At 41.6% G+C, this 125,623-nt stretch overlaps 1 long non-coding RNA gene across 2 annotated transcripts; it reads left to right on the top strand.

The window, feature by feature from the left end:
• Window positions 1-13,864: 13,864 nt before the first annotated feature.
• On the top strand, window positions 13,865-124,436 carry LOC112545183 (uncharacterized). 2 transcript variants are annotated; one of them, XR_012905235.1, is made up of 3 exons: window positions 13,865-13,983; window positions 123,183-123,300; window positions 124,149-124,436. It is a non-coding gene; the product is annotated as an uncharacterized LOC112545183 (long non-coding RNA). The 2 variants fall into 2 exon arrangements; XR_003088623.2 differs by lacking the exon at window positions 13,865-13,983 and adding an exon at window positions 121,632-121,805.
• The last annotated feature ends 1,187 nt before the right edge of the window (window positions 124,437-125,623 follow it).

Here is a 125,623-nt window from a genome sequence, read left to right as displayed (position 1 = left end):
TGTAAGAGTCCTGGGTGACTATATTGGACTGGCAAAGATGATGGCTCTGCAAATGTAATACTCATATCCAGTGCTTTTTTTGTAGTAAAAAAAAAAAGGTACAAGGGTTGCCTGATAGTTTAAAAAAAATACCAGATAAAAATTTGTTGCACAAAAAAAGTGCCGGGGAGTAACCAGGGAGTTCTGGGGGGAGGGATTCAGGAGGTCGGGGCCGAAATGTGGTCGTGGCCCCTTTAATTGCCACGTGTCCCAAGCGGGCTTCCATCGGGTGCCAAGCCGGGCCTGGGAAAAGCAGAAAAACTTCCTTCATTAGAAAATACCGGACAGTTATATGTCTGGTATTTTCTCAATTTGTTTACCGGACACAAAGTCCAAATACTGGACTGTCCAGTTCAATATCGGACACCTGGCAACCCTAGCCAGTACGCGCGGCATGAGTGCTCCCAGGGCCAGCTGGAGGCTGTGCCAGGGGAAAGCAGCGCAGTGTGAGTGCTCCCAAAAAAAGATGCCGTTACGCCGTAATGGTGCGTACCATCACAAAGAAAGCACTGCTCATATCTAACATTCTGAGTCCCATCAAAGCCACAAGTTGCACTTAGTCTCCTTGGTTGGTCTTTAATCCATCTCTGAATTTGACTGCTCAAAGGCAGCTGCATCCCAGATCACTAGCCCACCAAGACAATACTACATACTCCATATTTTATTTCTAAATTTTCAAAAAAATGGAGGGACGGAGGGAGGTAGAGAGCACAGACGAGGACTTTCTTACCAGTGATGATATTAACATTTTTTCAGGCAGTGCTGACATTAAAAGATGCTAATTTGTTGGAGAGTCCAGACTAGAAAAGGGATTTTTTTTCCCAGACCATGCATCTATGGCAGGGAGACAGTTCATCATCTGGTGACTGATTAGCAAATTGATGACTGGAAACAGTTAATAAACTGGTGGGTAGGTGGGAATCTTGTGGACCATCACCAATTTCTCCTGTATGAAGAATACTTGAGCATAATCTGGCAGAAATGGATGAAAATTCAGGCAAAACCCCCAACAGGATGCTGAACTAAGATGCAGAAGCTTGCTTATAACAGATGTGATTTTCAAACCCGCCGGAAAGGATACCAAGTACTGAGAGACATATTAAAATACTCCGCACTTTATATATCCATAAGTCATACAATGAGATTTATAATCTAGGCTGCCTTTGGCAATACATTAATGCTAGTGCCAGTGTAAGAAAGTGCAGCATGTGTAGCTGGAGATATACTTATGCTGTATGTATTCTTGTGCCTGCAGGCATGGCAGTCATTGCTGACTTTGTAATCCCATGCAAGAGTGCATGCTAGAATGAATCAGTAGTTGACTGTCTGACATCATTCCTCTTTGGAACATATTTTGGATCACACGTGTCGGGGGGCGGGAGGGAGGAAGGGTGGCTAAGAAAATGGCATGGTGTATGCCCTCCTCTAAAGCAGAGACCACCCCAGAGCATCCTCTATAATTATAGTTGTATTGGTCATAACCTGGCAAACCAACCAATAGGAGGTGAGAGATTGTTCTGGGAGGAGAGGCAGCATAGGAAGCCTCTCTGCCCCCACCATGGCACCCAGAGCAGAGCAACAAGGAGCAATCAGCCATTTTAAGCAACTTGTGACTGCAGCAGGTTGGTCTTGCTTTGAGTAGGGGATTGGACTAGGTTGATCTCTTGGGGTCTCTTCCAACCCTAATCGTCTTTGATGCTATGTCCTCCAGTCCCTGCATCTCCCTCCCCATCCCCCACACGCACACCTATGTGGTCTTGATCTTCAAGAGCCCATCCAGAACAAAGCCTAGCTTTGAGCAGAGCAAAGCACAAAGTGTCTTTGTAATGGGGGCAAGTTGATGAGTTTTTTTTCTAGACTTACCACTGGTGTCTCTTGTTTTGAGGTCGCATCCTACAGGATTTTTTTTCTCTCAGCACTCAATTGCTATCTGAATCCCCTCCTTTACCACGTTGTTTGTGATGTTATTGTAGGGGTGATTTTGGGTACATCTGTGACGGGTTTATCGGGTGCAAGTGCCCCCTCTCTGGTGAGCAGGGAGGTTCAAAAGACCCACCATCTAGATCCTGAGTTTTGGGTTCCAGGGTCTGACCTCCCTGATGGGGTCAGTGGGTGTGATCACCCGTCGCCGGCTCGGCAACGGGGTTCAGCGAACCCACTTTTACGTCCCTGGTAAGGGTCTTAGGGTCCTGTCCCTGATAAGGGTTTGGGATTCCACCCCACCACAGGTCCTGGGGTCCTATCCCAGGATGCCTGTCCTGTAGGGGCTATAGCCACTAGCCCTGTTGGGAGCTGCTCTCGTCTGGGAACCCCGGAAGACGCGGTGAGTTGGCTCAGTTGCGATTAAGGAGAAAGGGAGTGGGGAACCCAGGCCCTCCCTCTCCACCGGGTCCCAGCCCGGGACCCTAAGTGGAGGGATTAGAGCGTTCCCTCCACGACAGGCGGGGTTAATCTCCGAAACTCGCCTGTCCATGGCCGCCAGAGGTGGACTGCCCTGGGCTCCTTCCACTCCCCATCCAGTGCCATCCCTCCTGTGGACCTGACTGGGTCACTCACCAAGTCTGGCTCCTCGGCCCCATCCTGCTGGTGTCCTAGGGGCCCCCTCGTTGCTCCTCCATCCCTCCAGCGGGGCGGAGTGTCCTTCCTCCTGAGTGGGGGTCAGTGGCTCCTCCTTTGGCCTCCCCCAGTCTGCTCTCCTTTTCAAGCGGCCTGGGGGCAGACGCCCAGTGACAGCACCCCACCCCTTCCACGTCACCTTGCACCGCGGCGTTGGGTTGTAGGGCCGGAGCCCCACCCCCTGGGTGGTCCGGCATTCGCCGGCTCCGCCGCTCCCCCGGCCTCACACCGGGGAGCATCGGCGTAACGTGGCCCCACCCCCCATGTGGCCGGGCTGCGTCAGCCTCCCGCTCATCCCTGACCCTGCTGAGCCGGAGGGTGGGGCTGCCGCAGCCAGATGCGACACTGGCCCATTTTTTCTGCCTCGGGGGGGAGATCTCCCCCTTCGGGAGTGCGGACCCTCGTGGGTCCGTCACGACATCTCTCCGACTTTGTGAACCTCTGGCCTAGTTATGTGCTGGGATGTGGGTCTCTTAGATGGCATTCCTGTTCAAGTGCTTTGTAGAAATGAAGGAGGTCTCATGATATGTGGATTTTAACATCAACCAGATGAGTATATATAAATTGATTATATGACTTCCAGTGCAGAGTAAGAGAGTAGGTAGAAGAGCAGAAAAGCACAGTAAATAGAGAATCGTGGGATGGTACTCGAGAATGTTACCCCAAAAAATTCCCACAGGAGACCACCCCGGGTTACACTAGCATGGGTTTATTGTTTGAGGAACTAGCACTCCACTATATGAGTACTTCATCACATGCATCTGACAAAGTGGGTCTTTGCCCATGAAAGCTTATGCTCCAATAAATCTGTTAGTCTATAAGGTGCCACAGGACTCCTCATCGCTCTTCCAAAAAATAGAGCTGCCAGTAAAGGTTTACACTAAAGAAGATAGAGCTGTCACCAAAGGTTTAAACTAAAGAGGGACCAGCTATCTCTCTCTCACACACACGCCTCCTCCATTCATTCACTCATTCACACACATTCATTCCTGCCCTGAGGCACTCACACACTTACACAGGCAAATGAGTTGCAGAAGGAGCCAAGGCATGTAGATTCTGAAGGGTCTGTCTGCCGATCATGGCTGGGGAGCTGGTCAGGAGAGACTCTGGCTGTAGAGAGGAGCTTCTCAGGAGCAGAAGAACTAAAAAAAAGAGAGTCTTATATGTGCTCCTTCTCCTTGTATTGTGTCTAAATGGCCCCTGTAACTCATCCCCCTCATCACCAGGAAGCATGCCCAGACTTCCCTTTATCCAGCAAAGCAGCAGTCTGATGACTCATCACCATGTGCTCCATGTGCCTCAGCCTTGTAACTAATTGTAGCCAGACACAAAAACCCCATCTTGTTTTTCCACGAGCCCCATCTTGTTTCCCCCCCCCCCCCCCCCAGAGAGCAAGAGAAAGGCAGTCAGCCTTTGATGCCCTGGGAACACAGGTTTGCTGCCTGTCCCTGACTCTACCACAAACAGAAACCAGACAGTAAATGGGCTAGCTGATGACCCGGGGCCTCCCGTCGCCCTGATGGCTAGTACCAGTAATTGACACGCCTGCACTGTCCCAGGAGAGGAATCTTCGCCCATCACATACCAGAGGTGCCCATTGTCTGCATTTTCCCAGGTGTAAATTATGCTTTGCACCCTTCGTGGGAAACTTGGCGTTCAAAGCTATTTTTCCTAATTGGCCACTTGAGATCAGGAAGAAGCCTACATGACCCAAGGGGTATATAAAAGAGGTTCAGCCGCCCACCCCATTTGAGCTCCAATCATCTATACCTACTGGCAGGTATTGATTGTCTCCCGAGGTCTGTGGGACGCCCAACCTCGCCCTACTTCTTCCCGAGGGATTGAGAGAAAGACGCTGGCCACGCCAAGTCTGGAACGCAGGGGTGAGAATATATACCTGCTATGTGTCTATTTTGCATGCATTTAATAAGAGCTCAGAGAACCAAAGGGTTTCATGGTACCTGTAAGTGACTTATTAGTGTAATTTCTGTCCTGTCCTTTGTAGTGTCTGTGTTATCTGTAACACAGTAGTAGCATTTAACAACTAAGTTTACCCTGTAACAATAAAGTAGTAACTGTTTAAGCTTTAACCTGACTCCTTCAGTTGCTGTAACAGAACCAAGCACAATTTAAAAGAACTTCAGCCGGTCATAAGGGACTCACTGCCCTGACCGTCGGCTGACACTAATACTACACACACACACACAGAGAGAGAGAGAGAGACTCCTTCATCACAAAGATTACAAAGTTGCAGCTTACAGTAAGTTTCCAAACTTATAAAGCAAACTTGCTAAGAGTTACAAAGTTTCAAGATTTTGCAAAGATTCCAACGAGTTGTAAAGTTTGACAAAGATTACAATGAGTTGCAGTTTAAAACCTTAGACCTTACAATTTAGTGTATTTCCAGAAAATGCATATTAAAATCAAGTAAGCTCAGGCAGAGGCATTTTTTATGCAACAGCGGACTACTGGATCCAGAGTTCTGTAACTCAGGTGTCAGCCTGCTTCTACTCTGCAATGTGCACAATTAGAGCACCAGTACAAGCCCAGGTTGAAAGTTAACTCTGCAATGAAAACATGCCCCCACATATGCAATTTCATACCACATCTAAAAGCCATACATCTACTTTAGATTTTTTTGAAAGAGTTATTGGTCTAGTGCTTGGAGGTAATTGAACAGCTTGTATCTGTATTTAGGGGTAGGTACAAGAACATTAATTAGATCTGATAAGCTATTTCCTTTTTGCAGTATTGACTAGAGTAGCTCAGGTCAATCATTTATTATCCAACCTCTTTAATGCTTAGTTTTTGGAATGATACTCTTAATGTATAAATAGAGAGATGTCATACCCTTGACTTGATTATATTTATTTGTCCTTCAGTCGTTTAAATATTTTTCTCTGTAAAGTAGTATTGATCTGGTCTAGGTTAGTCTCTGTTACAGCCAATTATTATTTAAGCAATAGTTAGTGTCTGACTTTTATGCCAGTTTTTTGTTTCAATATTGATATACATTGTCTTCTAAATAATCCCTTCCCCCACCAAATTTTCTTTATCAAAATTTGTTTTTGACATAATACACTTAAACATCATACCACATTTAAAAAAAAAGAGTGGTAACCATCTTTGTGTTCTGTTAAGTGTCTTAAAAATGTGATTAAGCAAGACCTGATAAATTGAGCAAGACAAGCACAGCACAGAATGCCAGTAATTCAGCAAGACCATTAGGTCATTTGGAGACATCAAGAATTCAGTTCATAAAAGTGAAGGTTTTAGGAAAAAACCTATGTGCCCTTGAGTACTAATAATGCTGATAAATAATAAGTATATTAAAATAAAATCAAAACATACATTTTCTGTACAGTACAATTTATTGAAACAAAGAACAGTACTATGCAGCACTTTAAAGACTAACAAGATGGTTTATTAGGTGATGAGCTTTCATGGGCCAGACCCACTTCCTCAGATCAAATTGTGAGGAAGTGGGTTGGCCCACGAAAGCTCATCACCTAATAACTAATAATCCATCTTGTTAGTCTTTAAAGTGCTGTATAGTCCTGTCTTTTGTTTCAGCAAGACCAGACTAATGCGGCTACATCTCTATTACTCTTCTACAATTTATTGGTTATGGTTAGATTTTAATTTTTATGGATACCTTGTAATAGTTTCTAAGAGCTTGTCTACACTGGCTCTCTAAATAGGCACTGCTGCAATTGATGCAGTTGCATCAATTTAGCTGCTCTGGAGTAGACATGATAAGTTGATGGAGAGCACTCTTCTTTCAATTTCATTACACCATCACTACTCTGAAAGGTGGAGGCTAAATTGGCGGGAGAATGTCTCCAACCTACAGAGTGGAGTGTAGACACCATGTTAGGCTGATGTAAGCTACATTGCTCAAACAAAGGAGAGAAAGGAAGTATTATTAGCTCCATTTTATAGGGGAGGAACTATGACACAGAGACTGAATAACTTGCCTAAGCTCATACTAGAATTAAACTCTGCTCCCCTGAGTCCCACCAAAAACATTTTTGTGCTTACTCACAGTAAATGCCTTATTTCTGCCACACAAATGTAATACTACAAGGCCAGATGCTGAGAGATACTGAGCATCTGCAAATCTCACTGAAATCCATTGGAAATTGCAGAGGTTACATTCCTCTCAGGCCTATAATTGTACAGTTGCAGTGCAAAATTCTGATTGATGGGAAATCTTAACAAATTTTAAATGATAAAATTAAAAAATAACAATCCTGAACTACCTCTAGATTAAAACAATGAGGAGTCCTGTGGCACCTTATGCTCTAAAGTGCCACAGGATTTCTCATTGTTTTTGCAAATACAGACTAATTCAGCTACTTCTCTGAGAGTTTTACCTTTAGATTGTAGCTGTGAATCAGATAAAATAATTTATAAGAATTCTTAACTAAGACTAGAAATTAAGCTATTGTTAGGGTGTTCTGTGATCAGGAGAGCCTGTATTAAGTGCAACTCAAATCAGAAAACTTCTCTTTTATTTAAGTAAGTGAAAGGCAAAGCCCTGCTCTCTCTCATATACCAGCCATTTTCTAATCCATTTCTTCAGTACATGCTTCAACAATTCTCCAGGAAAATGAAGTCAGTGCTTTGACTTGTGTGCTTTTAAAGTTCAATGCTTCATTGAGCAAGAATGGTCAAACTTGGCATTTGTAGGTACAACTCCCATTTAATCCAACACATTTTCTTCTGAGTAGTATAAATAGCAAACCAAATCATGATTTCACATTACATAATACTGTGATCATGGTTCTGTCTTACTTATATTGTGACTTCAGCAGGAGCTGTGCCTGCTTATACAAGTGACATATTTAGCTTTAACTTCTGCAAGGTCCATTGAACTAAACTGTCACTATTTTCTTTAACTGTACTACAGTTACATAGGTTAAAAAAAGTATGCAACTAGTAAGTATTGAAGAAACTACACCGTAGCAGGTTAGATGAAAGGAGAAAATAAAGTCAAATATGATACAAGCTCCTTTCCACCCTCAGAAGAAATCGCCAAACCATAATCAATCTAATTCACTGACTAATGAAACACTTCAAAGCTAAGTCTAATTTAAATTCAATGGCTTTGGCTCTATTTGAATATATGTTGCAACCCCGCTAGCAAACACCACACACTGCACACTAGTTGTATTTAGAAAAGAGCTAGTAACTATCCCATTTTTGAATTCATAAGAGATTTCCTTAAACCCATCCATGAATATAATAATTCATCTATCAGAAACCTCAAGACTTGGGTAGGATTACTGATGTGCTTAGTTTTAAATCTATGCTTCTGCGTTTTGCTGGGTCGTTGTCTACAAACTACACTTACCTAGGTAGGCAGTAAAAAAAGACCCAAACCACACACATAATTAAATGCAGACTCATCAGCCCCATGTCTCTGGCCCATAAACATGCTTAACATTTAATCATCCTGTATTAATTAAATTTAATACATTAATTAGATAAAATCAAGAATTAATGAAAACAAAGCTTAAGTCAAACTGTGACAGAAAAGCATAATTTATCTGAAAGAAAATGAATTAAAATTCAGAATTTACCATTTTTAAATGAGAACTGTGAGTTATGGTGAATTTTATAATCAGCATCCTTATGTCCATTATATTTTATTATGATGGTTTTGTTTTATTTATGGTAGCACCTAGTAATCCCCGCTGATATTGGGTCCACATTGTGGTAGCCAATGTACAAAGACATACTAACATTCCTTGCCCTGAATAGGGTCACCAGCAGTGTTCCCTCTAAGCTGTGTGGCAGCATAGCTGCACATGTGATTAATCAGTCCTCCCAGACAGTCAGCTCTGAGCAGGAAGCGTCTGACTGGGCGGAGCTGATTAATCACCTGTGAAGCTGTGCTGCCCCACACCTTAGAGGGAACACAGGTTGCCAGATGTTCAGTTTTCGACTGGAACATCTGGTGGAAAAGGGACGCTGGCATCTCCAGTCAGCATTGTCAATCAAGTCACTAAAAATCTAGTTAGTGGTACAGTGAGACTAAGGCACACTCCCTGCCTGTCGTGACTTTGTGTATGGCTCCTGGAAGCAGCAGCATGCCCCCCTTCCAGCTCCCATGCAAAGGGGCAGCTATGGGGCTCTGCACCCATCTCTGCTGCTCCCATTGGCCGGGAACCAAGCTGCTTGAGGTAAGCGCTGCCTTGAATATCGGAGCCCTCTCCCTGTACCCCAATCTCCTGCCTCACCCCGATCCCCCTCCTGCCACAGGAACCCTTCAGATCCAGCCCAGGGCACTCTCCTACATCCCAGACCCCTCAACCCCAACCCCACCCCAGATCCTGCACTCCTAGACAGAGCCTTGACCCCCTTCTCACATCCCAGCACACTGCTTCAGACAGAGCCTCCTCCCACACTTTGAACTCATTTTTGGCCCCGCCCTGGAGCCTGCTCCCCAATCTCCTGAGCCAGCTTGGTGAAAATGAAAGAATGAGTGAGGGTGAGGAGAAGCAGCAACAGAGGGAGGGGAATTGAGAGAGTGGGGGCAGGGCCTCAGAGGAGGAGCAGGGCAGGGCAAGGATGTTCAGTTTGTGCAAGTAGAAAGTTGGCAATCCTAGCTCTGAAGAGTTGAAATTCCAGTATAAGTTTGCTGGTTACATCATTCCTTTCATCGCTAAAGAAAATTAGTACATAGTGGATTTCTTTAACTCTAGTTTATTCTACATTCTGAATAGTCATGCTGTGAATACAGGAGTAGATGAACTAAAAATGAACTGATCATTTTTTCTCTGGAAACAGATAGGCTACGTCTACATTGGCCCCTTTTCCGGAAGGGGCATGCTAATTTTTCAGATCGTAATAGGGAAATCCGCGGGGGATTTAAATATCCCCTGCGGCATTTAAATAAAAATGTCCGCCGCTTTTTTCCGGCTTTTAGAAAAGCCGGAAAAGAGCGTCTTCACTGGCCCCGATCCGGCCCGATCCTCCGGAAAAAAGCCCTTTTCCGGAGGATCTCTTATTCCTACTTTGAAGGGGCTAATGTAGACGAGCCCATATAGTATTATATTGCTGTCACTTCTTCTGCCTTTCTGTATATTTGTCAGAACTAACTGCTCTGCAAATAGTAACTGTCTTTCCTTATCAGATATGTATTGCTCCCAAAGACATGCTGATATCTGACTGAAACTCCAATTCTGCAGTTGGTATGAACTTTAGTATACAGGCAGTCCCCGGGTTACATGGATCCGACTTACATCGGATCCCTACTTACAAACGGGGTGAGGCAACCTCGCACTAGCTGCTTCCCCCCAGCAGACCAGGGAGATGCGAAGCTAGCGACCCCCCCCCAGCAGACCAGGGAGACGCGGAGCGGCTTTTCTCAGCAGACACCTCAGCTTGAGAATAAAGGACTGAGGGAAGTGAGGTGTGGGAGAATAAAACTGAGCTCTGGAGAAATGTTTGGCTAGAGTTTCCCCTACAATATGTACCAGTTCCGACATACATACAAATTCAACTTAAGAACAAACCTACAGTCCCTATCTTGTATGTAACCCGGGGACTGCCTGTATATTCATTATTAACCCACAGAATCTAGTAATATTCTGGGATCACTGTGCTAAAAGCATTTTACCTGTTAAGACCTTAGTTCAGAATTCTTTCTTTTTGTCCTGAGTCAGGTGATAGTACATCCCCATTGACTCCTAAAACATAGCAGGCAGGTAATTGCATTAGACCAAAATGTGTATCTAACAATTTTAAACTTTTACGCACTCTGCTTCCCCAAGCCTTGTCGGCAATGTTTAAAAACCTAATCTCCCAAAACGGACCTGTTATTGCACACTTTGTGTTGTTGATTATGTGCTATGTAGTTTCATTGGACATATATAGCATTGCCCTGATAAATATCTGATGAACAAACTAATGCTACCACAAAGAAACTAAGGATACAAGTCTACAAGACTTAGTAATGAGAGAGGGGCATCTGATAGCAGATTTTGGCCTTAAAACTATATATCTCAAATTTGTCTGTCATCACTTGTATTTGCATTGCTTCACGAGGGTTAAGTCCCCCAGAATCTATTCATCAATACACACCTCACATTACTTAAATGAGTTCACTAAAAAGTCTAAAAATTACCAGCCCAGATCACCCTGGTACACCCCGGTTAAATAACAACTTGATGAGCTGTCCGGTGATAAGAGCAGAAACTGGTCCCGTGTTCCTCAAACCAGAAATCTATACCAAATTTCCACCACACCCTCAACCACCTTCACCTCAAATGCCTATACAATTTTTCATAGACTTTACTCAAATGCTAACGAATAAGAATTCTGGAACATCAATGAAGTTAGCAAATTCAAAGTCTTGGAAAGGACCTGCCAGCAGCCTTGCCTGTAGATGCTACCTTCTGTACTTCTAGAATGAGCATCCAAGATTCCAACAAACTCCACAATGAGAATCCTGTGCTGCAAATGGTCAATTTACTCTTCTGCCAGCTGCAACCTGTGCTGGTTCCATTTCCTTCCCTGCCTCTCACTGTCCCCTCACTCTTATTTGGATTGCGTCATTGGCCTCTCCTGAATTTATAGAGACATTGAATAACTCATGCCACTGCACCAGCCAAGTCAGTTTTGATAGAGATGTAGAGTTGGAGATACTGGTTGAGATTACACTTAGCAGGGGAAACACAAAACTCTGATCAAGCTTTGTTAAGCAGAGAGGAATCCATTTTCAACTATTTTGCTTTCAGATACATGCATTTGTGATATTTAAGTCTACTGACACATGGGAATGAACAAACTGGCCAGATGACAAGCAGAACTGAAATCAAGCCCTATTTGCAATTCAGACAATTCAGTTAATTTTTCCCCTTTCGTATTTTTCTTTCTTTTTATTCTGGCTTGCTGCTAGCTTGAGCTAGGAGCTGAAGACAAAATGATGAAGTCTCTTGAGAATCTTTCAGCTCATCTTCTGCCATGATATCTCCATCAAAACAAGTGAGATTTTTTTTCCCTTCACCCACTGTTTTAAGTAAAAGCAGTGGTTGATGAAAAAGACTGATATCCTGCCTGACCCCTGAACAAGCACTGGAATTACACTTGAGTTTCCAACATGACAACACAACCAATTACCACTAGGCTAGGAGACTGACCCCATTTGCCCCCTTTCTGTAAGATTTCTATATGACAGCAGCTTGTTTTTTACTTGGCATCTGTTTCCTGCTATTGATAGAAATGTACTATGTTATCAGCAAAATCACCAAGCAAGTGGCATTTTCTGTACTTCTACATTTGTTGTTCAACCGCACTTGTCAGATTACACTTGTGCTGCTAGGCTAACCCTTTGCCAAAAACAAGGAGAAAATACTTATCTCTGCTGCCTCCTTCTCCCATCTTAACTGCCTAACTCTTTTGCTTTTTAGAAGGAAATCTATTGACTGCAACAGATCCACTGCAAGCCAGGTAAGCTTTTCTCAGATGCCTAATGTTCTCTTGATGTCAAACAAACTCCTTGTGAACACAATCAAATGAAGTGTTGATCATTTATTAAGTTCAGAGTAACTTGTATGTGTCACTGCATTGCTTGGCACAAGAGGAAATTGCGGAAGAAGATGCGTATTTTAAAATACTGTGGGGTTTTTTCTCAGTGAATATAAAATATCATTTTAGCAAACGAACTGGATATTATTGAACATATATTTGCCATTTGCAGCATTGTTTCTCCTAAGGCTTCATATACTGGGGTGGTGAAATTACATGGCACTGTTACAATAGGTAGGAAATCATGTTCCAAAATACAGTTTTTAAAATGGGATTTTTATTCTTCTTTGCGTAGCCATGTGTGCAGATTGCTATGTAACATCTTGAACCTAGCACAGTAGAAGCCTTCTGCACCAGTCATTGTCTTAGTAAACCCTAGACAGTTGAGCTCAAATATTCTTGTAGTCTGGTTTAAACCTTCAGTTCTGAGTTAACAACTCAACTGTAACAACTTCACGGCTTGCAATGGGATAGTAATGGCTATTACCAGCACAGTAGTCATAGTGGAGGATTGGAATTGGGAGAGCCCTTAACTCTTGAAATACTGACATTTTTGTAGATTTTCAGAATAATTAAAAACATAAGAGAACTAAACCTTTGGGGTATGTCTACACAGCAGTGTTATTTCGGAATAACTGATGATATTCTGAAATAACATAGTCTGGGTCTACACTACAAGTAGTTATTTCAACATTATATCAAGCTGGAGGACTTCTTACTCTGACTCCTGTAACCCTCATTTTACAAGGAGTAAGGGAAGTCGGAGGAAGAGTGCTCTTCCTCTCACTTCCTGCTGTGCAGACAGCGCCAAAAGCCAAAATAAGATATTTCGATTTAAGCTATGCAATTGATGTAGCTCAAGTTGTGCAGCTTATTTTGGCTTTAGTCCTGCTGTGTAGACATGCCCTTCAAGACTATACTCAGCTCTATCCAGGTACTGAACACAAGTTTCATAAAATCAGTCACTGTGTAAAGGTAGAATAAGAATGGATTTCATGCTTGGAATCTGAATTCATTTGCTTTTGTAGTTTGGTCAGACTCATAAAAAATACTCTTTTAAATGCAGGAGGTGAGGATTTCACTGGCTGATTGATAACCAACGTGTTGGTGGGTGTGGAACTGATTTAGGTAGCTTATATAATTGCCTTCATTTTTCAAACATTGTGTTAGAAGAAAAACAGCATAAACATTGTGCTTTTGCCAAATTTAATCCCTAAACTACCAATATGACCTCAGGTTGGGGAGCAGATGCACTCTTTCTTTCAGGTATGCATTTAAACAATGAATGTCCTTGGCTCCCAAAAAAGTTGTTTGTGTTTCAGTTTGAAATTCTGAGTTTCACATTTATGGACACTTTCAGAAAGTGTCAATCTGCTTTCCCTTCTGCAAAGGTCTCTCTATCTCTCTTTCTCTCTCTCTGTGCGTGTATGTATCTATACATACACACAGAGAGATTTCTCAGGTTAATCTTTCACATGGAGCTCTCTTCTTTGCAGCATCCTTAGATGGACTGTAGGTAAATAGAGCTTATAAACCACCCAGTGGCCAATAAAGAGTTAAAGAAGTCTGCAGGCCCCAATTACTGCTCCCCATCCCAGCCCCCAGCCCTGGCCGTATTCCTGTCATACTCAATTTAGTATGAGATTCAGCTGGGGAGGAGCTTTGCAGCTTGCCATAAACAAAGAGCAGTAAAAAAGAGGAGTTCCTATACCTTCTCCTTAGGAGAAAGCTCAGGAGAGCAGTGTGGATGGAATTCTTCTCCTGGCTGGCAAGGTTGAAAAAGTTGCTGGGGTGAGTTGGTATTATTGATTTACTTCCTGTCAATCAGTAATGAGAGCAGAATTGAATTTAGGCCTTAAGAGGAGCAAAATACTTTTGTTGGTGTCCTAGACATGTTTTAATACTGCTGACAGACTATAAGGCATGGGCTATCTCCACATGCCTCTTGTAGCACAGTATGGAACACTCCTTTACTCCCCCTGAATTTTCCCTAATTTGGGTGGCTATAATTTCACTTTAACAGCCCCAGGAAAAGAGAAGCCAGCAAACCCTAGTGAAATAGTTCATTTCCTAATAAGATTTCAGGGAAGTAGCAGTCACAATAAACAGTCCAGTAGGTCCTCACCACCACCCCCAAGTCCTTGTTTATGTAAGGGGACAGTTACCCCTTACTAAAACTCTGTGGGAGTTTTTTGGTTTGCCAGCTCCCAGTTTCAGAAGGGGAAAAGTTCATGAGACTGACAGACCCCAGAGACAATGGAAAGCAGCCAACACTCCAGCTCAGCCTGATTGACAGGTTGGACAGGCCAGTGAGGAAGGGGAGAGGCCAGGCCCAGTCCTCCCTGTGAGCTGGGATTGTTCTGGCTCTCTCTGAGCAAACAGAGAGCTTAGATACTGCCCAAGGAGTGCAAGTTGTGTGCAGAAGTCCTGCAAAAACAGGGAGCTGAGAGACAGCCGAGGGAGAGCAAGCTGTGTGCTGAGGGGCAGTTTTTGCAGCAGCAGAGCCAGACACACACAGCTCAAGGAGCGCAGACCCTGTGTTGAGCAGCAGACGGGCAGTGCTCAGAGAGCCAAAAGGAACAGAGAAGCAACGCAAGAAGCTAGAGACTGGCCAAGCAGCACAGCCTGCAGCTGGATGTTGGTGAGCAGCTGGGAACTGCAAAGTGTGGGGAGAGGCTCTGGACTGGGAGAGGGGTCTGGCCACTTAGAGCTTGAGGCTGTGTGGTCACTGCCAGAGCAAGCGTGTCCAGCCTGCAGCCCCCTGCAGCACATCCAGGGCTCCTAAGGAAGAGACTGTGAACTGTCCTTACACTCTGCAGGCTGCTGTGTTGATGTCCCTGTGCTACAGAGCAGGGCTGTGTGTTCTCATTTAACCATTCTCATTTTTTCTTATTCTATTCTCTTTAATCAGTTGATGTTTAATAAATTGTATTTGCTTTGAACCTTATGAAGTGATCACTGGGCCAAGAAGGCCTGCAGTGTAAAGAGAGCACCTCAGAGTGGGGACACCCTAACTCCTGCCCCTAGTGACTACAAGGTCGGGGATTAAGCCCCAGGAAACCTGGGCCCAGCCTTGTTGGGGTTTCGAGGGCTCTGCTACTCAGGAGAGTGGAGGGGGAGCCCTCAGGATCAGGGAGGCCGTGGGGTAAAGGAAGTGGGAGCGGGGACTCAGATCCTTTCGCTGGTCCATTTCACTGGGGTGGTATAGAAGCCAGGAAAGTTCCCCACAATAGCGGGACCATTCCCCCGCTTACATTTAGAACTCCCAATTTCAGGTCTACAAGGCAAAGCTTCTAGTTAGGCTGGTATCCTAGAGCCTAAGCAGAAAAAACAACCAACACCTACTGTAGCCTTTTACTTCCCTCTCACTTGCTCAGTTCCAAACAATCCACTCCTGCAATGGAGAGAGGACTCTTGATTATACTCCCAGGATGTCCTGGCTATAGGCTCCAGCCTGTCCCTTAAAGAGGTAGGATACCTTTCACAAGGATATTGTATAGGGCACTTGCCCTGAAAGAATGGGGGACTCTGGCTGGAATGAATTTTGCTAAGAACTTCATCTCCATAAATCACTGTAGATGTCCTTTACATTGAAGAGGTACATTGTATCAATCTCTTATCTTATCTGAATCTATACTCAACCTGTTTTTGCTCTGCTTATGTCTAATACAGACACTCTGCTAGTCCTAGTCTACCCCTCTTAAAAGTCAGCTCTCTGAAAAACCTAGAAGTGTTAAGTGACCCTAACCCAAATGTGAACATCAAGCCTTATAACTGCATCAGATTTGAACCCTTCAAAGAGCAGTGCCATATAATAAAAAATATTGATATTAGGATAGTGCCTAGTTAGCAAGCTAGTCATGACCTTGTCATGCTAGGAACTGTACAGAAAGATTTTGGGGAGAGGACTACCTTAGTTTAACACCAGATGCAATAGAGAGTGAACCAAAGAGGAACGGAGGAGAGAAAATGGCACACTTAGCTTAGTGCTGTTTGAAGAAAGGCAAGGATCATTATCCCTATCTTTCAGACGGAAAGGCTGTGACACAGGTTGATGCCATGAATTATTTCAGGTCATACAGCAGACTGGCTGATCAGAGTGGTCAGATAAGTGGCAAAAGGATGTATCAAACCCAGTTTTCCTCATGCCCAATCCATTACACCAGACAGTCTATCTTGCCTTATATAAGCTCTTTGAAATGTCTCCGAGGCAGAAGAGCAAATGGCATTCAAATTGTATATCCAACTTCATTCACTTGAATTTATAACCTCTAAATAGTATATTAAAAGTCACTAGCTTGGAGCTTGACTCATCTAATTTTGCATGCTAAAACGCATGTCCTACATCAAGTGCTGAGAATATTTTTGCTTCTGAGAGCTTAGCTGACTCTTCTTCAATTTTTATTGGATAATGTTCACATTTTATGGCTTTGGTTAAATAGTGTGGATAAATACATATACCTATTTCATCTGGTTGGGATTTATTTCAATTACAACTATAGGATTTGAACAGTCTATCATACAGTCAATTCCGTTTTTTCTTTGATAAACTTTTGGAAGCAGAGACGGTGGCTACATTTGTATTTAGTGTAGTGATTAGCAACATGGAAACCCAGTCTGAATGGGGACATCTGGAAACTACTGAAATATAAATATTAAATGATAATGCAATTTTTTATATGGTGAAGCCCACTCAAAGGGCGGAATTGAAGTTTTCTTTAGAGGGTTTGGGAAGATTCTGGTTGCCCCATCCTACAAACATGAGACCTACAAAAAAATACACAGAAAGGCATCCAGAAGAGCTTCCATTTGAGGAGAGCTTAGAAAGATAGCTAGTTCAGCTTGGAAATGAGGTGACTACAGGGGGATATGATAGAGGTCTAAACCTCTTCACATAATACAGTGAAATCCATATACAGCAAGTTTACAACACAAGTAATTACTTCTTCACACAGCATATTTTTAACCTGTGGATCTCTGTCATGGGGTTTTATAAAGGCCAAAAATATAATTGGGTTTCAAAAAGAATGAGATTATTATCCATAATGCTTAGGCATGCTAGCCTATGTTCTAGGGATGTCCATAAACCTTCCACTACCAGAAGCTGGTAATGTTAGCTTAGTTCTTGTGCTGTTAGTATAGTGTAGTGACCTCCCAATGCATTATTTGCCTCTCTAACATTCTTTCCTGTGCCAAATCTGGCATATTGTAGGGTAGGCTGTTTTGAGGAATGTGTCTGTTGAAACCATCCACCGATTATGTGGATTTTAGGTCTCAAAGGGTGTATCTAAACTACACCCCTCTGTTGACAGAGGGATGCAAATCAAGCACTTCAGAAGTGCAAATGAGCCCAGGATTTAAATATCCTGGGCTTCATTTGCATACACACATTCGGGTGCTGTGCCGATCACGCGCCCTTTCAAAAGTGAAAGTAAAGTCTAGCCGCGGCTCTGCCAACAGCGGGGAGCTTTTTCGGCAGCTCCTGTACTCCTCAAAAAATGAAGAGTACAGGATCTTCCAAAAAAGTTCCCCACTGTCAGCAGAACCGTGCCTAAACTTTACTTTCACTTTCGACACTGAGCCCGATTGGCACAGCATTGGAACGTGAGTATGCAAATGAAGCCCAGGATATTTAAATCCCGGGCTCATTTGCACTTCCGGAGTGCTTGATTTGCATCCCTGTGCCGGCAGAGGAATGTAGTCTAGATGTAGCCAAAGAGAGATGGAGGTCTTTTCCATCCTGCTTTCACTGGGTCATAGTCAAAGATAATTCTGTCAGGGCAGCTAGTAGGATTTCAGAGCAGATGACCATACCAACTTAGAAGGGTTCAACTGTTTGAGGGAAAAGGGCCTGTTTAGTTGAAAATGGATCTCTTAATTTGACTTGAATTTATAACATTTGATTATTTCAATCATTTGGTGATCTTCCATCTGAAAGGGATCCAACTTTTTTACACTCTCCACAAAGAAAGGCAATATTTCAGTCCCACAATATATTGACCACATACTTGTATATTCTTATCTCCACTTCTCTACTTATTACTATGTTTAGTTTGCAAAAGAGATGTCCATTTACTGATGATTCTTGGGCTATGTCTACACTACAAGGTTTTTGAGCAAAAAATGGCTGTTTTGTGCAAAAACCAGCAGAGTGTCCACACCTCAAACGCATTTTTGCGCAAAAAAAAAAATACAGTAAATCGACAGGACAGACGACTTTTGCTGGTAGCATTATTTCTCTCCCCATGAGGAATAACTCCTTACAGCTCTTTCGCAAAAAGGCAGATGTGGACACTCCTCAGGGATTTCTTCCAAAAAAAAAAAAAGCCATCAGAAAAAGCACAGATGTTCTGTTAATGGCCATCAGAGCCATCAGAGCTTTCTTGCGCAAGAGCATCCATGCAGTGCGATGTGCTTTGAGGGGTGGACGCGCTTTTGTGCAAGAAGTTTTTGAGGAAGATCTCTTCTGCAAAAAGCTTCTTGTGCAAAAACCCTGCAGTGTAGACAGTCATGCAGTGTGGCCTTTTAATTTTTTCTAGATGACATCCTTGTTCTCAGCAAAGGAGCAGGGGTAAGTTTAAATTATGAACAAACCTGGCAACTGTTTAGATCAAGAGTTGATGTTTCTCTAGTTAGAACTTCCCTGAAACAATTCCTATTTTATGATCTGAATTACACTGGAGGTGAGACTAGATAATCACCATGGCTACGTCTACATTGGCCCCTTTTCCGGAAGGGGCATGGTAATTTTTGAAATCGCAATAGGGAAATGCGCGGGGGATTTAAATATCCCCGCGGCATTTAAATAAAAATGTCCGCCGCTTTTTTCCAGCTTTTAGAAAAGCCGAAAAAGAGCGTCTACACTGGCCCCGATCCTCTGGAAAAAAAGCCCTTTTCCGGAGGATCTTATTCCTACTTCGAATAAGATCCTCCGGAAAAGGGCTTTTTTTCCGGAGGATCGGGGCCAGTGTAGACGCTCTTTTCCGGCTTTTCTAAAAGCCGGAAAAAAGCGGCGAACATTTTTATTTAAATGCCGCGGGGATATTTAAATCCCCCGCGCATTTCCCTATTGCGATTTCAAAAATTACCATGCCCCTTCCGGAAAAGGGGCCAATGTAGACGTAGCCAATGATTCTTTCTGGCCTTAGAGTTTATGAAACCTTCATGATAGCTTTTCAATTAATTTCAGTTTGCAGGATCAAGCCCTTATGAATTTTAAGCTACATGGGGAAAGAGCTAGTATCACTGTTTTGTTCTGTATAAGTCGGAGTGCACTGTCTGTGCTTAGCAACTGCAATTATTATAATAGCAACACTTCATATCCCCCATTCAATTTGAATGAGAACTGGCAAATTCTGCATTTGCCTCAAGGCAGATAGAAAACGATGTTTAACACATCCAGTACAAAGGTTAAATAAAACCTTAATAATTAGGTGGTCGTTCACATATTAACAAGTTTAGAGGATATGTGATTACTCCTGGTGACATTAATGGGAATTTTATGCATAGAATGAAGAAAGAATATGACTATTGGTAGTAATGCAAATTGAAACAAATCTCCAAAACATAACTTTTAAAGCAAGGGCCATTCATGAAACTCTTTACTTTAGTATCTGAGTATCATATGCAATTAATGATAAAAGGATACATTTGCATTATGATTTTATGTCAGCTAAATGAAGAAGCAGAATAATTATTAACTAAAAATTGCCATTAGACATGTAGCAAACATTTGAAAGCAGATACTGTGCTTGGCTACCAACTAGTAGCCCAAGACAGCAATCTAGGAAAATACATTTCAATGTAATTTGGAAAACTCTAGCAAACATGAAAAGGATTGAAAAATTAATTAAAATGTTGGTTGATACCTGACAGTAATTTGAGTTAGAGACAAATAATGAGGTGTGAATGATTTCTTCAACAACAGCAGAAATAAATCCCTGATATATATGTCATCGAAGTGTAGCTGTAGCAAATGAAATGTGCAAAAGGTTGTGAATGAATTCTCAAATATGGCTCCATGCTTCTTCACTCAGCACATTTCATTTTCACACACACAACCTCACGCTCTAACTTTATCCAATCAGGTATAAGTATCCCCTTTTGTTTCCTCCTTCCAAGTACACCCAGCTCCTGAAACCACCTTGCTCTTTTTGTTGAGACATTCTTCCTTCAAATTACTGCTTTAATACACACTTGGTTCAGAAGGCCTACAAACTCCAAACTTCTCCTTTTCATGAAGTGATGACGCAATGGAGGAAAAGGCACAATCCACTGACTGCTTCCATAAAACAGGACTGAGAATAAGCATCACATTTATTGATATCCTTCATGCCTTCAGTTATCTGTTTAGATAATGAGATGCATTTCCTACACAACCTCATAAATTACAGTCCATATACATCTATTAACTGGAACATAAACTCTACCAAACTTTCTTACATACCGGCATATACATTAGATCTTGCCTACATGAGAGTTTCTGGTGTAGTTGTAACTGGAATTAATGGACAGTGAGAAATTCAAGTCAATGACCACAACACAAGACCATGCTGATGAATGAGGCATGCCCAGTCAACTAGTACAGGCAGTCCCCGGGTTACATACAAGATAGGGACTGTAGGTTTGTTCTTAAGTTGAATCTGTATGTAAGTCGGAACTGGCGTCCAGATTCAGCCGCTGCTGAAACTGATCAGTTTCAACAGCGGCTGAATCTGGACGCCAGTTCTGAATTACATACAGATTCAACTTAAGAACCCCAGGCATCCCCAAGTCAGCTGCTGCTGAAGCTGATCAGCGGCTGATTGCAGGAAGCCCGGGGCAGATCAACTCTGCCTCGGGCTTCCTGTAGTCAGCGCTGGTCAGTTTCAGCAGCGGCTGACTTGGGGACACCTGGGGCAGAGCAGCTGGGGTGCTGCTGGGTTGGTCCAGTAGCGCCGCCGCTCCTCGGCGCTACTGGACCAACCCAGCAGCACCCCAGCTGCTCTGCCCCAGGCGTCCTGATTCAGCCGCTGCTGAATCTGACCAGCAGTGGCTGAATCAGGACGCCTGGGGCAGAACAGCTGGTGTGCTGCCCGGTTGGTCCAGTAGCGCCCAGAGCGGCGCTACGGGACCAACTGGCAGCGCCCCAGCTGCTGTACCACAGGTGTCCGGAGCAAAGCCATGAAGCACAGGGGCAGCGGGACAGCCCAGACGCGCTGTGGCTGTCCTGCTGCCCTCGGGCTCCGTGGCTTTGCTCTGCTTTGCTCCCCGTCCCCCTGGTCTGCAGACCAGGGGGACGGGAACAAAGCAGCGGAACACGCGGGCAGCGGACAGCCCAGACGTGTCTGGGCTGTCCGCTGCCCGCGTGCTCCGTGGCTTGGCTCTGTTTTGCCCCCCCCCCCCCGTCCCCCTGGTCTGCAGACCAGGGGGATGGGGGGGGGGGCAAAGCAGAGCCAAGCCACAGAGGACGCGGCCAGCTGACAGCTGTCAGCTGACCGCGCGCTCCGCGGCTTGGCTCTGCTTGGCTCTGCTTTGCCCCCCCCCGTCCCCCTGGTCTGCAGACCACGGGGACGGGGGGGGGGGCAAAGCAGAGCCAAGCCGCGGAGCACGCGATCAGCTGACAGCCCAGACGCGACCAGCTGCAGACCAGGAGGACGGGGGGGGAGCAAAGCAGAGCCAAGCCTCGGAGCGCGTGGGCAGCAGACAGCCCTGTCCGCTGCCCACGTGTTCCGCTGCTTTGCTTCCTCTCCCTGGTCTGCTGGAGACCAGGGAGAGGAACGGCCCCGTTCGTAACTGCGGATCCGACGTAAGTCGGATCCGCGTAACTCGGGGACTGCCTGTATTATGAACTGGTATCCAAATTCCCCACAAGTCATAATCACAAAGGAAATGTCCTCACTTCAGATACCATCAGGCAAGGTGCCCTCAAGTCAGGGTGACCCTGGAGCAGTAGAGGATACGCAGGTAGACAGATAACAAGCAAAACAGTGTGTGATACAAAGGAAGGAGTTAGCAAATGTGCACCTGCCATGGAACAGAGGTGCATCCATACCTGTTTCTGTAAAAACTGCAAAGATTGAATATGATTAAGGCTGGTTATTTGTCATAGTAAAATGTCAAAATTCTCTTGCATTTTTGTTATGACTTGCTGCGTTATCATATCTTTTAAAAAAATTAAAACACAATAAAATCCTGACTTACTAGAAGTGACTAGTCCCACTGAAATAATGTGAGTAATGTTTTCAGGATAAAGGCCTGGAGTCTAAATATGTATTTGCTAAGGGGGAAATTTTGTATTTCTGACTTGTGTTGACTATTTTTAAAATATTGCTCAACACGAATGAGGGTTACATAATTGAGTCCCTATAAAATATAGATCTCTGTGAATTTTTAACATGATTTTAAAAATATCTACTGTTTCAATGAATGAAGTTAATCTCTTTCAGAAAGGACTCCCATCTTAGGTCTTGATTCTGCACATTTTTACTACCTCTTCAGATCCTGAATAATAAACATACACATCTTGTCAATTGAAACTGACACTGATGCAGTGTTAGCAGATGCTATTATGAACTGAACTTGGCCAACTCACCATTCATTCCTTCAGTTCAATATTCTGGAGTTGAATCTATTTACAGTATTAACATTTAAACCTGTCTTACATTTCAGTTACTCTTTTTTGTATGTAAATTAAAAAATCGGAAATATAAATCTGGCAAATTTCCAAACCAGAAAACTTAGTTTTAAAAAATTATAACACCATTTAAGGCAGCTCAGTTTCTTTCAGTGCTTAGATTTTGAGAAAGATGTGCTAAATATGTGGTTATCACTTTACAACCTTAACTGTTTTTTAATAAAGTTTTTTGTCTATACATATTATAAAACAGTACCAGAGAACACTAGACATCATGCTTGCTCATTACACATTCAAAATGTCACTTTCTTGGACATAAACAACTTGTGCCTAGAGAAGCTAGTTTGAATATGATCACTCATAAGGGTATGGTTAGTTTTCTCTATAGCTGTTGTCATGATAAAACAAAACCTTAAACCCAGCAGGAATATATAGAACTTTGACTATCACATGTCAACCTTGCCTCCAGAAATGACAAAGTACTTCAAACTAAGAAGAGTCGAAATACTTTAAAAAAGAAAAGGGTTCTCCCTGGAATTCCGAATCTTGGTTTATTTCCTCCAGCAACAGTCTGTCTTGATCACTGCAATCACTGTTTACTGTATCAGCTTCCTCTGTGCTTTAAGTATAATGGCACTGATACAATATTGTATATTGTTATTTTATTGCCAGATAAAATGGCAACAGGAAAAGGTCATGTAAGTAAAGCTTTAAAAATGTGACTCACTAGCTTTTTCTTAAGTCAGTCCCACTGACAGGGAGGGGTGAAGGGGGTAGTTGTCCCGGGGTCCATTGATTCAAAAAGGCCTGGGGCACCCGGCCACAGCTGCTGCTACTGCAGGAGCAGTGGCAACTGGAGCACCAGGCCCTTTACATCGAGGCTGGAGCACCACAAGGCATGCTCCAGGCATCTCGGAGAGCTGGCTGCTCCAGCCCCACCCCTTTTGCCACTGAGCCCCCCTCTCGCTCTTTGCCCAGGGACCCAGCAAGTCTGTTGGCCTCCCCTCCCTTAAGTTATTTCTGGCTCTTATGGAGTATGCTGGGGCTAAGGCTTTGCAGGTATACACGTGAAACTCGGCTTTGTCCATATTCCCCAAAGCTTAAATTAAATTCTTGCTGTGTGCTTCAGCAAGAAGACTCTGGTGTGTGTTCTGAGTGTGCATATTTGTCTTCCTTCATTGCTATTTGTCTAGCTTCCTCTGAACTTTTTAAAGGATGACAGTGTTTACATTTGGCCTACCTTAGCTATTAGATTCTTATTTTGCCCCATGATTGACTCATTCCTATGGTGCCATGTAAGAGACCTTAAGTCTGTTGGATGTGTTATTTAAATATTTGATTTCTTCCATTAGTTCATCTTCCTCCCATTTCACCTCTTCAGAAGCTTACATCAGTAACTTAAAGAGGTGCAATCTTCTGGATGGCAGCAACTACATTGTGTGGAACAAACAAGTGGTATCTAGGGAGAAGCTAACAACATATTACAGGAGTCAGTCAGTCATACTCCAGAGGTAGTGGTGTGGTAGCCCTCTCCAGCAGGGAAAGGGTTGCAAGCAAGCCAGAGGCCAATCAGGCTGGGCCCTATAAAAAGCTACAAGGGCTCAGAGGAAAACACTCTTGCTCCAGTTGTGGAGCAGGAGGGACCTGGCTGCCTGAGACTTATTTCTTCACACAAAGCACAATCAACCTGTAGAACTCCTTGCCAGAGGATGTTGTGAAGCCCAGGACTTCAGCAAGGATCAAAATTCAGCTAGGATCAAAATTAACTAGATAAGTTAATGGAGGATAGGTCCATCAATGGCTATTAGCCAGGTATCCCTAGCCTCTGTTTGTCAAAAGCTGGAAATGGTTGATACCAGGAATGGATCACTTGATGGTTGCCTGTTCAGTTCATTCCATCTGGGACACCTGGCATTGGCCACTATCAGAAGACAGGACACAGGGCTAAATGGACTGTGGGTCTGTCCCAGTATGGCCATTCTTAGCTTCTTATGGAAGCTACAGAGGGTACCTGAGTTGGAGCAGTGCCGGGAAAAGGCAAGCAGAGCTGGAAAGCTCTGGCCAGGCAAAATCCCAGGCTGCAGAGTTGATACAAAGACCGGAGGGTGCCAGGGCTACAGTGAGGCAGCCAGGACAACAGAAGGCAGTAGGTCCACATCCCCTTGCTAATGATGAGTGGCTGTTTCAGGCTACAGTTTGCCCCTGAGACAGGGGCTTGATGGTGACTGGCATTCGGTCACGGAGACAAGGTAGACATAGGGGATTGAGATTCCCTGGCAGGGGAGGACTCCAGAGTGTGGGGGCATCGTTCAAAACAGAATGTGAATCCCAGGTGCCCTATGAACTCACTCTCAGAATGCTAATTCCTAAAATTGACTCATGGCATTTCCTGCCCATTGACCTGCCCCAAATTACTCCCTCACTTGTCTCCACCACTGACTCACAGTGCAATCACACACCCAATTTATATTTGTGTACATCTTGATGATTCAGTAAAAGTGTTCTGTTTTTTTTTTTTTTTTTTTTTAAAGCAATGAAGATAAAATAGTACTGAATATGGAAACCCTCAACAGACTTTCTCATGACAAGTATCAGAGGGGTAGCCGTGTTAGTCTGAATCTGTAAAAGCGACGAGGAGTCCTGTGGCACCTTATAGACTAAGTGACTCCTACACTTCAGTTAGTCTATAAGGTGCCACAGGACTCCTCGTCGCTTTCTCATGACATTTAGGCTACGTCTACACTGGCATGATTTTCCAAAAATGCTTTTAACAGAAAAGTTTTCCGTTAAAAGCATTTTTGGAAAAGCACGTCTAGATCGGCAGGATGCTTTTCCGCAAAAGCACTCTTTGCGGAAAAGCATCCGTGGCCAATCTAGATGTGGTTTTCTGCAAAAAAGCCCCAATAGCCATTTTTGTGATCGGGGCTTTTTTACGGAAAACAGTACTGTGCTGTTTACTCTGGCCCTCTTGCGCAAATGATTTGTGCAAGAGGGCTTTTGCCCGAATGGGAGCAGCACAGTATTTCCGCAAGAACACTGACAATCTTACATGAGATCGTCAGTGTTCTTGTGAAAATTCAAGCGGCCAGTGTAGACAGCTGGCAAGTTTTTCCACAAAATCATTTGATTTTTGCGGAAAAACTTGCCAGTCTAGAGCCAGCCTTAGTGTTTGGGGAAGCTCTATAATGCAAGGCTATGTAATGCAGGAGGTCAGACTAGTCCCTTCTGGCCTTAGAATTTACAAATCTGTAAAAGAATAACTCAAACTCTATTAGAACGGAGCTAGTTACCATTGGGTGCTATTTGTTCTGACGTGCTGAACTGCTCTCACAAAAGTGAAGCTGGACTGAAACTAGGCCCTGAGTGGGATTGTGGCTGGTCAGGGCCCCCCTGGAGGGAAGGCAGGCCAGACCCAGAGATTTTGGGTTTCTCAAGCATCCGCCAGCGGTGGTTCAAGCAGCACTCTGTGCGGTGGCTGAAAGGGAAGTGGTGGAGTCTGATACCTGCGCCCAGAGGGAGAAGAGAGAGAACCTCACAGGGCCTGAGACTTTGTGTCCTGCTACCTCAAAGGAGGGGATTAAACATTTGCAGTGACCTGCTTGGAAAGGGTGCTGGGGAAAGTAAAGCCATGCAGCCTACAGCACAGTGTCCTGACTTGAGAAGCACACAGGAAGCAGTGTCCTGATGCCACCAAGTTACAAAATTGGGATGCAAATATAAAATCTCCCAAAGTGTAGTGTTGTTTAGACCCACTATTTACAAATTTCTGAATGGCAAGCAGGCCATACCATACGTGGTGCGGAGGTGTTGATTTTAACTTAATCGATGTGAAGATCCTCTTGTGTCATGCTGAGTGATAGACACTAAGTCAAAGCATGCTATCTAGCAAAATTTAAAGGAAGTATATGGCTGGATGGTGAAATTATGCTTTCCTGTGCCTAGGCAATTGAACATGAGTGGCATAGATAGAAATCAAAATGGGCTATTTCCCCAAGTGAATAAGCATAAATTCTTCACTCTTTTACAGTGTTTCTCTGAATTCATTCAGGCATCTGATAACCTGATTGGATTGTGGCCAGAAGCTTGTTTCACCAGGCTTGGTTGTGCATTCGCAATGAACAAATTATTGCTGGGATGTGACAAAAAGTCTTTGCTTTTTTAAAAAACACGAATGATTAAAATCTCATTTAAAAAGCAAATTCAGAGGGCAGCATTCAACAACAGAGAGGTGCAGCCATGAATCTCCAGCATTTCTGAATGTATTAGTATCCACAGTATAAATGTTTTCCTTGACAATAAAACAACAACCAAACAATTCCATCTGACACAGAACTGGGGGAAATCTACCTTTTCTCTCACCTAAAATGGACTTCATGTTCACAGCTGACTTTCTCAAAGTTAGACTGAGACATGATAAATCCCACTCTACTATCCAGTGATGGAAATGTCTACTATCCAGGGCTTTACGTATTCTGTCATTTATAGCTGCAATATACAGACTCATACTTCAGAATCTAACTGGCATTTTTAGAAAAATATATAATTGAAGAATGCCTTAGAATGGACACTGATACAATATTATCTTACAAAGACTACAGATAGCCTCAGACAGGTCTGAGGTGTGTGCCCCATTCATTTCAAAGTTTGAAAGAAAGATGGCAGTTTAAAAGTCAACCATTTTATTAATTCCTGATTAATTTAAGAGAAACATCTAGCTAACAAGTCCCTGTGCCCCAAATCCATACTGCTTCCGCAATCATAATTGTATCTGCAGATGTCCAGGGGCCTAAACCCTATCTGCCCCCAACATGCATCAGTCAAAACCTTCTGTTTCCCTTCAACCAACATTGCACACAGTTATGTTAAGTTAACATGAAAATTTTGATCCAATATTGCTATTGCTGACTCTCCTCCTTATTTCTTCTCTCTGCCAAATTGAATTAAAGTCAATCAAAAGTACAATAATATCTTCTTAACACTACTTTTCCAAGTAACAATGGCTGTAGTTGCCATAGAGATGTTATACAATCACAATGGGGGGGGACACGTGTTCCTCTTTGTCTCATGATTCAGATGCCTTCCCGGTAAAGATTGTCTCTAACATTCGGGCAGTGATATTAAAAACATTTTGAACATTTTGTTTTGACAGTTTCACTTCTAATGATGAGTTGAGTTCTTTTCAGAGTTGCTAGGTTATCACATGATTCAGTTGCTGAGTTGTCAGGCTGCGTGATACCTATCTAAGGTTCTGTATCTTGCTTTTATTCTTACACTAGTCTGTACTGCATATGGTATTTTCCTTGACATCTTCATAGTCCCTTCATTGTCATGCTTAGTGTTTTTTCTTTTCATCCAGGTTTCAGTCGAGTTATTTTTAATGTATGCCAAGTTTCACAATTATCAGACTCTGGTGGTTGGAGATTTTTCTTCATTATACATGCACTGGATTTTTCATCACACAAGCAGCAGTTTTTACTTTTTAACAAATACATTCTGAAGAGAATAATGAAGCTTATTTCAAGGTGTTATCATGCTTTCAGGTCTTGTAAAAGGAGCCTCTTTGCCTTTTTATCCATTTAGTCAATGGAGGAAGCGTTGTTTGTTGTTTATCATTTGCTCTAATTTCCCCTAATTTAATATTAATTTTTCTCTTTGCTCTGCTGGTGTTTTTTTCTTTCATTTCCCATTGCTAATGCTCAATGTTTATTTCCTAGATCACATTTTCAATCTAGGTCAAGAAACTTATGTCACAAGTAGACTTAAAAAAAAAAATCTGGGCAGCCAGACCAACAATTACACAGCAAATTCTGGATCCTTTTTAAAGACCGGGTTTGTGTGTCCCACCGTAGTTCATGATTTGATTGGAAAGTTTTGAAGTATTTCTTTTGAATGTTTATTTCTTAAACAAAACTGATTCATTATGTGTAAACTTCTAACATGCATAAGACACTATCACCAATGAAATATTAGCCAAGATCAAACAACTTAAATTAAATAAGCTGAACTTTGTCTCATTCCCCTGAGGATAGAACTATATATTATTAAAGCTTTCCAATATAATCTGCTATAATCCGTTACTGTAAGTATAAAGGAAGGGGAGAAACACATTTCATTTTACACTGTGAATAGATTTAATTCTCCAAGCTGGTCCTTTTTGTCACTTCAGTAATTGGAGAGGTACTAATATTCTTACACATCAGCTGGATGGAACTATCCTCTGGACATAAAGTAGTGGAGTTTTGGTTACGGACTCCAGATTCCATGCACTCAGGACCCATTCAAGCAAAGCATATGAGCAGACCATCCATGAAGTGCACGGGTCACATTGTGTGTCAAGGGGGTGTGAGCAACAGCTCCACTTCTCAACCTAGTCCATAAGTGTCACTGTTTGAATGAAATAGCTGTGCTTGAATTCCAAACTAGTTCTCATTTTCAGTTATGTGAGCCCAGTAATGTTGGTGCCTCAATCAATAGAAGTATTGCTAGTTGACTTGGGCAGGAGCCATTTGGTTACATCCTGCATTCTGATCCCCTTTCTAGCATGAACAATTGCTTCAGTCCTTGTTTTTATCATAATTTTGAATATTTCTCCTTGGGAAACTCTGGTTCTTCCTCCAAAAGATTGGCTCAACTTTATTAAGGTTTCTTCATGAGATGTACACTTTTATCGAGGGAGTGTATTGGTTATCCTAAATTACACTGACTTCAGGACAATATGAATTTTCCTATAGAAAAGTGATCAAGGGAAAAGCTGAACAAAATATGTACAGGGTCTTAGATAAGTAACAATTATTTCTAAGTATTAAAATTTCTAGGGCTAGGTGACTGGTATAAAACTCGGAACTTCTGAATGCTAGGATACTATATAATATAGTCTGTCCTAAAACCTATTCTGTTCAATAAATTATGAAATCCAAGCCATGCAGAAGGCCACTATAAGAACTATGCAGCAATTAAATATCACTTAATAGGGTGGTCTAATGCATATTTGCCCTTCTGAAGAGGGTCAGTACAGAGACTTTCACCCAGTTGTATATCGAATAGAATTTATATATGAAAGGTTTTTCACCTAGGCTACAGCTGTGCTTCGGTCAATGATATTCAGCAGTTACCATTAATGTCTCAATTATCCAAGTATCTGTATTGATTGCAATCTAAACCCAGTGTTGCATATTTTGCATAGCTTTTATTTTGATACTTTGAGGGAAATGGACTTATGAACACTGCAGATTTGGAGGGTGCTTAGGCATCTGAATTTGAAGACAAGAATTTAATGTTATCATAAAAGCTTGAATAATCAAGATTTGTTAAGCAGAAGCTCATGTTTTTGTTAAGTAGAGGCTCACCCTGGGGAGTCCTGCTATAGCCCCATGGTGCTATCACAATGGTATAAAATGACCTGAAAGTTGCTCTACTGGAGTCATTGAACTCTCCCTGTCTGGATGGCCAGCTCTATGCCAGCCACTCCAGTTCCCCCCCCTGCCTGGGGTGTGGTTGGTTGAGGAGAATTCATTCTGGAGTCCAAAGGAGGCAGTGCTGAAGCCAGCAGAACAGTCCTACATGCTCTGTTAATTCCCAGCCAGCAGTGTAAAACACACAAAAGTAAAACATTATTCTAAGATGGATTAGCAGGAGCGTTGTAAACAAGTCACAAGAAATAATTCTTCTTCTCTACTGTGTGCTGATAAAGTTTCTATGGGAGTATTGTGTCCAGTTCTGGGCACCACCATTCAGGAAAGGGAGACAAATTGGTGAAACAAAAATAATTAAAGGTCTAGAAAACATGACCTGAAAAGATTTAAAACATTGGTTATGTTTAGATTGCAGAAGACTAAGGGGAAACCTAACAGGTTCCAAGCATATCTGTTACAAAGAGGAAGAAGAAAAATTGTTCCTCTTATCCTGAAGATAGGACAATAAGCAGTGGGCTTAAATTGCAGGAAGGGAGCTTTAGACTGGACACTAGGAAAAAATCCTAATTTTCAGATGAGCAGGTTTCTTTCACACCTCCCCTCTTTCACACCTCACCCTTCCCTCAGTCATCTATTAGAAAATACGAATGCTATTGTTTTTTTTCTTACTGTAGATACATCTACTCAGCAGGGCAAATGTCGAATTAAGCAATGCAACTTCAGCTAAATCAATTGCGTAGCTGGAATCAAAATAGCTTAATTTGGCTTTTGGTGATATCTACACAGCAGGAAGTTGAAGGAAGAACACTCTGCCTTTGTCTTTCCTTACTCCTCATAAATGAGGATTACAGGAGTCAGAGTAAGAAGTCTTCCAGCTCACCATTTCGAAATAATGGCTTGCTGTGTAGTTGCTCTCTTTGTTATTTTTGAGTATCATCAATTATTCCAAAATAATGCTGCTGTGTAGACATAACCTGTTTGTTTATTATACTGTTCATTCTATATTCTATCTGAACTCTCCCTTTTCATTATCTTTAAGAGGTACAATTATGTTCAGTTATACTGCCAAGTTTTAGTAATTTAAATAGTATTAATGGTGAGTCCACTTAGTGCAGCATTTGGCCCAATATATTTAGCTCTTTAAGGAAGTCATTTGCCACTGTTAGACTTCACTGAATTAGAGAAGACAGCCTCCCTCAAAGAGATGTGACATGATGCAAACATTAATAATACTCCCATCATGAAAGATGAAAGATGCTGTGGGTAATACATTAGTTGCAGTAACAAACTTAATTTAAATCCTAGTCAGAAAAGTACCTGAAGACTTATTTGTTTGATTACTAAGAATGATAGTCGGTTACTGTGACTGGGATTTCATCCCTCAGTGAAGTACACTCGAGTCTTCAAGGCTAGACCAGTAATTTTGTCTTTAGGCTAACGGCTTGATTTTTAGGGGGATACCCAACATTCCCCAAAAGGAATTGCTATTGGAATTATAAAATGTTTAGTGAACCTTCTGGCTAAAATCAGAAATTTAACCGTTAGAAACATTGCAACTGAAATTTAACTCATTTGAGTCTAAAACTGAGAAATGGGTAAAAGAAAAAGGTATGAGTCTACTTTGTTTAAGGATGTACAAATTAGTAAAAAAATACAACATAAATTACAAACCCTTCCCACGTTAGCCCTTTAAGGGCAGTTTTCATGGTACAGATATTAAAGCACATGTGTGAAATGCATTTGCTGTCACTGTTATAGTGAGTTTTAATCTCCTCTAGGATTGGAATGGCCCTTTCTGAGAACTTAACACTCCTATTAACATAATACACTTGGGGCTAGATAGTGAAATAAGAATTTTTTTGCACCTGTAAGGGCACATCTACACTGCAGGGCTAAAGTCAAATTAAGATATGCACCTTCAGCTACGTCAGTTGCGTAGCTGAAATTGAAATAGCTTAATTCAGCTTTTAACGCTGTCTACACAGCAGGAAGTTGAAGGAAGAACACTCTTCCCTTATTCCTCATGAAATGAGGGTTACAGGAGTCTGAGTAAGAAGTCCTCCAGCTGGATGATATTTCTAAATAACTCCTTAATGTGTAGTTGCGCACTGTTATTTTGAAATAATGCTGCTGCATAGACATACCCAATATGTGTAAACTGAGAGACCGCATATAAACAATCAAATCTTATGATTTGCTTGCTTTATATAAATACTAATAGAAACCTGATGTGAAAACTAGTTTATACCCCTGGGACTAGATTCTAATATCTGTCATACCAGTGTAAAAAATGAAGTGATTCCCCTTAAATCAGTCCAGTTACTTGAGATTTACAGTGACCATAACTGAGCACAAAATAATCTAGCCCCTAGTTTACTAAGGGAAATAATGATGAGCCTGCCTTGTCAGTTTGATATGTTCTGGTGTTGACAAAAAAAACCCAAAGCAATATTTTAACTCTTAATATATCCTTTGAAGAGTGAATATGGCTCCACTAGAGTCTGGAGTTGTCCTATTAGGAATTTCTAATACACGAGTGTCACATTTGAATGATAACACCAACCTACTACTTAGTCCTCCAAACGAGAGATCAATTCTTCAGATAATTCTCAATATTAAGAGGTCCTCACTGTCAGTATTACCCTAGATCCCATTGACTTCAAGTGTGTGGAAGATAAGGAGCCTTCACTCTGTGTTGTGTTTAAGCAACAAGTTGCCAGAGGCAGTTATTCAAGCAATATTGCAAGGAAAGACAGCATAAGTGGATCTTCAAATACAAAACAATTAAAAGCCAATATATATACCTTTCCATTACATATAACATTAAACAATTACTTCCCTGCCCACTCAGTTCTCATTGGACACTGTCTTATCTCCAAGGTTCTCACTGAGGTCAGCATTCCATTCTTATCTGGGAGAGCGAGGCAGAGAGGCTCTCACATTAGCCAGAGTCAGAGTGAACCAGACTCTTGCTCTGCTACTGAAACCCTGAAATGGCCATCCAAATCCCCTCTCCCTTAGTCCTGCTTCCACAAGTGGAAAAGGCTTTTCATGCTTTGATTTTTGCTAGCACGCAGGAATATTCATCTGTTAAGGAGTCTGTAGCTCATCTGACTTCCTCCTCTTGTTTTTTTTTCCATTTTCTTATTAACAACAGAATAATAATAATTTTAAAATAGCTACCATAAAACCTTCTCTGACAATACAAAGGGATATATTACTTGGAATAAAGACTACTAATGAAACAGTATTTGTCTTATTCTTTTTCCACATAAAAATGATTTCACTTTTACAATAGAAATTTGTATACCATAATGGCATCATGAGATTATATATCCTTACCAGATATAACTACCTAGAAACTGTAAGATGTTCTAGGAAGAAGCAACCAATAAGGATACGCTTTTTAAAAAGCTTTTGTAAACAAGAAATACTGTGTATAGGGTTTTTTCTTTTCTTTTGGGGTTGTTAGTTTTTTATGGGTATTTTTTTAAGTAGATCATTAACAAACTTGGTAATTGTTTCCTGCTGTATATTAATACCTTTTATCATTTGTGAAAGTAAATCTCCAAAACAAAATGATTTTGCCCCCAAAATATAGCAATAAAAAGTAATTATTTAGAAACCAAAACCATTTTTAGAATCATTGGGATTTCAAATGTGAAATATCAGAATTTTTATGCTATTTAATTAGGTGTGTAAACCTGCAAAGGTTTGTGTAAATTGTTGTCACTCAATGGAAGTCCAAGGAGCTGTGACAATTTATGTCAATTGAGGCTCTCACTCTTGGTAAATTGGATTCACTTGCTGGTCTGAATAAATGACAGAACTGTACCTAAAATTACTTTAGTAATAAATGAAACTGTTTTCATAACCCACCTTGAACTAAAAAGCTGTTTTTTGTTGAGATAGAAACTAGATTTAGATATTCATAAAGAATGACAAGTTTCCAAATGTTGTAAAGTTGACATTTACTGAAGGAAAAAACAACAAACAACTGCGGCATCATATCACATTTACAATTCCTGTGACTGAAAATATAGCTAGCTAGTACTGGACCAAGAGAGCAAACTCTGAGCAGCTATTGGTTCTGAACAGTGTGAAAGGACCAAATTAGTTATACAATTGGTGAAATACTTTGAGTCGCTTCAGTTGCACAGTTTGTTATGCTAAATCTCCTGGTGGTTTTTATCCTTTTTATAAAACAAAACAACTGCAGTATCCTACAGTGGCAGTTGCAGATTCTACCACTTGCTGCAGTGAAGTGCTACCTTTGTATCTTGTGCTGCATAACAGTTTTGTTAGAAGTTTTAGGACCATTCTCGTGGACTCTACCCAAAAAGGTCAATTCATATTAAAAGTAGAGCTTTGGTTGAGTACATTAGAATGGGTTGGAAAATGGATTTATCCCTTCAGAAAAAGTTATGTTTGGCAAACTGAACACGTGTAAGTGTTCTGATTGGAAAAAATGTTTAATTTTTTCAAAGAAACTGACATTTCCAAGAAAAAAAGTTTAATTGAAACCTATATGGGGGGTTATGAACTTTTGATGGAAAAGTACATTTACTTAATCTGTGTAGCACAAAGTATTTATTGATATACAGCTTTCAGCATATTGTTCTGAAGTCAGCAACCTTTTCTTGTACTTTTATATGAATACAGTCATTTTAGTGTGAAAAGTAGCTGTAACCTAGGAAATGTCCTTTTATGGGTGAAGAATTGAACATCTAGGTCTCAGGGTTGTCAGCAGATAATGGTATCTATTTACTAGAGGTTCAGCAGAGTATAAGCTTTCCTAAAAGACATTGTCAATGACATTGTCACCAGACTTGACCCTACTGAGGGAATGCAAGATCTTTTTGTCTTCGGTACACCAGTATTTTGGATATGAGGCCTTCTTAAACATGTTAGAAATAATTTTTTTTAATCATCTGCACATTAGGACTTAAGCAACAAAGCAGAATCCTGATTTCATCCACATCTGTAGGAGTTTTGCCACTGTCTTCAATGAGACCATGATTTGACTCCATTTTCTCACCTTTAGTAAGATTGTAGGCTACACACAATCAGGTTATTAGAATTGAAGATTGTAGTAGTACATCTCTTGGATGTGTGCAGAAATTCAACCTGTGATTTGCTACATACTACTGCGTAACACAAAGAGCTGTAAAACTTTAATATGAAAAGATTTTATTTTGCCTTTTAGCAACAAGAGGGCCAGTGTATCATCAGAAACAAAATAAACATCCTCCCCAAGGTGTAATGTACTTGCACTTGCTTGAATTTGAGAGCGTGTTTCAACTCGTATGATATAGTCCAGGGCTCCAGGACTGTTCCAAATAACTTCTAATACTACCCATCAAAGCTGTGGGCACCATTGATATATATTTTAAACACACACTCACACAGAATATTGATAGAAATGTAGCTGTGTTAGTCTAGTGTAGCTGAAACAAAATACAGGACTATGTAGAACTTTAAAGACTAACACGAAAAGCTCATCCCCTAATAAACCATCTTGGGGAGGGGGAGGGAGAGAGGGAGAGAGAGAGAGAGATTGATTTCCATGTAAATATTTTAATATACACAAAGGCAATTCTGACTTCACGTTCAGATCTAATCTTCTAGTACTCAGGCAAGGTGGGTGTTAGGAGTGCCCATGTAACTGCTTTGGGACTGATTCAATATGTTGAGTCTTCCATTGGCTCAGTCGGCATTGGATCAGAGCTGTGGCCCCAGTCCTGCAAAGCATTTAAACCTGTGGTTAGCTTTAAGCATGTGAGTAGCCCATTGACACTGAAAGGGTAAGGATAAATGCTGTGCTGGATGAGGGTCTATATAACTGCTCTTGAGACAGTAGGGAGTTGCCTCCTCCAAATATACATAGGCCTGCATAGACTTACATTTTAGAGGCACAAAAGCCCAGTATTGAACACAGAGTATTTATTTCTACGAAAGAATGGAAATTATGTGGTGACTATCAATGTTCCCTTTAAGCTCTGCAGCAGCACAATTTCACAAGTGATTAATCAACTCCGCCCCCATCAGAGGCTCAGGGCTCTGTGCATGGGCAGGGCTGATTAAGATGCACAGCTTCAAAGGTGATTAGAGAGAACGCTGGAGACTATGACCATGGTGCACATGCAGCTACTATTGAAATTGTCACAAGCAATTGAAGATAGATGGTATTTTTATCTGAGTGTAGATCCTTAGATTCTTAACTTTTCTGTATGTTACATTATTTTCAGGGTGCAACAAGAGAAGAATGGATCAAAACCAATTTAATTCAATTGTAATGACTGAAAAAAGTTATGCTTCATACTTGAAGCCTGTTTTGGGAGACAATTGGCAGTGGTCTGACACTGGCAAAAGTTTCAAGGCCATTTGCTGGGGGCGGGAGGCAAAAGAGAAGGTGGAGCTGGCTGGCCTTTGGGGATAAAATGTACAAGTATGTGTGGGAGTCACTGTTAGCCTAGAGAGAGAGGAAGGGAAAGTCCACTGTGGGACAGCTGGGAGGATGTCTGGGACCCTGAAACATGAAGTGAGGGAACTTGGTGGATCAGTGTCCTGATTCGCACTCGGAAATGGATGGATTGGTTTCTTACTCGGAGCATTTATTTTTTTCCAAAATGTCCAGAGTCCCCTTCCACCAACTTCTCTACCGTTGTCATTCTGCAGACTATGAGCTCGCTCCTCAGCCAAGTTTTAGCAGCCGTGTAACATTCCCGCTGAGCCTCAGCAGCACACTATTTTGAACAAATAAGAGCATTTTTATTTTCTTGAGGGAGTCTGTGTACCTGTGTTGTTTCTGAATAAAGACCAATGTTCCCCAATGGCGCATGATGTTTTTACGTTGCTAAAAATGTGCACACATTGTATAGGCTTTAAAGGTCCCCAGGCTCCAACCCGCCACTGCTGCCACTGGTACCAATTGCCAGGCACCAGGGCAGCTGCCTCTTTTGCCAGTCCTCCCCGCCTCCAAAGGGGAGACCAAAGTCTCATCAGCACTTCATATGCTGGCCAGAATGATGCAAGCTCAACTAACACAGTTATTAGCAGGTAAATGTAACACACAGACTGTCAGAATGTTTTCATCTTCAGCACTCTTACAATGGATAGTACAGATGTATTTTATTTCCACATGATGATATAATACATATATAATAACCCTCCAATTAATTTTACATTCTGTTGCTAAAATTGCTAATCACTATCAAATATTTCAGGTTTTAAAATATTTAGGGAGTCCAAAGATAAATGCAGAAAACCATCTAAATAAAACCATATGAGGAGATTAAATCTTTTATTTAAACAATTTTCACTGTTTTTTCCTCTAACTCTGTCTTGATCTATGATAATATAGGTTTGTTATTCAGGAGCACTTTTGATCTCATCTTGGCTTTTATTACTTTTGATGTTTAAAAAAAGCTAAGTTTCTGATATTAAGTCTCATGGGTTTGACACTTTATGAAAAAGGGCAAGGAAGGCATTTTATTTTCTCATTTGCATTTTCAGAGTACTTGGAAGCCCTAGTGATGGACCAGGGCCTCATTGAGATAGGTGCTGTATAAACACAGAACACACACTCCATTCTCTAGAGACTTTATAATCTAAGTTGCGGCAGGGTCAGCCTCCTTCCTGAGACCCTGACCCCTGTTCCATCCACTATCCCACCCTTTGAGGGCTGTAGCAGGGCCAATGCCTGCAGAGTTTTTATCTCTGGGCCTTCCTGGCCCTGTACATAAAGGAGGGTGTATAGGGCTGAAGCCCTGGGCCAGTACAACTGACCAGGAAGCCCTCTTCTAGCCCCATGGGGGTAGGGAGCCCTCTAACACTCCCTGCTTCACCCCTCACCTCCCCCTTTAGCAGGGCTGGTGGGTCCACCTGCTCCTCCGCTTTGTCTCCTTATCACTGGGTGGAGTGGTTTGTTCCACTCCTGTTCTCTCTATCCTAGAGAAGGCTTTTAAAGAGGCCCTGTGGCAGCCTGATTTAGCTCTCCTGGCTCTTAATTAATTTGCAGCTGCCCTGTCTCAGCTGCCCCTTTTCCCTTTTAATGGGCCTTTTGACCTTCCCGGTCACAAAGTATAAGACAAGAGATACTCTTGGGCTACGTCTAGACTGGCATGATTTTCCAGAAATGCTTTTAACGGAAAAGTTTTCCGTTAAGAGCATTTTCGGAAAAGAGCATCTAGATTGGCACGGACGCTTTTTCACAAAAGCATTCTTTTGCGGAAAAGCGGCCGTGCCAATCTATACGCGCTTTTCCACAAAAAAGCCCCAGTCACCATTTTCACGATTGGGGCTTTTTGGCAGAAAACAAATCTGAGCTGTCAACACTGGCCCTTTTGCGCAAAAGGACTTTTGCCCGAATGGGAGCAGCATAGTATTTCCGCAAAAACACTGACAATCTTAAATGAGATCGTCAGTGCTTTTGCGGAAATTCAAGCGGCCAGTGTAGACAGTTGGCAAGTTTTTCCAGAAAATCAGCTGCTTTTCCAGAAAAACTGGCCAGTCTAGACACAGCCTTGGGGTGGGGAGGAAGAAGTAAATTCTACAGAATTTGCTCTGGATTAATGTTCTGTGCAGAATTCATGTTGCAGAACTGTTGGCAGCTACTAGGGGCCACTGGACTCAGAAAAATCTGGCTTTCCACCTGGCAAATACAGGACACTGTGAGGGGGGGCAGTGTAGGGCAAGGGTCGGGGTACTAAGAGGCTCTGGACAACTGCAGTTCCCACCACAACCCAATGAAAGAAGGTGGCATGCAGAAAATTCTCTACAAGCCTGGGAACCATCATCAAGCCAGTTGATGAGGGGCAACTGTCCCAGGCTTGGCGATTTCTAAAGGGGCCTGGGGCTTGCCGCCAGAACTGTGGGTGGCATGTTCAAGAATTTTCTAAGGTTTGTGGGAGGGGCAATGTAGTGTGTTCTGGCTGGCACTAAGGGCTGGCTGCCTCAGCCCCACCCCACCCCTTCCACCGGAGGCCTTGCCCCTTCTGGGAGTGATAGCCAGCTTCCCAAAGGACACCCCTTGCCCACCTTGCATGGCTGTCAGTTTCCCTGCCAATCATCAAGCTATTTCTCCCTCTGGATCCTTAAGCTCTGGGCATATGAAGTGAAGGGGCCTGGGCTGGAGGTGGGTGCCCTGTGGCTGACCTCTGGGTGTGGAAGAGGTGTCAGTGTCTATGACTGGAGGGCAGAGGTTTCCTCCAAGATGTGCCTCATTGATGTTTGTAACAAACTCAGATGCAGGCATCCAACAAAATCATAACTGTGAACCAGGAACTGGGTTGTCATAGAAGTTTCTTTTACTGTCTACTCCTGTCTTGCCTGTATTGTTGCAGGTATATTTGCTGACAAATATTTTGAGACTAATTACTAAAATAACTGAAAATGGCATGGTTATATTGTGGTGGTCTGACACAATTTGCACAGTTTTAAAATATCATGTGCAAACTTATGAAGCAGAATTCCCCCAGGAGTAGAGTGACAATCGTTGGATACAGACAGACCTATGAGGGAATAAAGGAAATGAGGCAATAGTAGTCAGCATTATAGACTGTGTTCTCAACCCACTAGCAATCTAGACATTGTCAAGTTTTTTGTAGCTTGGTAGTGAACCATCAAATGTGTGATAGCAACTACTACTGTTAGTAATATCACTGTTTCAAAAAAAATGAAATTCTTCAGTTTGTGAAATAGAGCAGATATTGCTAACAATTCGGAACAGCTGCAAGCAAACACTTTAGATGAGGATGAGGGGATTCTAAACTAAATGGCCAACAAATCCTCCACTAACACTTCTTCCTCTCAGTCGGTATGCATGGGATGAAGTTGTGCTCAGTTGCCGCTGTTGGATCCCTGTGTTGGACTCCCTGAAGATTTCTCTTTTAGAGTGAGATCCCACAGGTTTACTCATAAGAAACAAACCTGAATCTGCTTTTTTAGCTAGCCAAGATGGACCTGTATAATAGGATCAAAAGTCGCTATTTCTATTATGTGGGCATGAATCCACTGAAGGCAGGTTCTCCACGGGTATAAATTGGTGCAACTTTGTACCAATTCACATGGGCAGATGGTCTGACTAAAAAATAGTTCATGTAAATTAGGGATGTAAAATCCTGTTTAACTGATTTGCGGGGGAGGGAGGACTGCTCCAGCTCATCTGGGCTAAGGTGCCCCGCCACACACACACACGCGCGCGCGCCGTGACTAGGCTGGAGCAAGCCCTGCACTGCCAACAGAGGCTACTTCAACCAAGTTGGAGTGCTCCTGCCTGTGGCGGGCTGCTGGTGCAGGAGCAGCAAGAAGGGAGCTGCCCTAGTGCCCACTAGTTAACCAGGACCAGTAAGCCTCACCCATTAAGCGTCAGGCTTATTGATTAGCCATTCACATCCCTAATGTGAATGGCTTTTTATGAAACTAGAGAGTTTTGCATAGTTGTTACACTGAGTTTGAAGCTATCATTTGTGAAGGGAGACTATTTGGTATTAAAATCACTAATTTAGGACAAAATTCTGTTTTCTGATCCACATCGAGAATCACTTAAGTCCTATGGGAGTGCCAAGCACATACTGGGAAAAAGGATGTAAGCATTAGAGCTAGGAAAGTAATGCCAGACAAATAAAACAGAAGATCCCGCAACTATTTGTTAGAATTAAAATCTGAAGTGTTTTTCCCATATTTGCACCCACATTTGTTCATTTTCCTATTTTCATGGAGTAAATATTGATGTATGCTGTGTTTGCACACTCAGCTATGCATGGAAAGCAAATATTATATTTGTTTTTCATGGACATTTGCACAAGAAACCTGAACAAAGCCCAGTGGTAGACATCCAGGTATGCAGGACTGTGAATCACATTGCTACCCCGTGCCTCCAGCATGAGGGAGGGATCTTGCATGTGTTAAGTGGTTGCTAGCTATCTAACACACCCAGGCTTTCAGTCACTCAAGCACTCTCCCCCAGGCTACGTAGACCTTGTCTTTGCCTTTCAAAAACAAGTAGTCCTGTGGCACCTTAGATGGTAACAAAAATATATACAGTATCATGAGCTTTTTTGTGCAAAACCCACTTCCTCAGATGAACTTGAGTTACTCTAAGTTAGATGTCTGCAAGTCACCAGGGCCTGAAATACATTCTAGAATACTCAAGGAGCTGATCGAGGTATCTGAGCCATGAGCTATCATCTTTGATAAATCATAAAAGTCGGGAGAGGTTCCAGGAGACTGGAAAAGGGTAACTATAGAGCCCATCTATAAAAAGGGAAATAAGAAAAAACCCAGGAAACTACAGACCAGTCAATTTAACTTCTGGGCCAGGGAAGATAATAGAGCAAGTAATTAAGGAATTCATCTGTAAACACCTGGAATATAATAAGGTGATAGGTAACAGCTAGCATGGATTTGTAAAGAACGAATCATGTCAAACCAATTTCATAGCTTTCTTTGATTGGATATCAAGCCCTGTAGATAAGGGAGAAGCAGTGGACATGGTATACCTAAACTTTAGTAAAGCATTTGATAAGGTTTCACATGACCCTCTTATCAATAAAACTAAGGAAATGCAAACTAGATGGGGTTACTATAAGATGGGTGCATAACTGGCTGGATAAGAGAGTAGTTACTAACAGTTCACAATAATAGCAAGTGGGGTTCTGCAGGGGTCTGTTTTGGGACCGGTTCTGTTCAATATCTTCATGAATGATTTAGATTAGTGTTTCTGAAAGTGCGCCGCAAAACCACTTTGAGAAACACACTAACTGGCCACCCTGGTTTGTTTGTTTACTGGCGCCGCGGCCATGGAGCCTCGTGGCTCCCATTAGCTCCATTTCACTCTTTGCAGCCAAGCGAAGCAGTAGGAAGTGGTGGCCTGGCCCACGCTGCTTCCTGTGGCTCCCCTTGGCTTCAAAGGATGAAACGGAGCCAATGGGAACCACGAGGCTTTGTGGCCATGGCACCAGGTAATAAACAAACCGGGGTGGCCAGTTAGTGTGTTTCTCAAAGTGGTTTCGCGGCGCACTTTCAGAAACACTGATTGAGATGATGGCATAGAGAATATGATTATTAAGCTCGCAGATGATACCAACCTGGGAGGGGTTGCAAGTGCTTTGGAGGACAGGATCTTGATTCAAAATGATCTGGATGAACTGGAGAAATCGGAAACAGGATGAAGTTTAATAAGGACAAATGCAAAGTACTCCACTTAGGAAGGAAGAATCAGTTTGCACATACAGAATGGGAAGTGACTGTCTAAGAAGGAGTACAGCTGAAAGGTATTTAGGAGCCATAGTGGACAAGTTAGAGTGAATGGTGTGACACTGTTGCAAAAAAACCCAAACATGATTCTGGGATGCATTAACAGAAGTGTGGTGAGCAATACACGAGAAGTATTTCCTTTGTTCTACTCTGCATTGATTGGGCCTCAGTTGGTGTAGTGTGTCTAGGGTCTAGGCACCACATTTCAAGAAAGATATAGAGAAATTGGAGAAGGTCCAGAGAAAACCAACAAAAATTATTAGAGGTCTAGAAAACATGAGCTATGAGGGAAGACTGAAAGAACTGGGCTTGTTTGGTTTAGAAAAGAAGCCTGAGAGGATACGTGCTACTGGTTTTCAAGTATCAAAAAAGGTGTTACAGAAAGGAGCAAGGAAAAATTGTTCTCCTTGAGGCATCTAGACAGACCTATGTGTAGTGCTGGGGAGGAGCCGGTGGTCACGGTACATGTAGGTACCAATGACGTAGGGAAGGGTAGGAGAGATGTCCTGGAGGCCAAATTTAGGCTGCTAGGAAAGAGACTGAAATCCAGGACCTCTATGGTGGCATTCTTGGAAATGCTTCCAGTTCCACGTGCAGGGCCGGGTAGGCAGGCAGAGCTTCAGAGTCTCAATGCGTGTATGAGACAATGGTGTAGGGAAGAGGGGTTTAGATTTATTAGGAACTGGGGACACTTTTGGGAGAGGGGGAGCCTATACAGGAAGGATGGGCTCCACCTAAACCAGGGTGGAACCAGACTGCTGGCACTAAACATTAAAAAGGCCGTAGAGCAGTTTTTAAACTAAGAGATGGAGGAAAGCCGATTGGTGCGGAGATGCACGTAAATCGGAGGGAGACTTCTCTTAGAGGAGAATCCATTGATAGAGATTCTCTAAGCTGTAGTCAGAAAGAGAGGAGGGGAGAGGACAAACCATGGGCCAGAGCAGACAAACAACCGCATACAAAGGAATCCAATGCATCAGGGAAGGGCAGACAAATAACCAGTGGCAAATTTTTAAAGTGCTTGTACACAAATGCTAGGAGTCTGACTAATAAGATGGGTGAACTAGAGTACCTCGTATTAAATAAGGAGGTTTACGTAATAGACATCACCGAAACCTGGTGGAATGAGGAAAATCTGTGGGACACAATCATACCGGGACATAAAATATAAGAAAGGATAGAGCAGGCCGTCTGGGTGGCAGAGTGGCACTGTATGTAAAAGATAATGTAGAATCAAACGAAATAAAAATATTAAGTGAATCAACACGTTCCATAGAATCGCTATGGATAGTAATTCCATGGTCCAATAATAAGAAATTAGCAGTAGGGATATATTACCGACCACCTGACCAGGACAGTGATACTGACATTGAAATGCTAAGGGAGATTAGAGAGGCTACCAAAATAAAGAACTCTGTAATAATGGGGGATTTTAATTGCCCCCATATTGACTGGATCCATGTCACCTCAGGAAGAGAAGCGGAGATAAAATTTCTCAATGGCTTAAATGACTGCTTCTTGGAGCAGCTAGTGCAGGAACTCACAAGGGGAGAGGTAATTCTTGATTTAGTCCTGAGTGGAGCACAGGATCAGGTCCAGGATATAACTGTTACAGGACCGCTTGGGAATAGTGACCATAATATAATAACATTCAACATTCCTGTGGTTGGAAGAACACCTCAGCAATACAGCACCCTGGCATTTAATTTCAAAAAGGGGAATTACACAAAAATGAGGAGGTTTGTTAAACAGAAATTAAGGCACAGTGTCTAGAGCCAAATCCCTGAAAGCTGCATGGAAACTTTTTAAAGACACCATAATAGAGGCCCAACATAAATGTATACCCCAAATTAAAAAGCATAGCAAGAGACCTAAAAAAGAGTCACTGTGGCTTAACCACCATGTAAAAGAAGCAGTGAGGGACAAAAAGGTATCTTTTAAGAAGTAGAAGTCCAATCCTAGTGAGATAAATAGAAAGGAACATAAACACTGTCAAATCAAGTGTAAAAATGTAATAAGAAAAGCAAAAAAAGATTTTGAGGAACAGCTAGCCAAAAACTCAAAAAGAAATAACAAAATGTTTTTTAAGTACATTAGAAGCAGGAAGCCTGCTAAAAAACATGTGGGTCCCCTAGATGATCGAGCTATAAAAGGAGCAATCAAGGAAGATAAAGCCATTGCAGAGAAACTAAATGATTTCTTTGCTTCAGTCTTCACGGCTGAGGACGTTGGGGAGATTCCTGAATCTGCACCATCCTTTGTGGGTGATGAATCTGAGGAACTGTCCCGGATTGAAGTGTCATTAGAGGAGGTTTTGGAACAAATAGAAAAACTTAATGTTAACAAATCTCCGGGACCGGATGGCATTCATCCAAGGGTTCTAAAAGAACTAAAATGGGAAATTGCTGAGCTATTATCCGTGGTTTGTAACCTATCCTTTAAATCGGCTTTCGTACCTAATGACTGGAAGGTAGCCAACGTGACACCAATATTTAAAAAGGGCTGTAGAGATCCTGGTAATTACAGCCCGGTAAGTCTAACTTCAGTACCAGGCAAATTAGTCAAAACAATAGTAAATAATAAAATTGTGAAGCATGTAGAAGAACATAATTTGTTGGACAAAAGTCAACATGGTTTCTGTAAAGGGAAATCCTGTTTTACTAATCTGTTAGAGATCTTTGAAGGGGTTAACAAACATGCGGACAAGGGGGATCCAGTAGATATAGTATACTTAGATTTTCAGAAAGCCTTTGACAAGGTCCCTCACCAAAGGCTCTTGTGTAAATTACATGGCCATGGAATAAGAGAGAAGGTCCTTTCTTGGATTGAGAACTGGTTAAAAGTCAGGAAACAAAGGGTAGGAATAAATGGTAAATTTTCAGAGTGGAGAGGGGTAACTAGTGGTGTCCCCCAAGGGTCAGTCCTGGGACCAATCCTTTTCAACTTATTCATAAATGATCTGGAGAAAGGGGTAGGCAGTGAGGTAGTAAAGTTTGCAGATGATACAAAACTGTTTAGGATAGTCAGGACAGAAGCAGACTGTCAGGGACTCCAAAAAGATCTCACCAAACTGAGTGATTGGGCAACAAAATGGCAAATGAAATTTAATGTGGATAAGTGTAAAGTAATGCACATTGTGACAAATAACCCCAACTATACGTACAGTATGATGGGGGCTAATTTGGCTATGACAAATCAGGAAAGAGATCTTGGAGTTTTCGTGAACAGTTCTCTGAAAACTTGCACACAGTGTGCAGCGGCGGTCAAAAAGGCAAATAGGATGCTAGGAATTATTAGGAAAGGGATAGAAAATAAGACCCAGAATATCTTACTGCCCCTGTATAAAACTATGGTATGCCCACATCTCGAATACTGTGTACAGATGTGGTCTCCTCACCTCAAAGATATTTTGGCCTTGGAAAGGGTTCAGAAAAGGGCAACTAAAATGAATAGGGGTTTGGAACGAGTCCCATATGAGGAGAGGTTAAAGCGACTGGGGCTTTTCAGTTTAGAAAAGAGGAGACTGAGGGGGGATATGATAGAGGTATATAAAATCATGAGTGGTGTGGAGAGGGCCGATAAAGAAAAGTTATTTATTAGTTCCCTAAATAGAAGAACTAGAGGATACCAAATGAAATTAATGGGGAGCAGGTTTAAAACTAATCAAAGAAAATTCTTCTTCACACAGTGTGTAGTCAACCTGTGGAACTCCTTGCCAGAGGAGGCTGTGAAGGTTAGGACTATAATAGAGTTTAAAGAGAAGCTAGATAATTTCATGGAGGTTAGGTCCATAAAAGGCTATTAGCCAGGGGATAAAATGGTGTCCTTGGCCTCTTTCTGTCAGAGGCTGGAGAGGAATGGCAGGAGACAAATCACTTGATCATTGTCTTCAGTCCACCCTCTCTGGGGCACCTGGTGCTGGCCACTGTCGGTAGACAGGATACTGAGCTAGATGGACCTTTGGTCTGACCCAGTACGGCCGTTCTTATGTTCTTAAGTTTTTATGTTGACCTCTGATGGTAGAACAAGAAGCAAAAGGCTTCAATTGCAGGAAGGGAGATTTAGGTTGGACATTAGGAAAAACTTCCTAACTGTCAGGGTGGTTAAACACTGAAATAAACTGCCTAGGGGGGTTCTGGAATCTCCATCACTGGAGATATTTAAGAGCAGGTCAGACAAACATCTATCAGGGATGATCTAGACAGTGCCATGAGGGCAGAGGACTGGACTCAATGACCTCCCAAGGTCCCTTCCAATTCTAGGATTCTAAGGTGCCATGGGACTTTGTGTTAGTCTATAACTTTAAAAACAATGAGAAAAACAATGGCAACTTTGACTGACTCAAGCTCATCTGAAGAAGTGGGTTTTGCCCACAAAAGCTCATGATACAATATTTTTTTTGTTAGCCTCTAAGGTGCCACAGGACTTATCATTGTTTTTAAAGTTACAGACTAACATGGCTACCCCGCTTAGACTTTGCCTGTCAAGTTAGCAAGAGGTGCAGCCCAGCATTCTAATCTCCTTAAATCCTCCCCCAGTGATATCCAGTCTCTGACACTAGCTGCTCACAGAAATCCCAGATCCTCTAACCTCAAAGGATCAGTTTCTGAACTTTACCTTATACCACAACTCTAGTGTAACACACTACATATGTAAAGAAACAAGAGTTTATTTAAGAGATAACAGAGATTCAATCAGAAACAAATGAGTGATGGAAATAAATGTCTATAATTCAAAACAAAATCCTACACGGCTGTTCCCCACTCTGGCAGTCCATGTGCAGAAGGTGGGGGCCTGAAAGAGACCTTAAATACCTTGCCTCTATAGGTAAAGCTTATGCTTTAAAAAACTCCCCTGGCCTTGGGAGATAAGCTGCTGCCATTATGTGTTTTTAAAAAATACCCCACTTCTTCTTCGACTCAGGAAGAAGCACTTGAACTTCCTTAGGTACCCCCAAGCTTCTTTACCACAAGAAGCTTGAAGGAAAAAAAGAGAAAACAAACTGCAGTCTCTGACCGATGACCTCTCAGTCTTAGGCATGCATACATAAACTTCCTGTTACCTTCCAGGACACAAGAATCAAATCGTTGCCTTAAAGGTGATTTTTATTAACAAAACAAAAAGATATACTTGATTGCTAGGTGTACTGAGCAACTGAGAAAAGAATTAAAACACAGAGAAAAATGGTAACTCTGAGTGCAGCTTAGATACAGTGATGGAGGAGGGGGCAAATGGACTTAACACAGAGAATTTTATAACCAAACAACAAAACAAAGAAAATAACCTGATAGGAAAAATGTATAGAGTTGCCAGGTGTCTGGTTTTGAACCGGACAGTCTAGTATTTGAGCTTTCTGTTCGGGAAACAAATTGAGAAAATATAAATGCCCGATATTTTCTAAATAAGATATAATGTAGATTGTGATGTAATGTCAACTGTGTCCGGTATCTTTGTTGAAACCATCTGGCAACCCTAATGTATATTTAGTAATGTATATCTATTCACGATCCATACTGATCCATACTTCAAGGTCCAGTCCATATCCATGCCCAGTATTCTTTGTAGACATGGTAGTTCTGCCTGGTTCAATTCATTCTTGTTTCCCCCAGCTCCTATCTTAAAAACTCTCACAAAGAAATCAGCAGGCAGATATATCTTTCAATTCAAATTTCAACACCATTTGGCTGTCCTGGCTCCCTGCCAACACCTCCTAACTACCTCAGTTTAACCCTTTAATCACAGAATGCAGGCCAGCACTCCTCCTATCCATCACAAGGTGAACTAAGGTATACACTTATTAATGATCACCTTTCCTGTCTAAGAAAGTATATAGGAAAGTTCAGTCTGTTGCAGAGCTGGCTGATTTCACAACAAAGCAGGGGACAAACAATAGCATATGACATGTGACCAATCACAACTAAGGGTATGTTTATACTGCAGAGGCATAACTGAATCACAAAAACATACACCTAAATTAGCTTTGATTTAGCTAGCCCAAATAATAGCAACGAATCCACATTGGCACAGGCTTTACAATCCTACAATGAGATTATTTATGCAAGTGCCTAGCTTGGGGTGGCCAATCATTTTTGAAGGGGTGGCCACTGCACAAATTTCTGAAGTGGCTATGGACTGCCCCAGAAAGGGTGAGGCCTCAAACTGAAGGGGTGGAGCCAGAAGGCTTCCCATGCTTCCTCACCCACAGACCCTGATAGGCCTGGGAGTAGGGGAGTGCATAAAGTCTTTGCCCCCAGTGCCGCTGGTGTCGGGAGGAAATATTAAAAAGCAGTGCACAAAGTAAAATAAATTTGTGTAAATTTTCAATTAATAGTGTTGAAGAAACAGGTCTCAGGCAATTGTGATCTCACTCCAAAAATGAATATGGATTCAAATAGAGTATTTGTTACACATTTTTTGCTCAGTCCTAATTTGGTATCAAGATCTGCTGGGCAAATTGAAGAAAAAGGAGAGGTGCTGTCCTAGTGGATTTGACTTATGTTTACAGTAATTCAGTTGGCTGTTGATTATGAAATAATTAATGCTTATTACATTAATTCAGATTGATGTCACATGGTCATTGTGCAATACATACTACAATTTATGTGCTGAAAGCTATTTCCCTCAAATTACTGAAGTAAAACATCATTACTTTAAGGCTGTCCTTATAGTCTATTTATACTGATGCAATTTCACTCATTAACTTCTTGACATGAAACTGTTTTTCAAATATGAAAATCTTGTTCAAATACATCTAGGTGACAGAATCCTGCATGAATTTATGTGTTATAAAAATAAGAATATCTAATAAAGCAAGTCATTTGTTTTCTAACCTGTGCTAGTCTGCATTGCAAAGGATCCTTGCAGGGAAAAAATTAGTGTAGGTGTTTTTTTATATATATCTATATATATTTCTATCGCTTCACTTGACTACAAAAAATAATCTTGATGATAATACAGATGCAGCAAGCTCAGAACCATTAAACTGACAGTGTGATTTATCCCACTTTGCACTGCTTCATAAGCAAAATGTATCACTTGTGTGAGCTTTCTTCTGCTTAAAGCTATGTAAGAAATAGACCTTACCATTACTTTTATTGATAAAATACATATACCATCTTAATTCATTCTTCACTCAGAATATTTAGTCATAGTATGCTTGTGACTGGGATTCTGATCACCCCATATAAAACTGTGAGATAGAGAGACTTTCACTATTCCTCTGTTATTCCTCACTAAGCATTGCACTAGCCTGCCATCTGTTTTCTTATTGAATCTTGCATGGAATAGCAAAGAGCTGGTCACCAGAGATTCAAACTCTAGTAAGCCCCCCACGGCTTACTTGGAGATACCCAAGCGCTTATTCTCATTTGCCTGGTAGATCTGCACTGAAATGCATCTTGCAAGCTGCTATTTTCTACTCTATTTTAACATATATATCAGGTATCATATTTGTTGTTGTTCTACTGATTTTTGTTAAACAATAGTAACTGAAGCAAAGACTTCAGGAGCCATATATAAATAGCACATCTAAGAGCATTGGTATTTTTTTTTTCCTGCATTGATTTTAAATGTTATTCAAACCAACTAAGGCCCTGTCTGCTCTGCTTGCTCTGCTTTCTACCTTAATAAGCCATGGTTGGCTCCCATCACAAGTTTGTCGTCATATTCAATATGATTAATACATAGTTAGTAGCATGACCACTGCCAACAGCTTAGACTAATATATCATTGTCAATTGAGTCATAAGACGTGAGTTTTCTTCTTGTGCCGATGGGACCCCTTAACCATATCAGCCAGTCACACTTCCCAGAGCTTTTGATCATACTCTTGCTCACTCTCCTGTCTGGAGCAGTATGGATAACTGGCCAGGCAGTGAAGCCAGTGTAGGTGTGTGGTGGGAAAGCTTGCTGTAGAGATTGCCATAAGCAAGGTTTAAAATGAACACATCACCCTATAGTTACAAAATGGCTTGTATAGTAAACAGAGCCACCATTTCACCAGGCAGCTTATTAAGCAAGATCTTGTCAGTCTAACCACAAATTCAGATGTAAAGTCAACGCCTGCTTTATGGTGTTATGACCCCTGGGTCTATAACCTTCGACTAGTTGATGATTTGTGACTGGAGAGACATATGAAGCAGCACCAATCATATTTCCTTCTAAAAGAGGACAGAGCAACAGAACCCTGCAGCCACCTGATTTGCTCATATCAACTATTTAAACCAAGAAGGTAAGCCAGGGAAATATCTGAGCAGCAGTGAGACTCTGGCTTGTCTCTGCTACACACTTTCTCTTTTGCCTTGTCTTATGCCTGACTACTGTCAGCAGCCCTGGTTTGACTTGACCTTGGTAATTGTCTGCTGAGTTTGCTTGGTAACTAGTCCTGACTCTTGTCTTTAACCCTAACCATCTATGCCCTGAGTATTATGTGTGACTTGTTTGTGGGGGTGTCAATGGTGCTTAATTTGGAGAAGTGTTCAAGTCACAAAACTATGTTCCAGACCAGAATTCTTAACAATAAAAAAATGGGGAGAAGAGAAATGAAAATAATTTCATTTAAATGAAGAGAAGAAAGATTCTGAATACCTGAGGTTTCTGGGAGATATTGGAGTTTTAATTCTGGTGAATACCAGCATTTTTTACAATGTCCAATGTCCATTTTTTACTGCTGCCTTCCACTGTGCCGTCAATTTACAATGTAAGCCTACTCACTCTGTCTGCCCACAGAGGTTCCTTGCTCTCTCTGTTCTATATCCTTGAAGCTTCATAAAACTACCGTGTTTTATAATAGTCCATGGTAACCATTTTTCCATATAAGCTAGGCACTTGTGTGGCTGCTCAGGAGAGATTCAAAAGCCATCCAAGTGATTAGCAGAAGGCCCACAGCTAGATTTTGGTTTCCACTGGAAGTGCACATTCACACATGCCTCAGTGCACATAAAATTATTCCACACATGGATGGAAAAGATTAGCAGGAAATTTGTTAACCCTCCCCCACCAAAAATAATAAAAACAAAGTGGCTTCCTGGGCTTCTTTCTCTGCTCTTGAGATTCTGATTTGTGCTACTCTGTAACCCACAGCAGTGCTAGTGACCCTGGAGTTCTGCAGACTCCCTTCAGAGGTAGGCCAGTTTCCTAAATCTTAGTTCAGTAGATGGACTGCTTGATTCCTGAGGACACATAGATACCATCAAAATGGAATCAGCCTGACACTTCTACAGCAGATTTCATTTTCCCATTAGAAGTGGTATATCTAAAGAAAAAACCCCTTACTTATCAGTTTCCAGATTAAATTTTTACTTGGCAACACAATGTACCTTTCCTAAGAACATGTTACACTATACTGAGTCTAGGGCTCAGTTGGAGTCAACTTCTCCTGTTCTGTATGAAAACTGGCTATTTTCTCCATATCTTCACAGTGACTCAGGGAACAAAGCTGAAGTGGGTTGGCAAAATCTGAAGACCGTGCTAGTTAATAGGCCATGTTGGGAGTAGCAAGTAAAGCTTCTTTGTTTCTGTAAGTGACAGATTTATAATAGGTGAACAATAGGGTGCAGTAGGATAAAATTCTCTTAACACTTGTGGGCCTTTCAAATTTCAGTTTCAGTTGTTTTGTACTCCCTAAAAGGTTTTCTGTGGCGTCCAATGATGCCACGTGGCTGTCTGATGCTACATTTATTATCGATTCATAGTGCCATAATTGTACACCCTAATTGCAAAACAAGCCAAATACAAGACTCATAGACTTTAAGGTCAGAGGGGGCCATTATGATCATCTAGTCTGACCCCCGGCACAATGCAGGCCACAGAATCTCACCCACCCACTCCTGGAATAATCCTCTCACCTACATCTCAGATATTGAAGTCCTCAAATGATGGTTTAAAGACCCCAAGATGCAGACAATCCTCCAGCAAATGATCCGTGCTACAGAGGAAGGCGAAAAACCTCCCAGGCCTCAGCCAATCTACCCTGCAGGAAAATTCCTTCCTGACATCAAATATGGTGATCCTGAGCATGTGGGCAAGACTCACCAGCCAGACACCCAGGAAAAAGTTCTCTATAGTAACTCCTATCATCCCACCATGGCCTAATTACCACTGATAGTGAACGGTCACTTAGTTGCCAAGATCCATGTTATCCTATCAAACTATCCCTTTCATAAACCCATCTAGCTTAATCTTAGAATCATAGAACCATAGAACTGGAAGAGACCTCAGAAGGTCATCAAGTCCAGCCCCCTGCTCTAGGCAGAACAAATTCCAACTAAATCAACCCAGCCAGGGCTTTGTCAAGCTGAGACTTAAACACCTCTAGGGATGGAGACTCCATTACTTCCCTAGGTAACCCATTACAGTGCGTCACCACCATTCTAGTGAAATAGCTTTTCCTAAAATCCAACCTGGACCTCTCCCGCCATAACTTGAGACCATTGCTCCTTGTTCTGCCATCTGTCACTACTGAGTACAATCTCTCTCCATCCTGTTTGGAACCTCCCTTCAGGAAGTTGAAGGCTGCTATCAAATCCCCCTTCATTCTTGAAGCCAGATAGGTCTTTTGCCCCCACTACTTCCCTTGGAAGGCTTTTCCAGAACTTCACTCCTCTAATGTTTAGAAACCTTCGTCTAATTTCGAGTCTAAACTTCCTGATAGCCAGTTTATATCCATTTGTTCTTGTGTCCACATTGATACTGAACTTAAATAATTCCTCTCCCTCCCTGGTATTTATTCCTCTAATATATTTAAAGAGAGCAACCATGTCTCCCCTCAACCTTCTTTTGGCTAAGGTAAACAAGCCAAGCTCCTCAAGTCTCCTTTCATAAGACAGTGATAGACGTCCTGTTTTACTGTCATTCATGCTTAAATTCGACACTTTACGCCTCAGTCTAAACAAAGACATTAATTCTTACCCGTTACAAAGATAGCCTCCCCAGTTATCACCGCTAATATCATTAGCTCACAGACATTTACCTCCACCCCTCTTCCCCCTTCTGTTCTGAAATTTGATTTCTCCTTTTCATATATGTTCATTTTTTTTTATTGTATCCTTTGGTATATATGGTTGTGCCAATTTTCTTCCACTATTTGATCTGAGGAAGTAGGTCTGGCCCACGAAAGCTCATCACCTAATAAACCATCTTGTTAGTCTTTAAAGTGCTACGTAATCCTGTTTTTTTGTTTCATGAGATAGGTTTTCCATTCCTTGAATCATCCTAGTGGCCCTTCTTTATACCTGTTCCAGTTTGAATTCATCCTTCTTAAATATGGGAGACCAGAACTGCACACAGTATTCCAAATGAGGTCTCATCAATGCCTTGTATAACGGCACTAACACCTCCTTATCTCTACTGGAAATACCTTGCCTAATGCATCCCAAGACCATATTAGCCTTTTTCACAGCTATGTCACATTGGCAACTCATAGTCATCCTGTGATCAACCAGGGCTCTGAGGTCCTTTTCCTCTTCCATCACTTCCAACTGATGTGTCCCCAGCTTATAAGTAAAATTCTTGTTATTAATCCCTAAATGCATAACCTTACACTTCTCACTATTAAATTTCATCCTATTGCTATTACTCAAGTGCTACATCTAGATTGGCATGATTTTCCGCAAATGCTTTTAACGGAAAAGTTTTTCCATTAAAAGTATTTGCGGAAAAGAGCATCTAGTTTGGCACGGACGCTTTTGCGCAAAAGCACTTTTTGCGGAAAGGTGTCCATTCCATCTAGATGCAGTTTTGCGCAAGAAAGCCCCGATCGCCATTTTCACCATCGGGGCTTTTTTGCGCAAAACGGTTTTTAGCTGTCTACACTGGCCCTCTTGTGCAAATACATTTGCGCAAGAGGGCTTTTTCCCAAACGGGAGCAGCATAGTATTTGCGGAAGAACACTGACAGTCTTACATTAGATCGTCAGTGTTCTTGCACAAATTAAAACGGCCAGTGTAGACAGTCTAGACGCAGCCAAAGTGTTTAGCTTGAGGCATTTGCAGTCTGACACATACATGATAAACCCAGGAGGCATGGAAATATTGTTGGTAATGTCATTGCAAGAAGGCTTTGCAGACTTCATACCCAGATCTTGCCTTCCGTGGCATTCTGGTAGGGATTTTATTTTGGCTCAACTCTAGTTTTAAGAGAAGCAGACAGGGTTCAGGGGCATAAGAAGAATGAAGTTGTCCATGCTAAATGTAAAGTGCTGGTGGTTAGAACTTATAAAAATGTGTAAGTGACTTAATGAGCCTTGAGTTGCTGGCCTATTGTTTCAGTAGGAAAAACTCCAGAGACAAGTTTTTTTTTTTTTTTTTTTTTTTTTTTTTTTAAAGCGCTGATTATTTTTAAGATGCCACAATATTTAGGTGTTCAATATGATACCTAGGGTTTTATTTACAGAGGAGCTGAGCATCTACAGTTTCAGTTAAAGTCACTTGGAATCTGAGGTACTCATCAGCTCTAAAAATTGGGCCCAATATGTCTCAAATTAGCCATCCAAAATCAGTTGCCTCTTTTGGAAACTTGTTTTAGGGAACAGATATTTAGAATCCAGTTACAAGCACTCTATAAATATCTAGGTAGAATGGAGTCCAATAACTTATTTTTAAACAAAGTTTTTAAAAAAAAATCTTCGGAGTCTTAAGTTCTGAGTTCAGATTGACTGCTACTGTGAACATAAATGGAATTATAACTGCTTATGCCAAAAATGACTTTGGCCCCTGATCTCCATGCAACCACAGTTTTCTTTGTGGGCATGCTCAACCAAACTTCATCTTCTGAAGGCAGATAAATCTGGTGCTTCATAGATGTCATCAGTCAGGTATCCTAATGGGATCCTGGCAGTTCTTCTGCTCCACCAATGGTGGTAAACTTTTGGCTGCATGCATGCATGTGTATGCTCCCCTGTCTAATGTGTTAACCAGTCACAATTAGTCAATACAACAGACGTCAAGAGAGCCCCCAGAGACCACAAATCAGATAAGGAATGAAAGCACCCAGCCAGCTTTAATGCTAAGTAAAGTACAATAATAGTTGTCAGCAAACACCAATATACATATATATGCCATGACAATGGACTAATACCCAATCAATGCTATGAATTCAGCATTGCCCCCACAGTCAGTCGATGACCATCCTTTGGGGTGCACTTTCATACACAGGTACAAACAAGTTATATATTGCTCTTGATGTATCAGGTTGCCTCCCTATGTTACCTAGTTATCACCTTTATCTCATACAACAGGGGTTCCATTACCATCCATCAGGCTGTCAGTTTAGACCCCATCCTGAACCTGGATCAGTATGTATGTTATTTGTGGAGCGTGTGTTGGTACCAAGATGTTTCTTAACAAGGTGTTCTGTTACAACCCCCCTGCAATGTACTTACAGCGTGTGCCTAGTATCTCTTAGGCATGAGTGTTTCTGTAACATCAGTCTTGTTCTTGCCAATTTCTGTGAGCATTTCCTGCCTCTTGCTCACATCTTAACTCTGCTTTATATTAGCAAAGTTTTGACCATTGCTGTTTAGGCCTCGGGCCTTATACCTGGCCTATGATACATGGGCTTATTATTCAGGCCCTTGTCTTACTACAGTAGATGGTTTTAAAAAAAAAGTCCTGTGTTTTCTTGGGACAGTGAAGAGCCCAGAGCACTTCACAGAAGAGTAAGGGTATGTCTACCCAGCAAAGTTATTTCGAAATAACGGCTGTTATTTCTAAATAACTTTCCTAGCATCTACACAAGCCAACTGCTATTTCAAAATTAATTCAAAATAGTGGAGGGCTTATTTTGAAATTGGTAAACCTCATTCCATGAGGAATAATGCCAATTTTGAAACTATTTCGAAATAAGCACTGTGTAGATGCTTATTTCAAAATAGGGGGCCTCCAGCTCTTCCCAGGGTGCCCTGCTGGGAAGGTAGCTTCTGACCTGATGCCCTGCCAGAACCAGTGTGAAATAGCCCTATACAGTTTAATAGAAAATGATATCCTTACAATAGGGTTTCAAAAGTCTTTCTATACAGTTAACAAGGAACATTATCCTTGCTATAGAATTTTATAATCTGGTTTAAAAAAAGGGAATGGAATTGGAACAGAGAATGATCTTCTTTCTGCAGTTCCAGCTGGCCTTAAATGCGATTTAGCGTCCAATCAGTGTGGATGCAGTATTTCGAAATAGCAAAAAGCTATTTTGAAATACATTTTGTGTTTGGATGCATTATTTCGAAATAAGGTATTTCGAAATAACTATTTCAAAATTAGATAGTGTAGACATAACCTTAGGGTTTGCTCTGGTGTACTTCTCTTATGGAAAAGTCCCATAGAATTTAATAGAGATGAAACAAATAGAGTTCTATAAATTTTAGTGGGATTATATATGTAAACTCCAATATAATTGAACACCGTTATATCTCCATCATTTTGTCTTAAACTCTTATATATTTTTGCAGCAGAAAGGAGATCATTCTCTGTTCTAATTCTATTCACTTCTTTTAACCAGATTATAAAATTCTATAGCAAGGATAAAGTTCCTTCTTAATTGTATAGAAAGACTTTTAAAACCCTATTATAAGGATATCCTTTTCTATTAAACTGTATAGGGCTGTTTCACATGGTTTGGATAATACTTTCCCATCACCCACAGATAGGCAGCATGCTGCCTGATTGCTATCCTTCACCCCATATGTGGACAAGTTAGTAAATCTCTCTGTGTATGGTGGTGGTGTATTCTGAGACCCTTCAGGCTGAAAAAGGCTATATAAATGTTAAGATTATCATCTGGTTCTTTGCTATATTATTCATTGATTTTAAATTGTCATTTTTCAGTTATCAAAGCTGTTGGTTTGTGATAGGCAGCAACATGCAGTACTTAACCCAATATAACATGCCTCAGATACTAAGGGAAAAATCAATTAAAGTGGATACTTGCTTCTTTCGGTTTTGATAGCAAGATCCATGTGTGACCTAAAAGTGCTAGTCAGAATCAGCCACTTGAGCTGTCAATGGGCATGTTATCTGTAAAATGCAGCTATATGACTTTTAGTCAATGTTTTAGGGTGTAGGTGTAGAGCTGCATAATAAGGGCTGATATTTCATAGTGTGTCTCACTAAGACAAATGTAATAATTGATAGCTCAGAAGTATGATCACTGAAAAGAAAAGATGTAGCAGAGCTTCAAAGTAGAAGGATCCAGTGGTCAGGACTTCAGATACCCACATTGAATTCACTACTCCACCACACACACCCAGTGTGATACTGGGTAGGTCACTTGGGCCTGGTCTATACTAGACCAGGAAGGTTGGCTTAAGGTGCGCAACTCCAGCTACCCAAAATGTGTAGCTGAAGTCGGCTTACCTTATGCCAAGCCATGGCAGCATCCACATAGAAGGGAGGCTTTGCTCCCATCAGCTTCCCTTATTCCTTGCAGAAGGAGTACCAGACACTCGCTGGGGCTGACCTCAGCATTCGATTTAGCGGGTCTACATTAGACCTGCTGCATTGAATGCTAGAAGATCAACCTCTGAAGCGTCAGTCTTCTCAGAAGTATAGATGTGCCCTTGGTGTCTCGTTTCCCTTCTTTAGAATGGAGATAATAGCAGTTCCCTGCCTTCTTGGAATGTAGTGAGGATAAATATATTAGAGATAGTGAAGGACTAAAACTATATGGTAACTGGAGAGATAGTAATATGGAAGAAAATATCTGGGACTGAAAGAAAACTCTTAACTCTGAACAGCCCCAACTTTGAATAGATATTTGAAATTCAAAGATTGTACAATTCAGAAGCCGAGTCCCAGTTTTTTGCATCTTGGGCTATCTATGTTAAAAGTAAAACAAGAAAAGAGCAAAACAATAGACATATGCAGATAACAGAAATTGTAATAACAGAATTACTCAAAAAACCAAATGCAGATTATATAAAAATGCATTGAAGTCTATTGTATGGACTTTGGAACTACAGGCAGTCCCCGGGTTATGTACAAGATAGGGACTGTAGGTTTGTTCTTAAGTTGAATTTGTATGTAAGTCAGAACTGGTACATATTGTAGGGGAAACTCTAGCCAAACATTTCTCCAGAGCTCAGTTTTATTCTCCCACACCTCACTTCCCTCAGTCCTTTATTCTCAAGCTGAGGTGTCTGCTGAGAAAAGCCGCTCCGCGTCTCCCTGGTCTGCTGGGGGAGGGGCGCTAGCTTCGCGTCTCCCTGGCATGCTGGGGGGAAGCAGCTAGTGCGGGGTTGCCTCACCCCGTTTGTAAGTAGGGATCCGATGTAAGTCGGATCCATGTAACCCGGGGACTGCCTGTATTCAAAAATGTGCTAGCAGTATAAATGTATTTACTTTTATATACACAGCTGTCTTGGATATTTTGTTTAATGATGGCATAGCGTATTTAAACTGCCTTGCCTAATATTAGAATACATTGTAGAGAGACAGTAAGGTGCAAAGGCAACATTTTTCCTGGTTGCAATTTAATTTTCTGTGGTGATGACAAATCAGTGCCTCTTAACATCTGGCTTCCCTCATGAAATGTGTGTGTGGGAAGGATGGAGGAGTTTAAGGGAAATAAGGCAGTAGGTATGTTATTCACTTTACTGCTTCTTATTTAATATCTTGAATTATTAAAAAGACGGAGCTGTTTGGTGCATAGCTTCCATTGTTCTATGAACCATCAACTAGCAAAAAGAGCAATGCATTGACAGATACCTTGGCCATGAATTGCAATTACCAGGGTAAGACTGCTGAAGATAGAATATGAGTGAAATGCATGATATTTATGGCCAGAGTAAGGAGAAAACTATAGATACGTGGCAGCAATATAAACTGCCATTCATTATTTTAGAATAAATACCTTTTAAAAATAGGATCCCAGATCACAATTTAAGGGGAAACTCTGTTTTAAAACAGTGAATATATAAAAACAGTATTTCAAGGGATGGATCATGGGGTTGTGCAGCCTCCAGGTCACTGGTTTGAATCTGTCCCACAACACTGTAATAAATACAAGTAGGCCTGAGCCAGAAAACTTTGTGTGATGGAGTGAGGTCACAGAAGACTTCTTGGAGGTACTAACAAGGCCACTGCCATTCATTTTCCTGTTCTCTGGGGCTTCTCGCTACCCTGTATTGCTGGGCCAGCTCCCTGGTCTCCCTCAGCCAAGGCACAGAGCTAAGATCGCTGCTCTCCCCCCCGTCCCCACCACCCCCAAGGAGCAGTACAGACACTGAAACTCTTCCAGTCCAAGGAAAATGTAGTTTTGAGCCCAGCTTCCCAGGATAACACTCCCCAAATGGGATCAGAACCCAAAATGAATTATTTAGGTAAGCCCCCTTTAACAATGAAAGGAGGATGTACACACTGATTGCTCCCTCAGGTAACAATTATTTACACTGGGCTTCATAATAAATAAAAGTGATTTAATAAAAAACAAGCGATAGGATTTAAGTGGTTATAAGTGAGAACAGGCAGAGCAAAGTAGATTACAAACTTAAAATAAGGGTACGTCTACACTAGCCCCCTAGTTCGAACTAGGGAGGCTAATGAGGGCGACCAAAATTGCAAATGAAGTGCGGGATTTAAATATCCCGCGTTTCATTAGCATGTTCCCAGGCGGTCGCCATTTTGGAAACTGACTAGCCCGGAATAACTGCCCATATCTACACAAGGCAGTCAAATGGGAGTTTGAAGTAAACACCTTAACTCGAATTAGCTGTTGTTCCTCGTGGAATGAGGTTTAACAGCTAATTCGAGTTAAGGGGTTTACTTCAAACTCCCATTTGACTGCTGCATGTAGACGTGGGCAGTTGTTCCGGGCTAGTCAGTTTCCAAAATGGCGACCGCCTGGGAGCATGCTAATGAAACGCGGGATATTTAAATCCTGCACTTCATTTGCAATTTTGGTCGCCCTCATTAGCCTCCCTAGTTTGAACTAGGGAGCTAGTGTAGACGTACCCTAACAGAAAACACTTAACTAATTCTAATATTAAAACCTCAGTACAAACTTATTACAGACTCATTATACGTGTACCCTAAAACTGTTCCTTTTCCAGCTAAGCCCCCTCCCTGGAGTCTCTGGTTCATTTTCTTGAGAGTGGCATGACAGACAAAGACCCTGCTAAGCTTCCCATTGTTTTATGTACTTCCATTTACATGAGAAGTTACCTGACCTCCTTACCAGTTAGGGAGGTCATGTGACTTCCTAAGACCAACGTCTGCTAAGACTTAAAAGACAAAAGAAGGTGCTTACATATGATTGCCCAGACATTGAGGCGTCCCAGCATTGGAAATGCCCTCAATGGCTTTCCTTTGCACATTTAAAAACCATAACGCTTTCCATACTCCATATATTTAACTTTCCACACAAGAATGATAGACACGAAAATAAGATCTACAGATCCAGTGGTTTATGACTTGAAGAGAGAGAGGTTACGTGAGATAATTTGTCCAACGCACCTTTGAGTTAGGTATATCTGTGTCCATATGTCCATTTTCTAAAGCATTGGGGCAGGGGTCTGTCGCACTCTGGTCCAGAGGTTTATGTTTCAAAAGCTAGAAACACTAGGTAATCCCTTAAAACTCTAACCTTAAAAACATGTTACTCATCTATTTTTTGAGGACCAAAAAGAATTATCTACTCAGCTGGTACTACACAGTGTTAGTTGCCCATACCCAGTTAGTACTATGCAGTGTTAGTTGCCTATACAGCTTATTCCCTTCTCTGTACAAAATGGAAGTTCTAATCCACTCTGGAGCTTACAATCATAAAAGCTAATCATAAACCAAAAAGGCGTCCATAAATTGTCATATTCCCCAACCTGTCAGTTATTGTACCCAGTAAATGTTCTGCCAGTAACTGGCTAACCTGCATGGCATTTTTACCTCACATAAGTTTTTGTATTTTGAATAAAATTTTATTACATGTTGAGGATAAGCGGATAGTAAAATTAATGACTCCATGTAATACCGAAGCATCACACTCCTACTGATATGACTCCATTAAATAGTGAAATAAGGAGGAGAGAAATGAAAAGGGTTTAATTTAAATGGAAAGAATTTGGAAAGAGTGACAACAAGACTACAATTATCAGCCTAACATATCAATCGGTTTGCATTTCCAATGTACCTGGCCTGTAGGATGCTGTATATACGCTACACACACACAAATCACATCTGCTTCTGTCTGCAAGGGACCTACACAAATGTTTTTCCTCTTCCTTGTTATAATGACCACTTAGTTTATCCTCCTTCTCCAGAAGGCATGTCTGGCCCTTTGTGCTTTACAGCTGATCAGCAATAACAGACACTGAGTCTATAATGCAAACAGACAGAGAAGGGTTTTCCTCATTTTCATATATTGAACTGACCTTATTGGAATACATACACAAACTAGCCTAATCACAAGTTTCCTGGGAAGGATGTTTTCAAATCCAAGTTGTTAGTTAAAAATGGTATATGATCTATAACCAGTACCTTGCAAAGCACAACGTCAAGTGTTCTAAAGAAACATGTGAATTCAAATGTAAAGGTCTTAAACTACATCTTGTGATTTACATTTAAAAAAATAAGCAAGGTGTGTGTGTGTGTGTGTGTGTGTGTGTGTGTGTACCATTTTAAATGAGTTATTGGTGCCTTCATTCAAATGTATCCTGTTCCATATCTGCCACTGTTTTATGAACTGTCATAAGTACAATCTCCTACTCCAGAGCCTATAAAACTCTGTTATCAAAGGTAATGTGATGAGTGGAGGGATTGGGTTGGCAAACCATACAGTTGAGTGCCATTGTTTGCTCTGCACAATGCTCCATACATCCGTATAGTTTACTTGACTGAAGATTAACTACAGGATGGCAGTTTTTGTGTTGCTTTCAGGATAATTAAAGCCTAACTAAGGCATGAAATCTTTCTGTTTAATCTCTCATATGTCTTTACTCTATTTAATACAGTAGTTGTATTGGGTCAAATCCTGTCCCTTGTATGGAAGGAAATGACCTGTTCAGCATAGGTATCACTGATGTGTGATCCCAGCCAGCCAAGGTGCACTTCCAAAGCGAAGGGACAGACCCATGCAAAGGCAGCCAAAAGAAGATGTAGATATTGTTATCTGAAGTATTTTCTCTTATGATTGTAGTTAATTAAACTCAGATCTTTTTGAACCAAGAGTAAGGAAGAACTTTGCAAAGGGAACTGTGTGCCTGGTTGGAGGTGCCAAAAAATAATCCTCTACCTTCCCCACCCAGCCATAAGACCTTCAGATGTAAGAGGCTAAGTACATGCATAGACTGGCCATAGTTTATGCGGCTAAAAGTGCATGAGCTGTAATGATGTTCCTTCTCCCTCCTGGGATCTATTGTCTCTCGGCAGTTTGCCACTACCATTCCCTTAGCTCATTCTCATAAGGGTTGCTGTAACCTGCCATAAATCTTTTCTGCTTCCTCTTGCCCTTTCCCCACCCCACAGCAAAAATGTGGCATTTCACCTGCATTTTCACCTTTCCACAGCCATAAGGATTCACTCCAAGGGAAAATAAAGACAGTTATGGTAATCTACAGTGGAATGTATATTTGTTCATATGCATGTACCACAAGCCTAGTGACTTACTAGGATTAAATTCTAATCAGTAAGAAGATTGATCGTAGTAATGAGAGGATGTGTGGAGCAGGTCCAGTTCAATGGAAATTTCATTTTGGGAAGAAAGTGATACACTCGGTATTTATTAACAAACAACAGAATTCTTTTATATCTACTATATATTTGAGAGGGTTTGTCTGTCTGTGCGTGAGTCTGTGTGTTTGTTCAAGAACACCTCCTAAACGGTAAGAGCCAAGACCACCAAATTCAGTATACAGCTTCCTCTTCTCATGACTTAAAGCAAGGTAAGGGTTTGGTTGTGTCCGGAAAATGGGATGTGCCTGGAATGGGATTGCTACAGAAGAGAGACCTAATTGCTAGGCAAGTGAAAGGGACTAGCTGGGGGTGTGTCGTCCCCCTCCCCCCCCCCCCCCCCCCCCAGGACTGCCTTAGCTCTGAGTCTCCCATCCCTCAGGCACTCTTGAGGGTTATTGGGGGGGTCTGAAGGCCCCCCACCAATCCATTTGGGAACATTGCTGGCTCTTTGCCTTCATCAGGGAGTGAGGGGAAAGTGCACAGTTTGCTGCATTCCTTAATCTGGGGATCACAGAGGGCAGATGAACCTGGACCTGCCCCAGCTGGGGGACATGCACCTCTTCCTTGGCTGTGCCCATGGAAGCTGCAGTGGCCATGTAGAGGTGCTTTTCACCTGGCTACAAGCTGCTGCAGTGAGAGAGGACTGAGTAGGTCTTTTCCCTCAAGGCAACCTGCATATTGAATCTCTCATCCACAGCCCCAACCCAGAGCAATGATTTAAATGAAGAATAAAAAAATTGAGTTAAGGACCCACGTAATGCCAGTTACATCTTTTAGTATCACATAAAAAGATATTTTAGTTATTAGAATGCGAGCAGTATAAAGGACACAAAATAAATGGAACAGAAAAAATTATGGACACTTTCTGAATGGAAAAGTGTTAATCAGATAATGGTTCTTTTTTCAAAATAATAATTTGTGTGAAACTATTTGGGTCTTCTAAATTTATCTACCACCATGTTGGGTATTTTTCATTGCACATTTTAATTGACCAGTTTAGTTATGTGGTGGAGTTACTTTTAACATTGATTATTTGTTTTTAAAAATACAGTTTTTAAATTGGGAAGGAAAAATATTTGAGAAATCCATGGAAGGTTTCAGAAAGTGAAAAATTTGCCAGCTTTAAAAAATGATAAATGAAAATGTTCTCAATTCCCACATTTAAAAAAATGTGTATTTTGGACCAGCTCTGGACAGACCATGGAAAGGAAGAGCCTGACTCACTTCTTGTCAGCTGGGTAAATTTTGGGGTCTTCCTTAAAATGAAGGCACTCAGCATCTCATTGACTTTAATGGAAGCTGAATGCACCAAGCCCCTTGTAAGATCATGTCCCATACTTGGATAGCAAGGATTCAGTAAAAGAAGAATATTCACATGGACGAATCTGTATTGCACAATGAAATTTCTTTGTAGATAACAGGAGAAGTATCTTATCATAATCCAAAATGGATAGCCATCTGAAACCATTCAGGGGCTATCCATATATTATATAACACATTCTGGTGACTCTTCAAGACTCACCCACCCCCATGTAACACTGAAATAAACATGCAAAATGAAGAACTCCCCCCTCCCCACCCAAAAAAAGTATTATATAATATATGGAGACTCCTGCAGGACCCCCACCCCCAGGATCATATCGATCAGCTCTCATGTCAACATCAAACCACAATATAGCCAAAATAATAGAATGTGCTTTAATAGGCTATTGGCAAAGATCTCTGATATATAGGGTGCTTTCCACTGTCGCATGACATTTTGAACTCTGGAGGGGGGCGGGTCTCATTGCTGGTAGAATAAGGCTTCTGAATTTCACATGTTTTACTTTGGGGGGAAAAAAAAGCCTTTTTAAGTAATAATTTGGTATGTTTCTACTCTCTAATTAAAACAAAGCCAGAAACTGGCCCCCTCTCTGGAGAGTGTAGGGTGGGAGTGCAAGGCATTGTGGGTAGCAGCATGAAGCGTGTGGTAGAAGCAAGCTCCACAAGACTTACAGACCCCTCATGCAGTGAGCAAAGGGGGAGGGGAAGTTTAGGGGTGGAGCGATGGCTTTGCTCACCCTCCAACATGCTGAGCAGTTCAGCTGCACTGATACAGATGGTCAGGTATGTTCACTAGGTATGGGTTGGTGCATGGTTCTTCCTGCTGGAGCAAAGGGAACTTATGACATCGTAGCTTACAGCCTGGGCTGCTCCTGGAGCAACATAACAGTTGGCAGTTCCATACACAGGGCTCGTGGTGAGGCACAATTTAGCTCTGTGAGCAAAATTTTCTATGCAAGAGAACGATGAACAAGGAAAACAATTGCTTCCTGCACAAATTTTAGATCAATTGATAATTTATGCTGAAATTAGTGACGCTTTTGGGCCTCATGAATGTTTTCAGATACCTGGGAGTTGTTAAAATACTGGAAAAGGCTGAGAATGTTCGCCCTCAAATGACCGTGAACTGAACTCCTGCTTAATGTGTGAATATATTCATGAATCATTTTTCTTCTCCCAACTTCTAGTAAAGACAAACTGCATTTTGTCTCAAATAAATCTAGCGCGTATTTGGTATCTTCTATGCCCTATCTTTGTACTGGAAGAGAGACAGAATTGATGATATAATTGGTCTTTATATCTAACTTCTCTTGTTTACCTGCTCAGTATAAAAGGACCCCAGATAAAAGGATCAGAGGTAATTCAGCAGTATATCTGTTGGCTTTCACTAATTAAAGGATTTCCTTCACTATTTTAGGTTTGCTGGTTACTTAGAAGGAGAAATTTTAATGTAGATGAGACTTTTTTTAAGGTTCATTCAAAATGTAGGGGGGGGGGGGTGGTTAGTGTGGTGTCATACATCACTTTAGGGCCTTCTGTATCCTTTCCAGGGAAAGAAATAGTAGTCAACACTGCTTTAGAAATTAGGATTAACCTGACAGTCTCTAAGCTGTCAACCAGTCAAGTGGGCAGTAAAATGATGAAATGTGAGAAGACAGGCTTATCTTAGCAGAGTATAGCTCAATGTCATATAGACTCCTTAACTAGAATCTATTAAAATGACTGATTAATTTCTTAATTCAGTAAGAGATGAGTTTTTTGCTATAAAGTCTACCATCCTGAGCATTACATAATCTTGGTCTGCTGCTGTCCTTAGATTGACTAGCTTTGTTTGGAGTAAAGTAATACTTTTAAATAGTAGTAGGGGTGATTTGACCTTGCTAAATGTTACACTGAATAGCTTATTCATTCCGTGAAATTCTAGAAACCAGATCAGTGTACACTCTTCTTTAAAGAGGGTTGAAAACTAGCATAGATGTATATTTTATGGATATTGATCATGAACAATCTAGACAAAATAATATTTGTTTAATCATCAGAAATCTCTGTTGCTTATTCTGTTAGACCTAGTGTATTTATTCCAGACTAGAAGTTAAATTTCCTGTGTTACTTTAATGGAGCTAATTTTCTACTTAGTTTGAGTTTGCCACATACCCGGCTCCCAATCATTATTTTTATTAATTATTCTATTTTCTATTGCTTTTCATGTGTAGCTTTAAACCAGTATTATGATGCTTGATCCTGTATCTACAAGCTGACATGTTAATAACAAATTTACCACTTCTGGTTAATTTCCAATTAAGATTTTGAACTTCTGAATCATTAATTCTTTTTACAGTGCTTCAGTTATTCCCATGACAGTTTTTTTGCTTAAATGTTGCTCACACTAATATCTGAATTGCTAGGCTTTTATCATGCAAAAAGAGTCATGAGAATGGACTAAGTGGAGACCTAATGAAAGTCTGTCCATGCAGATCTCTTTGAAGCATTGGGACCTAAATTAGGAAGGGTCAGTTTTTGCATTTCATCATGAATCTAATTTGGGTTTTGTTTTCTTCTTCAGTGGATACTTTGGTAATATACTTTTGTGAAGGAATTTTTAGTGGAGTAAGATTTCTTACCTCTAATTGTCTGTCTGTTGGCCTATGCCTCTAATATTTTACTATCCTAGAGCAAAGTTCCAGAGTGTGAGTATAGAGACTACACTAGTGTCTGCAGGCATTTAAACCACTGTGGTGTATGGCATATTTCAGAATAGGCAAGATAACGGTTCAAACATCTGTGCCCAAACTACATTAATGCCTCCAAAATTGCTTACACCAGTAATAACAATGGTGGGCAACTTTACGGGAGGGGAAAGAGTAATGTGGGCACATGACCAGGCTGAGGAGCATTCGAGGCCATAAGGAATTCCTGGACAGTATTCCTGTGGCGTCCACTGAGGTCACTGTCCTAGGATGTGGGACTGTTGACCAGCCACTTACGGAGGAGGCGGTGGTGCAGGGTGAGCACTGGCAGCTGGTTACTTCCGGCAGCAGGCAGTGTTCTACCCCTGCTCCTAACCCTCCCACTGTGTTGTTACACAACCGTTACACTTTACTTTCTGCAGGAGACAAGGAGTCACCCCCCACAGAGGAGGAGACCAGGCCTTGCACCACCAAGGTTGAGCAGTCTCCTGCCACCACTGCGAGGAGGAAACGTAGGGTAGTGGTGGTTAGAGACTCTCTTTTGAGGGGAACGGAAGCACCCATCTGTCGCCCTGACAGTTCATCTCGAGAGGTATGCTGTCTGCCAGGGGCCTGTATCCGAGATGTTACGGAGGCATCGTCGAGGATTATCCGGCCCTCTGACTACTACCCCATGCTACTCATCCACGTGGGCACAAATGATACTGCCAGGTGTGACACTGAGCGGATCAAGTGTGACTACAGGGCTTTGGGAGTACGGGTGAAGGAGTTTGGAGTGCAGGTGGTATTCTCTTCGATCCTTCCTATCAAAGGGTACGTCTACACTACAACGTTAATTCAAACTAACTTAGTTCGAATTAGTTAATTCGAACTAAGCTAATTCGAACTAACGGATCTAGACTAAAAAACTAGTTCGAATTAGCGTTTTGCTAATTCGAACTAGCATGTCCACATTAAGTGGACCCTGAACCGGGCTTAAGGATGGCCAGAAGCAGTGCCGGCAGGGCATCAGAGGAGGACTTAGAGCGTGGAGATGCTGTCTCAGGCTAGCCGAGGGCTGCGCTTAAAGGGTCCCGTCCCCCACCCCGGACAGACAGTTCTCAGGGGTGCCCCGCTTGCAAAGCATTCCTGGCTTGGAGTGCCCGGAGTACCCACACTGGGCACATCACACCACTCGGCCATCAGCCCGGCTGCACTTGCCACAGGCTGCCATCTGGGGAGAGGGGGCAATTGGGGGGCTGCAGGAGAGCTTCCACCCCCAGAAGCCCGCAGAGCCAGCCCAGTCCTCCCCATCGGGGGCTCGTGCCCCATTCCTCCCTCACCTCCTTCCACTTACCCTTCCCTAGCCCCTTTTCTTGATGTACAAAATAAAGGACAATTGTGTTCAAAAATAGAATCTGTCTTTATTGAACAAAACTGGGGGAGACTGGGAAAAGGAGATGGGAGAGGGGAAGAGAGAGGCTGGGAGAGGGGAGGGCAACTAAAATGATCAGGGGTTGGGAACAGGTCCCATATGAAGAGAGGCTAAAGAGACTGGGACTTCTCAGCTTAGAAAAGAGGAGACGGAGGGGGGACAGGATAGAGGTCTCTAAAAGCAGGAGTTGGGTGGAGAGGGTGCATACAGAAAAGTTCTTCATTAGTTCCCATAAAGAAGGACTAGAAGACACCAAAGGAATGGAATGGGTAACAGGCTTCAAACTAGTAACAGAAAGTTGTTCTTCACAAAGCACAGAGTCAACCTGTGGAACTCCTTGCTGCAGGAGGCTGTGAAGGCTACAACTAGAACAGAGTTTAAAGGGAAGTGAGATCAAGTCATGGAGGCTGGGTCCATGGAGTGGTATTAGCCAGGTGGTAGGAGTGGTGTCCCTGCCCAAGGTTTGTGGAAGGCTGGAGAGGGATGGCACGAGACAAATGGCTTGGTCACTGTCTTCGGTCCATCCCCTCCAGGGTCCCTAGTGTTGGCTGCTGTCGGAAGAAAGGCTACTGGGCTAGATGGACCTTTGGTCTGACCCAGGACGGCCATTGTAAGCTTAGGGCTCAGGGTCGGAGGTCTCAGTGGACCACCTTGATTTTCATGCACTCCTGCTCCTGGGTGGCCAGGCTGGCAGCTCTCCTGCCCTAGCCGGCCATGTTCCTGTGCCTAGCGCGGAGATCGTGGATGAGGTCCATGATGTCTGCACTAGCCCGGGCGGGTGCCTGCCTCTTGCAGTCCCGGGTAAGCTCCCGGGAGCCACCAGCCTGGTCCCGGGAAGAGGGGGAGGGCTGGGGGGCATCGGGTGGGTGGCTCGATCCGTGCCAGGTGCAGGGTCTGCTGGCTGGGTGCTGGCAGGCTTGCACCTGGAAAGGGCACCGTAGCCAGCCCGTGCCCCTTTAAGGGGCCCGGAGCCGGGAGGGGGACAGACGAGTTTCCCTGGTGTTGGCCAGAGTGGCCACCAGGGAAACCTGGGGAGGGCTAGCCTCCCATTAGTTTGAATTAAGGGTCTACACAGCCCTTAATTCGAACTAGTAAGTTCGAACTAGGCTTAATCCTCGTGGAATGAGGATTACCTAGTTCGAACTAAGCGCTCCGTTAGTTCGAATTAAATTCGAACTAACGGAGCGCTAGTGTAGCGCCTATGAAAGTTAGTTCGAACTAACGTCCATTAGTTCGAACTAACTTTGTAGTGTAGACATACCCAAAGGTAGGGGCCCGGGCAGAGAGAGGTGCATCCTGGAGGTGAATGCCTGGCTGCGAAGATGGTGTCGCCAAGAGGGATTCGGCTTCCTTGATCACGGGGTGCTCTTCCAGGAAGGACTGCTTGGCGGAGATGGAGTTCACCTTTCCAGGAGCAGGAAGGTCTTGTTTGAACACAGACTGGCTAACCTTGTGAGGAGGGCTTTAAACTAGGTTCGACGGGGACAGGTGAGCAAAGCCCACAGGTAAGTGCTGAATGTGCGGGACTGGGAGATGGGTTGGAAATGTGAGGGACTACGGCCTATAATGGCAAGGAGAAAGGAGGATCAGGGCACAACAGGGAGGCAAGATCAAATCAGTATCTTAGATGACTATATACAAATGCAAGAAGTATGGGTAATAAGCAGGAAGAACTGGAATTGCTAACCAATAAATACAACTATGATATCATTGGTATTACAGAAACCTGGTGGGATGGGACGTATGATTGGAATGTTGGTATGAAAGGGTATGGCTTACTCAGGAAGGACAGACAGGGGAAAAGGGAGGAGGGGTTGCCTTGTATATTAAAAATGTACACACTTGGACTGAAGTGGAGATGAACGTAGGAGATAGCTGTATAGAGAGTCTCTGGGTTAAGCTAAAAGGGGTAAAAAATGAGGGTGATATCATGCTAGGAGTCTACTACAGGCCACCCAGCCAGGTGGAAGAGGTGGATGAGGCCTTTTCTAAACAATTAACAAAACTATCCAAAGCCCAAGATTTGGTGGTGATGGGGGACTTCAACTATCCAGACATATGTTGGGAAACTAACACAGCGGGGCACAGGCTATCCAATAAGTTTCTGGACTGCATTGGAGACAACTTTCTGTTTCAGAAGGTTGAAAAAGCTACCAGAGGAGAAGCTGTTCTGGATTTGGTTTTAACAAATAGGGAGGAACTAGTTGAGAACTTGAAAGTGGAAGACAGTATAGGGGACATGGAAATCCATCAACCATATGAAGAAACTTGCACAGATACAGACAGTATAGGGGACAGTGATCATGAAATAAGGGTATGTCTACACTACCCCGCTAGTTCGAACTAGCGGGGTAATGTATGCATACCGCACTTGCTAATGAAGCCCGGGATTTGAATTTCCCGGGCTTCATTAGCATAAGCGGGGAGCCGCCATTTTTAAATCCCTGCTGCTTCGAACCCCGTGTAGCGCGGCTACACGGGGCTCGAACTAGGTAGTTCGGACTAGGGTCCTATTCCGAACTACCGTTACTCCTCGTGAAATGAGGTGTACCGGTAGTTCGGAATAGGCACCCTAGTCCTAACTACCTAGTTCGAGCCCCGTGTAGCCGCGCTGCACGGGGTTCGAAGCAGCGGGGATTTAAAAATGGCGGCTCCCCGCTTATGCTAATGAAGCCCGGGAAATTCAAATCCCGGGCTTCATTAGCAAGTGCGGTATGCATACATTACCCTCCTAGTTCGAACTAGGAGGGTAGTGTAGACATACCCTAATAGAGTTCATGATCTTAAGGAAAGGTAAAAGGGAGACCAGCACAATTGAGGTAATGGATCTCAGGAAGGCAGATTTTGATAAGCTCAGAGAACGTGTAGGTAAGGTCCCATGGGAAGCAAGACTGAAGGGAAAAACAACTGGGGAGAGTTGGAAGTATTTCAAAGGGACGTTGTTTAGGGCCCAAAAGCAAACAATTCCACTGTGTAGGAAAGATAGAAAATATGGCAAAAGACCAGCTTGGCTTAACAAGGAGATCTTGCATGATCTCAAAATAAAAAAGGAGTCATATAAAAATGGAAACTAGGACAAATAACAAAGGATGAATATAGGCAAGCAACACAGGAATGCAGGGGCAAGATTAGAAAGGCAAAGGCACAAAATGAGATCAATCTAGCTACAGACAAAAAGGGAAACAAGAAGACCTTTTATAAATACATTAAAAGCAAGAGGAAGACCAAGGACAGGGTAGGCCCACTGCTTAGTGAGGAGGGAGAAGCAGTAACAGGAAACTTGGAAATGGCAGAGATGCTCAATGACTTCTTTGTTTCGGTCTTCACCGAGAAGTCTGGAGGTGTGCCTAACGTAGTGAATACAAGCAGAGAGAGGGTAAGTTTAGAAGATAGGATACACAAAGAACAAGTTAAAAATCACTTAGGAAAGCTAGATGTCAGCAAGTCACCAGGTCCTGATGAAATGCATCCCAGGATACTCAAGGAGCTGATAGAGGAGGTATCTGAGCCTTTAGCTATGATTTTTGAAAAATCATGGCAGATGGAGGAGATTCCAGAAGACTGGAAAAGGGCAAATATTGTGCCCATCTATAAAAAGGGGAATAAGAACAACCCAGGAAACTACAGACTGGTCAGTTTAACGTCTGTCCCAGGGAAGATAATGGAGCAGGTAATTAAGGAAATCATATGCAAACACTTGGAAGGTAATAAAGTGATAGGGAATAGCCAGCATGGGTTTGTGAAGAACAAGTCATGCCAAACTAATCTGATAGCTTACTTTGATAGGATAACGAGCCTTGTGGATAAGGGAGAAGCGGTGGATGTCATATACCTAGACTTTAGTAAGGCATTTGATACAGTCTCGCATGATATTCTTACTGATAAACTAGGTAAATATAACTTAGATAGGGCCACGATAAGGTGGGTGCATAATTGGCTGGATAACCGTAGTCAGAGAGTTGTTGTTAACGGTGCTAAATCCTGCTGGAAAGGGATAACAAGTGGAGTTCCGCAAGGGTCTGTTTTGGGACCCGTACTGTTCAATATCTTCATCAATGATGTAGATATTAGGATAGAGAGTACGCTTATTAAGTTTGCAGATGATACCAAACTAGGTGGGGTTGCAACTTCTTTGGAGAATAGGGACATAATTCAAAATGACCTTAGCAAGTTAGAGAAATGGTCAGAGGTAAACAGGATGAGGTTTAATAAAGAGAAATGCAAAGTACTCCACTTAGGAAGGAACAATCAGTTCCATACATACAAGATGGGAAGCGACTGTCTAGGAAGGAGCATGGCGGAAAGGGATCTAGGGGTCATAGTGGACCACAAGTTGAATATGAGTCAACAGTGTGATGCTGTTGCAAAAAAAGCAAATATGATTCTAGGTTGTATCAACAGGTGTGTTGTAAGCAAAACTCGTGAAGTCATTCTGCCGCTCTACTCTGCACTAGTTAGGCCTCAGCTGGAGTACTGTGTCCAGTTCTGGGCGCCACATTTCAAGAAAGATGTGGAGAAGAGCGACAAGAATTATTAAAGGTCTAGAGAACATGACCTATGAAGCCAGGCTTCATGAACTGGGCTTGTTTAGTTTGGAAAAAAGAAGATTAAGGGGGGACATGATAGCGGTTTTCAAATATCTAAAAGGGTGTCACAAGGAGGAAGGAGAAAATTTGTTCCTCTTGGTTACTGAGGACAGGACAAGGAGTAATGGGCTTAAAGTGCAGCAGGGGAGGTTTAGATTGGACATTAGGAAAAAATTTCTAACTGTCAGGGTGGTCAAATATTGGAATAAATTGCCAAGGGAGGTGGTGGAATCTCCCTCTGGAGATATTTAAGAACAGGTTAGATAGACATCTGTCAGGGATGGTGTAGACAGAGCTTGGTCCTGCCTTGAGGGCGGGGGGCTGGACTCGATGACCTCTCGAGGTCCCTTCCAGTCCTATGATTCTATGACGACAAGACTTATGGCTAGGCAATAGAGGCTTCTCAATGGAAATACCTTGAGCCATTTAAATTCCAGAGTATTAATGGCTCAGATTCCTTAGCTGACCATTGATGAGGTATCTACAGTGGGAATTTGGGGGAAATCTCCTATCTTGGCACTAGTACTCATGCAGCTCCAACCATGAAAGCTCTAATATAGACTAGCCTCAGGAATTTTACCCCAATATCATTTAAGTCTCTGACACAAGTTATACAAGTTATATACACTGTAATTGGAGGCCTGATTGTAACACTTATACCCTATCCATGCTAGCTTTAATCAAGCTCGTTTGCTAAAATAGCAGTGAGACTATGACAGCAGAGACAGTGGCATGGGTTAGATGCCTAATAACAAGCCCCTCTCAGGGTACATATTTGGGCAATTAGTCCAGACCACCATCTGTAAAAAATGCCTGAGTCCGTCTCCGTCAATATGCCACAGTGCAAAAGCAAAAAAGTGAAAATTGCTAATATAAACAAAGCCAGGACCAGAGTTTCTTGCTAAGATAGAAGGAACCCCAAACTATTAAGGGCTTTGTAGCTTGAAATCAGCTTCTTGAACTTCAGAAATCAACTGAAAGATCTTGCTGAGTACGGTGCATAGTTGTCGTGTATTCCCTGTGTAAACAACTGAATAAGCAGTCATGATCTGGAGGAGCTGAAAGCTACCTATGTGGATAGGAAACAAGATGGGATACTGAGGAGGAAGTGTTAAGTGCTCAGATCTCATTCACTTCTAATGGAAGCTGGGTCCCTAACTCTCCTTAAATTCTCTCATGATTCCATCTTGCACCACATCAAGATCCATTTTCTAATGGCTCTGTGTCATGTGGTTCGACTTATTTTAGATCCAAGGGAAACCAGTACCCCCTCAGGGCTACTTAACCACTTTCTTATTTATTGCAAGCTTTAAGCAGTTAATACAGTTACAAGCCTTAAGAACAATTACTATACAATTTAAACCTTAAATACTATAAATTCTAAAGCAAATACAGCGCAAAGCAATGCAAAAGCAATTGCTTAAAAGATCTACTATATACAATAATAAAGCCTAATTCACTTACACTTCACTTGTATGCTTCCTACGGTGCCAGGCTGGAGGTTGTGGTTCCATTTTTTCCCACCCATAGGAACGCCACCACTGACATAGCCGGTGTGAAGGGCCTAATCACTTCTAGTTACCTCAAGCAGGACATGTGGGTCAGTACTGCCATTCCCTCCCATCGATTGTTCTTACTAAACCCAATTTATAGCAAAGTGAGACTTGGTTGTTCTAATAATATTTACCAAATGATTATGTATTGTGTAGGATATGTAAAATGCCCCGTGTCCTATTTGGAGTACATCCTGCTGCTCAGGATGTTACTGCTATGTGCCCAGTTAACAGTTTCATGGCTGCGTCTGTACTTCTTGCTTATCAAAAACAAGTACCAGTACAAGGCTGCTTGTCCTGTGTTCTTCACGTGGTCTCATGTACCATGCTTAATCTGCATTGTTATGCAAAACAATTCCTGACTCACACAGTTTTCTTTATTAACCCAGCCTTGCCTGTGTGCTTTGTTACACCAGACTTGAGACAGGCCAAAAATCCACACTTTGGACAAGGCAGACATCACCAGGTATTGCCGAGGCAAAGTAGTGCAGGCTCCTTTATGCTCTGCAGACCTGTTGAAAGATCCACCCCTTCTTCAAGGAAGTAACCTTGTCCAAAGACACCATCTTCAACTGACTACAAAGGGAACTGACTTCAAGACTCTGAGTTACTTTTCTGAGATCCCTCGTACTCTCATAGAGTTACTGGAAACTCTCTTCTTCCATACAAAAACAAAGGGCCCCAACCTAGGACCCATTATCCCATGAAGACTATGGATACGTCTACACTACAGCGTTATTTCAAAGTATCTTATTTCGAAATAGTTATTTCAAAATAACACGTCTAGACACAAAATGCATTTTGAAATAGCAAAACACTATTTAAAAATAGCACATCCATCCTGAGTGGATGTTGAATCTCATTAAGGCCGGCCGGAACCAAGTCCGGCAGGGCAAAAGGTCAGGAGTTACTTTTGTGTGTCTGCTGCCTGAGGCTATCTGAGACCTGTGCTTAAAGGGACCTCCCCCGGACAGCCAGTTATCAGGTTTCCCTGCTTGCTTGCCTACCTTGATGAGGGACAGCAAAGCATTTTGTCTCTGCATGCTCTGGACACCACAGCACCCTGCAATATGGAGCCAGACCTGCCCCTAGGCACTCTGGTGCTTCTTGTGGATGCGTTGCTGCAAGCCTGGCTGCACTTGCTGCAGGATGCCATCCGGGAGGTCCATCGGGGGGCTGTCAGTATCCAGGAGGCCCTGTGGGAAAGCTTCCACCCTGAAGAGCACTAAGAGCTTCCCTGGTCTGCCCCACTGGGGACTTGTGCCTCATTCCTCCTTCACGTCCTTCCACTTACCCCTCCCCCCAACCCCTCTTTCTGATGTCAAATTCCTCATGGAATGAGGTTTACCAAATTTGAAATAAGCACTCCTCTATTTCGAATTAATTTTGAAATAGCAGTTTGGCTGTGTAGACGCTAGGAAAGTTATTTTGAAATAACGGCTGTTATTTTGAAATAACTTTGCTGTGTAGATATACCCTTAGGGTGTGAAAGAAAATAGGGACCTTGGTTAGGAGGGGTCTCTTTCCTCCCACCCCCAGTTCTCATCCTTTGTTACATCTGTACTGACTGCCAAAAAGTGTGCTTCATATGTGCACATATAGCATATGTGCTTCAGTCTCGAGGTCGGACAGCTGAGCATGGAGCATCTTTTGTAAACACTAAATGAGAGAGAGAGAAAGAGTTAAATTAAGCCAAGCCCACAAAGACACCAGGACTGCAAGAGAACATTTGACTGTAAAGATTATTGCACACAAACTACTGCCATCTTGTGGAGGATAGACATACTACCAATAATTCTTTTACTTGTGAGAAATCATGACAGAATAAATTTGATTTCTGCCAAGTATCTTGTTTCTCCTGCAGGTTTTCCTTTTATCAGGAATGGTTTCTTGGCATGCTGACCCATATCTTTAGGAAGAAGAAGAATGGGGCATTCAAGATAATCCTGTTGGCCGATATGGCAGAGTATTTGTTTCTATTTGTTTCTTTTTATTAATGTCAGTAGAAATGAGCTGCCACAGTGATGAGGCCATATAAGTACCTATATTAAAAAGTGGAAGCAGATGGAAAACTAAGGCTCTTTCAAAAACAGGCAAGTCCTTTTAGACTTGTGACTTCCCCCCCCTACCTACTCAAGCCTGCACTCTCTTCAGCCTTCTGATGGACCAACACTAGGTTTAAAATTCAGTTTTGGAAGTGTTCTCCTAGAATGAGAGCTGGGCACAAAAATTACACTTCATAGATTTGGGGGGGAAACAGCATCAAATTTGCATGTTGACCTCGTATTTTTGACTCTGCTAAGTTAGCCAAAAGCCATTGTTTTCAGCCAAGCATAGATGCACCATACTAATACCGATAACTAAGAAGTCTTTATCTTTCCTCAGAAGACCAACATCTGGTACTCTGGAGGAAGCTTGCTTTCCATAGGTCCCAATCTGCATAGGAGACGCAATGGATGTGGTATACCTAGACATTAGTAAAGTATTTGATATGGTCTCAAATACATGATCTTATCAATAAACTAGTTAAATACAACATAGATGGGGCTACTATAAGATGGGTGCATAACTGACTGGATAACCATTCTCAGAGAGTAGTTATTAATGGTTTGCAGTCATGCTGGAAAGGCATAACAAGTGGGGTTCTGCGGGAGTCTGTTTTGGGACTTGTTCTGTTCAATATCTTTATCAATGATTTAGATGATGGCATAGAGAGTACGCTTATTATTAAGTTTGCAGATGATACCAACCTGGGAGGGGTTGCAAGTGTTTTGGAGGATAGGGTCATAATTCAAAATGATCAGGACAAACTGGGGAAATAGTCTGAGGTAAATAGGATGAAGCTTAATAAGAACAAATACAAAATATTCCATTTAGGAAGGAACAATCTCTCACACATACAGAACAGGAAGCGACTGTCTAGTGTGGAGTACTGCAGAAAGGAATCTAGGGGTCATAGTGGACCATGGGACACAGTTGCAAAAAAAAGCAAACCTGATTCTTGGATGCATTAGCAGGAGTGTTATAATAAGGTGACCAGAATTGAAAATGTGTGAGGAGGATACTGAGTTGACGACAAAGAACATACTTGTATATGTATACAAATAGTCATATAAATAAATGATCACGATATTAGTCGTCTTATAAGACTAACAGACTTAACAAAAACAATCATAACATTAAAAACATCAATATTGTCGCTCTTTTAAGAAATTAAAAATCTCAATCCATTTTTTATCAATTCTGCGTTCAGTCCATTCATTGTTTTTTATTATATTGTTAATTCTTTGTAGAACAATAAATTGTCATTTATTGTGATACTAAAGTTTTTTTTAACAAATAAAACTGTTTCAAGGATTTTATTCCATTGAATTTCTTCATTCAGCAGAATCCAATCTGTTTGTCATGCTTAGTCCAATTTTCTAGATATTCAAGAGCATTTTTACACCGCCAAAATTAATATTTGTGTTATCAGCACACATCGCAATAACTTTATCATTCAAATTATGATTATCCACTAATTTTTTGATATGATGGGATAATATTTCAGATGTCTCCCCATCAATTGCTTCCAAATTCAAAACTTTGATTTGAATTCCATTTTCAAAATTGAAGTAACGAACTAACACCAAATACAACTTTGTATCTTTGTGGTTTGAAGTATCCGAAAGAAGTGTAACAAATTTAACTTCATCTAAATCTTTCTTCAAATTCTCTTGTGCATAAGTTTGAAAAATGTTGCGAATAATAGCCTCTCCTTTAGTTCTGGCGCAATGGAATTTTTTATTATAAAGTACTCTATTCAGTTTTGATGTACAGTCCATGCTCCAAAAACTTTGATTGTGCATCACAGTGTGGTACACAGTCAGACCTTCAGCAGCTGCTAAATTCTTTTCGTCTTCTCCAAATGATGTATTTCCTAAGAAGTCTGTAACTTTCTGGGACATTGATTCTGATGTTAAAGAATTTTGATGTTTGTTTGATGAAACATGTTTCATTATGCTGGATCGGCCACCTACTGACACACTAACTTCCACCAAACAGACAGTACACTTCACTAATGAATCATCTCTTATTTCATCCACAATTCTGATAAAAGGAAATTCCTTTTTTAAATTCTCGTTGAAATGGCATTTTCTTTTCTTCGACATTTTTAGGGTTAATTGTGTCAACTAAAAAATCACATTGACATTAAATTAAAATGGCTCAAAATAAACAACATTTCATGAATACCCTCTAAGTGTACTTTTATTGTATATTAAGCCTTTTAACAGGGGTTCAATTGGTTTTGTAACTTACCGGCTTTTCTGACAAGTGACAAGTGTGCACGTCCAGCACTTCAACAGATGTGTGGATCAACCAACTTTGCAGTGATGCTACTAGATTGCAGTATAATGATACTTTAAAAAACAGTGGGATATATTTTTGGGGGAAAGTAGGACAAGAAGGACAATTTTTTTCAAAGGAGGACATAATTATTGGGGAGGACAAGCCCCTCAAAAAGAGAACTGTCTCCTCAAAGGAGGACGTCTGGTCATCTTATAAGCAAGCCATCAGAAGTCATTCTTCCACTCTACCCTGCACTAATTAGGCCTCGATTGCAGTTTTGTGTCCAGTTCTGGGCACCACATTTCAAGAAAGATATCAAGAAATTGGAGAAGGTCCAGAGAAGAGCAATAAAAATGGTTAAAGGTCTAGAAAACATGAGCTATGAGAGAAGACTGAAATAATTAGGCTTGTTTAGTTTAGAAAAGAGAAAACTGAGAGGGGACATGACTCATTTTCTCTTATCCTAGGATTCCTTTACAGCTGAGATTCTACATCCCAATATGGTATTCCTAGTAAAATAGTAGAAAACCACCATCCAATAATACTCCTGAAATAAGATATGCTAATGATGTGTGCTAATGATGTGTGTATTATGACATTTTTTCAAGCTTATAACTATTTTTACTTTGCTTCTCAATGGGCAGAGATGATAATGAGATGGTTTTGCAGTCCCTTCCTTTTCTTACAATCCATTATCCAGCCAAGTAGCCATTCTTTTAATAATTTAGATCAAGGATTATGAGACTTTAAGGGCTCTTGACTCTTTTTGTGCTCAGTGTGACTTGAGGATGCTCTTTATAGGATTAGGTTTTTTTATCAGCTTATTTAACCTTCAGATTAGTAGAATCGACTCTCACTAAGAACATGGTTTAAACAGGGTGAAAACTTCCATTTATTCCAGACAGTATTTCCAGATACTGCTTTTGTACTGACAGCAGAGATGCAAGTAGAAATCGCACTATGGAAGCTTCCAATGCTAGATTGCTACTGTTCAGTGGAAAATCATTTTGGAATTAGCAAATCCAGTAAGGGGGCAGTTGCAGGACCTTTAATAGTCTTCTGAGACTCATGTCAAATGTGCAGGATGTAGCAGATGGATTTGCTGCAGTGGGGCTCATGAGCTGCAGTGGAGTGACAGACATATGAGTGCAGTCTATTTTAGCACCAGCCCTCTATGCTCCAGAGTATGCCAATGAAAGGGCCAGTTGTTCTATTGTAAAGCAATTGTTGGTGAATCATTGGGGACTCTGAAAGGATTGCAGAGTTCCTCCATGAAAGTTTCATTGAGATCTCTCAGAAGGATTCAAGGGATGTTCTTACGAGTGTAAACTGCTCTACATAGCCTGCCTTGCATAACTCTATGGGGGAATGAAAGGTGGACAATTACTCTACTTCTCTCTGTTATACCACTACCTACTAGTACAAGTACATGAATGAAAAGCCAATAGTGGTGTGTCCTGCAAAATTGGAGGTGCCATCATTACATTGTTGCCATGGGAAATAGACTTATGCATTTCCCCTGCACTTGGCTCACCATGCTCAACTGAGGACGACTGACTGAATTTTGGGTCCTAGCTGAACTTCCTCGTCAGCTGTCCCTCATCCTCACTGGCCACATGAGGGGAGGTATCCATGATGTGGTGATGGTGGCATGCAGCTCTTGTAAAAGCGGCAGCTCTGTGACTTGGCATTGAACTGACTTTTGTTCTTCCTGGGCTTCTGTAGTCTCTCCTGCTGCGGTTCCTTTGCTTTTACGTAACACTGCTGCTAATCCCTGTCGTGCACCTCCTTCTGCAATCCCCAGTCTGCTTCTATGTGTCCATGTATCTTTAGCTGGGCTCCTACAGCCTCTTTTACCCATAGGCCCAGGAAATCCAATATTGCTTGTTCACACTAGGCGGGAGCATGTAGCCAGAATGAGCAGTTACACACAAAATGGGAACACTGCTTGGTGTGTTTGCCACACTGGGTAATCAGGAAAAAGCATTTAAAAAATGTGCAGGATTTTAAGGGCTGTAGGATCGGAAGGTGGGGGATTCTGGTTTCCATCACCCCTGGATAGTGAAGTTCACAACTCTGACCACAGTAGACAGTGACAGGGGCTGGTAGATTATAAGGCTTGGCATAGGTAATGCAGTGGGTATATTCGGTAGACTTCAGTATCTCAACCATGGCCCAATTCCATCTGCGGAGATGATGTTGCTGTAATGGGGCTTACATCAGAGGAACACATTTAAGTACCAACAGATGCACAATTAGGCTGATGCAAGGTGACTTATGACAATCGGACTTTGTAATGTAGACCAGACAACAGAGATCTTAATTTGACATAGGTGGGTAGCCTTACTGACTTGTTAGCCCATGCTGCCTGTATGCACTGTAGTGTGATACTACATCAGTGAATTTAACAAATTCATTATAGCGAAGCTATAACTAAGCAATGTTAAGAGTGTGACTTAAATCAACATAAACATAGTGATTAGAATAAAGGTTGAAGAAGTTACGCAGCACCCTTACCTACTGCTGTACTGTAGTAAAACCATGATTGTTGATTTTTAAGCATTAATACTTGCCAGAATGAGGGGTGAAAAATTACCGTTTTCACTAGCAAAGAGGTTTTTGTGTGTGTATGTTTAGTGATGTTGCCAACACTGATTTTATTGTGGACATCCCAATATTTTTGTTTTTTCTGTATTTAATATTTTTTTAAAACCCCAGCTTCTGGTTTCTTGTGATTATGTGAAAACCTCAGCTTTTTTAAAGTAGATTTCCAGCTCTTCCACTTGTGCAAGAAAACTTGGAAATATGACCCCTGAAGGCTCCAAAAGGTAAATAAAAAAAAAAAAAAAAACCTTTTTTTTTTTTTTTTTTTTAATTTTTTTAAACTCATGATTGAGACCTGACTCAATTTCAAATGCTTCTGTTTGGTAACATTTAAGTGATATTAGCAGACATTTGTGCTGATGTGGGATCCTATTTAAGTCAATGGGGCTCTGTGTGGACACAAGCATCTGCTCACACCCATTGTTCCTGCAGAATCCATTAAATTTGCTATCAGAAGAAAGAAGCAATTTACAGACAACACGAGGTACGTTCAACTAATGAATTTCCTGCTGTACTTCAGGAAACAATAAAATAATGCCAGGAGTCACTCCATAAATATGTTGTTGTTTGGTTTTTAACATATGACAGAACTGGTATGTACACTAAACAGAGGAGAGAGTTCTGAAAATAGGTTGTGGTCGGAGAAAAGACACACAAGCAGAGAGAAGAAACACTATAAATACACAATATGCCTCTTTAGTGATAGAACTGGTAAAAGTCATTTCAGTATATAAGATGAAATCAATCAAAATGGAAAGCCTAAAAGGTAAAAAAAAAAAAAAGAGATTCAGTTTGTGTCAATATAAGTAAATAGACATTTGTTTATTAATGAGTATAAGAAACCAGTTAGTTACAAGAAATCTATTCAGTTATCTGTAATGGTCTATATAGAGAGTCAACATGTGAATGATTAATGTAACATTATTCAGTGCTCTGATTTGGCAGGGTGATCAAATCTGCTCCCATCAAATATGTCACATCATCATTACCTGATTAAATTCTTTTATTAGAGTAAAACAAATGTGAGGGTGAGCTACTTGACCAGTCTGGAACAATTTAAAATGTACATAAATTAGAAGACTCATGCTTGTAGCAAGACATTTAATTTACTCCATTTTACAAACTTTACTCTTTATAGACATGAAAGGACTTGTTGCTGTTAAGTTTTTGAGTACTGCAAACAAAATTTGCCCTCAAATTAGAAAGTTAAAGCTATTTTTTTCTTTGCCTATTTTGCTCTTTTCAAATGTTAAAAACAATTAAAGTTTCAATGATGTTGAGTAACATGGTAGTTTATAACCGTACCACATTTAAGGTTATGTGAGCCATTTTAACCCTGTTTTTAGTTTTCTGTAATGATCACCTTTGCAGCTGAAATTCTTAGCAACTGTGCTTAAATTGCAACAAGGGGTGGTTTAGGTTGAACATTAGGAAACACTTCTTAACTGTCAGGGCAGTTTAAGCACAGGAATAAATTGCATAGGGAGTTTCTGGATGCTCAATCTTTGGAGAATTTTAAGAGTAGGTTAGACATCCAAAACTGTCAGGGATGGACTATGTAGATCATACTTCTATGTGTGCAGAGGACTGGAATAGATGACCTCTTGAGGTTCCTTCCAGTCCTATGATTCTATTATTTCATTTTAAATTTGAGCATAAAAGAATTCCATCTTTTTTTTTCTGAGAAGAGTAAAAAGACACTCTCCTCATATTTAAAATAAATAACAAACATTCTATTGCTGAGGGTAGAAAGTAGAAATTTGGCAGGGAAATAGTTACCCAAGAGCAGTTCTCGTTATGAATATTTGTTCTGATTGGGGTAAATTATTAAAACCTAGCAATTGCTCATTATCCACGGCAAGTAGCCTGGGCTTTGTTTTGTAGCATATGGCTTTGCTTGCATCTTTGGTAAAGTAACTGTGTGCACTTACAGATCTTTATAAATGTATTGAGATAATAGTAACAGCAACAGAATGTTCCACCGTGTGTGTGTAATTATAGATAGATGTGGGAGGACAATGGGAGGGTGAGAGTAATTTTATTTTCATATATAAAAATAGTATGGATGGGTGCAAATTACTACATCCCACTATAGTGGAACTCTGCAGCTACTGGCATTTAGAAGCAATACTGTGGTGCAACAGTTCAGGGCAAGTAGTGGACACTGTATTAACTGAATTCAGTGCTGTGATTAAGATCTTTGGTTACATGGCATTTTTTGTATCTTTAATTACAAAGGATTGGGATGTCAGTTCTACTGCTATTCCAAAAGCTATTCCCTCTGTTGGCATAGTGTCCTTGCACACCGCCCAGGGCCACTGGCTGCAATTCCAGGCCCCAGGGCAAGCCAGTCAATGCACAAGCCATGCCCACATGGATGTGGTCTGCCTGACATTTGAACAGTGCTGCCATCTGCGCTAGATGATGCCCAGCAAGCTGCCACTTGCACAGCTGGGAGGGTCCCCAATGTCTAATCAGGCAAACCCTGAGGACCTGCTCCTGTCCCACCCCTTCTCCAAGGCCCTGCCCCCACTCACTGTCACTCACTCTTCTCCCACCTTCACTCACTTTCAGCAGACTAGGGCAGAGGGTGCGAGAGAGAGTGTTGGGGATGGGTTCTGGAGGGGGGTGAGTTTAGATGCTGGCTCTGGGCTGGATTAGGTTGCAGGAGAGGGTCTGGGCTCTGGGAGGTACATTGGGTGCAGGGCAGCTGGAAGGAGTGGTGCTTAGCTCAGACAGCTCCCAAAAACAACTGGCAGAGCCCTCTGGCACTGGCTTCTCGGTGGGATGGCCAGAAGATCTCTGCCACTGCCTGCAGGCACCACCCCAACAACTCCCATTGGCTGCAATTCCCATCCAATGGGAGCTGTATAGTTGGTACTCAAGGTGGGATGGTTCACAGAAACCCTAAAGGGCCAGAGGTCCATGCCAGACACTTTTGGGAGCAGCACAGCATGATGGCAAGCAGGGAGTCTGCCTTAACCCTGCTATGCTGCTGGCACCAGCAGCCAGAAGACCTCAGGCCTTTTTAAATCGCCCAGGACCCTGAGCAATTGCCTCCTTTGCTCCTCCTCCACCACAATCAGCAGGCATGGCAGCACCTGAATAGAATGTTCAGTGCTTAGGTTGGGAAAATAGATATCTGATCAGAGGCAGCTGCAGGTGCATTGTAAGAATTATCAAACCTTTCCAATACTTTGAACTGGTATTATTTTTTTCAGATTTTAAAGGACAACAGCAAAAAAGGATTTGGTAGAAGACATGTTTCTATACTTAGAGCACCATCTAGTGAAAATTCGGAACAATAAATGTTCACTTCTTGTTTCCAAAAGCAATTAAATGATGTAGAAAATAGTATTTGGTGGTTGGCAAAAAGTATCACTGTACGTTACCAGTGATTCACACATCTAGAAGGTTTGGGATGTGATCTATTCTAGGCATAAATAAAATAGGAAAAATGAAACATCCAGTGTGTTAAGAGATTATTCTGATAATTTCATAGGCCATATTTAATGAACAAAATAAGGATCTGCATAATTTGGTATATGCACATAAAAAGAAAGGTGTTCTCTATCTCATATAAATAAGAATGCAATATAATTTAGTTTTAAATATTGGAACATAGTATTAAGGGAGAAACACTACCAGTGCTATATGATTCCAAATTAAGGATAAAATTGTTGTGAATGATTCTTGTATTTAACCTACTAAATCAAAAATATCAACCCAAAACTATGATTTAAGAAAACATTAGGCAAACTTAAACCTTAAAGATTTAGAGCTAGAATGTGATTTGTGGGCAAGAAATGTTTTCAGTTAAATATTCCTCTAAAAAATATGTTCAACTTCAAATCTGAAAGTGACAAAACTCCATGAACATGAAATAAATAATTCTCAGATACAGTACTAATAAATTGATTCTCCGTCGGTCATTTTGACTTCTGCCTCCTCTTTTACCACACTTGTTTTTCTCCCTCTTTTTCTCTCTGTTTTTTTCAAGTTCCTGTTAGGGGTGGGCCGTGAGTATAGGCAGACTCGGCAGTCAGCTAGGGTGCCACCTTCAACATGACATCATGATGACATCATGGGGCACCCGGGGTGCCTGATGATGTCACTCCATTGACAGCCATGCAAGCGGGGGTGCCGATCATATGTTCCACCTGGGGCACCAGCTGCCACAGCCGGCCTCTAACCACTCCTGTCCCTAAGCCCTGCCCCCACTCCATCCCTTCCACTCAAGTCCCACCCACACTCCATCTCTTCCCACTCTCACTCTGCTCCACTCTAGCTTGCCTCTTCCCATGGAGTTCTGCCCCCTTCCCGGAACATGCATATCCTCACTCCTCTCCTCCCCCCAGCCTCCGGAATGCCACAAAACAGTTGCTCACAACAGGCAGGAAGTGCAGGGAGGGTGGGGAGGCACTGATCCAAAGGTCCCACTGGGATCAGGCTATGCTGGACGGGGATTGGAGGGAGTTGATGGGGACTCCCAGTGGGTGCTTAGCACCCACCAATTTTTCCCTGTGGGTGTTCCAGCAGAAGTGCTGAGAACTTAAATTCCCTCTAAATGTGGATGCAAGTACCCAGGCTTGAAAATTATGGTGGTTGGTATTTTTTTTTATTTATCTGATTTGAAAATAGATTGTGAGTTAAACTCTTCTTTCTGTCTGAAGTTTAAAAGTAACATTTGGCAAAATGCTGCTTCTATATCCTGAAACATAGCTAGTTCATAGATTCCAGGCCCAGAAGGACAATTGTGATCATCTAGTCTGATTTTTCTATATAATACATCTTCCCCAAAATAATTCCTAGAGCACATCTCTTAGGGTATGTCTAGACTACATGCCTCTGGCGACAGAGGCATGTAGATTAGACTACCCGGCATAGGAAAATGAAGCGGCGATTTAAATAATCGCCGCTTCATTTAAATTTACATGGCTGCCGCGCTGAGCCGATCAGCTGTTTGTCGGCTCCCTGGGATGAGGCATGCCTGGGAGGTCGACAAATACCTTTGATGTTGACCGTGGAACATCCAGACTACCGCGCTGAGCTGACAAACAGCTGATCGGCTCAGCATGGCAGCCATGTAAATTTAAATGAAGAGGCGATTATTTAAATCGCCGCTTCATTTTTCTATGCCGGGTAGTCTGATCTACATGCCTCTGTCGCTAGAGGCATGTAGTCTAAACGTACCCTTAGAAAAACGATCCAATCTTGAGTTAACAATTGTTATTGGTGATGGAGAATCCACGATGGCCACTGGTGAAATGCTTGAGTCATTAATTCCTTTCACCTTTAAAAATGTGTGCCTTGTTTGCAGTCTGAATGTGTGTCTAGCTTCAGGTTCCAGCCAGTGGCTTATGTTATACCTTTCTCTGTAGGTGTGATGTATTGGGAGTATGAAGGGTATTGTGCCCCCCAAATGCCATGGGGAGAGAGAGAGGCAAGGGGGTTGCTGTTCACCCCAGCCCTGTCTGGCTCCCCTGCTTCTGGAGACATGAACCTGCTCTGGGCCCCGGGGTGGGAGGAAGCTTGGGGGAAGGTGCAAGGGAACCAGAGGCACAAAGAGGGGGTGGGACAGGGTCGGGGAGGAGTTGTCTCACCCCCTAGGGATGGCCCTGCTTTGGGCTAGAAGTGGTGTGGAGAGGAATTACATTGGTGGGGTGCTTCCTCTCCAGCAGTCATCTCTGTTTCTCTGCTAGATTGAAGAGCCCAATACAGGTAGTTCACTTTAGGCTGCTGCTATGTGAAGCAGAAACATAGAAATGTTGCTGGCTGTTAGCTACCAGAGCCCTGCCCACATTGCAGATTCTGCTATTTTTAAATTTCACTGTCAGACTCTGGTGTGTTCATTCTCTTCTCATCTGACATTTGTAAATGGTTATCCTCTGATGTAGACAGGAACAACAGCATCTAGCAAAGAGTGAGTCTCTATGTCTTCAGCTAAAGAGCCTAGCTCTGTCACTGGTGTCTGTGAGACTCACATGCTTAGCAGATCAGACCAAAGAGGTCATTGCATAACAGGGTGACAAGTGGTTTGCACGTAACCACTGATAGAGAGGAACAGTGAGGAGGAGGAGGAGGATAAAGGGGAGAAGATCCAGTGTTTAAAGAGAAGCTGGATAAATTCATGGAGGTTAGGTCCATAAAAGGCTATTAGCCAGGGGATAAAATGGTGTCCTTGGCCTCTGTTTGTCAGAGGCTGGAGAGGGATGGCAGGGGACAAATTGCTTGATCATTGTCTTTGGTCCACCCTCTCTGGGGCACCTGGTGCTGGCCACTGTCGGTAGACAGGATACTGGGCTAGATGGACCTTTGGTCTGACCCAGTACGGCCGTTCTTATGTTCAGTGAGATGAACTGATCCAAAGCCCTTTGAAATCAGTGAAAATATTCCCTGTCTTTGATGGGTTTTAGAGCAGGCCCAGAAAAAGGAAGAAGTGCTGCAAACTGTTATGTAATAGGGACAGTTGTTCTGCCTTCATTTAGGCAGCCAATGCCCAGTGATGTCAGTGAAAATACTCTCACTGATTTCAATGGGCTTTAGGCCAGGCTCTTCGAGTCCTACTGATTCTAAGTCTGAAAGGGTACGTCTACACTTGCTCCCTAGTTCGAGCTAGAGATGCAAATGTAGGCAACCAAAATTGCCAATGAAGCGGGGTTTAAATATCCCGCGCTTCATAAGCATGATCTCGCCTGCATGTTACTCAGATCAATGGCTGATTCAAACCAGGAAGTGCGCGCCGGGACGTGTTAGTTCGAACCAAGCCCCTTGGTTACTCCTCAAAAAATGAGGAGTAATGTTAGTTCGAACCAAGTCCCCAAGTTGAACTAACGCATCCAGGAGCGCACTTCCTGGTTCGAATCAGCTGTTGGGCAGAGTAATGCACCAGCGATATCATGCTAATGAAGCGTGGGATATTTAAATCCCCACTTCATTAGCAATTTCGGTCACCTACATTTACATCACTAGCTCAAACTAGGGAGCAAGTGTAGACGTACCCAAATGGAGTAGAGGGGCGGGCAGACAGACTGCTTTCCTTAAGATTATTTCTGTGAATGGCTATATTGTGCTTTGAGTTGGCTGCCCCTTGCCTGTAGGTAGAGAAGACCAGCCAGCTGTCTCTGATGTTGGGCGAGGGGCACATTTGCAAGTCACTGGGTCCCTCCACAGAAGTCTGAGAAGGTTAGGGGTTCACGCTGTCTGTGGGAGAGGGCAGGTATCCAGCGATTAGACAATGTAATCTTGGATCAAAACTTTTTTGGTCAAAACCAGAAAAACATATTGCATGTACATGTTTTGTTTGGATCCTTATTAAATTCCATACAAACTTTCACTGAAGTCAAACCACTGGGCTTCTGTTAAAAGATTGATAGAATTCACTAGGTGTAACACGAACTAGTCAGAGACCCAGTGACTTACTAGTAAATTCTAACCACCCTTTTAAAATCTGTAATAAACACTTCTATTCAATTAGCTAAAACTGTTCCATGATGAGGATGACAATGGGATCCCTGGCAAACAGCCTCTGGTCATCCTGGAATGGGAAAGTAGGGGTTGGTATTTTACAAACATAATTCTCTACCTCCTGTGTAAATTCTGTGGAAGCTAAGGATTTGGCTCACTAGGTTTTCTTTTCCATCTCAAATATGCAGTTAGAGAACTTCTTGGTGCCCTGGAAACCAGACAGAAATGCTTTGCAGGGTAAGAGTTCAAGGCATATGAGGAGCACAGCTCACGTCATGCAGGATATTGAATAGCACCCTCCCCTCTATGCACCTTTGAGTTTTGGCTAGAGGTCATTGAAATACAATATCCAGTGATACTTTATCTCATTTTCCATTCAAGTCAAAGTTTAAATTATTCCAAAAGCAGCTTTTAAATCATCCAGCTGAAGATCATTGGGGAGCTTTTGTGACCAGACTTTTCTTAATCATCTGACTGTTATGTAACACATCCAGGAACAGTTTATAGAGTCATCTATAAATGGGATGAATAGCACTTATGAGAAGAAAAGGCTACATTCACCTAGCATATTGGCACAAGAAAGTAGGGAAGTATGATCATACACCAGCATTCCACAGTATAGAAAAGGTTATTAAATATAGAGAAATGTATCTTTTTGACTCTGTGTGTCAGGCACAAGTTCTCATGATGGGAATATAGCTTACTAGTAGAATTTTGAATTACCTTGTGTGATAGATTTGACGCTGCTCTGTAATAGCTTATTATATTTTCTTTCTGACTCTGGAGTTTTCATTATGAACATGTAGGGTTAAATCAAAAAAAGGTTTTCTGCATATACACAGGAAATAGGAAAATGGCTTTCCATACCCACCTACTTTCCCACACTTCAGGGACAATACCAAAGCCCTCTGCTGTGGAAAGCCATCTCCGACATTCTGCTCAGCTTACTGGACCAGTCTGACAAAGGTGTGGGAAGGGTGGGGTCTTACATTTGTAACCAATATGGCAGAAGTCAGCGATCCAAGCCCAGGACAACTGAAACAAAGAACTTTGCCCAGATATAAGACAGAGCCTCAAGGACAGAGAGAAGCTGTTGGTGCAACAGACAACTGTTGGTGCTCTGAAGAAGTTATGCCTTCTTAAGCTTTCAGAGGATGGTAAACTTTTGGTAAGATAGACATACTTGTAACCCTTTCATTGTCCTGGGCTACATCTAGACTACATTCCTCTTTTGAAAGAGGAATATAAATGAAGGAAATTGATAACGCAAATGAAGTGAAGATTTACAAATCTTTAGCACTTCATTTGCATAATCATGTCCGATCGCTTTTTCAAAAGGTTATTTTGAAAAAAAAAAAAGCAGTCTAGAGGCGGTTGTTTCGGGAGAAAAACCCTTTTTGAAAAGAACCCTTATTCCTGAAAAAATGAGGTTTACAGGGTTCTTTTGGGAAAGGGTTTTTCGAAAGAACCATGTCTAGATTGCTTTTTTTTCCTAAATAACCTTTTTCAAAAAAGCGATCAGATGCGATTATGCAAATGAAGCGTAAGATTTGTAAATCTTTGCTTCATTTTCATTTTTCATTTCTTTCATTTACATTCCTCTTTCAAAAGAGGAATGTAGTCTAGATGCACCCCTGAAGTCCTGTTTCTCATGCTTTGCTTTGTACCAGTAGTTTGGATTAAACAATACTTTGTCTACAAAGGCTGTTTGGAATTACTACCTTCACTACTAGTCACAGACTCCTGAAGGAAAGAGCTTCTGGTATCTAAACCCACTTGGACCTGCTGGGTAAGAACAGTTGGCCCACAGCGTACAGTTGTATGAGAAACCATCTGAAAGCAGGAGAATCATGTGATTCTACCCGAGGAAGATAAAAGTGTGAAGTCTACTACCTGAGGGAAGGGGAGGGCACACTAGGATAGGTCAGAAAAGGAATCGGAGGCGTAGCTACCCTTCTGTGACACCTGCTCTAATAAACCCAATATGCTTTGTATCATATCTTCTTGATCCTGCCATGATGTTTTAAGAGGGTATGGTGTTAGACAACTTCCCTTCCTCCTTGAGTATGTCCTTTATTATTATTTAAGGAATGCTAATGAAGCAGTGTGGGACTTCAGAGATGTCAAGCAAACATCCTCCATGTTCTGCATTCCAAAATAATATGGGTTGGACCAATTCTGCCCTCAGTTATACCTGAGCACCAACAATTATATACACAAAGATCATGCTGTTATTTTAGACTTGGCTGACATTTTCCCAGCACTCTCTGATGCTTGTAATTGTAAGAAGACTTAAAATAAGTCTTAGACTAGAAAATTGGTCTTATAATTTTGGACCAGGCTTAGCCAAAATCATTGCTTCCAAATAAGAGTATTTGGTGAGATTCATTTATTACCTTTTCCTTCAGACAGTCAAATGGCAAGATCCTTGCCATGATCACCATATAAACAAAACTGAGTGAGTTGATTTGAATGTAATATGAACCCACCTGAATATTTACTGAAAACCACATAAAATTATATCTGTGAAACTATGTTGTTGTATGGCTATTTTTTTCATTTTTGTGCACTCTTTAGCCACATCTGAGATCTGCTATAATTACTAAAATATAATGGAAAGCCTATCTTTGAATTATTTCTAATCTGACCAGAAACAGGAGTCTGACAACATCCCACAAGAAAGCCCTTGCTTGCAAGTTTATTATTTGTTCATTGCTGAACCAAGAGTTTTCATTACTTACTGTGTTTTTGGCCTAATCACTGCCAAAGCTCCAGATTTACTTCATCCATCTCTAGTTTGTTCACATGTCTTCCAGTTAAATCAGAGACTCATTGCAACTTTCAGTACTTGGGACCTCATGTAGATTTCTGATACCATCAATACAACTTTGAATCCATAAACCAAAGATTTCTGCATCTAGAAGATCATGAATAGGAACAACTTTCTCATTGCTAGCTAATAATAAAATGTGTGGGAAGATATCAGCAAGGAAAAGTTATCAGGAGATACAAGGAGACAAAGGAAAAGCCTAATAAATAAAAAATGAAAAGACATAGTAGAAAAGAAGAAAGGGATTTACCACAATGGGAGAAAACAAGGGTCTGAGAAGTTCAAAGAAAATACAAGCTTAACCTTAGTGACCCATTTCACAGAAGAAGGGCAAAGAATCTCATTTAACATTTCTTAGGCTTCAGAATTTATTGTACTTTGAAGGAACAGTTGATAAATTATTTAGACAGTTTCAACTGAGACTAGAGAAATCCCAGCCTGTCATAAGCTAGGTTAAAAAAGCTTGGTACTATATAAATAATTTACCTCTTGAGGAAGAAAAAATATTCAAATGCTAGTGTCTAAAGCTGAGAGGTGCCAAACCTGCTGCAAATAGCTAAACACACAGTGAATATAAGTCAGCACTACAAACACAGTGCTATCTTTTTAAAATTGGGGAGCTACGCTAAAGCTATCATTATCAAATGGAGGTTAACATTAAAGATCACACAATAACTCTTTATTGTTAGCCCCTTTATTCGGTCATCTTTTGAACATTGCAAACACATCTCCATTTCGAACAAAAAAAACCCCAAAATTCTCTTCTCAGTTATTTCTCATGACAACTGAATTAAAGCAAACATATTGCATTAACATTTTTAATGGCACTGGTTTTTATTCCCATAAAACAGGTGTCCTCCAACTTTGTCATAACACGTACTGCATCCTAACAGACGCTTTTCCAGTTTGCAATTTTTTAATATCCCTATGGCAACTGCAGACGTTTCTTGCATGGAAACATTATTTATTATGATTATTGTTTATTAGGATTAGTCAATAATGTGGCCCCGTTGTCATAGATACCGGTCTAAACTTTTAGAATGTCTTAAGTGTTGAAATCCCTAACTAATGTAGGAGTCATCAAAATCACATTGACATTGGATGCGATTTTGGGGCCTATGTGCTTAAATCCCTTTTGAAAATGATGTTTAGAGTCCTAAATTTAGTTAGGTATTGCAACACTGAACAGAATGTCTCTCTGAAACGGAGAGCTAAAGTGTACAAAGCACTGGAGACATCCCCTTCCCCAAGAAGCCTATAATCAAAATAGTAAGAATAGGAAATGTAAGAATATGAAATACAAGATATGACAAACATATATAATATTTAAGGAAGTGAATGTGCACCAAGAGTGAAACTTCACTAAAACAGTAGGTGAAATTCTATTCTGACACATCACTGTAAACATGAAATAATTTTAACTTCACTGAAATTATTTCAGGTTTATTATAGCTATTGGCTCAACAATTTATCCTACAGTTTCTTACATTCACTGGCATTTATAGGACTATTTAATGTTTTAAAGGTACCATTCTCTGTGAAGGGTTTTGCTCTGTTATTTCTCATTGAGCTCAGAACACCTTGCAGACGATCAGGCCCTAAATAAGTTATTTATGTGGTGGCTTCTGGCCAGTAAGTGATAACTTCTGATAAATAACTAATCTGCCAGTCATCGAGTGATAACATCAAGGGTGAAGTTGACAAGATCAGGTCTAGAAGTGACTGTTCCTATGTGGGGAATCCAGAGCATGAGTATTCATTCCTCTCCTTCTTATGCTTAATGGCCTTAACTGAAATGGATGATGTTTATAGGAGTTTGAGTCATGGATATGTTTTTCATATTCATCTAGTATCCATAGCTAGCAAGGAAAAAAATCATGTTGCACATCTAACAATTCCCTAAGTGGAGTACAGTTCAATGAGGGGAGAGGCATATTTACATTAGGTCCTGGTGTATGAAAAAGATCCAATATACCCACTTATGAAATTGCCCTTATATCTCTGATCTGTCTTCTAGATAGCTTTATTTTCTTAGTAGGCCAATGTGAGTGTCATTTTTGCAAATTGTGTTCAGAGTTTTCAGATAAATAATAGCCTGTTGGTTTTTATACCCACTTGTATCTAGTGTCAACATATGAAATAATCTTATCTCTTTGTTTTGTATGCCCTCACTGTGATGTTGGATAACTCTTTATATTTCATTCAATAAGGCTGGAGTATGCAAGTGAACTGAAAAAGGATAAAGGGGGAAAGATGGGATGAGAAGGATGGAGTGTTTGAATATAGGGAGAGAAGGGAAGGTTGAGAGAACCTCACTGTTTCACCAATCAATGAATTTTTCAAGGACCATGTTAATGATCCTCCCTAACTGGTTTATGACTTGCCAATCGGCCTGAACTGCTAGTCTCCTATTTTCCCCAATCAACCTTCTTTAAGGAACACTGTTTTCCTGACTGATTTTGAATGCAAATATAAGAAAATCATCATGGAACAGTAGTGGAGCCTACTAAATTATTACCATGTTCCAAACTATTATATCATGATTAATAATTGCAACAGGAAGCTGCAAATTAGCAGTTACCCATGGAGCTGCCTGCCTCCCCACATGTAAGCCAGCTCCACTGCAAGCTCCCTGTGTGCACCCACCTTACTATCCACCCTACTTCCTTCTGATACACAGGCAGCAGTGTGAGTGGAGAGCAGCAGCTCCCTAGGAGCCAGTGTGTGTCGGAAGCAAGCTTTTAATCTGGCTGCCCACACAAACTGGGAGCCTTTATGTAACTGTGAATGTTAACCGATGAGCCCAGGCTCATCGGTTAACCATGTGCATGGTTACACTTTCACATCCCTATTATTTACGGCTACTAGCAACCTGCTGAGACATCTGTAAAATGTGCAATCCAAGTGAGTTTGTAGTAATTTTTCATGCTTTGTAGTGGGACTAGACAACTCTTAAAAGGGTTTTAAAAAGAGAACAAAAAGAATTGGGAAATTTCTCTTGAGTTCTCTGGGATTTTTCAAAACTGCTCAGTACAGAAAAAGGTTTTTTACCTCAAAAATGTGCTACATTCTTCTTTGGTGTAGTTCCATTCACTTTAAAAGATGGATTTGGCTCCATTTTGTTAAATAATTGAGTTAATGATTTTGTTTAGGTTTTTTTAAATGAGCAAACACACCAAATATTTTACTTCTTCTGTATTTATTTTTGATGATCAAAATCAGGTTTTATCCTAAATTTGCTATAAATTAAGCCTCTTAGTAGGTAATTTTGATATTTTTATTTGACAGCTAATCTAAATATTAGTTAACAGGCATGGCAAAATGAACAAGCTAATTTTTTTTTAAAAGCACTAAACATACATATAAAAATTGACTCCAGATAGCGGAAGGACGAGCCTGCAGATTCCAGATCTTCCTTTGAAAAATAAAGGACATCAAATTTATTCAATGTTGCTGTGATCCACTCTTATTTATATCAGCTTCTAAAGGAGAAAAATCAATGAGAAGAAAATAGGATAAAAATCAATTTTCTATTCAATTTTATTTCCTCTTCTATAAAGTAATAGCCACTTTACTACTAATATATGACAAAGCTCTGAAACTCGTGGATATATTGAAAAATGGTGAGGGTATTCCCCGCAAAAAGGGTTAAAAGCCATTGCAATCCCCTAAGTATCTAGTTTAGTTAATGGAATACTTTAGTGAGGACAATAGAGACTGTCAAACTAGATGGGCCATTAATGCAGACACATGAGACTTTGATCTCAATTCACTGTGTAAAACTTGGTGTAATTTATATGTGGACAAAATATTCACCCGGAGGAGAGGCATATAATTTTTTACACAAGTACAAGATATTACTCTATATTACAATAGCCTATCAGTTAGGATTGGAAGGTGAAGAGGGTAGGTAGCTAGGTAAAGGGCTGCGGACTCTGTGGATGAGAAGGTGTTTGCCCATTCTGACAAGTAAGCTTCCGTAGTGGTGGTGTGAGTGAGCATAAGCTTGTTTAATTTCACTAACCATGGTGTCTAAAAACTGCCGTAGCCCTCAACTTGTCTGGCACAGTGTTGCGTTTAGGCAGAATTGTAAAAGAGTAGGTCTGAAAGGGAACTCGAGTGATCATACAGCCCAGTCCTTTCACTTAAGGCGGGACTACATGATTAGCCCTATATGGATATAAAGTGGACATCTGTGGATTTGCAGGCTTTATACATAACTAGACCATTCCTGACTGGTGGTTAGCTAATTTGTTCTTTAAAGTTCAGTGATGGAGAATCCACAATCTCCCTAGGCAATTTGTTCCAGTGCTTAACTACCCTGACAGAGAGGAAGAATTTCCTAAAATGCAATCTATGCCTTCCTTGCTACAATTTAAGTTCATTGCTACTTGTCCTCTACTCAGAGGTTAACGAGAACCATTTATTGTCCTTATCCCCTCTGGATCCTCTCTTTTCCAGACTTAGGTCATATCTACACTACCACTTGTGTTGATAAAACTTATGATACTCAGTGTTGTGAAAAAACACTTCATTGAGTGACACGTTTTGTTGGCATAAAAGCTAGTGTACACAATACTATATCAGTGGGAGAACGTCTTCCTCAGACATAGCTACTACTGCTCAATGGAGGTGATTTAATTATATCAGTGACCGATGCCTCCCATTGGCATAAAACGGCTATTCAAGAGAGCTAACAGCATCACAGCTGCATTGGTACAACTATGATGCTGTAATCTCTCTAGTGTAGACATCGCATAAACAAACCAAATTCTTTCAATTTTCCCTCATAAGTCATGATTTCTAGACCCTTAATCATTTTTGTTCCTCTTCTCTAGACTTTCTCCAGTTTGTCCACCTCTTTCCTGAAATATGGCACCCAGAAATGAACACAATTCTCCAGCTGAAGCCTAATCAGCACACAGTAGAATAAAAGAATTACTTCTCATGTCTCGCTTACAACATCTTGCTAATACATTGCAGAATGTTTTATGCAACAGTGCTAGACTGACTCATTAAGCTTGTGATCCACTATAACCCTCTTATCTCTGTCCTCAGTACTCCTTTGTGGGTAGTCATTTCACATTTTGTATGTGTGCAACTAATTGTTCCTGCCTAGTGGAGTACTTTCCATTTGTCCTCCTTGAATTAAACCCTGTTTTCTTCCTACCATTTGTCCCAATCATTTTCATTTTTAACCCTGTCCTCCAAAGCACTTGCAGTCCCTCCCAGCTTTATATTGTCCACAAATTTTCTAAGAGTACTCTCTCTGCCATTCTCTAAATCATTGATGAAGGTAGTGAACAGACTCAGGACTGATCCCTCTGAAATTCCATTCGATATGCCCTTCCAGCTTGATTGTGAGCCACTGAAAACTATTCTCTGGGACTAGTTTTTCAACCAATGATGCACCCACCTTATAGTAGTTCTATATAGGTTGTATTTCCCTAGTTTGCTTATGAGAAGCACATGTAAGAAAGCATCAAAAGCTTTAGTAAATTCAAGACCATACTACATCTATCAATTCCCCCCACAAGGTTTGTTGCCCTGTCAAATAAAGCAATTAGTTGGTTTGGCCATGATTTGTTCTTGACAAATGTATGCTAAGTGTTACACTTTAATATTTCTAGGTGTTTGTAAATTGCTTGATTATTTACTCCATTATCTTTCCTAATATCAAAGTTAATCAGACTGGTCTATAATTCCTTGGGTGGTTGTTAGTGCCAAATTATTTTAAAAAGAGAATATCTTCCACCACCACCACCACCACCCCTCGCTTTCTTAGCACCCTCATGGATAATCTCTAATAGTTCAGATGTCTTCTCAGTTAACAACCGGAGTATTATCTGATGTATTTTCTCTGGTCCTGGTAACTTAAGCTATCTACCTTGTCTAACTAATTATTTTAAAAAACAACAAATAGTCTAGTAGCACCTAGTCTAGTAGACTAACAAAACATGTAGATGGTATGGGCGTAACCCATGGTATGAGCTTTCATGGGCGTAACCCATTCTCCAAGTCACCATGATGTTTCAGGCCAATTCCACAAGCCAAATACGCAGGAAATGGTTGGAACTTACCTTCATTTACAAGTTTGATTATCAGAATGGAATGAACAGAGATATTGGCTGGCTCCCACACTACTTCCCACATCATAAACACTTAACCAAACAACCGAACAGTGGAGATGCTAATTGTTCTTATTGGCCTCTTGTAACTTGAACAATCTATTCACTGTCTTTTTTTTTTTTTCTCCTTTTTTCTCCCTCCTCTTGTCCCCCACTTTATTTATTCTTGGATCTGGGCTTTCAATACTCCAGTCATCTAAAGAAGTGGGTTGTACCCACGAAAGCTCATGATACCATCTACATGTTTTTTAAGGTGCTACTAGAGTATCATTGTTTCTTAAGTTTTTCTAGTTACAGACTAACTTGGCTACCCCTCTGAAGATTTTAAATAAATGTTATATGTTCTTTCCCTATTTTAACCTCAGATCCTACCTCATTTTCACTGACTGTCATGGTTAGATGTCCATTTGTTACTAACCTTTTTTAGTGAAAATTAAAAGAAAGTAATTTAGCACTTCTGCCATGTTTTCTGTTGTTTTTCCCCCCTTGTTGAGTACAGGCCTACCCAGTCTTTGGTCATTAATTTGTTTCTAATGCATTTGTAGAATTTTTTTCTTGTTACCCTTCACGTCTCGGCTAGTTTGATTTCATTTTGTGTCTTGACCTTCCTAATTCTAATAGATAACATTCAATCTTTGTACTTTGACATTTCCACTTATTTGTAGTACTCTTTTTGAGTTTCTGATTGTTGAAGGTATCCTGATGAAGCCAGTGTGGTTTCTTGCCATACTTCTTGTGCAATTTGTTTTTGTGCCCTTCATGTCTCCTGGAAATGCTATTCTCCTACTCCCTTGAACTGTTTCTCCCCCTTTTAGACTTGCTTCCCAAGGGATCTTACCTAGCAACTGCCTGAGTTTGCTGAAGTTTCAACATATTGTCTGCCCCAATTCAATGTATAGGTTTGCAGGATGCTAAAATGGAACAATGTGTTCTCATCAGCCCTGACACAAACATTCAACAAGGTAAACATTATTCTAATTCTTAAAGCAACTTGGCAACAGTCCTAAGTGAGCCCACAATAACAGCATCTATCCCTGGATGCCAACTGCCATTGGCATTACCAAGGACATAATGCTGAATCTAGGTTTCTCTAAATAGCATTTTGTCACTAATTTTGCTAGGCTGCATAACAACTAAATCTCTTAGAAAACCTATATGAATGTGCCTTAGCTGCATAGCTGTATCATACAGATTGGGCCACTCTCTCCACTCAAGCATACAGCAATGACACCACTCGTACACTGCCCTCACAGATAGCTCAGTTATACTCAAAGGTTCACTTCAGTCGTAGTTTGCATGCCTATAACTGAATTGGGCCCTTAGACCAGTTTGCATCCCATTTACAGCAGAATAACTTTATTTCAGAGGGGCTATTTCAGATATACACCAGTGCAAGGGGGAGTCATTTAACTTAAGGGCTCTTTATTTGTGCTCCAAGGCAGAGAGAGCTACCAGATCACCTCAGGTTCCAAAGACATTCAGCAGGGAAAGCAATCGAAGGTTGTGTGATAAAGAAAGGTCATTTTAGGACTGAAAGCTCTTCCATTATAGAAGTACTTTGAACTGCCTTTGAGATAGAGCTGAGTGTGACTGAGACACACTTTAGCTCTAGGGCCGTGGCCAATCAAACTGTTATAGACTTTGTATGTATTTGCTGCCACGCCCTGATCTAGGGCCATGGCTGAGCAACCTGGTATAGACTTTGCATGCAGTTGCTGCCATTTCTTGACCCAGGGCTGTGGCCACATAAACTGTCATAGACTTTAGGGGTGATTGCCAGTATAGTGAGTCAGCAGGGCTGCCTGCTGACCCAGACTGGTACACTAGTGTTATGACAACTTCCTTCACAAAGTAGGGTGGACAATATATAATCTGAGGTACCCGTATACAAAGATATGAACGCCTCTATAAGGACTGTTGCTCACTTCCTAGCCCAATGGTTTAGTTAAAGATCACTCTAGAGAGCACAGTTATAAAAACATTTCTTTCTCTCTGCTATTTCTTTCTTGTGGTGGGGTGGCTGCCCCCACACTGAGGAGAGGAGGAGTTAGAACATGCCAGAGAGCCAGCGCAGAAGCCTCCAATCAGAGAATGGCCCGCTTAGTGAGCCCATCGGGAGGTGGCTTGTTGCAGCAACCAATCAGAGCAAGCAGGGGCCATATATGGAGAGGGGCAGTTCTTTCCCTGGAAGGACAAGGGAGAAGAACTGGCTGCCTGCAGTGGACCACTATTGCTAGAGTAGTGTTGGGCAAGGTAACAGAGCAGAAGGAGCTTCTGGATATCTGCTACCAGACAGGGGCCCCCATACCAGGGCAGAGAAGGTGCTTGGGCTATGGGGAAGTGGCCCAGGGAAAAGAGGCAGCAGAAGAGTTGGGGGAGAGGCCGTGAGTAGCTGCTGGCTATAGGGTCCCTGGGTCATGACCCAAAGTACTGGGTGGCAGAGCTTGGTCCTTCTCCCCCTCCTCCCTTTTGCCTCACATACTGCTGAAGAAAGTGACCAGTTCAGAGTCAAGTTTGTTCCTGGAGTGAGGGAAATAGACTGGCGACTGCAGCAGGCCACTGGGGCAGGTGGGTGGACTATAGGATGAAAATTCCCCCAAAAGGGGGAGACAGTGGAGTGGGGCACCCAGAAGAGGTCTGAGAGATGGCACAGGTCACAGAATGGTAAGACAGCAAAGTGGGAATAAAAGCGAGAGATGCCATTGGTGGAAGCGGGCCTGTGGAAGGATTTGAGTTAATTCCCAGAATATCCAGTAGGTGGCACCCTCCTGGTGGTGAGTCTGAACTATGATACTTCTTCATTTATTTGTTTATATTTTCTTCCTTCATGCTACAGCAGTAATATCAACAGCCCAATAAGACACAATAGGCCCAACTCTATTCTTTCTAAATTCAACTGAAGCTCACCACAATGGGAGCAGGAACTGCCTCAATAATGGCTGCACTGTAGCCACTTTTGAGATTATTTCCTTAGGTACCAAAAATAAAAAGCTCACTTTTCAGTCAATGGACAAATTATCTCTCACATTTTCCACATTCTGAATTGTCCACATTTCTGATATATTAAAGGTTGTCATTTAGAAGAATCTAATTTTAAAAATCCATCCCAACAGAGTTACTTTGTTCTGGTTTTGACAGGGATTTTTTAGATGTTTCTCATTTGGCATATCTCCCTTTGCAAATCTAAGGAAAAAAGAGGACCCTGTAAAAAACTGTACTACAAGTCAATGCTGTTTGAAGGGAATATATTGTAATATTCGCTCTGCATTCCCCTTTCATAATATAAAAGTGCTGACAGTGCTTTGATGTGAAAAAAATGAGATTCAGTAATCTAAAGAACTGATTTGAAAGGAATGACATGCTTAAAGATGGAACTATGAAGAGAAAAATACAGCATAATGACAGCTTCACACAACATCTAATTTGATTCCTTCTCTCCAGCACAGTGGAATTCTTAAACTACAAGCATCTGTTAATGAGCGGGGAGTCTTGTGAACAGAGGTCACCTTTTTTCCCCCTCACAGAGCTTATAAAATTCACTCCACCCCAGTTATAAAACGATCTCTCTCTCGTATCAGCAACTTTTTCTTCTTTGGCAGCTTTACTGCTATCGAAATCAAGATGGGGGGGAAACTGATAACATGAAAGAGCACCTAACAGTAGAAAACTAACCACCTCCCATCACACTGCCCCTACTCCTATATTCATCCAACACCTTTCCACCATTAGGTCAACAATATTTATGTTTCCATCCATGCTGAAATATATTAAGTTGTTAGATCAGGGGACTAGATGTCTGAGAATCCCTTAAATTAACAGTAATGTTGTCTACCTAAATAAGGTAAGACGATGATGCTTTTAAGATCAATGAGACTATAAACAGACATGCGCTGTAGACCAAATCTATAGAGTTTCATTTCCATGAACACACATTGCTCTGGTTTTACAAATACATAGGTGCTACTAATGACCCTGAAACAACTTAAGGGTTCTGGAAGCATAATATACTAAAGAGAGAAAGTATAGCTTTATCATAAGCAGAGAAAGACTAAAGCAAAGTTCCTGTGGTGCTCTTAAGCTTATCTCTGGTACTTACAAGCCTCTATGGGAGAAGAATTTCAGTCAGTGAATCATCAACAACCTTTGGCTAACCCAGAGTTCTAGATAGTTGCAGTTTAGAAAACAGGAGTTGCACTGTAGTAATCTTACTAGTAAATTAGGCAATGGTATCATTCATAATTACAACTAAATTGCCATTGTCAAACTGAAGAAAGTACATTCCTTGTGATTTCTTCTTTACTTGTGATTTTTTTTTTATTGTTTGCTCTTGGTGATCATTTCTTATCTTTGGCTACGTCTACACTGGCCCCTTTTCCGGAAGGGGCATGTAAATTTCAGCAGTCGTCGTAGGGAAATCCGCGGGGGATTTAAATATCCCCCGCGGCATTTAAATAAAAATGTCCGCCGCTTTTTTCCGGCTTTTAAAAAAGCCGGAAAAGAGCGTCTAGACTGGCCCCGATCCTCCGGAAAAAGTGCCCTTTTCCGGAGGCTCTTATTCTTACTTCAAAGTAAGAATAAGAGCCTCCGGAAAAGGGCGCTTTTTCCGGAGGATCGGGGCCAGTCTAGACGCTCTTTTCCGGCTTTTTTAAAAGCCGGAAAAAAGCGGCGGACATTTTTATTTAAATGCCGCGGGGGATATTTAAATCCCCCGCGGATTTCCCTACGACGACTGCTGAAATTTACATGCCCCTTCCGGAAAAGGGGCCAGTGTAGACGTAGCCTTTATGTATTAGCTGCATTCTATCTTTCACGATGAAAATTGCTATAAATATAGTATATGAGGAGTATATTTGCTGTATATTCATTTCTGTTTATATTTGTGATTAAAATACATGGTAGACTGAGGTATGTTTTTATTACTATAAAGCGATAGTACTGACTATTAAGGGCACCTTATAACTCAGCTAAAGTGATGTCTATGTTATGAGATACGAGTGTGAGTCCCTTGTTCGTGTATACATATTCACAGTAACTCTTCTCAAACTAGTGTTTTCATAGCAATGTAGCCATGGGTTTCAGGCAGGTTTGTACTCAGTATACCTCTGCTGTACCTTTGCTGCTGTTACCCATGTAACCACTGATTATAATATGAAGTATATTCATGCTAACTCAGTGAGAGCTAGTAGGGGAATCACACACCCTGATTCAATAAGAAGACATAGGTACATGTTATGTGAATATCCCATGAAGGTGTGTAATTCAAGATGTACACTATATCTTAACTACACTGTAATAAATGTGTCAATTGGGTTAGGATTTGCAATTTTAAATCCCTTTCTTTTTACACTTTGAAATCAGAAGATGTCCACCCTTAACAGTGCTTGCTGATTATTAAAAAAATGTAAATCACAGTCATTTAAATGTCTCAAGGCTGTTATTCTTTTCTTGTCCTCTTTTACCTAATCAGAGGGAATTGTCTGACAACTATGCCTGTGTGTGTTACTTCAGCTATGGACCATCTTTAATTAAATTTGAATCTTTCTCAAAGAGCAGGGATTTTTTTTTTTTTTTTTTTTTTTGCTTCTGTATTAATAGTTATCCATTTGGATGACACATTTCATGGATACATCAATTCCTACACTGAATCCTAACTTTCAGAACTAAGGACAGGCTCTTATCCTTGTTGAATTCTAGGACAAAATTCCCACTAACTCCCATGACAAGTCAGAATGAGAAGTAATGCAGCAAAGAACAGAGAAACAGCCAACAGATAAACATTGGAATTACTTTGCTACTTAAAAGTTTCAGCTCCTTTTTGTGCAAAAATCCCCTCCTACGCAAGAGCCATTCTTCCTTATTTTTTTCGGAAGAACAGCTCTTGCACAAAAGGGAGTTTTTGCACAAAAAAGAGCCGCATACAGAGCTCCTTTTTGCACAAAAGCCTCTTGCGCAAAAACGGCCCCTAATTAATTATGCAAATGAAGCATGGCAATATGCTAATCCATGCTTCATTTGCATAGGATTTTGCACAAGAAGGAAGCAGTATAGGCATAGCCTTAGTCTCCCTTAGTCTCTCTTGTATCTTGCCGTTTAACCATGCTGCTTTGATATTGTTTTCCTGCCTTTAAGTTCTAGGTATATCTTTAAGATGCTTTTAAGGAATGGTTAAGTAGTCTCAGTGATATGTGAGGATTTTAATTTAGGGATTTCTTTTGTTTCCTTTAATTTTTAACACCCTATTCCTCCTAACACATAATGTCTTCTTGCTAGTTTTTGTTCTGAATTCTCTCCCTGAGGATGGCCAACTTATATAGTACTCACTATTCCAAAGTGGGACAGTTATAGTTATGGCATACACCAACACACCTGTTTGTTGTTTAGGTAAAGCTGTGAATCACCTTTCTCTAGTAAGCTGTTGAATTAGTTGTTTCAAGAAGCAAATCTTCAAGGGCTGTGTCTAGACTGGCATGATTTTTCCAGAAATGCTTTTAATGGAAAAGTTTTCCATTAAAAGCATTTTCGGAAAAGAGCGTCTAGATTGGCACGGATGCTTTTCCGCAAAAGCACTTTTTGCGGAAAAGCATCCATGCCAATCTAGATGCGCTTTTCCGCAAAAAATCCCCGATCACCATTTTTGCCATCGGGGCTTTTTTGCGGAAAACAAATCTGAGCAGTCTACATTGGCCCTTTTGCACAAAAGTTTTGTGCAAAAGGACTTTTGCCTGAACGGGAGCAGTATTTCCGCAAGAAGCACTGATGTCTTACAGTAGGAAGTCAGTGCTTTTGCGGAAATTCAAGCAGCCAGTATAGACAGCTGGCAAGTTTTTCTGGAAAAGCGGCTGATTTTCTGGAAAAACTGGCCAGTCTAGACATAGCCAAGATGTTTAGAAAATGTTCTCTGCATTTTGTCCTCCTGTATCATTTCCTCAATTTATAGGATGGTGATTAGAAACCCTTCATTATTACTGTTTTATTAGATTTATTTACCTCCTTTATCTCCCTCCATGTTATGCATTCATTTTTCTTTTCCTGATTGTGAAGCTGATAGTGTAAACTTACAGATTTAAAATGTATGTAAGATCCTTTCCACTCAAATTTTGATCTTGTATTCTCTTTAGGTGAAGTATTACTCCTGCAGCTCCATCTCCTTATCTGTTTGGTTTATAGCCAGGTATTGTTAGTATTGCATTGATTTGTCATAGAGCTGTATTTCAGAAATGCCTATTGTGTCTAGATCCTATTCTATTGCCAGCATTTCAGTTAACTTATATTTGGTCTTAAGCTTCTCGTACAGGTATTTAGACACTAAATCCTGCAAACTGTTTGTTTATACCTATGCTTTACTGCCATCCAAAGTCTTATTCTATTTCATTCAGGCTACTGTAAAGTTAAGTATGTGTGTCTGCAAGATTGGGGCCTTACAGTTTTAATTTTGTCCATTTTCCTACATCTTTGTATTTAACTCCTTTGTCAGATACTGTTTCCTTTCTAGAATTTACCTGTGTAATCTTGTCCTGTTTCCTCCAGTTCACTTGTAATTTCTGTCATTTTTAGTAGCCACAAAACTGCTGTATTTGTCTCTCTGATATTCCTACAGTGAATAATTGTCCTAGAATTCTCTTGGTTTTCTGCTAGTTTCTAGCTGGTGGCCTTGTCCAGTAGCAGGGACAGGAATCAAGGGAATATATAATGCATACCTTCTTTGTTCAGTACTATTTCCAATATTTCTCCTTTAGTTATTTGGGATTTTTTTTAGTAGAGAGCTCCACTTCAATGGAGGTTCTAAACTTCTGTCTTGTTAAGTTTAACCAATACTGTTCCTTGTTTGCTCTTGCTACCTCTGGTATTCCAAAACAGCTATTCTGCATCTTTCGAGCGTGCCCATTATTTCGAAATATTACAGGCTTGCTATTCTGACATACCTGTAAATCTCATTCCACAAGGAGTAAGGCACATTTTGGAATAGTGATTTATTTCAAAATAAGTGCTGTGTAGACAGCGTCAAATTTTGAAATAAGCTATTTTGAAATTAACTTGTCATAAACTACACAATTTGTGTAGCTCAAATTGTGTAACATTTCAACTTATGAGTGCAGTGTAGATGCATACTCACTGTCTATTTCCATCTGTTAAAACCAATCCCTCTAGCAAAAAAAAGCTATTACAATTGTATTTTCATAGACTTGTGTTTTGAAGGTGAAAGGCTTATATTAACTTTCTTAACCTGCCCCTTTTTATACTGAAGCACTGGGGGGCAGTGTTTGATTTTTAAAAAATCAAATGCTTATGTTGTCAGAAGCAGTCCCTCTGTTACCAACACTGATAACAATGCTGCAGAGAATTACTGAAACTGTTCCCTATCATTTGTGTAATTTCTATAGCAAAGAAAAGTGTTTCATGTCTACAACTACTGCATAAGCAAATATCTATTTTTTAAGATTATTCATAACTATGATCTAGGTAACAGATATACACAACTCTACGAGAATACTTCCAAAAACAAGCAGCTTTTGGAGATGCTTATAATGTCAATTCAGTTTTAAGATTGGTTAATTTGTTTAAGTTCTGCAGAGGTTTCCTAATGCAACTGAGAGTTTCAAGCACTATGTTCTTATCGGTTCATAATTTTATTTTCCTATGTCTGTATTCATTCTTAGAATGATTGGATTTTGTGGGAGAAGGGGATTTGATTGTGACTCACTAAAGGCTCAACTCAAAATAGAAATTAATTGTGAGGTGTATGTATCTCAGTTTAATGGATAGGTACACTAAAAAACAAGAAATGTTTTCTTTACTGATGAGATATGAAAATCTGGCAAAACTATTAGATAAATGATATCTTTCAGGTGCTGATATTTTTAAATATAGAAATTCTTTGCTACTTTTTTAGCTACTAAAAATAAAATGAGCCCATATGTTGAAATTGACCCATTTGGGGGTAATATATCTAAGCAAATTACTATATGAGTATGTACAATTTCCCACTCTTTTGTGTGTGGAAAAATGTTTTTTGTGCAGCAAATGATACTGCAGGTGCTCCTTGGATATTTATAGTCCATTTTTCAACATACATAATCCATTTTGTTGAATATTGATGCAGAAATGTATTTGAATTTCTTATAAGTGGGTTGTGCCCACAAAAGCTCACGATACTCTAAATATTTTTGTTAGTCTCTGAGATGTCACAGGTTACTCGTTGTTTCTGAGGGGAAGGGAAGTCAACCTGGTGAGCTATTCCCTAGAGTGACCAGGACATTCATCCTCCCGACCAGAGGTTTAGGCATGCAATTCCTTAGCACTTTGATACGATTTCCCCAGTAGGTCTGACCAGAGATGGCACTTGTAGTTACCCTTTTCCCAGAGGCTGCAGCAGTGTACACCAGTTACCTGCTAGTCTTCACAAAAATACAGGGTTTTTAGGGTAAAAGTTATACAGGGAAGACATAAACCAAAGAAGTCCTATGGGTAAGCAAAAGCCCTTCCAACCCTTCTGCAAGGGTTGGAGCTCCTCTTGCTTCTTCGGGTAGTGTCCCCATGGGTGCTCCACGCTAGGTGTCGGGCTCGTCCCAGTGCCGCAGGTCGGAGACTAGTCATCCGTGGTTCAGCCGGACCGCAATTGCGTGGTGGCATCACTTGCCCTTCACGTCATTTGTGAGTCTATGCACGGTCTGTCTCCTGCCAGTTCCTCCTAACTGTTCACGGTTGCAGTCTGACTGAAAAAATCTGTAAAATTTGTAAATAGTTAGTCTTTAGTTGTTTGTTATAGTTTTAATCACCAGTTATATAGTTTTATTCTCATAGTTCGTCATTTAAAAGAAATTAGAGAGAGAGAGAGAGAGAGAGAGAGAGAGAGAGCATTTGTTACTTAGTTATTATATATATAGTCCTTTTATCTTCAAAGTTTCGGTTCTTACTTTAAATCAAAATGCCGGGGTCCCCCGGTTTCAAAAAATGTGCGACATGCCACGACGCAATGCCGGCATCGGACGGGCACTCAACCTGCATTAAGTGCTTGGGCGAGGGTCATATCCCTCAGAAATGCCCACACTGTTCCAAGCTGACGGCTTGTGCCAGGCGCGATCGCAAGATGAGATTGAAAATGCTCTTATTCAGTAAGGCCTTGTAGTCCTCTGAGAGCGAGCCGTCCAGATCTCCAACATCCCCAGGAACACCAACAGGCAAAAAGCCATCTCCCCGACACTCATAGTCAGCTCAGAGAAGTGTGGGTGATAAGCCGGGGTCATCCGGATCGGCCGTTGGCTGCCATGCTCAAAGGAATAAGACAAGCCGCAGTATATCAGAGTCGAGTCCGACCCTACATAGGGAATCGGTACCAGCACCAGACAATTCCAAGAGCTGACTTGGCACTGGCACCGACAAAGCAAAAAACAGCGGTGCCAATGAGAACGGCACCAGCATCACAACTGGCGTCGGAACCGACTACGGCACCGGCGATGACACCAGCAATAAGACCAACATGAAGTCCAGCGGTACTGAGCGCTCCGGCACTGCCTGCAGCACCGTCACCGAGTGCCTCATCGACATCAAGCTCTGAACCGATCACCATTGTGGCACCAAGCCCAACAGCACTGAGCTCACTCGATGCACCAGCACCGCAAACAACAGTACCACTTCCACCTGCATCTTCGGCACCAGTACAAGACGTACCAGAGCACTGTAGACGACCTTCTCCGGCACCGGGGAAAGCCAAGCATAAGTCTAGAAGGATAATTACGCCCTCTCCTAGCCCAGAACCAGCTGTCTTCTCTCCACAGCCTCATTTGCCAGCCTCTGGTTTATCCATGCCATCACAGCATGAGAGCCGTGCCACATTAACTAGCCAGCAACACAGGCGCTCACCACGATATTCACCATCACCACAGTGATACTGCAGGCGCTCACACTTCCCATCATACGCGAGAAGTAGATCTTGCTCATCTAGATCACCCACACGTTCCTCTTGTTCCAGATATCGTCAAGTGGCTCGAAGAAGATACTCCCCTGAGTATTCCCCAAGGAGATATTACTACAACCGATATCATCAACATTGTTACTACCACCATCAACACCTCTATTCGTGAGACCACTTTTGTTCTACGTCCCCTCATTACCATCAGCAGCGTTCACATAACAGTGTCAGGTTACCAACACCTCCTGAACCACCCACAAGACCACCTACTCCCTCAGGACATGCACCTATTTCAATACGACAACCAGAGGCAGAAGAGATACCGACGTCGGAACACACCCAATTCCAGGTGGAGTCCCCGACTGATTGGTCTTCTTCCTCTCCAGATGATGCGGTCTTTTCTGATGACTCTTCCCCCACAGATGATATTCAGCAATTCCATGACCTGTTTAAGGGAGTGGCGGAGATGCAAGAGGTGCAACTGGGTGAAATACAACAGAAGCAACACCGTCTCCTGAAGAATCTGCAACCATTGCAAAAGTCTAGAATAGCGTTACCATTAGACGACGCCAATTTGGCAGACACCAGCTTCCTCCCAAGCCACGCATAAAAGGGAGCACAAAAAGTATTGTGTTCCTGCTAAAGGGATGGAATTCTTATTCATGCACCTACAACCTAATTTGTTGGTTGTTGATGCTGCTCAACAAAGAGCCAAGATTCTGCAATACAAAAATGCCGCCTCCGATAAAGAGGCTAAACATTTAGACCTCTTCAGAAGAAAAGTTTATTCGTCCGCCACGCTAACCCTGAGACTGGCGAATTATGCTGCCCTCCTCTCCAAACATAACTTTGATAATTATACAAAGTTAGTGATGCTCCTAGAACACTTACCCAAGGACAAGCGTCAGATATTAAAATCAGTAGTCCAGGAGGGCTATACTGCCTCAAGGGCGGCTTTACAAATTTCCCTCGACATCCCTTGGACACAGCGGCTCGTACCACAGCAACATCGGTGGTAACGCGAAGATCCTCATGGCTTCAGTTCCCAAGGAACTACAAGCAAAGGTAGAGGATTTGCCGTTTTACAGGCAGAGTCTTATTTGTCGAAAAGACTGATCAAGTCCTCCACTCAGGCAAGGATTCAAAGACAATTCTGAGGACTCTCAGCATGTACACACCACCGTACCGCAGCAAACATTACATGCCGTATTAAAACAAAGGCCTTTATCATACTCCACACCCAGATACAGGCACAACAGCGGGGGAAACCACGCCAACAGAAACGTCATCCTCAGATGGGTAGGACGCCCAACCCTCAAAATAACAGGCAGCGAGTTTGATGGTTTGGTCGAGGGACTGCAGACCATTCCCCTGAAATGTCACCCGGAATCACAGAAGCTGTTTCACCATTGTCTACAATTGTACCAACACAGGTGATTTGCCATCACCACCGACTGTTGGGTCCGAGAGCTAATAACATCCAGCTACACGATACCACTTCTCTCTCTTCCTCCTACCTCTCCCCCATCCCTGTCCCTCTTCAGGGACCCATCTCACGAGGCCCTCCTAATGCAGGAGGCTCTACACCTTTTACATATCTGAGCCATGGAAAGAGTGCCTGAGAAATTTCAGAGCAAAGGATTTTATTCTCGTTACTTTCTCACCAAGAAAAAAAAATCAGGGGGATGGAGGCCTATCCTGGACCTTCGATGGCTCAATCGATACCTACAAAAACACAGGTTCAAGATGGTGACATTAGCTTCTATCATTCCAGTGCTCAACACGGGAGATTGGTTTACATCCCTCAACTTGCATGACGCTTATTTCCATATGAGATACATCCAGCACACAGATGCTTCCTCAGATTCGTCATAGGCACGGAACACTTTCAATACAGAGTCCTTCCATTCGGCCTATCGTCGGTGCCCACGGTCTTCTTGAAGACACTATCAGTAGTCACCGCGTATCTACACCACCAAGGTATCATGATATTTCCATACCTGGATGATTGCCTAATCAAGGCACCTACTTATGGTCATGCACTACGGACCACTGAGCTCACGAGAAAGTTATGAACAGCTCTGGGCCTCGTGATCAATGTCCTGAAGTCCTCCTTCACACCACAAAGATCGCTCAAGTTCATTGGGGCACGATTAGATTCTACAACAGCCAGGGCCTATCTTCTTCTGGACAGATTCCACAAAATACAAAGCCTCGTGCATACTCTTTCCATCAGCCCCAAAGTCCCCATACTTACCTGCTTACAACTCATGGGGCATATGGTGGCCATGACTTACATGATGCAACATGAGAGGCTGCATCTCAGATGCCTCCAACATTGGATAGCATCAATCTACTGCCCAGGCAACCAGGACGTTCACAGGGTAGTGGCGGCACCCCCGATAGTGCCCTGACATGTTGAGCCTTTTCTACCAACATGCTCTTGAGCATTCCCTTTCACCGGCCACAACCCACGATACAGATTATGACGGACACATCTCTTCTAGGCTGGGGAGTCCACTCAAGTCCATGCTCAAGGTCAATGGACTGCACAGGAAGCTCTGCAACATATTAGTCTTCTAGAGCTCAGGGCAGTATTCAATTCATGCAAAATATTCCTACCCACAATTCGTGGTCATACCTATTCAAGTCCATCCCTATTCAAGTCCTTACTGACAACACGACCACAGTTTACTATATCAACCATCAAGGTGCAGCCAGATCCAAATCCCTCTGCACAGAAGCCACACGGCTAGGGAACTGGTGCATTCTCCCCACATCAACATCATTGGTACATACCTACTGGGCAAGGACAATATCCTTGCTGACACCCTCAGCAAGCACTTCTTTCTTCAGCACGAGTGGGAACTCAACCGAGACGTAACACACTTTCTCTTCTAACGATGGGTGTACCCCATTATAGAGTTATTTGGGGGCACATCTCAATGTGAAGTGCCCAAAATACTGCTCCAGATCAGGGCTGGGACCAAAGTCCCTCGAGGACGCATTCCTGCTGGATTGGAGTCGCCATCTTCTCTACACCTTTCCACCAATTCCACTTCTTCTGAAAGTACTGGAGAAGATAGCCATGGACAGAGCCACAGTCATACATATAGCCCAGTTTTCGTCCAGGCAGATATGGCTTCCCCTTCTCCTGCAAACATCCCTATGACCTCCATACCACTTGCCAGAACGACCCAACTTTCTGACGCAACGAGGGCTGACCATGATGCACCCTCAAATCGATTGGCTACACCTCTCAGCGTGGCTCCTAGCTGGTTCCACCAAACAGAAGTAATCTTTTCTCAAGAGGTGAAGCACATGCTAATGCACAGTAGACTCGATTCCGCACGAACAAGTTACCTTTATAAGTGGCATCAATTCCACACCTGGTGCACTGCCAATAATCTCGACGCACTTTCCATCCCTATTCATCGTATCCTGCACTATGTACTATACCTTCAGCACTCAGGACTGGCGTTACCGACCATCAGAGTTCATCCCTCTACGATCTCTGCCTTCAGACAACCAATAGAGGGTTACTCAATATTTGCTCCACCAAACGACTTTTAAAAGGTCTCACGAACCTATACTCTCTGCGTAGAAAACACCCAGTGCTATGGGACTTGGAGCTAGTCTTGGACACTCTCACGTACCTACCGTTCAAATCCTTAGCCACTTGTGACATGGCTACACTCCGATGAAAGTCGTCTTCTTGCTAGCTATTGCGTCAGCACATCTGTTGGGTGAGTTGGCTGCTCTCTGTTTACATCCTGAAATAGCGCCGCAGTCTAGACGTACCCTAATTAGTTACAGTCTTAGGTTCAAAAAGGCGATATAGGCTTCTATCATATGCAAGCTCTATGTCCTCTAGAGCTAACACAGGCTAAACAGCTGGAGATCCCTTGGCTTATGCTTAGAAATCTTGATCTCCTAAAGTCCAAGCAGCATAGAGATATACTTACTTTCCGTCGGAGATTTTTATTCCCTTCCTCCAGAGTTCAAGCTGATCGGATGAGTCCCTAGGCACATCTCCTTTTCATGCATGTGTGGGGAGAGCAATTAAATGTCTTTTGTGTTTTGATGTTGAACAATGGTTTGTCTGGTGTTTATGGGCTCTCTTTTATTGGGCAGGAGATAGCACCTCTAGTGGTCAACTAATATTTCACTTTTGAGAATGGTTCTCTCCTGAATATGTTGAATAGTAATAGAGAGGTAGCCATGTTAGTCTGATCTTGCTAAAACAAAAGGAAAAACTATGTAGAACTTTAAAGACTAACAAGATGGTTTATTAGGTGATGAGCTTTCGTAGGCCAGACCCACTTCCTCAGATCATATTCTGGAAGAGAATTGGCATGACCATATATACCAAAGTGTGTGTGTGTGTATGTGTATAGGTGGGGTGCACCATGTCAGATCATACACTGTTACAGAACACATAATTAATATCTACATTATGAGGTAATATTTGTGAGACTAATGCATGTAGCAACTTACATGCATTTGATAAAGTTTAAATTTGATAATGTTTAAACAGATTTAAAAAAATCTAGCTCCTATTTTACCAAAAGCAACAGACAAGCAATCCAGACTGTCTTCCAGCCATGCCTCTCTCAGTGTTTAGTTGATCCCTAGTGACCCTGGCAAGTACTTGGACCATGTCTGCCACCAGCACCAGAGTATTTTCTGTAGATTGCCCAATAATAAATATTCAAAATACAGTTAATTCTACTGCTGATGCAGACATGAAAATAAAATCTTGCTCATGCTCTTATGGCTTTGCAGTACTAGAAGAAGTAAGCAGTATGCTTTTGACACTGAAGCAAAGAGATATTATTCCAAAAACACAGGATTAATTAGGAAAAATTTATAAATGCCCACTTAAGTGTTGCAGTTAAAAAAATTTAAGGTACTATTTTATATGGATATTTTCCCAAATTTGAACAGCAGAATTCATTTTGCTTAGTTTTAGTCAGATTTGTAATGGCAAGTGCTTACGTGGGCAATTAAAATGGACTACATGGCTGGATAGTTACATGTGTTTTTACAAGTCAAGTGTTTAAGTGCTTTTACTAGATGCTCCAAGAACCTACTTCAATACAACATTGGATGTTAGCAGCCACAAATTCCTGTGAATGCTAAGCCTTCACTGACTGCTGTGCAAGTAACTTTTTTCCTGACACTCACTGTGTGAACAGGTGTCCAATAAAGAGGCATATGGCATCAACGCTACAGTGCCATCTCACAAAAAGGGCTTCCTGCAGCTGAATTGCCCATGTAGCATTATACAGCTTGTCTATTTCAATGTATTGTAAGACAGTGAGCACAGAGATGGGACATTCTTGGCAGAAACAGTCTCGAGAAAAAGAGAAACAATCATTTTGTATTGCTGCCAAAATAGATATTTATATGTCATATGGGAAAAAGTAGTTACCTCTGAAAAATGAGTTTCTGTTCTGAAAGCAACTGAATAACATTATCTCACAAGTTACAATACATCTCTAGCAGTCTTGCTTTCAGTCTGAGTGGGGGAGGAGAAGGCAGGAAAGGTAGTTTTAATATTGAAGGGTGACTCTTAAGGTATGTCTACATGGCAAACCCTTAAAACAACCCAGCAGAGATTCTCAGAGTATGGGTCTTCAGCCTGTGGCTTGTTTTATGGCACTAGAAATAGTGAGATAGCTGTTTGGGCTTGGTCTGTGGCTCAGGCTCAGAAGTTTAGTGAAGAGGGTGGATTTTAGAGCCCAAGCCAGAATGTCTACATGGCTTAAATGCCTATTTTTAGCCCTGGAGCATGAGCCCTACAAGCCTGAGTCTGTAGAATGAGGCTCTAAGACTTGCTGCTATGTTTTGTTTCTGTGGAGACTTAGTGGTATGAAACTAAAGATATTTAACCCTGCATCCTGTTGCTGTACTAATTTGTATCATTACAAGTTGGAAAGCTGAGGTAGTGTCATCAAGAAGTTTATTTTCATGGTGCATCCAGAGGAAAATCACAGCAGACATAGAATATAGAAACAAGAAGAAGAAATACCCCCATCTTCCTGATTACCCAGTAAGAGACAGAGGAATGTGCGATATACTACAACCCATGTTCAGTATCTTTGTGGGGTATTACACTGTATTAAAGCTTCAGAGAGATAGACGAGTTAGTCTGGAAGTGGAGGGTTTTCATAACTAAAAAGCAATGTTGACAGGTGAATCACTTAGGGTCTAAAGACCTCCTAAGATTTCACTGTGGATTTTCCAGGGACCTGCATAGAAAGGGAATTTAGAATTAAAAAGGCTGTTTAAATGACACACAGGGCTTTCTTTTGATGAGTTTGTGAACCAACAGGATCCACTACCAGGAGGAAGTTACTCATCTTGTGAAGTAACGATGGTTCCTCGAAATGTGTGTGCCGTGGGTGCTCCACTCTAGGTGTCGGGCTCATCCTGTTGCCGTAGGTCAGAGACTCATCAGCCATGGTTCAGCCGGACTACGCATGCAGGGAGTCATTGCGTGCCCTTCGTGCCATTTATGAGTCTGCGCTCCGGCTCCTGCCAGTTCCTCCTAATCGGGTCACTCCTGAAAGACATAAAAAAGAGACTCTGAAGTGGGGAGTAAGGCAGGCATGGAACACCCATGGGGACACACTCCTTGAAGAACCATCGTTTCTGCACAAGGTGAGTACTTCATCTTCGTCTTCGGGTAGTGTCCCTGTGGGTGCTCCACTCTAGGTGAATACAGAGCAGTAGCCTGGTCTACGGAGGTGGGATCAGAATTATGATCTCTGTACCGTGGAGAGCACTGCGGAGGCCACTGCTGAGTCATGAACGAGCGCGTCGATAGCATAATGTTTTGCAAATGTTATGTCCGAGGACCAGGTTGCCACACGGCAGATATCCTGTAATGGGACTCCTTTGAAGAAGGCCGTCCATGTGGCCGTCGCTCTAGTGGAGAGTGCCTTCATTGAGGTTGGTATCGGATTACTGCATAATGAGTAGCATTGTGCGATGCATTTCACAATTAGTTTAGAAATACGCGCGATGTTAAGGGTTGGCCTTTAGTTCATTCATCCGTGCATAGCAGCAGATGCTGTGACTGCCGGAAAGGACGTGTTCTCTCAAGGCAGAAAGCCAACACTCTATGCATGTCCAAGGTGTGTAGTCAGGCTTCATGGTGAGAGGCATGTGATTTGGGTTAAAAGGTTGGAAGTATTATAGGCTCGTTGACATGGAATTCTGAGTTCACTTTTGGTAAGAAGTCAGGGTGGGATCATAATATTACTCCATGGTTGGTAAACAGAGTGTAAGTCCTTTGGGACGGGGAGTAACATCAATATTGTGATTTTTGGTGTCAGTAACCATTCATTACAAAGGCACGTGACTCCTTGTTGAGGCTGTTGTAGTACCTGAGGAGTTAATATTTGATTTAAAGCTGCATACTTACATTTCACTGACCGATTTGGAGTTTGTGTCCTGCTTGACAGTCTGTCCTGGGGCTGGTCCTTATTCTCCTGAGCCACTCCAGACAGCAGGGAAAATATTGCTTTGCTTTCAGGCTTGTTTCTAGGGCTGGTCTTTAAAACAATGATGTTATAGCCTGTTGTAAAGGAGGTGGGCACTCACCTCCCGCAAGTGCCCCCCATTCGGTCAAATGCAGGTTCTTGCATTGCCTCAGTCTTAAATGTCCTGTAGCTACTCAGCCTCCAGGCCGAATGAAACAGGCTTGGGTGCATTCACAGCCCCCTTCTGGGGTGCACCTCTTGCAGAGGTCCATCCCAGTATACGCTGCAGAGTGTCTGAGTCCAATCCAGTCTCAATCTGTTTCCCCTCGGTCTCTTTCCCCACTCAGTTGGAAGTAATGCCTCCAGGGTTTCTCCTCCTGGAGACCAGTGTCCTGAACAGCTCCGGACTGTGAGCTGCCTCTGGTTCTGCTACCCAGCCCCCTTGACCTTCTCCTTTCCAGGTCTGGGCTGCAACTGAGCTGCCTTTGTTTCTGCAGCTCTTTTTGTAATCCTCCCTGGCCCCTGATTGGCCGGTTTCTCCAAAGACTCTCTAGCCTCCTGTAGGACTTCTCTATGGCCTTAGGGCCTAGCCCTATTATATCTGTACACAAAGAAAAGTTAACCTGGAGTAACTGAAACACAACATGTTTTCCTCTGAAGCCATTTTTATAATCACTGTTTCAAGTCAATCAGCATCTTCCCTCTTATGGCCACTTCATCAAACTATATCTTTTGCCTCAGCTTTAGTTATCTATTTAGGATTGCCAACCCTCCAGGATTGTCCTGGAGTCTAGGAATTAAAGATCAATCTTTAATGAAACATTGTCATGTGATGAAACCTCTAGGAATGTGTCTAGCCAAAACTGGCAACCTTGATCTTTTCTCACCATTTCCTCCTTTGGCCATCTAAAGCAAGAATTCCTGGACAACTTACCAAACCTGGTTAATTCAAATATACATCTTTCTTTTATCATATACCAGTTTATATGCCAATCGGCAGTTAATGTCAATATATGTTTTGCCTTTACAACACCAGCAGATCAATCCCTGCTGACATTGAGTCCAAGAGCTTTAAATGAACTTTTTCCCTATAATGTGCAATTATTACAATCCATGCTCCCCAAAAGATTCAGGGGTAGGTGATCCAAAACCTTTTCACGCCACCTAAACTGAACAACCACTAATTCATACAGATGCTTCTATCCTAACACATTGAAGATCTGCATTTACAGTTCCAGATGCAGATAAATATTTATGCCAATTATCTTTTAAAAGACAAAATGTGAGCAAAGAGCAAACAAGGAAATGATCCATAATATCACCCTCCCATTTTTTCAGCTCTTCATAATGAATTAAGCCTCTTTTTTTTTAACCAAACTAAGCATGATGGTGAGAGTGATTAGGTTATACTAATGTTTCCCTCTTTCTGTGACACTTTTCCTCTAGTCTTGTGTTCACTATTTAAATAGCCCCTAATCCCAAAACTATTGTCCCACAACATTTAGGTGTGTAATTTTTGTTATTAAAACAAGTGCCAGATACTGAATTCCAGTGTAACTCAACACTGGATAGGTGCTGGCACAATACATAAGTCGGTCAAAAAATATTTGCTTCCTCAAAGGAAATTCTGATAAAAGGCTCTGCGATGATTCCTCTGACATACGCCCATAGATAGCTGGAAATGGATTTTTCCTGTTTTATTTAGTACTACTGCTTGATCCTTGTAAGGCAAATACTAATTCATGCAAAGTTAACATGTTTCAGTAAACTAAAAGCCACCACCATGAGACCAGAACTAACACTGCATGCCCAACTAAATAGTAAAAGCATATCTGCATGACAGGACAACACGTATGATAATAATCAGTATAGTATAGTTATGATGTTGAGTCCAAAAAAAACATTAACAAAGACACCTTACAATGTAAAACTTTTTAGCCTTTGGAAAGCTTAACTAAAGTTAATGGACAGATTTTTTTTTTAAAAGGAATGAGGAAAACCATCAATATTTTAAAAATATATTAAATACTTTGAATTTATACAGTTCTCTTTAATGCAGTATTTCTCAAAGTGATCCATGGACTCACTGAGTATGTCTAGACTACATGGCTCCGTCGACGGAGCCATATAGATGAGTTTACTAGACACAGGAAAATGAAGCGGTGATTTAAATAATTGCTGCTTCGTTTACATCAAAATGGCCACCGCATTGTGCTGACCAGCTGTTTGGTGGCACAGTGGGGCAGACTGGATGCTCCGCGGTCAACAACGGACGCCTTTGTCGACTGCTCCGCTATGCCTCATGGAATGAGGCTTACTGGAGCAGTCGACAAAGGCTTCCGTTGTTGACCGTGGAGCGTCCAGACTGCCCCGCTGTGCCGCCAAACAGCTGATCGGCACAGCGCGGCAGCCATTTTGATGTAAACGAAGCGGCGATTATTTAAATCACCGCTTCATTTTCCTATGTCTACTGAACTCATCTACACGGCTCTGTCGACGGAGCCATGTAGTCTAGACATAGCCACTCTGAGAACTGCTACCAGGCCACTCCAGTTTACTTACCAGCTCTGCAGCCATGGAGCCTTGCAGCTCCCATTGGCTGTAGTTCACCGTCTGCAGCCAAAGGAAGTCATGGGAAGCAGCAGCCCGTGTCACATGACCTGCAGAATGACATGGTTCTAGCTCCACCCCATTGTTAGTTTATTCTATAGTTGCCCATGTTAATTGCAAAGTTGATTCTGTGCCTCTGTAAAGGCAACCAGAAACAGGGACAGAACCCCCCCTCCATGTGTTCTTACTAGGAGTGCTGTTAGGTAAAAAAAGAGGAAACTGGAACTACCTGTAGAAGGAGCTATTGACCAGAAGTAAAGGGGAGAAGAGACAAAGACAACCGTACAGTTAAGTCCGAGGGAGCTATAAAATGCAAGATGGACAGTAAGAGAGGCACAGGAATGAGGTAGCAGAGAAACATATTCAGAGAAGGAGGTAGAGGAGGACTGAAGGATTAGCAGGAGAGATGGAATAAAATACAAAGATAGAGCATTGGGATTACTTTTTTTTTCCTCCAAGGACAAAATATTTGTCACCTGAAAGATAGATAACAGTGTCCCCTTCCACTTTTCCATATGAGCAAGTATTGTAGTCGCTCTGAGAAGGCTGCATGACTACAAAAAGGATGTATGCGATCCATATCACAAAGGAGACAATCTCTGGTCAAATGTGATCTTCATTTTGGAAAAGTTTAACAGTCTCTAATATATACCACACTACTATACCAGTCTAGTGAAAAACTGAGGATCTTGATGCTGCACTGATCTAAAACACATGAGAGGAGATACTGATATTCTAAAACAAGGAGACAAGTGTAAGATGAAAGCATAAAAAAAGAGAGTTGACCCTGTAGCAACACAGCATCTCAGTTATGGAGGGTGCAGTGTATGTAACCACTCGCTGTTTTAAATCACTTTGTAAGAACATCATTTAAGTCACTCTAGCAATTTCCTCCAATTCCTACACTGCAAACAAATGCATTATTAGCGAGCTTAAATTCAAACAAGGACAAATATGGCCAAAGGGAACATACATAAAAGTTTGAACAAATATTTGCGCATTTTTTATTCACACCGCTCTAATAAATAATGTAAAGCACTCAGAGTACATCTGTGTTTTTAATCTTCTTTACACAGTGTAATCTGTAACATGAAGATAATTTTAATTATATTTTCAGTCTAGTTTATAGTTTTATATGTGCAGTAGCTCTTTGTGGTCAAAATGCAAGAGGAATGTTTATTTTCTTTAACATAAAAAAACCTAGTATTTCTCCGCTTCCATGACTTTTATTGCAGCTCACTTATTGGACTATCCTGGTTAATGCTTTTCTTTTTTAAAGGGATGTAGGTAGGAAACACGTGTGAACAATGAGTGGCCCCAAAGATTAACCTGTGTGCCAGTTCCTACTGCTGCAGCTGGCAAACAATTATTGTGAATGAAAGAGATACTCCTGTCATTATGCTAGGGTTTTTTTTCTTTCTTATGCTTGTTTGCATGACTCAGAATACAAACATTTTTATTAGTTATGGAACAGATTAAAATGTGGCCTCCATTTTTGCTTGTGCAGTGTGATTGAATACATGCATCAGTAACATACATGGCCTTCTTACACTGCAGAAGGATGTCTGAAGCATAATGAGTTCTCATCAGTTAATTTTCTGATATGCTCTTTGTTTCTTCAATTATTTCATCATTTAAGCAATTAAAGTTGGAAGAAACTTGTGTGTGACTTACTAGACCATTGATTACAATTGCATTGTTAATGTTTGCCTGCAGATTAGCAAAGAATTTACTTGTAAAGGAGGCCAGGGTTTAGGTAAAATCTCTTGGTGAATGATGCAAACTTTATTATTTCCAGTTAAAATGAATATTTTGATAGCTAATATATCAATAAGTCATTGTTTTAAAACTAAACTTGAGCAGGGACCTAAGTCAGTTTTGTGAGCTGCATTCAGTAGGATAGACTTTCTTCAGCAGCACTGCAATGAGAGGCATGCTGCTGTGATGGCTGAAGAACAATTAAATTGTATGCGAAGTTCATTCACTGAAAGTCAAAAGTGAGGAGAAAAGAATAACTGAAGGTCACCTTCACTGCTGCTATTGACTTTACCCTAAATAGCCCTGCTATTGACTTTACCCTAAATAATAAGGGTCAGTATAACAAGGGAATCAATTACTGAAGAAATTAGTTCATACTGTCAAAGATACTTTTCCCCAGTTGTATTAACAAAGGAAATAGATTTGTTAAAATACATAACATCACTAGATCACAGATTCAGCACTGTAAAGACACAAGTTAGATCAGTGTACATCAAGTGTCGATGCTACTGACTTTTGCCCCCATAGGGACTCCATTAAACAAGTGTAAGCATGGTAAGAATCAGGCTCTGGATGTATAACAAGAGGATTATCTGGCTCAGAATTGGTAATGAGACAAAATCAGTTGTAGGCCATTCTGATGGGGTGTACCAACCCCGCACTGACCTGTGAGGGGTTAACCAGGCCTGCTGGGCTGAGCAGGCCCCGCCCCTCCATGGATCTGCTGGGCATGCTCCAACTGCAGACCCAGTATAAAGGCCAGAGGAGCAGCTCAGTTGGGGCTGACCAGGAGAGGGGAAGGAGCTCCTGCCAGAACACAAGAGCAACTGCCCCTGCTGGCCGGGCCTGGCTGCCGTGCCAGCTGCAGCCATCACCCCGGCTGCCACCCCAGCCACAGCTGCCATGCCAACTGCAGCCACCAAATCAACCGGAGCCACCACTGCAGCATCTGCCAGCAGAGGTGGAGACTACGCTTGCCGGGGGAATAGGGTAGGAAGCAACTCAGGGAGGAAAGTAGGCGGCTTCCTAGTGGACTCAGCATGCTTCGGGAGAATTCCCCTTGAGCCAGTGGTGGGAAACACCTACCTCTAACAGGGCCCTGGGCTGGGGCCCAGTGGAGAGGGAGGGCCTGGGCCCCTCTTCCCCCACCTCCCTGGCTCCCTAGAGCAGGGAGCCAATTTAATGTGCTATAGACTCAGCTGCTGAGCCTTATTTACCCCACAGATGGGGTGAGAGAGACTCGGCCACTGGGCCATACTTCCCTGCTGATGTGGGAGGAGAGGGGGTGCCATAGATCTGGCCACTGGGCAGCACTACCTCACTGACTGGGATGTGGCGGACTAGGCCCCGAGCCATAATGCCAAGCCTTGAGGGACTTCAGCCACCACTAGATTATGGGGTGAGCTGCCTTGCCTGGTTCTCTTGACAGCCACTGATTCAAATCTAGGCCATTACTAACTTCCCTATGGCAGTAAGTTAGAGGTCTATTAAGGACAGGCAAAGTCATTTTGTCTAATTTCAGACATGCTTAAAATACTATGGCTTAAATATTAGAAAATAAGAACCCACTTCTGCCTTTTGTTATGTTGCTTTATACTTTAGCAGCACAAAGCAGAATTGGTCCTTGGAGGATAGCTGTGGGGCTAGGAGGTTCTCATAGTGTTATGCTGTTAGAAAGAATCTATGCCAGCCCCTGGCATTGGGGACATATAGACCATGCCCTTTCCCTGGTGCACTGCTGCACTACTGCTATTCTCAGCTGGCAGCTCCACACAGGGATAGCTTAAAGTAATAAAAGTAGCAGATGATTTAATGCCATCTTTGTTCTCTCAGTGCACACTGTACCCTGACTCATAAACCACACAAAGACTCAGGCTTAGTGTTTTGATGATTGGGAGAGACTTGAAAAAAGGAGTGGAAAAAGTAAACAAAATATACACCCAAAGAGTGTGTGTGTGGGAGGGGGAAGATTGTGGAAGAAATACTAATGGGAAAAGGTGAACACCTATAGTTCACCCACTTGTGCTGGCCTAGATTATTTTATTATTTGAATGGCTATTCATCTGTTTCCCAAATAAATGGGATTTGTGTTTTACACATGAGAAAGTAAAACCTGTGAAAGTGAGCAGGACATTTAAAAGGGGACCCACAGACCTAATGAATGTGTTTTGTTACTGCTAGAGACTCCAGAAGAGGGTATATGGATATGGGAGTGACTAAAAGTATGTGAAGACAGAAAAATGGCAACAAACATTGTGGCACTAACAAGATATATGTAGATTGTACCCTTCAGATCACTCTGTTATATATTGCATCTCATCCCCACATCTTTATGTATTTTGTCTTTTAAAACCTTGATCCTGAAAGTTATACTGGTACAAGCAGACCCTGGTTCCTGCACACAGCACCAAGACAGTGGAGTTCCGCACAGGAGCATGATTGACAGACTCTGGGACTTGGAATGAGACATGGTTCATGCCCAAAGGTATTAAAAACTGTCTCTAGTACCACATTTTAGGACAGAGTATAATTATTCTGTTGTACTACAATCTGCAGTGGCCAACACAAAATCATGATTCCAAAACTCCTCAAACTTTGGGTGGGAGGTTCAAAATTCAGATATTAATTTTGTAGTTTATCAGTGGTATGATTAAAATGCTGCCCAAACTTTGAACTAGCAAACACCAATATTATAAACGATTTTGAGTGCCCATGAAAATGAGGTTGGTGGGAGTTATTTACAGTTCACTGAGTTGCAAAACATCTGGTTATACAACATTTGTCAATTTGTGACATGATGCAGCAGCAGATGGTAGATACAAACCCAGCTTAATGTGAAATAATCATATTATGCTAACATTTGCAATCCATACCATTTACAAATGTGATAATCCAATGACAAAGCAAAAGCTCCATGAAAAAGTAAGTAGTAAGACCCCAAATTGGCAAACACAGTTGCACATGTTTAACTTCAGTCAGTCCCATTGGACATAAATTCCATTATTTGCAAAGTGATCCATGTAGGCAAAGTGAGCCTCACTTTGCCTAATGAGGACAAAGTGTTGTAAGATCAAGGCTTAAGTGTATTCTATTTTCTAAAAGATTAAATATCCTAGTCATAGAAGAACTCTGACAGTCTACAACTCTACATTTACAAAAGTAAACAAAATTTAAAGTGTAAAGTTAGTTTTATGTATATGTTTAGATTTTTAAGAATGTGCCCACACACTGCTCTGGATACATATATCTCAACAACAAAGCTTACAAATAAAGCAATTACAAATTGAGATTAGCAAATATGACCAACCTGCACTGAACTAATCTATCCTCTAGTTCACCATCATCCTCAGAAAACAGAAGCCCCACAGCATGCTCTCAATGGACCTCAATAATTGGACAGCTTTCCAGTGACCTGAAGGATTATGCATCAAGTCAAGACTGTAGATTTACTGAATCAATGAAGAAAGTAAATTAATTGTTAAATATTCCAGTAACCAAGAATAATCATCTAATCACAAAACACTCAAACAGTTCAAAAGCCTCTAATAATAATTTATTATAAAAAATAACAAGATCCATTAGAAGATGTCTGTGGACTGAAAAATAAAATGTAAGTTCTAGTATAAAACCATAAATGTTAAAGAATCATTTTCATCCTGCACCATTCTTCATATTCAAAGGGACTTCTCTAGGATTTTCTCTTCCTGAAGAACACTCACTAGGTGGCCTTAACTGAAAACGCTTTTTAAAGATGATTAAAAAAATGAACACCCTTAGTGTATGTCTACACTACCACCCTAGTTCGAACTAGGGTGGTAATGTAGGCAACCGGAGTTGCAAATGAAGCCTGGGATTGGAATTTCCCGGGCTTCGTTTGCATAAAGCCGGGCGCCGCCATTTTTAAATGTCTACTAGTGCGGACTCCGTGCCGCGCGGCTACACGCGGCACGGACTAGGTAGTTCGGACTAGGCTTCCTAGTCCGAACTACTGTTACTCCTCATTCCTCCTCTTAAAATCAGGAATAAGGGATCTTCCGGAAAAGGCTTTATTTTCCGAAAAATCCCGTCTAGAGTGGCGCTTTTCTCCGGCAAAAAAAAAAAAAAGCGGCAGCCATGTTCATGCAAATGCCGCGGATGATATTTAAATCCCCCATGTCATTTGCAATTCCGAAGTGTCTCATTAGCATCCCTTTTCCGGAAAAGGGTGCCAATGTAGACACAGCCTTTCTGTTTAAGTTGTTTCTTTCAATGTGCTTGTTTTACTACACTACTATTATTCATCTTTGAAATGCCTTTGGTTTTCAGTTTCAATGGCTTTACAAAGTCAATAGTTTATTATTTTCATGATTTCTCAAACTTTAAAATGAGATGTAAGCATGCTAAGACCTTACAAAGCATGTATAAATTTGTTTAAATATACACAACCTTCTAGATTTTTGCAATGTTATTTAGATCAAGTTAATAGCTGTGATAGAGGAAAAGAGCCATAAAAAAGGTTGAGAACTATGCCTGTCACATGATCGGGTTGGGGTGGTGAGGGTAGGCTGAGAGGCTCTGGGGACTGCAGCCAATGCTGGACAAAGGAATTGCTTTGTTCATGAATTTTTATATTTGAACAATAAATTGGGCCCTAAGGCAAAACCTGAAATGGACTTAAGTGTGGAAGTGGCTCTTTCCTGAGCAGGTGAGGCAGCTACCAGTTTATATCAATCTTAAATTTCTGTCTCCTGAGGGATAGTAAAGCAACTTTCTACGCTGAAGGTGTAACACACTGAATACAAAGTATATTAGAGCAGCCAGAAGCTACT

This window comes from Pelodiscus sinensis, chromosome 7 (genome assembly GCF_049634645.1).
Source record: "Pelodiscus sinensis isolate JC-2024 chromosome 7, ASM4963464v1, whole genome shotgun sequence".
Lineage (NCBI taxonomy): Eukaryota > Metazoa > Chordata > Testudines > Trionychidae > Pelodiscus > Pelodiscus sinensis.
This window is presented reverse-complemented; position numbering and strand designations above follow the sequence as displayed.